Here is a 121896-nt window from a genome sequence, read left to right on the forward strand (position 1 = left end):
ATTGCCGTACCAGGCGGAGATGCAACCAGTCAGGATGCTCTCTACAGTGCTGGTGTAGAACCGTGTGAGGATGTGGCGGTTCATTCCAAACTTCCTAAGCCGTCTCAGGAAGAAGAGGTGCTGATGAGCCTTCTTCACAACGGCCTCAGTGTGGACAGACCATGTGAGTTCCTCAGTGATGTGGACACCCAGGAACTTGAAGCTACTGACTCTCTCCACTGGTGCTCCATTGATGGTGATGGGGCTGTGTTCTCTTTCTCTTCTCCTGAAGTCCACCACAAGCTCCTTTGTCTTACTGACGTTGAGGGAGAGGTTGTGCTCCTGACACCAGTGTGTCAGAGTGTGCACCTCCTCTCTGTAGGCTGTTTCATCATTGTCAGTGATCAGACCTACCACCGTCGTATCATCAGCAAACTTAATGATGGCATTGGAGCTGTGTGTTGCCACACAGTCATGTGTGTACAGAGAATACAGGAGTGGGCTGAGAACACAGCCCTGCGGGGCTCCAGTGTTGAGGGTCAGTGATGAGGAGATGTTACTGCCCATTCTAACCACCTGGCATCTGCTTGACAGGAAGTCCAGGATCCAGCTGCACAGCGAGCTGTTTAAGCCCAGAGCCCGGAGTTTCACATAAAGCTTGGAGGGCACTATGGTGTTGAATGCTGAGCTGTAGTCTACAAACAACATTCTCACATAAGTGTTCTTTTTTTCCAGGTGGGAGAGAGCAGTGTGTATTGTAGATGCAATGGCATCATCAGTGGAGTGGTTGTTGCGGTAAGCAAACTGCAATGGGTCCAGTGATGGAGGCAGCACAGAGCAGATGTAATCTCTGATTAGTCTCTCAAAGCATTTGCTGATGATGGGGGTCAGAGCAACAGGACACCAGTCATTTAAGGAAGTGATATTGGATTGCTTTGGAACAGGCACAATGGTGGACGTTTTAAAGCATGTGGGGACTACAGACAAAGAGAGGGAAAGGTTGAAAATGTCTGTAAAAACACCAGCCAGTTGGTTCTCACATGCTCTGATGACGCGGCCCGGAATGCCGTCTGAACCCGCGGCTTTACGGATATTCACCCTTCGGAAGGATCAGGTTACATCCGCTACAGAGACGGAGAGTGAACTAACCTCTGTAGCTTCGGCTGTGAGAGCTCTCTCCGCGAGGGCGATGTTATTTCCCTCATCCGGGAGAGAGGCAGCGGTGTTCACGGCGGAGTTTTTATTCCCTTTAAAGTCCATGATGATGTTAATTCCCTGCCACATGCTTCTAGAGTTGGTGGTGTTGAACTGTCCTTCAATCTTGTTCCTGTGCTGACGTTTTGCTGTTTTTCGGAGGGCATAACTGGCTTGTTTAAGCTCCTCCGCATTCCCGGAATTAAAAGCGGAGGTCCGCGCATCAAGTGCCGCACGAACATCACTATTAATCCAAGATCCAGTAATCCAGTAATGGACAAGTATAACAGTGCTTGTACATATATATACACTGCTTGTATATAACATGATGTACAAAAGTAGGTACATGACTTTAAAACTACAAAATAATTCAATGTTTAATCTGAACAAACAGGTTAACAAAGATTGTTAAGGATGTTGTGTGCAACTAGCTCTTAACTCTTACCTGTAACAACAATGAAAACACATCTGTTGCTTTCTTTTCAGAACCACTCTTAGTGTATCATGCATTTATATTTTCACCTGACAGTGATGTTGTTATGCTTGTTTATATGCAATGTCCATGACAAAGCAACTCTTGTTTGAAAGAATGTTCTCAAATTCAGTACGCAACTCTGCATATGACGTGTAGGTGTCTGGCAACTCAAGGACAGAGCCACAAGTGTGTGCCACAGGACGTCTCGCCAGACCTTCCAGTGATGTAAAAACAATCTTTATTTCAGAAACACAGACAACATCGGATCCTGTCACATATCTCAACAATCGCCGCAGACCTGCTTCATCTTGTGCTCTAATGTATTGCTTGAAAAACTGAAAACTCTGATTTTCTGAGGATGTGTTTGGGGTGGCTTTGATCAACTGCAGCATTTTTCTAGTGCTTGGATTCTTGTTATCATACATTTTAAGTAATTCTGATTGACAAATGAAAATGTCTTTGAAGATTTGGCCTGCACCTTCTGCCATGCTGTCGACCGCATACTTTGGTTGCTGGATCAACTGTGGGCAACTTGGAGGAGAATTGGTTTGAGATTGTCAGATGCTGGAATTTTGGTTACTCCCATTTGATCCATTAAATCAATAAGGTCATCTTTATCATCTCCACTGAGCTCTTTCTCCAAAGCTGATGACAGAAGATCCCTTTCTGTCTGACTGAAATACTGCATCAGAGATGAATACAACAGGTCAGGTGAAACAGCATGTTCCCCAAACACAAGTGCCACAGTGAAAGCAGGGGCCAGTTGGGTGGGAAAATACCCCAGGGGAGCTGCAGGTTGATCCCATTAATACAAGTACAGTTATCCTGGCAAACATTTGATATTGCTAACAATCCACAGTAGATTGACTTTGGGACCTTTAGAGCATCAACAAACGAGTCTATATATTCATTAGGGGAATTTAAAAATTATTGTACAATACACCAAATTAATTCATATGACCACCCGGTATTTGAAGAGAGAAAAACTTTTTTGTTTAGTTTTTTGAAGAGAGAAAAAAACAAATTTTTTGGAAGAGAGAAAAAAAAAATTTGAAGAGAGAAAAAATTTTTTTTGAAGAGAGAAAAAAAAAATTTTGGAAGAAAAAAAAAATTAGGAATAAAGAAAAAAATTTAAGACTTAGGCTCAGGAAGGAACTGAGACACTTCTTTTTTTTTTTCACTCTTATTTTTTTTTTTTTTCCACCTTGTGGCTCAGAGCTTCCGTACCCAGCCACTGGGGGTTGGGTCAGGAAGGGCATCCGGTGTAAAACCTGTGCCAATTCAAATGTACAGAGCACGGATGGTCCGCTGTGGTGACCTCTAACAGGAGCAGCTGAAAGAATTTATTTACAAAGGTCTGGTTTGCATCTGTAAGTTCTTCTCAGTTGTTGTTGGAATTACAGTGTAGTTGTTCTGAATCTTAACCCTCCTATGGTATTTAAAAAAGGCACCCCCCTTTGGTATTCGCGGCCATTATTGACCGGAAGGGTCAGATGTGTAACCCTTTTTTTAATGATGATAAGGATACCATTTCTTCTTCTCTGAAGTACAAACAATAAAATTATTAATTTATTTTGGTGTTTATTGCTATTTTGATCTTATTTACATGTACATTTCTATATTTTACCATTAATTTGCACATACAAATAAGCACACTTCTATAAGTTGAAACATGGAGAAAATATGAGAATGTGACATATATTGGAGGCAGATTGCTGCCATCTGGTGAACAAAATATAAATATCATCTTGAAAACCATGTCATGTCAGTAACAGCCAGTAGATGGATATAGTCACCTACTGTGTAAAGAAGAACAACATCAACAACAGAAAAATGTATTTAATAGTTTATTAACCAATGACATTGGGTTACTTATAGTATGAAAAATTTCTGGTACATGAGCAATGCAGAAAACACAAATTCATATGCACATCCAAGCAAGGGCGTAGATTTGGCTTGAATATTGGGAGGGGGTTGCAGTGTGAAGCATTTACATGTTTCCATTGATCATGATATATATAAATAATGGGAAGGTTGTACTTGCTTGTTTTGATTATTTGGGGGGGATCTAACTCCCCTGCATCCAAGATAAACATGCTAATCAAGTCAAAATCCAGATGAAAAGCCATGAAATCAACTAAGAACTATAATCATAAAGAAAAAAAGAAAACAAATCCTAACAAGTCTAATTATAAAGTGATTAAAAAAAGAAATAAAGGCATACTGTAAATAGATAAGGCATCTTTAGGATAGAAAACAATTGTAAACCTTCAAATCTAACTGAAATTTAGACCGATGGTTTGTTCACCTGCAGATTGTCAGCTACATATTAGTGAAATATTCCGACAGCATGCATTTTCACAAACAGTTATTTAAATGATGAAACAGTGATTTACTTTCTACACATTAGAACCAGACAGAAAAAATAACAACCATTTACAGAAAAAATGATTTCCAACTTAAAATCTCAAATAACAGCACAATACATACGCTCAGGTTTTCCTTCATCATTAGCATATGTGTCAAAATAATCCTAACTGGTTCTTAAGTTATAAATGAATTTTTCATGCCAAAAGGCATCAGCATGATCAAGTTGGCATACAAGCTATGCATTCAGCATATACACAACATTTCCAAATATCGTGGATTAACGGCACACATCTTATTTCCATAACACTGAGATTGTAAGGATGCAAATAACTCCTTCAATAATTGCTTTGTGCAAAACATAAAATCAAAGTCACAGTGACTTTGTCCTTCTCTGATCAAGACAACACAACAAATTAATTGAAAAGGAAGTATAAATGAACACTCATCCTGAACTGCATATTTAGACAAAGGCACATTGAAAATATATTAGCTCAATTTCTCACTTTGCTATTCATATCACAGGAAGAACTTTGGCTATAAGAAGATTATGTTTCCTTCCGATCATTTTAAAGGTTTAAAGTGCAGATTGCTTTAAACTATAAACACAGAGTGATAACGGCTTCACAAATAGTTATCTGAAGTGTAGTGTGCATGTATTTATGTATCTACTCATTTGGCATAGACACTTATTTTGCATAAAATTTCCAGCAGATCATTTTTATTTTTATTTATATATATATATATATATATATATATATATATATATATATATATATATATAATAAGATGTATGCTCTAAAAATCTGTATGGGTGATGCATCAAGCAATGAAATACTGTAAGTAATTTCAGTGCCAGATCTTGTCTTACATTCTTTTAAATATGTTTAAATGTGAGAAACGTCATTAAAATAAAACAGATGTACCTGAATACGTCATCTATATGTTATATATTTCTTTGTACAGAAGTTTTTTGATCTTAACTCTAGCTGAATATTAATGTCTCATTCTTAAACTATTTTAAACCATGTTAAACAGATATGCAGATGACTTTGATGTTAAGGCATTTAATCTTTGGTTGCTTAAAGGCATTTTGAACAGAACAGTTTTAATAGATTTTGAACACTTATATTCAGATGCTGTTGAAGTGAGACCGAAACTTTTCTGTTCATTTTCTGATTAAGTTAATCTGTAATTGTCTTTTGCATAAAGAAAATGAAGCCATTTTTTTTCCTCAATTAAGCACATTCATCTCCAGTTCACATTACTGTAATGCAGAAAAAAAAAAGATATATTATTTCAACACCATGGTGGCTTTTGTTGCACTGCCTTTATTTTTAATGAAAAAACCTTGGTAACACGTTACAATAATTTTCCATTTGTTAACATTAGTTAATGCATTAGGTATCATGAACTAACAATGAACAATACATTTTTACAGCATGTATTAATCTTTGTTAATGTTGGTTAATAAAAATTCAATTGTTCATTTTTAGTTCATAGTGCATTAACTAATGTTGACATATGCAACTTTTGATTTTAAAAATGTATTATTATATGTTGGAATTAACATTAACCAAGATTAGCCCCTTAATCTCTGGTGTATTTTGGGGCTGCTGCCCGCAATTTTTTCACACTCAAATTTAAAAGCTCACCATTCACACATACTGTGGTCTAATTGCAAAAAAATTGGTCTCATTTTTCAGAGAACCGGCAAACTAAAAACATAGACTCCAATTATTCATATATAATATTGTATGTGTTTATAATCTTATGATCCACTGAAATAAAATAAAAAAATTGTTGTCTAAACTTTGTAAACATGTAATTTTGGTTCTGTTCACTCTACCTCACTTTGAAAAGTCTCATTTTATTCCACTAGGTGGCAGAAAGCTCTATCACATTCCATCACAATTTACATGTCTGAAAAGTAGGTGGCGCTCTAATGCATTTTAGCCCTCACAGATGTGCTCGTCCATAGACATTCAGTCTAATTTTCAGTTCAGCCACCACCCTCATTGTTTCATTGAATATCTCGGCCTGTGAGTGGACTAGAAGCTCAATCTAGGTGTCATTAGAAAGCTGAGATCCTCCCCTTTGTGATGATATAAACAAAGCCGAAAACATATTTGTTGATGAATTGTTTTGCATGCTTTTCCATCTGGATGGCATATGTTGTTCTGGACATATAAGATATAACATTGGAATTAGGGCAACAAAATTAACTGTACAATCACATTCCTAAGAATAAAGAGCTTTCATTTGATACATGACTTCTCCATTTATGTGCTATGTGAAGAACATTTATATATAAATATTTCCACCCCATTACCTCTGGGGGGTGCTAATTTTCAACGCAAATGTTATTTTAAGTAACATAAATGCAGAAGTGATGGTTATCCCTGAAAAGCTCAGATTGTAAGCTTTCAGATGATCCCTCATTGCCCGATTTATGTATATGGAGACTAAAGTTTTAAGCATAAACTTTTCTCGTGATATAGCGCCCCCCTTTGGAGTTATGCTGTAAAAGTTTTGTTCATTGTTAGTTCATGTCATCTAATGTTGTTTACTAATATTAACAAATGAAACCTTATTGTAAAGTGTTACCAAAATATTGTAATGTAATACAGTTCATACTAAAGTGTCAATAACAGAATCTAATGAAAATCTCCAATGCTGAACAATGAGAATCAGAAACAAACAAAAGTAAAACAAAAAAAATAATAATAATATATATATATATATCCAGTTTGGGGGAAAATGTGCTTAATTGTCATTGAAGTTATGTCACTATTACATTTTTTTTAAATGTCCTTAAAAAAGGCTTAGTGTGTGTAAAATATAATTTCTTATTCTTGATGAAATTGTGGGTGACCCGCAAATGTTTTCATGAGACAACCTTTAGCTGTCTGACCCTGACAGTGTTTTTCAGAGAATGTGAACAGCCTGTACTGTCTATAGTGTCTTACAGGAGACATTGGAAACATCAGCAGAGAACATTAATATGGACATCAGAGGAGAAGAGAGAGTGAGAAGACTTGTTTGTATTTTTGACAGAAGAAAGTGTTGTTCTACATAGACAGGAAATGAGATACTGCTCAACTTGTGTGGCTTTAGATTTGTCTACTGCACATAAATACATTTAAAGAGGATTTAAACTGCATATTTCTCTGAGGCGTCCCCTGTACGAGAGCTTACACTAGGAGGTCACATGACTGAAAATGAGAAGTCTGAAAAACAGATAACTGTCACAACATCTGTCAAGAACATTTCACTTCCAAATGAAGAGAAATAAACAAAAAATATACATATTTTACATAAATGAAAGAACACCTATTTTCTGTATAAATTTTTGATGAAAATATGCTGAATTATCATGAAAATGATGTTGCAATATACAAAATCTTAAAAAAAAGTATAGCTTTTTTCAAGTCCATTAATATTTTTTGCATTGTTTAAGCATATTTTCATCACAAATTCTCAGTACAGCAATGCAAAAAAATCTCATTCTCATTACTGTAATGAAAAACAATGTATTATTAAAATGGTGAAGTACACTGCCTGGCCAAAGAAAAAAAGTCGCTGTGTGGATTTAAATAAGCAGATACTTAACGGTGCAATATGTAACATTTTTAATGTAATATTAGCATTTTTCTTGCCAATGTGTGAACGGCTTGTAATGCAACTTAAAAAATGAGCCCTTCCCGGACCTCTTAGGTTGCCTATTAAAGCCTGTAGACTGATTTTCATGCGAAGGGAGCGGGTCGCTTTTGCCAGGATAATCCAAAGGATGTGATGTTTTGCGCGCTCCCGAGAGCCTTGCCTCAGTGCTTCCTTATTTAACAGTGTCAACAGACAGTCTGCAAAACTAGGTAACGTTATCTTAGAGATGGAATCCAGCAAACGGCCGGCTCCAAACACAACACCGACTCCTACACAAACTCAAAAAAAACAAAAAAAAACATTTACTGAATCCCGTCTGGCTAAGCGGGAATGTGATCGTGGTCGAGCGAAAACTAGAGTGAACACCGGCAGGACATTTGATTCCTGGAGGGACCTTCGTTCAGTTTTGGGGATCAAAACCGGTTTTGGGGATCAAAACCGACCCTGAAGAATTCGCATTCTTCTTATTGGACAGGTAAGATTACATAACTGCAAAGCATGTGAAATATAGTGCCATAAGTATTGCTCTGTGTAATTTTAGCTAACTTGATCTTGCCTGCTAATGCTGACGAACTGCAAGCTACCTTGCTTCGTAACTTTCAAATAATTTCAACGATCTTCTCTTTATACTAAAAGTCAGGTATGCTGAATCACAGTAACTGACATATGTCAATGTTAATCTGTAATTATTCAGCAAGTAAACTGCGATAACATATTAAATGAATGCTAGACAATGTTCAAGATAATGCAAAAAGCTCCATTCATTAGTGTAACGTAACTTGGTTATACAGAAAATATTTACATTCTATTATTGTAAAACAATAGCGCATCGATATATCAAAATGACAGTTGTGATGGAATCACATCAATACTGAATTGTGTCAACATATTTATAATGTACAGTCTATTTTATAATATCATCCACCAAATTTAGCTAACAGCTATTGATAAAGCTGGCTAGCTAGCTAACGCGACATAGGCTATCGTATAAATGTAGTCAATGTATCATGCAAAGAAAAGTGATTACTTCAAACTACAGTCTCGCATAGTCAGACCTATATCCACACTTCGTTTTAGCCCTGTTCCAGCACTGGAGAGTCAAACATAATATACAGTCTCAAAGTTTGTAGTAAAACAATCATAACTGTGCCATTTTAATTATGCTACCTTATCTGTCATCATGATGCCAGTGAATCACATTCAGTCTCTTTGTTTTGGTCATGCTCGCTTGCGTCCCTATTGAGTGTGTGCGCGCGATCACGAGCAACAGGCTGCAGTTCACTTAACGGCCACAGGTGTCATTAATTACAAGGGTTTCTGAATCTTACATACTGCACCTTTAAGAGCCTATGATTGGATCATTATTGCAGTGATTAATATGTTTCAGCTGGCAACAATTCTTTTAATCCTAACTGATGCAGTGTGTAACTTCTCATTTCTTAAATCACCATGTCGGAAGACGTATCCCGTGGTCGTGGAAAAGATGTTACTGTGTTTCAGAAGGGGCAAATTATTGGCCTACATCAAGCAAAGTAAACTAAGGAGATTGCTGAAATCACTGGAATTGGTTTAAAAACTGTCCAATGCATTATTAAAACCTGGAAGGATAGTGGTGAACCATCAGCTTCATGGAAGAAATGTGATCGTGATCGGAGATAGCTAAAATGCTTGGTGAAGTCACATCATAAAATCAACAGTAGAACTCACGGCTGTTTAATAGTGAAAGAGCATTTCCACACACACAATGTGAGGAGAACTTAAAGGATTGGGACTAAACAGCTGTGTGGTCGCAAGAGAGCCACTTGTTAGTGAGGCTAATCAGACAAAAACACTACTTCACTTTGCTAGGGATCGTGAAGATTGGACTGTGGAGCAATGGAAAAAGGTCATGTGGTCTGATGAGTCCAGATTTACCCAATTTCAAAGTGATGGGTGCATCAGGGTAAGAAGGGAAGCGCATGAAGCGATGCACCCATCATGCATAGTGCCCACTGTACAAGCCTCTGGAGGGAGTGTTATGATCTGGAGTTGATTCAGTTGGTCAGGTCTAGGCTCAGCAATAAAATGAAGTCAGCTGACTACATGAATGTACTGAATGACCAGGTTATCTCATCAATGGATTTTTTTTCCCCTGACGGCACGGGCATATTCCAGGATGACAATGTCAAGATTCATGGGGCTCAATTTGTGAAAGAGTGGTTCAGGGAGCATGAGGAATCATTTTCACACATGAATTGGCCACCACAGTGTCCTGACCTTAACCCCATTGAAAGTCTTTGGGATGTGCTGGAGAAGACTTTACGGAGTGGTTCGACTCTCTCATCATCAATACAAGATCTCGGCCGAAACTTTATGCAACTCTGGATGGAAATAAATGTTGTGATGTTGCATAAGGTTGTCGAAACAATGCCACGACGAATGCGCACCGTAATCAAAGCTAAAGGTGGTCCAACGAAATATCAGAGTAAGCGATTTTTTGGGGGGGACAGGATGTGTATTTATATTTTTTTGTATTTTTTGTTTTACATATGGTCCTGAAAATAGATTTATTCTTTAAGATTCTTCTTCTTCTTCTTTTTTTTTTTTTTTTTTTGCATTGCAGTATTGAGATTTTTTTTTTAAAGATAACTTGCTTAATTATATTATTACAATTTTCATGAATATAATGTCACAGTGCAAAAAATCTCAATAAACCTGAAAAAAGCAATACTTTTCTTACATTTTTTTTTACATTGCAACATTATTTTCATGATAATTAAGTTATCTAATATATATATACAGTATATATATATATATATATATATATATATATATATATATATTGCATTGCAGTATCAAGATTTTTATTTTAAATAACTTGCTTAATTATTGCGAATATAATGTCGCAATGCAAAACAATCCTAAAGAAAAGTATTTTCAGCAAAAATTCTCATAATGCAAAAAATGTCTTTCTCATTACTGTAATGACAAAAAAAAAATTTTATACTGTAAGGCAGAATTTGTTGTACTGATTTTAATTTATGCTGTTTAATACAATGATCAATCAATACATTGATTACAAAATATCATTGTATTACAGTATTTTTTTACTGTAATATAGTCATGAAACACTGAATTACAGTAAGTCTGAATTTAATGAGAATCAACACTGAGGATTGTGAGAATCACCAAAAAAAAAAAAAAGTCAAAACATCCAGATGAATTACAGTCATGAGAATTACATTGTTTTGCATTATGGTAATAAAGTTTTTGGGCAATATAACAAAACATCTTAGTGGTCCCAAAAATAAGCTTCATTGTCTTTATGCAAAATACAATATGTTTCTTTTGATTTGGGGTGAAATATGACCAGGACGTGTTTCATAAGATTCACAAAGACAAAATCTGAGAGTGACTTTTTTAAGGATTAAACTCATCATGAAAGGGAAACATGGTGTAAAACCACTGAGCCCAAACAATGGATGTGGCATGAAGAAATCATCCTACATCACCTATGAGACATTGAAGACCAGGTGCATTCCGAAACCAAAGACAGATGATTTTGTCTTAAAAGAGCAAGAACTGGTGAATTGCAAGTGGTTTGTGTCATGGGCTGAGTGAGAACTTCTAATTGGCTTTCACGTGATGATGTAGTGGTTCAGTGAGACCAGACTGGACTTGTTTTAGGACAAACAGTCTGATAATACTTCGATTTTCATAGGTGAGGCGGCTGTGGTCGGACACGTGCAGTTGTTTATTTGTTCACTGTTCTGGCCGTTCTGACTCAGCTGGATCTTGAGTTTCTCCAGCTCATAGTCACGCAGGTATTCCTGGATCAGGTAACGCTCGCGCTTTACACGCGCTTTCACATCTGACGGCACGTCTGGAATCAACCATGCCACAAAGAACTTCACCACAAACACCACATGCTGCCAGAAAAGAAGAGTATTATTGCAGAACAAATTTAGTAGCATTTTAATATTAGTGACCAAAAATTAAATTATAGAAAACATATAAAGGCACATTTACACCAAGCATATTTTTTCAGCCAGGACAAAATTTTAAATGTGAAATAATTTCTGCACCACTAGTGCAACAGGTTTCCTGAACACTCCCCCCATCTGCCATTGGTCAGAAAACAAATAGTCCCACCCAAAAATTCAAGCCATTGGTTGAGTCAATGTTGCTGTGTCGGGCTGAAAAGGATGCTCAAACAAACAGAGCTACATTTTGAAAGTGACAGTGTTTACACTTCTCAGTGGACACAATTTACAAAATGGCTAACTTAGTTGACTCTGCATATTTATAACTATATATTCAGATTTATAACTACATATTTAGATTTATAACTACGTATATATTCAGAGTAACATCTACGTATTCAGAATTTATAACTATATATTCTGATTTACAACTATATATTCAGGATTTATAACTATATATTCTGATTTATAACTACAGCATATATTCAGATTTATAACTACATATTCAGGATTTATAACTATATATTCAGGATTTATAATTACAGTATATATTCAGATTTATAACTACATATTCAGGATTTATAACTATATATTCTGATTTATAACTACATTTTCAGAGTTACATTTATATTTTCAGGATTACATTTACAGTGGATATAAAAAGTATACACACTTAGAATAACCTAACTGCATAAGTGTGCACATCCCTGAACTAATACTTAGTTGAAGCACCCTTTGATTTTATTACAGCACTCAGTCTGTTTGGATAGAAGTCTATTAGCTTGGCACATCTTGACTTGGGAGTATTTTCCCACTCTTCTTTGCAAAAACATTCCAGATCCGTCAAATTGCGAGGGCATCTCCTGTGTATGGGCCTCTTCAGGTCTCCCCACAGATTTTCTATAGAATTCAGGTCTGGGCTCTGGCTGGGCCATTCCAAAACAGTAATCTTTTTTTGCTGAAGCCATTCTTTTGTTGATTTGGATGTGTGCTTTGGATCATTGTCATGCTGAAAGGAGAAAGATCTCTTAATTTTCAGCTTTCTAGCAGACGCCAGAAGGTTCTGTGCCAAAATTGACTGGTACTTGGAGCTATTCATGATTCCCTCCACCTTCACTAAAGCCCCAGTTCTAGCTGAAGAAAAGCAGCCCCAAAGCATGATGCTGCCACCACCATGCTTCACTGAGGGTATGGTGTTCTTTGTTGATGTGCTGTGTTGTTTTTGTGCCAAACATACCTTTTACAATTTTGGGCAAAAAGTTCAATCTTGGTCTTATCAGACCATAACACATTTTTCCACATGGTTTTGGGACTGGATATAGGTTTTTGCGGGCTTGGATGGTTTTTTTTTCGTCAGAAAAGGCTTGCGTCTTGCCACCCTGCCCCATAGCCCAGACAGCAACCAGTACTTGCCCGAAAGAGCTGCAGCTCCTTTAATGTTGCTGTAGATCTCTTAACAGCCTCCCTGACCAGTTCTTCTTTTCAATTTTGGAGGGGCGTCCAGTTCTTGATAATGTCACTGTTGTGCCATACTTTCTCCACTTGTTAATGACTGTCTTCACTGTGTCCATGGCATATCTAATGCCTTGGGAAAAAATGTTGTAGTCCTCACCTGAGCGATACCTTTCAACAATGAGATCCCGTTGATGCTTTGTAAGCTCTTTGTGGCCCATGGCTCTTGTAGTAGCATGCAACCAAGAAGATGTCAGAAAAATCCTACAAGAACAGCTGAGATTTATTTGGAGTTAATCAGAGTCACTTCAGGTGAAGACAGGTGTGTACTATTTCACATGAGCTTGATGATTGGTTGATTCTGAACACAGCAACATACCCAATTATAAAAGGGTGTGCACACTTATGCAGTTAAGTTATTCTAAATTTTTATTTAATTTAATTTTTCTCTGAAATCTGTCACTTTGGTTTTCAGTGGAATTGCATAGGTTGTAATTTTTACATTAAAGGTGCAAAAAGTCTGATATGATTTATCTTTGTTTCATTTTTTACATCACAAAAAACCTGCTGTTTTAACAGGGGTGTGAAGACTTTTTATATCCACTGTATGTATTCAGATTTATATCTATATATTAAAATGTACAATCATATATTTCAATTTATAACAATATATTAGGATTCAAAACAATATATTCAGGATTTACACTTAAATATTTATATTTATAACTATATATTCAGATTTATAACTATATCTTCAGGATTTATAACTGTATATATGGATTTACAACTACTGTATATACTCAGATGTATAATTATATACTGTATATTAAAGATTTATAATTATATACACAAGTTTTTAAACAATTTATTCAGGGTTAATAATTATTTATTTTGATTTGCAATTATATATTAAAATGTATAATTATATATTCAGGAATTATATCTATATTCAGATTCACAAATATATATTTGGATATATAACTATATATTCAGATTTACAACTACATTTCAGACGTATAACATCATGTGCAAATTCCAATCAAAAGTGATCATCCTTATGCCCTACTCACTCCAAAAGGCATAGCCCTTGAAGTGGGTTCTCTGAAGGGAACATGGCATTACTGTATTTATGTACCCATTGCTATCAGTCTTGTGGAAGGACCCTTCGGAAAAAGATTTTTTCTTACTTTCGTTTGGAACGACCCTTCAAGTGGTGTTCTGTTCCTGAAGTGCCCTTCAAGGCCGCAAAAATACACATTGGATATCGCCCAATATTCAAGATTTATAACAATATATGCAGATTTACTATTATATATTCATATTTTTAACTATATATTATATTCTGATTTATAGCTATATATAGACTTAAAACTACAGTATATATTCAGGATTTATAACTATATATTCAGATTTACAATATTATATTCAAGATTTATAACTATACTTTTGGATTTACAATTATACATTTGGATTTATAACTATATATATATATATATATAAAGATTTACATATTAAAATTTTATATATTAAAATTTGTAACTTTATATTCTGATTTTTAAGTATATATATTCAACCATATATTCCGAAAACTACCGGTATATTTTTAGAATTTTCATCATTATTTCTTGTTTGATATATAAACTTTACCGATCTAGCATTATATTTTTTTACAACAGCTGTAGCCTACTATAATTACAGCAGACCACTATCAATACACAGTAATATTGTCAGTTGAGTTATATTTAGCAATAAATCAAATGAATGACATAAATGTGTTTTGCTTTTGTTCAAGTATTCAAACATTACTCATATAAATGATAAAAAGTCATGGTGCATTCATTATGAATAGTTTTTAATTTAATTATTGTTTGTTGCGCACGGTGCAAACAGGCCTTAAGAAATAGATTCCTAATCTTATAGAATTTCAATTAACATATTCGTGGCATGGGGGGGGCGTGGTCATGTGTCGGTCTGCGGAGAGCGGTGAGGATCGTCACCTGGGTTATGATTACTCTAACACCTATCTCTGATTATAGTGATGGCAGAGGGAGACCTGAAAAGGCACGTCAGGGCGTCAGAGCGGGAAGAGAGAGCACCAGGGACGAGCACGAAACACAAACACACACACGGCAGCTGCGGCAGTTCCGCATTGACAGTGCCGCATTCCGCTGCACTTATCCTTCTCCTCGGCTGATTAGCCCCGCCCTTCTCCTCGTCACAATACTACAATATTCCAGAGCTGGATTTCCTATTCTTAATGAGACAAGAAGAGCTCATACCTCCATGATGATGATAAACATCATTTTGGCAGCGAGAATGTGCCAGAACTGCATCGTATAGCTGTACGGTTTCTCATGTCCGGAAGGGTTGCGGTAGTCACGGTACCTACAGTATCCACAAAACAATCATCTTTATTGCTACAAAGCTCTATCTATAGATATAAATTACACAACAGTACATAACCGCACAGACCTGCAGGTGGTCATTGTGGTGTTGTCGAACCAGTCCGGGTTCTCATCGTCCTCCGGGCGGTTTTCTGGCGGGATCTCAGAGATGTTGAAGACAGACAGGCTGTTGTTGATGTATCCTTGCATAGTGAACTCTGTACCGGGGTGATACGCGTACATATACACCAGCCGAGGGATCATGTCTGATGTGAATGACACTATAAAAGCCTGAAAGACATCAATGATATACAGTATTTTAGAGCAACACATTTAGCAAATTCTTAACTAAATCAGGATATTAAACTTTTTTCACTGAACTGTTTCTAATATAATGACTCACATTGGTGACTACTGAGAGAACAGCGATCATGTTCAGGATCTCCTCCCATGCACCGATGCTGTGAGCTTTAGATGCCACCGGACGGCGGAACTGAGTTGTAAACTTCCAGGCATCCACTCGAACTTCAACAATGTTATTGAACAGAGCCAGTAGAGGAGCCAAAGGAAAAGAGGCCACAAACAGAGTGATGAAGCCAAATTGAACCACTGAAAAAGTGAGAGTGAGAGAGAGAGAGAGAGAGAGTGAGAGAGAGAGAGAGAGATGCCGCTCTTGTCCATTGTCTTGTCATTGTACATACGGTGCCCTCTGTCAGTAAGACTGTGGTATTGCAGGCTGAAAACTTGTTCACAGATGTTGCTGGTGAGCAAGTGTGTAAATCAGTGTTGGGGAAGATACTTTAGATCTGTAGTTATAAGCTACTCATAATTTAAAATAGTTCAACTAAAGTTAAATTTTGAAAAAGTAGTTAGTTACACTATAAGCTAGAAATAAAAGAGCACACTTTGTTTATAACAAGACTACACGATCATATAATTTATAATACCTTGTGTATTCTTTGATTAACATTTAAATTGTCTCTTTTTTTTTTATTTTTTTTATTTTTTTTTTTTTGCAAGTAAGCCAAGTTTTCTCTCTGAAACCCCTCCTCCTCCACAGCACCACTTGTCTAGATCTGCTTCAAAGGGATATTGAAGGGAATCTACTATAACACCTTAAATTTATTCAGAGAGTTGTCATGACTGAACTGAATAAAAAAAGGGATAATCAGCAGTGTTTAACTAGAATATTTATTTAACTACAAATTATGCATAAAATGCTGTGCAGGGAACTCTACTGAAGTCTGCGACTGCACTGCCAAGGACCCCTCTGTCAAGCTCTTGAAGTTTGCAGACGACACCACTGTCATCAGACTCATCCAGGATGATGATGAGTCTGCATACAGAAGGGAGGTTGAACAGCTGGCTGTCTAGTGCAGTCAAAACAACCTTGAGCTGAACACGCTCAAAACGGTGGAGATGATTGTGGACTTTAGGGGGAACACCCCAACACTGACCCCCCCTCACCATTCTAAACAGCACTGTGGCAGCAGTGGAGTCATTCAGGTTCCTGGGCACTACCATCTCACAGGACCTGAAGTGGGAGACCCGCATTGACTCCATTGTGAAAAAGGCCCAGCAGAGGTTGTACTTCCTTCACCAGCTGAGGAAATTCAACCTGCCACAGGTGCTGCTGATACAGTTCTACTCAGAAGTCATTGAGTCTTCACATTTTAGAATAATAGTAAAGTCATCACAACTATGGAATAACATAAATGGAACTATGGAAATTATGTTGTTACTAAATAAAATCCAAAATAAATCAAAACTGTGTTATATTTTAGCATCTTCAAAGTATCACCCTTTGCCTAGATTTAGCAGACATGTACTCTTGACATTTTCTCGAGGTATCACCCTGGGATGCTTTTTAAACAGTATTGAAGGAGTTCCCATCTATGTTGGGCACTTATTGGCTGCTTTTCTTTATTATTTGGTCCAAGTCATCAATTTCAAAAACATTTTTTTTAATTAAATTTTAGATTTATAATGAAATAAATTAATATGGTGGCACAATTATATTTTTGTCTACAAAACTAATTTCAAACATTTAAGCATACGCCTTCAGATCAAAAGATTTTTAAGATCATGAGAAACATTTCGGTCAAGTGTTTCAAAACTTTTGAACGGTAGTGTATATATAAATATACAATATTCAATTTTGAATATTGTATATTTATATATACACTACCGTTCAAATGGGCTCTCATAACACCTGAGCAGTGCCACAGACTGATCGACTCCATGCCACGCCGCATTGCTGCAGTAATTCAGGCAAAAGGAGCCCCAACTAAGTATTGAGTGCTGTACATGCTCATACTTTTCATGTTCATAATTTTCAGTTGGCCAAGATTTCTAAAAATCCTTTCTTTGTATTGGTCTTAAGTAATATTCTAATTTTCTGAGATACTGAATTTGGGATTTTCCTTAGTTGTCAGTTATAATCATCAAATTAAAAGAAATAAACATTTGAAAAATATCAGTCTGTGTGTAATGAATGAATATAATATACAAGTTTCACTTTTTGAATGGAATTAGTGAAATAAATCAACTTTTTGATGATATTCTAATTATATGACCAGCACCTGTATATATATATATATATATATATATATATATATATATATATATATATATATATATATATATATATATATTTTTTTTTGTCTTATTGTGTATTCTATATATACTTTATTTTCTATCCAATTTTTTATTTTTACTCTGTTTCTGTTTCTATTTATTTTTTTATTCTTTTTTTTTATTATCTCGGTCAAGTTGCTGTATTGTATTGAAGCTCCTGACACCAAGACAAATTCCTTGTATGTATAAGCATACCTGTTAATAAAGCTGATTCTGATTCTATTGAGCGATGACTCAAATGAATTGGTAAGCTGGTTTTGTTGTGATTTGTCCAGCTATTTGGTGGAAAAACAACTCGGCTACTGTCTCACAACTAAAAAAGTAGTTACAGAAATACTTTACCAAATAAATGAAAATGTAATTCATTTTTGTTGTTTTGGAGTTTTATATAGCTAGACTTTTGTATTCCACGGAAGGAAGTAAATCATCCGGTTTGGAATAACGTCACAGAATATTCATTCTTTGGGTTAATCAAATCAATATTGTTCAATATAAGTTACTCCCCAACACTGATGTTTTGTACATGTGTGACACTCACCCATCTCCAGATACTCATAGAAGAGGCCAAGCTGACTGAAGTCCTGCAGGTCGTGATCCTGTTCCCAGCGGCTGTACAGACTCTCTGGATGATTCCTAGCACTCCGGCTCACCCACCAGTTACGTAACCAGCTATATACACATAAGCATAATAACCTATTACATTATTATGTTTAGAAAATAATTATTAATAAATTACTTTTATCTGTGGTGTGCACTTTGAGTCATCTTGGCTGGACGGCCACTTTTAGGGAGAGTAGCCACAGTACTAAATCGTCTCCATTTATAGACAGTTTGTCTAACTGTAGACAGATGAATATTTAAGCTCTTTAAGATAACTTTGTAACCTTTTCCAGCTTTATGTAAAGCAACAATTCTTGATCATACGTCTTCTTAAATCTCTTTTTTTGCGTGGCATGGTCCACGTCAGCAGATGCTTTTTGTGAATAGCAAACTCAAAATGTTTGAGTGATTTTTATAAGTCAAAGTAGCTCTAACCCACACCTCCAATCTCGTTTCATTAACTGGATGCCAGATTCGCCAACTCCAGACTCTAATTACCATGTGTTGACGTCTTTTGCCTAGGGGTTCACTTACTTTTTCCACAACACTGTAAATGTTTAATGGTATGTGTTTAGTAAAGACATGAAAGATTATAGCTGTTTGTGTGATGTTATCATAAGCACATTGTGTTTGTCTATACTTGTGATTTTAATGAAGATGAGATCACATTTTATGACCAATTAATGCAGAAAACCAGCTAATTACAAAGGGTTCACGTACTTTTCTTGCCGCTCTATAGTAATACCATTTTAAAATCAAAAGTTGCATATGTCAACATTAGTTAATGCACTATGAACTAACAATGAACAATTGTATTTTTATTAACCAGCATTAACAAAGATTAATACATGCTGTAAAAAAAAAAAGTATTGTTCATTAGTGCATGATTCCTAATGTTCATTAACTAATGTTAACAAATGGAACCTTATTGTAAAGTGTTACCATTACTGTATATTATAAACATAGCATTTCACTTATACAGTATGTTTTGTTATTACAGCACATTATGTACTTTACAACATGAGTTGTTACAGTGAGTTCATAATGTAATAAATCTCTCATAATATAATTATTACAGTTTGTGAAAAACGTTATTACATTATGTACTCACAATTTTATTACATTTTGAGAAAATTATTACATTATGAAAATGTATTACATTTAACTTGTTACATTATGTGCAGTTATCTTATTATGTAATGAGTTGCTAAAAGTCAGCTGGTTTGCTCTGCTTTGCGTCAGGATCCTGAAACTTCTGGACACACTGTGCCGAAAACCGAAACAAAAATAATAACTGTATTTAATTAAACAAATTCTAAATATTATTTGATATTACATTATTTTCTATTATATTATAATATAATGTAATATAATATATGTATTATAAATAATATACTGTATAAGTGATTTCATTTAGAAAACACATATTATTATACCATTAAATTTAGGCTCAAACAACTTTTAAAATATTGGATGATATCTTTTAAATATTGCACAACTCTAGAGATGTAAAAATTGACTTCTGGAAATATAAGCACATCTTTACCCTACAAAGTGCTAATAAAGTGCTTAAAGGTGCTGTAAGCGATTTTGTCATGGAAATGTATGCAAAAAAATGTAGTACTCCCTGAAAGATATTAATGAAATAAATGTCGTGAGATATCTCACCTGTCTCTGTGATAGCACTAGGCTCTGTGAACAGCGAACAAAAATTTGTCCACGAATCGCGGACAATGACGCTTTCTGCTTGTCAATCATTTTGAACGTTCTCATAGTATTGTAGTTGCAGCGAATTATTGGGGCTTACTGCCATTTTTATGCCATGTTGCTCATTACAGCTGTCAGTTGAGAGCGCTATTTTGCTGCTGTTGTTTTTGACAACCATTTCTGCTCTTGTCAGTCTCAATAAAGCTCATGGTATCTTTGTGCCTGGTTTTGGAAAAAAGGGGGCATGGCTAATCCAACGGCTCAGCTTGGGGAAATTCTGGAATGGCTAAAATCGCTAATCACTTTTAAGAACACAAAGAACAAATGCATATTTTCCATTTCTAATAGTTTCCTTTTATCTGTCAATCATTTATGCTGTCATTATTGCTGTAAGTGTGGGAAAATGAACTGGGTTTCTTTGTGACAGGATCACTCATTTATCTAGTTTCCGATGAAAAGCGTGAATTTGTGGGTATGCTCGAGACCGCAAGTGCCGGATGTCAAGTGGCTCATATTGGACTCTTCTTAACAACAGGTGTGATATCTGAGCACTGCGTTTAGTGTTCTATCATATAAAACAGCTTCCCAGCCTCGACAAAAGCACGGGGAACACTCTTAATTAAGCATTTTATGCCATTTTATGCCGAAAATTCAGTGCATCCCTAATCATGATCACCCAGAATTGTCTTATTTTGCAATAATGACAAGCTGACAGTACATTTATGGCCACATGTCAAATAAATAAATAAATGGACATGAAATATTGATTTCAGTTGAAATGATGTTATTATGTGAGATGAAATTCTCTAGAAACAGTTGAATTTCACATCCGGTTTGTGTCGAAGTTCTATTGGTGTTTTTTTTCTCTTGAAAATGACCGCCTGACTGCTCATTATCCTGCTTATTACAAGACTAATTGACAAATAAATATTATAATATTTTCTGCTTTTTAAGATATTTCAATTTAATAAAAAAACATTTTTATAAATAATTGATTAATGTGTCTTGATCACAGTAGTGGAGTCATGCTATAGAGTACCAGTAAATTATGCCAGATTGCAGTAGTCTGCTGCATCCTCTGCAACCTAACACTCAGAATCTGCCTGTAAGATCAGAATTTGCACCATGCAAATTGCCACTGGCTTTATTGGGAAGTCATTACAATTATCATACTCCATTTACAGTTATCAGAAAATGTTTTATGTATACAAAGACCACGAAACAGATAATGGTGATTATGCATATAATCTGGTGTGGTTTTGGCATCATTATGATGTCATGGGGACTTACGGTACTAGAGCTTCCTGTATGTTCCCCCACACTTGTTTACCGACCATCACGATCACTAACTGAGTGGTTAACTCGATCAGACAACCACCCGGCTCACACTGCAAAGACAATCATACATAACAGATAATGATACATTTTTATCTGATTTATTGTTTATCTAGATTTTAATATTACAGTATTCTATTATTGACTATATTACTGTATGTATATTTTTAAATGTCTTGAAATCTCAGTTGTACCTCTTCATTTCTCAGTCCGCTCCATTTGCCGAACATGTATCCATAGTTTCCTGGGTAACCCACAAATTTGCCTTTGAAGAAGGCGACGTAGAAGCAGGAGGAATAGTAGTTGACAAACTGGAAGAGGAACATCTTCACCGTGAGCTTGTTCTCATACTCCAAATGAGTTTTTGGAACCTCTGTGAATAATTTGTGGATGACAATCAGTATGCAAAGCTCCAAAAATCTGTATACTCACATACTTATGAGCATACAGTACATAGATAAACACTGTTTGTGACACTTGTTTGGAAACAATAATTTGTAAAATGCTGAATTAAGGTTCCAACAACACAGTAACCTTGCAGTTTTAATCCCAAACAGACTTTTTACAATACTTTCCAAATCGTTTTGAACAGTCAGAATGATTTATTAACAAATCAGAAATTGCAATGTCAAATAAAATAAAACAAATTCAAATTAAAATTTTATATATCTATACACACAGTGGCAAAAAATAAATATGTGAACCCTTTGTAATTAGCTGGTTTTCTGCATTAATTGGTCATAAAATGTGATCTCATCTTCATTAAAGTCACAAGTATAGATAAACACAATGTGCTTAAGCTAACAACACACAAACAATTAAAATCTTTCATGCCTTTTTTGAACACATACCATTAAACATTCACTTTGCTGTGGAAAAAGTAAGTGAACCCTACGATTTAATAACTGGCCGATCCTCCATTTGCCGCAATAATCTCAACCAAGCGTTTCCTGTAGCTGCAGATTAGACCTGCACAACGTTCAGATGGAATTTTGGACCATTCTTCCTTACAGAACTGCTTCAGCTCAGCCATATTCTTAGGATGTTTGGTGTAAACGGCTCTCATGAGGTCATTTCACAACATCTCTATTGGGTTAAGGTCTGGGCTCTGACTGGTCCACTCCAAAAGGTGGATTTTCTTTTTTTGAAGCCATTCTGTAATGGATTTACTTCGATGTTTAGGGTCATTGTCCTGCTGCATCACCCAACTTCTACTGAGCTTCAGCTGGTGCACAGCCACCCTGACATTATCCTGTTTGATATCTTGATAAACTTGAGAATTAATTTTTCCCTCAATGATGGCAAGCAGTCCAGGCCCAGATACAGCAAAACAGCTCCAAATCATGATGCTCCATTCAACGTACTTCACCGTCGGGATGAAGTTTTCATGTTGGGATGTGTGCCCTTTTTACGCTATATGTAGTGCTGCGTGTTCTTCCCAAACAATTCAATGTTAGTTTCATCAGCCCACAAAACATTTTCCCATTAGTGTTGTGGAGTGTCAAGGTGGTCTTTGGCAAACTTCAGGCGTGAAGAAATGTTTTTGTTGGAAAGCAGCAGCTTCCTTCGCGGTGTACTGCCAAAGACACCATGGCTGTTTAATGTTTTCCATATAGTAGACTCATGAACAGAGATGTTAACCAGTTCCAATGATTCCTTAAAGTCTTCAGCTGTCACTTTAGGGTTCTTTTTTTTACTTCATTGAGTATTCTGCGGTGTGCCATTTGAGTCACCTTGGATGGACGGCCACTTCTAGGGAGAGTAGCCACAGTACTAAATCGTCTCCATTTATAGACAATTTGTCTAACTGTAGACAGATGAATATTTAAGCTCTTTAAGATAACTTTGTAACCTTTTCCAGCGTTATGTAAAGCAACAATTCTTGATTGTAGGTCTTCTGAAAACACTTTTTTGTGATGCATGGTCCACATCAGCAGATGCTTCTTGTAAATAGCCAACTCAAAATGTTTGAGTGCTTTTTATAAGTCAAAGTAGCTCTAACCTACACCTCTAATCTCGTTTCATCAACTGGAGACCAGGTTTGCCAACTCCTGTCTCTAATTAGCTTTTTTGTTTTTGTGTTTAGCTTAGGGATTAACTTACTTTTTCCATGGCACTGTTAATGTTTAATGGGATGTGTTCAATAAAGACATGAAAGATTTTAATTGTCTGTGTGTTGTTAGCTTAAGCACATTGTGTTTGTCTATACTTGTGACTTTAATGAAGATGAGATCACATTTTATGAGCAATTAATGCAGAATACCAGCTAATTCCAAATGGTTCAAATTATTTTTCTCGCCACTGTGTGTGTGTATATATATATATATATATATATATATATATATATATATATATATATATATATATATATATATATATATAATTTAAAATATAAATGTTTCATCACATTTATTGAAAGGTTAAAACTTTACTTAAAATATCACGGGTAGATCATTTAGGTTAAAGTTCAGGTTAAAACCCAGGTAAAGACTCTCACCTATATCAGTGATCCAGATGGCCACACGCTCATACAGGTAGTTCAGAATCATTATAATGACAAAGTTAATACAGGAAGCAGTTACAGATGTGGCAAACTGAGGAGTGATCAGTGATCCCACCACATCCAGTTTACTGGTGGGACTATCCTTCATGATGCTTGCAAATGCCGCGAACACTGCCAAGCGATAGGCTATCACTCCGATTATACTGGCGATAATCAGTGATATCTGGGTTTTGGAGTGAGAAATGCATGTCATACACACAAAAAAAATGAAGAGATTTCATTCACTTCATTTACTAAATACTATTAAATTATTCAAACATACAAGAATAAATATTGAACAGGTCATTCCTACTATGCAGTACTTTTTCAGGTCTCTATCATACTTTGTACCAATACATTGGATAAAACATTAAACTCACAATTTATAAAGATGAAATAATATTAAGTTCACAATATCAAAGTCATTCTTTGGTTTGGGAGGATTAAGACATTTTTGCCATTTGTATTTATTTTCACTAGCAATTTATGAAGAAATGTTTCTTGTATTTTTTTTTTTTTTTTTTTTTAAGACAACATGTTTTCTTGGAAAAAAAAAAAAAAAAAAATATATATATATATATATATATATATATATATATATATATATATTTAATTCATTATCTTTCCTAATAATCACTTTATATCTTTTCTATCCTAATTTTCTATCCTCTAGTCTTTTGTAATATTCCTATATTTTTCCCCCCTCAATGTTTATTGCATCTACAAGTAAAACATCCAGTGTTATAATATGCCTATTAAAAGCAAATTCCTAAATGGCATCATCCTCCACTGATCATTTTTGGTGGAAAAACAACAACATAAATATCAATGATTATTAGCAATGGATTTGAATTCTGTGTTAAGTAAACCTATTCTTTTTTGCCATTGTTTAATCGAAAACAAGAAACAAGTCGAAAAATCTGAGCTTGACCAGGGCATATTTCTGAGAGTCTGATAATCCCTTTCATTGAAATACTTCCTTTAATTACAACACAAAGCTCAAAAAGTACTGCATAACAGAAATGACCCTAAAATATTTGACATTATGGAAACTATGATTAAACAGAGCACTCAAAGGCATATCAAAACAGTAAAACTTACATGCTGTTAAAAACATGCATCCTCAGCCTAAATACTCTACAACAAATGTCTGACTTACTCATTTCATATGTGCACTTCTGTATCCATACAGTCCATCAACTTATTAACATTTCATTTTAATATAACACAAATATTGTACAATAACCTGTTATATAATATCTGAATATAATAGCTCCGTTCCAAATATTAGAGAGCTGCCTTAGTCATGGGAGGATTCAGCCCCGGTTTGTTTTGTGTGTCTTCACTCGTGTTGTTGCACAGTTGTGGCGTTAATTATGCGTCGGCGTTGCTCAGCAATGCTTATTACCAGCCGCTGCCTGAATATTGCGACACCTGCACGCTATCTCCTTTCCCCTTTATAAGCAGCCCTTTGTGTGAGTTGTGTTTGTCGGATTGTTCTCGTGTGCTTTGCTTTTTTTCCCTCTCATGCTCACGTTTATTTCTTGTTTTTTAGTTGGATTTACCTTTACCTGTTTTCCTGTGCTCTAGTCTAATATCTCTCTCAGTACTCTCTGCATTTGGTCTTCTCTGCCTTCATCATCCCACCTCACTGCAGTCATTGCCTACCAAGCTTTTTCGTCATCATCATCATCTTCGCCATTGGACTTCTCTTGCTGTTTTTCACCTGCTGTGTTTACCACTCAATTATTCATTAAATATAATTTGAACTATTACCTGCATCTGGGTCCTCTATTTATCCTGACATAACGATCCGACCATTATTATGGACACAGCAGGACTCGCTGAAATCCAGCAGTACCTCACTCGTCAGGATTCCTGTCTCGCTCAGCAAGAGGAGGTCGCGAGATCCACCGGGCGAGCAATCGAAGCTTTGGCAGCACAATTCACCGAGCTCTCCTCCCTCATCCAACGACTGTTGTCTCAAGATGAGTCCCCTGCGCCCACACCGCCACTGCCGACCCGCCGGAGTCAGCACCACCCACTGCTTCATGATCTGAACCTCGGATCAACCCTCCAGCATCCTATTCAGGTGAGCCTAACTTTTGCAGAGCTTTTTTATCTCAGTCCTCTCTGGCTTTTTCTTTGCAGCCGTCTGCATTTCCCACCAAGCAATCCAAGGTGGCTTATGTTATTTCACTGCTGACTGGTCGGGCATGTCTGTGGGGGATGGATGTGTGGGAAAAGAAACATCCATGTTGCGCCTCATTCCAGTCCTTCGCTGATGAACTCTGGAAGGTCTTTGACCGTGCAGCGCATGGCAGAGAGGTAGCACATGGTTTAGCCGAACTTCACCAAGGAACACTATCAGTATCAGAGTATTCCATCGAGTTTCGGACGCTTGCTGCTAGATGCAACTGGAACAAGGAGGCGCAGTGGGACTTATTCCTGCATGGGTTGGCTCTGGATCTACCCAAGGCTTTAGATGGACTGGTTGATCTTGCTAATCGAGTGGACGCACGTTTTTAGCGTTGCTCGCGGCTAGGATCCACAGCAACTCATGAGCATCTGTCGTATGCTTCGTCACCTCCCAGGAGAGTTTTGAGTCAGTTTGCGGTCAGCCAGTCATCAGAGGGAGAACCCATGCAGGTGGGCAGAGCTCGGTTGTCCCGGGAGGAGAAGAACCGCCCACAATGCCCACAAGGTCTGTGTCTCTACTGTGGATCTCCAGGTCATCAAGCACATTCCTGTCCTGTAAAAGAGAGAGCCCACCAGTAGTTCAGAGGTTACTAGTGGGTAGTTCATTCCAACGGAAATCCTCATATTCCACTCTCCTCCCGGTACGACTGCAGTGGGGTTCTCTGCATCACTCCTGTCAAGCCCTAGTCGACTCCAGTGCTGAAGCCAACCTCATTGACGCTTCTCTGGTCAAGGCTCTCAAGATCCCCACATCTACTCTCAATGTCAAGATTCCGGTCAATACTCTATGCAACACTCAACTTACAGAAATAACTAACTGTACCACCGCCTTAAACCTCATTGTCTCCGGTAATCATTCTGAACTCACCTCATTTTACGTCATTGACTCTCCACTCACCACAGTCGTCCTAGGACATTCATGGTTATCCACACACAATCCTCACATTTGCTGGTCTGGCAACAAGATTTTGGCTTGGAGTACTTTCTGTCATGCTTCTTGTCTTTTGTCTGCGCCTTCCCCTGTTTCTTGTTCTGTGTTGCAGGATGAACCGGTGGATGTTTCCAGAGTTCCCATGGAGTACCTCGACCTGAGAGGAGTGTTCAGTAAGTCTTAGGCTGCATCTCTTCCTCCTCACTGTCCCTATGATTGTGCTATTGAGCTTAAATCAGGAACGTTTCCCCCAAGGTTGGTTTATACTCGCTCTCGGCTCCTGAAAGGGAGGCCATGGAGAAATACATTTCTGATTCTCTGGCAGCCAAGATCATTCGACCCTCTTTTTCTCCAGCATGTGCGGGGTTCTTTTTTGTGGAAAAGAAGGATGGTTCCCTTTGGCCCTGTATTGACTATCAGTGAATGAATGACATCACCATTAAGAACACCTACCCATTACCGCTGATGTCATCAGCCTTCGAGTGTCTGCTGGGTGCAAACTTTTTCACAGAATTGGACCTTCGCAATGCTTATCATCTGGTCCGCATCAGAGAGGGTGATGAGTGGAAGACTACTTTTAATGAGTGGAAGCCTTTCGGCTTAGCCAACGCCCCCGCAGTCTTCCAGGCATTAGTCAATGACGCGCTGAGACAAAAGATTGATCAGTTCATTTTTGTCTACCTGGATGACATTCTGATTTTTTCTCATTCTCTCAAGGAACATGTTCAGCACGTCAGACGAGTGCTCCAACGGCTGCTAGAGAATGGGCTTTTTGTCAAGGCCAAGAAGTGCGAGTTCCACGTTCGATCGGTAACCTTTCTGGGATTCATCATGTCACCGGAGGGGATTCAGGTAGACCCAGCTAAGATTAAGGCTGTGGTAGATTGGCCAACCCCGGATTCTCGCAAGGCCCTGCAGAGATTCTTGGGGTCGCCAATTTTTACCAGTGTTTTATTCGCAATTACAGCCAACTAGCCGCGCCTCCACCAAGACTGAGTTTTGCTGGTCCAAGGAGGCCGACCTGGCCTTCTCCAAACTCAATGGCCACTTTGTTTTGGCCTCCATTCTCATTACCCCTGACCCGTCTCGTCAGTTTGTTGTGGAGGTAGATGCATCAGACATGGGGGTAGGTGCAGTACTCTCCCAACGGAGTCCCTCAGATGACAAGATGCATCCATGCGCCTTTTTCTCCTATCATTTGTCCCCTGCTGAATGAAATTATGACACTGGTAATCATGAGTTGATGGCTATCAAGTTAGCCTTGGAGGAGTGGCGCCATTGGTTAGAGGGGACTGGGGTACCTTTCATTGTCTGGACCGATCATAAAAATTTTAAAGTACATTCGCTCTGCCAAACGTCTGAACTCCAGGCAAGCCCGGTGGGCTCTTTTTTTGGTCACTTTAATTTTTCCATCTCTTATCGTCCTTGTTCCAAAAACATCAAACCGAATGCCTTGTCTCATATTTTTTATCGTTCCGAGCAACCGATCTCTCCAGAACCTATTGTCCATACCAAGTTGGTGGTGGCGGCAGTGTCCTGGGAGATTGAGTCGAAGGTCCGCACGGCCTTACAAGGGGTAACGCCCCCGCTTAAAACCCCACCGGGCCATTTGTTTGTGCTGGAGTCTGTCCGTCCAGACGTTATCCGTTGGTGTCATTCCTCCAAAGTAGACTGTCACCCTGGAGTTGGGCATACCCTGACTTTGGTCAGACAGAGATTTTGGTGGTCATGCATGGCCCGTGATGTTCGTCAGTTCGTGGTCGCCTGTTCGTTCTTTGCTTGTTCTAAGACTACCAGTTTGCCCCCAACGGGACTTCTTCAGCTGCTGTCGGTACCTTCGAGACCCTGTTCCCATATTGCCCTCGATTTTGTTACTGCCCTCCCTCTCTCCCAGGGATTTACAGTCGTCTTGACCATAGTGGACCAGTTCTCAAAGGCAACACATTTCGTTCCTCTACCCAAATTACCTTCTGCTAGAGAGACAGTGACTGCTGTCGTTGACCACTTCTTTCGAATTCATGGCCTCCCGACAGACGTGGTCTCCGACAGGGGGCCCCAATTTGTTTCCAAATTTTGGAAGGAGTTTTGTAGATTACTGGGGACTTACTGTCAGTCTTACCTCTGGGTTCCATCCTCAGAGCAATGGGCAGGCTGAGCGAGTGAATCAGGACCTGGAGAGAACTTTACGGTGTTTGGCTTCCCACAGTCCCTCTTCTTGGAGTCAGCAACTTGCGTGGGTGGAGTACACACACAACTCTATGCCTGTTTCTTCCACGGGCCTATCTCCGTTTCAGACTAGTTTAGGTTACCAGCCACCTCCATTTCCAGCACTGGAACCCAAAGTCGCGGTCCCCACTGCCCATGCATTCATCCAGAGGTGCCGTCGCACCTGGAAGAGAGCCAGACAGACTCTCATCCAGGTGGGACGCCGCACTAAGACCCAAGCCGATCGCCACCAGTCTAAGCCTCCCGTCTACGTAGTAGGTCAGAAATGTGGCTTTCTTCGAAGGACATTCCTTTGCGTTCCATCTCCAATAAACTCGATCCAAAATGTATTGGCCCATTCCCTGTTACCAAGATCCTTAGCCCAATCTATTGTCTGTCTATTGTCTATAAATCTATTGTCTGTCTAAAATTGCGTACAGGAGGGTCCATCCCACTTTCCACATCTCTAAAATTAAGCCTGTTTTTTTTACTCTCCGATAAATCCACCCATTCCTGTTCCTCCACCACCGCGTCTCGTAGATGGGGAACCCGCTTATTCGGTCAAGCATATTTTGAATTCCAGGAGGAGGGGGTGCGGGTTCCAGTATTTGGTGGACTGAGAAGATTATGGTCCGGAGGAGAGATGTTGGGTCCCTGCACGGGACATACTTGATCATTCCCTCATTGACAGTTTCCAACAACGCCAGGTCACCAGCCCTGAATGTGCCTGGGGGCACACGTAGGGAGGGGGTACTGTCATGGGAGGATTCAGCCCCAGTTTGTTTTGTGTGTCTTCGCTCGTCTTGTTGCGGGTGTGGTGTTAATTACACGGCAGAGTTACTCAGCAATGCTTATTACAGCCGCTGCCTGATTAACGCGACACCTGCATGCTATCTCCTTTCCCCTTTATAAGCTGCCCTTTGTGTGAGTTGTTTGTTGGATCGTTCTCGTGTGCTGTGCTTTTTGTTCTCTCTCATGCTCCCGTTTATTTCTTGTTTTTTAGTTGGATCTACCTATACATGTTTTCCTGTGCTCCAGTCTAATATCTCTCTCAGTACTCTCTGCATTTGGTCTTCTCTGCCTACATCATCCCACCTCACTGCAGTCATTGTCTGCCAAGCTTCATCATCATCTTCGCCATTGGACTTCTCTTGCTGTTTTTCGCCTGCTGTGACTCAATTATTCATTAAATATCAATATCACTTAACTTCATAAGTGACTGATCTGGAATGCTCTACATAGGCAGCAACTCTGCATGTCAAACAAATAGGGCTCCTACTGAACACAAAGGTGCGTGAAATCGATTTGCGAAATTGTGTTCACCAAGGCTACTTGTGCAGTAGTACACCAATGAGCCAAAATATTATGACCACTCACAGGTGAAGCGAATAACACTGATCATCTCCTAACAAGGCCACATGTCAAGGTCTGGGTAGATCAGATTTTAAGTGAACAATCAGTTCTCGTAGTCAACGTGTTGAATGCAGGAGAAATGGGCAGGAGTAAATACCTGAGCGACTTTGACAAGGGCCAAATTGTTATGGCCAGACAACTGGGTCAGAGCATCTCTGAAATGGCAAGGCTTGTGGGGTGCTCCCGGTCAGCAGTGGTGAGCACCTACCGACTGTGATCTGAGGAGAGACACACCACAACCAGAGACAGGGTGTTGGGCTCCCAAGGCTCATTGATGCACGAGGGCAATGAAGGCTATTCCATCTGGTCTGAATCAACAGAAGGTCACAGAAAATTTTAATGATGGTTACGAGAGGAATGTGTCACAACACACGGTGCATCGCACCCTGCTGCGTATGAGGCTGCATAGCCGCAGACCGGTCAGAGTGGACATGATGACTCCTGTCCACCTACAAAAATGGGCACACAAGCATCGGAACTGGACCTTGGAGCAGTGGAGGAAGGTCACCTGGTCTGATGAGTCCCGTTTTCTTTTACATCACATGGCCGGCCATGTAAGAATGTGCCGTTTACCAGGGGAAGTGATGGCACCAGGATGCACTCTGGGAAGACGACAAGCCGGTGGATGGAGTGTGATGCTCTGGGCAATGTTCTGCTTGGAAACCCTGGGTCCGGACATTCATGTGGACGTCAATTTGACACGTGCCACCTACCTAAACATCGTTGTAGACCAGGTACACCCCTACATGGTAGCTGTATTCCCTGATGGCAGTGGCCTCTTTCAGCAGGATAATGCGCCCTCCCACACTGCACACATTGTTCGGAAATGGTTTGAGGAACATGATGAAGAGTTCAAGGTGTTGCCCTGGCCTCCAAATTCCCCAAATCTCAATCCAATTGAGCATCTGTGGGACATGCTGGACCAATAATTCCAATCCACAGCAGCTCCACCTCGCAACTTACAGGACTTGAAGAATCTGCTGCTAATATCTTGGTGCCAGATACCACAGGACACCTTCAGGGGTCGTTGTAGAGTTCATGCCTCGGCAGATCGGCGCTGTTTTGGTGGCATGCGGAGGACCAACAGCATATTAGGCATATTCTAATGTTTAAACTCATCAGGGTATTTTGGTCCAAAAAGTTATCTTTGCCTATCTTTTGGTACATCCTTCATGCTGTGAGCGCACTTATGATGCCTTAAAATCCTGTCAAGGTAGACAGCTCACTGGGGTTTGGAACAGAGCTAATATCTAGGCTATATTTAATTCTCTACTGATATAATATGCTAACATAAAACTGTGAGCAATAATTGTAGAATGATACATACAACAGTATTTGTTCCCTATATACAGTGGGGTCTAAAAGTCTGAGACCACATTAAAAATCTAGAATTCAAAATTTAATTTAAACCTTGAAATACAGAAAGTTTTAAGATTTGTACAAATCTAAAGCAAATAGATGTTATGATGTACATTGAAATTAGAAACATTTCAGATTATAATATGGACTGTTTCTAGGTCACGGATCAAACACATCCAAATTTGTGACAGTGACCCTTATTTACAGTGCATGCACTTAAGACAACAGCTTATTCTAGGGTTTATGCAGAAAGCGGCATTCAGAAACATCATGTAAATAAAAACGCCATTTTCCTTAAGCTGTTTAAGGGATTAAAAAAAAGTGGTTTTACACACCTGGGTTTGTAAAAGCAACGCGGCTTCTCATGGCTTCCTATCCTCAGACAACATGTTTGTTATTTACACAAATGTCACAGGAAAATCTGAGTATTATGTAATATGCCCTCTGCTTTCTAACCAAGCAGCCTGTTTAAGGAATTAAAGAGTACGCCACTAACACAGTGCATGTAAATGTGAATGGTGTTTTCGTGTCTTAAAGGTATATTTTGAGTTTAATACAAGTTAAGCTCAATCGACAGCATTTGTGGCATATATTGATTACCACAAAAATTCATTTCAACTCACCCTTCCTTTTCTTATAAAAAAGCACAAATCTTAGTTCCAGTGAGGCACTTACAATGGAAGTAAATGGGGCCAATCCATAATCGTTAAAATACTCATTGTCACAAGTATAGCCACAAAACATGAACAGTATGCATGTCAACATGATTTTAGTGTGATAAAATCACTTACTAACCTTTTCTGTGTAGAGTTAAAGCTAATTTTGCAACTTCATAGCCATGATGATGTAATGTCAACAAACCGTAAAACGACTGTAAAACAACTTTACAGCTCAAATAATACATGAGTTTTAACAGTTGAATTAATGTAAGTGTGTTTATAAAATGATAAGCTTCACATTTTTGCCTTTAACCCCTCCAAAAATTGGCCCCATTCACTTTTATTGTAAGTGCCTCACTGTAACCTTCATTTTTGCTTTTTTTAAAAAAAGGAGGGACGAGATGAAATTATTTTTTTGTGTTAATCAACATTAAGCCAAAAATGCTGTCTATTAAGCTTAACTTGTATTGAACTTTGAATATTCCTTTAAGCAGCTTTCTTGCAATAAACAGATTTCTGGTGTCCATGTAAACAAGCTCATTGAACATGTTAACTCTTTTGTAGCCAGTCAGATTTCTTGCTTCCATTGAAGCACTCACAGGATAACATGACAACTTGAGTGCATGCTGTTTTAAAACAAAAAGGGGACACCAAATATAAAGAAATTATAAAATTCATGTAAATTTTTTAACTCAAATTATTATGTTTATCCCATAACTTGTAATAAAAAAATCTGAAATATTTTCACTAGTGGTATCAGAATTTTGGACCCCACTGCATAAGAGTGATGATGATAGTTGTGTATTATAAGTGGATGCTTTTGATGCTCACCCAGAAGAGTACTGTGGCCCCAGACATTAATGAGCGAGCACACTTGCTAGTTGGGGGTAAGTAAGGCTCCATCTCCTACAAAGCAAGCGAGCAAAGCAGGGAACATGAGCAACCACCACCACAGACAGCAGTCCTAATCTAGCACACTGTACTAGCGCCGTCATTGTTCGCACTGCTGCCTACGAGGACTCCTGTTTCTAATGAGTTCCAGGCCATCTGCAATGTCTACATCATAAATTCTTCTTTGCTCCAAGTCTACAGTCTCTCAAAGCTGGGATCACACTGCAGGCAGGTCTTTAATGCTACACAAACTCTCACACACACACACAGCAAACGGATCTGTCGTTGTCCTGTGCCAGTCTTACCCACAACATAACAGTGGCCCAGCACAGAATGAACCTGCCTGCTATATCAGCTGGGGTCTGTTCTAGTACCCACTCCTGTTCCTACACAACACCACATGGGTAGAGCCAAACAAACATGCTGATTATCTGGTTTCCACATTGGCTGCAAACTAAACTATGCTGAACAATTCATATTCTGTTTGTTTAATATTTTTAGCGAATTATCAGTTAATATTGTGTTATATCCAGCCTGATCTTATGGAAATTACGTGACTGTAGCAATATTTTTGCAAAATGACAATAAGTAGTTCATTACACATATTGCGGCAGTTCCGAGGTGAAATGTCCACTGTGTGGCGCTAAAAGTAGGGATGCACGATATATATCATTATTGGCTAACAAATTTGCATTTTTAAGTTATCAGTTATCAGTCCGATAAGAAAATTAGGCTGATATATTAAAGCCGATAAATTATGGCTTTTTCAGGCACACACTACTCACCATGAGGGTTTTGATTGGTGCCTTCTGCATGACGTGACACTTCAGCTCGCAGCAGACTTTCCTGAGTAAACACTCCATTTATCTTATTCATGCCACACATGCATTTTGTTTCTTTATTTATTTATTTATTTAGTACGTTAAAGCATATTACCAGGTTGATGGTGAGTTTGAGACTTGTTTGCATTCCTTATTGTGGTTTTTAGACAAGTTTGAATTAAGTGCAATGCAATGCACTCACTCATTAAATGAATAATAAATTGCAGAGTCAATAGACTTTAAATAAAAAAAAGTTGGCCATAGGAATGTAACATTTTTATATTTAACTGGTTCAAAGTAGGCTACATTTGGTAAATTATTATTGGAAATGAAAGATTTAGATGTTTCCTTGCAGGTTCCTTGTTTTCTACATTTAAAGTTGTTTTAAAATAAAAGCAATTATCACCTTTACATGTTTGATTTAATTTGAAGTCCTCTGGATGTGGCACATGAGGATAACTGCCTCGTTATCCTCAGGTGTCAATGAATTGAAGGGCTGGCTTAACTCCAACTTTGAGATCATAATTACTGGTCCATCAACTCTAACAAAAAATCTAACTAATGTCCCTAGCTGTGACATTGATGCTACTCTAATTTTCCCATCTGCCACAGTCATAAACGTAGGTATCATTCTTGACCCTTCATTGACCCTAGATGACTATATTAACAAACTCTCTAAAGCCATTTTTCCAACTTCATAGTATCGGCCAACTTCATCCCTACGTTAGCCCGAAAGATGCTGAATCATTAGTCCATGCACTTATTACATCTCGACTTGACTACTGTAACACCTTTTTTCTGGACTACCGGCACACTCTATCTCCCGCTTGCAATATATTCAAAATTCTGCTGCGAGAGTACTAACTTACACTAGATGATCTGCACATATTACTCCCATCTTATTTAACCTTCCCTGGCTACCTGTCTCCTGCTTACATTTAAGTCACTCCACGGTCTAGCTCCTTCTTACCTTTCTGATTTATTTTCTCCCTATATTCCTATTCACTCACTCCGATCTTCTGGCTGCAAACTTCTTTTTGTTCCTAGATTCCGCCTCTCTTCAATGGGCGGCATGTCTTTTTCTGTTGTGGCACCTAAGCTATGGAACTCAATCCCTCTGGCTCTCCGAACTACTACCTCTATCTCTGAATTCAAATCTTAGCTCAAAACCTACTTGTTCTCCCAATATTATCAGTCATAATGTGTATATGCTTCATGTACTGCTCATTGTATCTGTATGCTTATCTGTATTCTGACTGGGCTACTGCCTACACTGCTTACATTTTCTATACTGTCTACACGATGTTATGTGTTCTTTTGTACTGGACTGAAATGTCTAATTGATTGCACGATCTGATATCTGCTATATGCAACTGCATTTGTTTTTGTTCCGGACTGGGCAACTGTCCACTGTCCATAAGATTGTCTATATGACTGTTATGTTACTGTTCTTTATTGTGAAGCATCTTTGAGCTCTGGAAAGGCGATATATAAATTAAACATATTATTATTATTATTTATAAGCTGAGCCTTTTGTTTTTGTAATCAGGCACATAGAAAGTTGATTATATCCAGATTTAGATTTATCGGCAAATATATCAGCTATCGGCCTCCAAATATAATGAGTTATTGTATCGACCAAAATTTCCATATCGGTGCATCCCTAGCTAAAACAAGTTAAATGTTCTCCCAAACTAGATGTTGGATGATATATCAGTTGTACAGGTATATCGGCATGATAGATGCCTTTTGGAACTATCGGTTATCGGCAAAAATCAGCGCCGATGTTTTTATTATTAATAATTTCCCCATTATTCCTCCAGTTGCTGGAGGGTTCTACAGATAGAACTCCTTGAATCTACACTATATGGAATACCCGACAATTATGAGAAGTGACCACTGATGATCAACTATTAATGAATAATGGTTTACTGTTGTGGAAATTACTGCTCATACAGTATAATAAATAGCCTATATGACAATGTTTACTTTAAATTGTTTTTATTGAAATACATTGTAGATGATTGTGAGAGTGAATGTTTTGCTTCCCTGATGTCTTTAAGTGAGCTGGGAGCACAGACATTTCAAAACAAGAGTTCCCAGTGTATTGTGGGCATGTTCATATTTAAAAGTCCCACTTTATGCGGTGCTTTATGCACCAAATCTTATTTTTTACTGTCTATTATTGAGATTTTGGTTACAAAAACTGCATCTACGATTTTATTCATTTTGGACTCTTGTTGCCTCTATTTCTGTCCCTGTCACAGTAAGGAAAGACTTATACAAAATTTTGATTTTAAAAACTATCGGCCGATCAATCGGTTATCTGTTTTTTTTTCTCCAGCTCTTACACTGCATGAACAGACCTTAAGCTTTATTCACAGGCCTAAAAAAAAAATCAGATTTGGCATATCGAACTTAAATCTCTTTAGCTGTTTGTACAAGGAACAAAAAAAACAAAAAAAACTGAAAAAAACATGAAATGTAATTTTTTTTTTAAAACAATCAAACTTTACATTTCGGAAATGCATTTCAGTGAGAAAAAATCAAATTAGAAGTGTTTTTTGTGTAATTTTGGATGTAACATTAACATCATTTAATGTGCAGTAGGATCCACAAGCTGTCCAAATTCACTCATTTTCGCTTTCTCATTCTCATTTTCCCACTTTTTTTCGAGGCTACTCGAACTTATCTGTTAAAAGAACAATTGAACAGCAATGAAAAACAATTCCTACAAAGGAGTGACAACTAAATTCAGAGCAAAGCTTAAAATTTAAGAAAAAATCTGCCAATGAAGAAATATTTATGAACAAACAGTTCTTTGAAAGTTATCTATAAAAAGGAAAAAGTGTCAATAACATAATATACAACACTGAAAATGCAATATTCATATCCATTATATGATAAATTAATTCAGTATTATGATTTTTTTTATTTAATTTTTTGCTTGTAAAGTTACCAGAGAAAGTGAATAAGCCTCTTATTTGGTCAAACGTTAACAGAGATGTATGCTTACTTGCGTGACGTGGTTGAGGCGTCGGCTCGTGCACTTGGTCTCATACTCTGGTCTGAGCTGCAGCTGCTGCTGTTCTTCCTCAAAGTCCACTAGATCCCATTCATACTCCAGCCGCGCCTGACGACGTTTCCAGAACTCCAGGAACAGAGTCACTGAGACCACAGAAACAGTACAGCTTAAAACTCGTATACTGCAAACAGTTATATCAAAGATGAAAGGATCAGCATCCTGTACACAAATAACCTCATTAGATACAACACCCCTGGACATACGCTTTCTAAACTCATGTGGAAATGATCAGTCATGAAACTCAATATGGTGCAGCTGATAGGTCCTTTGACAGGTAATCTGTTAGCCAATCAACTAAGCCGGTTTCACTGCAGCATTACATGAGAGTTTTTCTCTCTGAAACCCTCCTGCTCCCCAGTACCATTTGCCTGAAGCTGCTTTACAGGGAATTGTATGTTTGTCTAATTATGTATATGACAAGTTGGAAAGAAGTCCTGTATAATTAAACTGCACTAGGCCTGTCACGATCATACCAAAATTCCACAAAAAATGTAAGCAATGATAGTTAGTAAAATTGTTAGTGAATGCAAATCGTTCCTGTTTCACTTTAATTTAATGTTGGAGTAATGGCAAATGTTCTTGGTCATTGCGGGATCACACACGCAATGTTAATGAAAGACACAGAAGAGGAGACACCCACTTTATTTCTATGGAGATCATAGAGTGAAGAAACGTTTTTAAATACACAAAGAATCTTAAATGTCTTCCTTCATGTGTAATAAGGGCTTGTGGGTTTAATCAGAGAGCCTCAAAATAATATTTGAAAGTAAATAAATCCCTATTTTATGATTCCAAGTTACTGTAAAAAGGAAGAAATGACTTCTCAAGGTATATGAAGCACACATACACCTCAAGTAGTGACATTTTGTAAGACAATTAATCGTCATAATCCTGATAGCCCTAAAACAAATAATAAATGGTCATAATTAGGGCTGTCAATCGATGAAAATGTTTAATCAAATTAATTACATGATGTGCTGATTAATTCATCGAATTAATCGCATATATAAATATTTGCTGAGAAAGCCCCTCAAATAACAATAATTCAATATATAATGATGAAATAATTATAAATAGTTATATTTAAATAATTACAAATTATATATATATATATATATATATATATATATATATATATATATATATATATATATATATATATATATATACAGTGGCATGCAAAAGTTTGGGCACCCCTGGTCAAAATTTCTGTTGCTGTGAATAGTTAAGTGAGTAGAAGATGAACTGATCTCCAAAAGACATAAAGTTAAAGATGAAACATTCTTTTCAACATTTTAAGCAATATTAGTGTTTTATTTTTATTTTGTACAATTTTAGAGTGAAAAAAGGGAAAGGAGCATCCCAAGAGATTTGAGCTCTCAGATAACTTTTACCAAGGTCTCAGACCTTAATTAGCTTGTTAGGGCTATGGCTTGTTCACAATCATCATTTGGAAAGGCCAGGTGATGCATATTTCAAAGCTTTATACATACTCTGACTCCTCAAATCAGCAGCCATGGGCTCCTCTAAGCAGCTGCCTAGCACTCTGAAAATTAAAATAATTGATGCCCACAAAACAGGAGAAGGCTATAAGAAGATAGCAAAGCGTTTTCAGGTAGCCGTTTCCTCAGTTCATAATGTAATTAAGAAATGGCAGTTAACAGGAACGGTGCAGTTCAAGTTGAGGTCCGGAAGACCAAGAAAACTTTCAGAGAGAACTCCTCGTAGGATTGCTAGAAAAGCAAGTCAAAACCCCTGTTTGACTGCAAAAGACTGTAAGGAAGATTTAGCAGACTCTGGAGTAGTGGTGTACTGTTCTACTGTGCAGCAACACCTGCACAAATATGACCTTCATGGAAGAGTCATGACATTTCCTGCATCCTCACCTCAAATGTCAGCATCAGAAATTTGCAAATGAGCATCTAAACAAGCCAGATGCATTTTGGAAACAAGTCCTGCAGACTGATGAATGAGCAAAGGTATGTTTGGAGAGAAAAAAGGGTGTAGAATTTCATGAAAAGAACACCTCTCCAACTGTTTAGCACGGGGGTGGATCGATCATGCTTTGGGCTTGTGTTGATGCCAGTGGCACAGGGGAACATTTCACTGGTAGAGGAAAGAATGGATTAAAATAAATACCAGCAAATTCTGGAAGCAAACATCACACCATCTGTCAAAAAGCTGAAGATGAAAAGAGGATTGCTTCTACAACAGGATAATGATCCTAAACACACCTCAAAATCCACAATGGACTACCTCAAGAGGCGCAAGCTGAAGGTTTTGCCATGGCCCTCACAGTCCCCCGACCTAAACATCATCGAAAATCTGTGGATAGATCTCAAAAGAGCAATGCATGCAAGACGGCCCAAGAATCTCACAGAACTAGAAGCCTTTTGCAAGGAAGAATGGGCGAAGATCTCCCAAACAAAAACTGAAAGACACTTCGCTGGCTACAAAAGCTTTTACAAGCTGTGATACTTGCCAGGGGGTGTTACTAAGAACTGACCATGCAGGGTGCCCAAACTTTTGCTTCAGGCCCTTTTCTTTTTTGTTATTTTGAAACTGTAAAAGATGAATATAAAAAAAGTAAAATTGCTTAAAATATTAAAGAAATGTGTCATCTTTAACTTTAAGCCTTTTGGAAATCAGGCCATCTTTTGCTCACTTAGCTATTAACGGCAACAGAACTTTTGATCAGGGGTGCCCAAACTTTTGCATGCCACTGTATATATATATATATATATATATATATATATATATATATACACAATTATTATTATAAATAAGATGCAGTGTTTTCAGACCTCGAATAATGCAAAGAAAACAAGTTCATATTCATTTTTAAACAACACAATACTAATGTTTTAACTTAGGACCGATCCAAATTTCACAGCAGGTGCGAGACACTGTGGCTTGAAGGCCTCTCCAGGACTCCGTCTAACCATCAGACGACCAGGTGGAGGATCGGCGATGATCTATGGGTGCTTCAGCAAGGCTGGAATCAGGCAGATTCATCTTTGTGAAGGACGCATGAATCAAGCCATGTACAAGGTTATCCTGGAAGAAAACTTGCTTCCTTCTGCTGTGACAATGTTCCCCAACTCTGAGGATTGGTTTTTTCAGCAGAACAACGCTCCATGCCAAACAGCCAGGTCAATCAAGGTGTGGATGGAGGACCACCGGATCAAGACCCTGTCATGGCCAGCCCAATCTCCAGACCTGGACCCCATTGAAAACCTCTAGAATGTGATGAAGAGGAAGATGGATGGCCACAGGCCATCAAACAATGCCGAGCTGCTTGAATTTGTGCGCCAGGAGTGGCATAAAGTCACCCAACAGCAATGTGAAAGACTGGTAGAGAGCATGCCAAAACACATGAAAGCTGGGATTGAAATCAGGGTTATTCCACCAAATATTGATTTCTGAACTCTTCCTAAGTTAAAACATTAGTATTGTGTTGTTTAAAATTGAACTTGAACTAAATATGAACTTGTTTTCTTTGCATTATTCGAGGTTTGAAAACCAGTTGTCATTTTCTGCAAATAAATGCTCTAAATGACAATATTTTTATTTTGAATTTGGGAGAAATGTTGTCAGTACTTTATTGAATAAAACAAAAATGTTCATTTTACTCAAACACATACCTATAAATAGTAAATCCAGAGAAACTGATAATTTTACAGTGGTCTCTTAATTTTTTCCAGAGCTTGGAGTGGCCTAGTCAAAGTCATGGCTTGAACACGATTGAGATGCTGTGGCAGGACCTTAAACGGGCAGTTCATTCTCGAAACCCTCCAATGTGGCTGAACTAAAGCAGTTCTGCAAAGAAGAGTGGGCCAAAATTCCCCCACAGTGTTGTGAAAGACTGATCTCCAGTTATCGGAAGCGTTTGGCACAACCAGCTATTAATTTTAAGGGGGCAGTTAGTTTTTCAAATGGGTGATATAGGTGTTTTGCTTCAATAAAAAAAAAACTATATATTTTAAAACTGTATTTTGTGTTTACACAGGTTGCCTTTGTTTTATGTTATATCTCGTTTGAAGATCAATATGAAAAATACACAAAAATAGAAGAAATCAGGATACTGAAAAATACTTTTTCACAGCACTATATATATATATATATGTACACCTGTGTCAGACGGATGTTTCTGTCATAAACACACTATTTTCAGGTCGCTGTGTCAAGTTAAACATAGTTCCGTATTTCGAAAAACACACCTTGAGATCCCTAAATTCGGATTTGAGCTTCATCAAGCTATGTTTTGAATTCAAGAACGTGTCCTCATGTTGTGCTGTCTGCTGAAGGGTTGGTTTGTTCTCCGCATAAGCCGTGCATTGCCTACACAGCTGAAGTTTCGCTTACTGCCCCCTGGATAAAACAGGTGGTACTTCAAGCTTGAATTTCTCAGGAATCTTTCTTATTACGAAGACACGATTAATTGTGTAAATTTTTTTAACACGTTATTTTTTAATATAATTAATCGCACTGAATTAAAGTGTTAAGTGGACAGCCCTAGTCATAATCAAAATTATTTGTATGACAGTTAATCGTCAGCCAAATTTCATAATCGTGACAGCCCTAGGTTGCACTAAAATGGTTAAGAAACTAACTTTACTCACCCCATATTCCCATGAATATCGCAAAGAACACCGTAGCTGTGTTGTCAAACAGATACGATTGCTAAAAGGCAATTAGAAGAAAAGGTATAATTTACATAAATAAATATGCAAAGACTCTCATTTCTGGTATCCATATAATATTCTTCACTAACCCATGAGGAGCTACAGGTTGAGTTGAGTTTCCAGTAGCCACATTTCTTGTCACAGAGAGGACACATGACGATCTGCCCACCGATGGTCTCATTACAGATCTCCTTACTTATGCAGAGAAACAATAAAAACCAGAACTGTTTGTGTGAACACAGACTCACATTCACTGAACTCAACAGGTGTCTTAGACCCCAAACAAAATCTGAATCCTTCTAGATATGCAAAATTATTTCACACGTCACTGCGATCAGAGTACAATTCATAACAAGTGCAAGTAAGTGTCTTGACATTACCACAGGGGGCGCTGTTCTCTCTATTTATTTTTTTTTCACCCAATTTGGAATGCCCAATTCCCAGTGCGCTTTTAAGTCCTCAGGGTTGCGTAGTGATTCACCTCAATCCGGGTGGCGGGGGATGCATCCCAGTTGCCTCCGCATATGAGACCATCAACCCGCGCATCTTATCACATGGCTTGTTGAGCACGTTGCCACAGAGACATAGTGCGTGTGGAGGCTTCACGCCATCCACCACGGCATCCGCGCTCAACTCACCACGTTCCCCACCGAGAACGCACCACATTATAGCGACCACAAGGAGGTTACCCCATGTGACTCTACCATCCCTAGCAACCGAGCCAAATTGGTTGCTTAGGAGACCTAGCTGGAGTCACTCAGCATGCCAAACTAGCGAGCTCCAGGGGTGGTAGCCAGCGTCTTTTACCACTGAGCTACCCAGGCCCAGGGCCGCTGTTGTCTTGTATACTGGGCGTATGGACAAAGTTGTTCACCTCATAAATTATTATGTAATTTTATAGAGACACCAGCTCCGAGGTGAATCACAGCATTACAAACTTTGATTTGCAAAAAAGTATTTGTTCAAGACTGTGTATTTAACGTCTTTAATGAGGGAATGAACTACAATCCCATGAAGCACTGCAATTGACAATCAAATTATGGGAAATGGGAAAATGTAAAACTATTAATTGAAAGTTCATTATAAGTATGGAAACAATATATTTATATATTACAGCAAAATATTCATATATCTGCAAATATATGCTGATCCATTATTAACTGCGGTTGGTTTGCCACTATTCTCTGATGAGTGGAGTTTTTCTCTTTACTTTCCAGTATTAAGCGAGATTTTTAAACAATGACGTTGAAATAACATGGACTGATGGCTTCAACAGAAGAATGTACAGTACCATCCATTAACAACCTCGGAAGTCACAGTAGGTCTGACTTTAAAGGTTTATAAGTTATCGTTAAAAATCGGAACCAGACTGTTGCGCTCAATTGAAATTTGTTACAGCCACAGTAATGGGTAACTAACACAAAAGTAACTAATGACAGATAAAAATAATATCATATATTAATTATAATATAATGATTACTTGCAGTACAATCTCTGACTGAAAGATGCATTAGCTACCATTTTGCATAAACGCGATAGAAACGCTACTTCCTACCGATTGTGCCGTATATGAGTATATCGATTTATCTAGAACATCGCCCGCCCCTACACAATGGGACTGTGCGCTTGTACTGCCCTGGACAAGCATTCTCGTGCATTTGCATACGTGCATAGAATATGTTTCTGGTTTTATTCTCACCTCCAGATGTTGTCATCAAAGGTGGCCCAACCATAGATGAAGCAGAACAGACCAACAATTGCAGCGTAGAACAGCATCTCTGTATAATAACCCAGCCATGCAAAGTAGATGCTGATCTTCTCTCCATAGTACTTCCTGTGGTAGGAAGGACATTATTCATGATGAAGAAAGGGAAAATTTAAAGTTTGGCAACTACCTAAGGAACCTTGCCATAACTTTTTCAGCAAAAACTGTGATGCAAAATAGTTTACTCTATCTGAGTTACACAAATGATGATAAAAGTGAGAAGAACACCAAAGAACCCATACATACTGTATTGGGCAATTAACGATTAGAAAGGAGTATTATGGATAGATTCATCTAAGTTTGATGTGTTAAGCTATTGGGGAGCAATTAGTTTATTGGATGAACAGAACGTGTGAAGAATTTACAGCATTTAATTGCAGTAGAAATAGTCATTTGTGACATTATAAGTACAGTATGTAATCCTTGATAAATTTTAGGCAATCTTGGAGAAACCTTTCAAAAACATAAACATTTTTAAGTAATCCCAAACTTTTGAATGGTAATGTAAATTTACAATTGCTGTGCCATATCATACCATGTATGAATTATTTATGTAGCTACTGTTCAAATTAGCATTCTGTTCAGTTAGTAACAATAATGAACACATGGTAATAGATCCCACTTCTCAACTGAAATGGTTCCCATGCTCGGCCAGAGCTCTCTCAGGACCGCCCACATTGCCACTGAGCCAAACAATGATGTAACTATTCATACTACTGTACGCAGTGTTTGATAGTAGCAGACTACATGTAATATGGACTACATTATCAGATTACAAAACAATCTATTTACTCATAACTGGATTACACAACATTTTAAAATGTGTATAATCAGATTACTGTTATCCAAATTCATCCAACAGTCCTAAAATATAAGCCCTCTTCATAAATGACAACAATTCTCCTAAAATTAAAAATACAGTACGTGCATGTTATCCTTGTCTTCCATTTTACGTAACATAGTGTTAGTTTTTCCCTTTTGTTGCTGTTTGATTTTATGTTTACTGATGTTTCACAAAAGAGGTTTTAATAGGTACTTAATACAGGGGGCATGGGTAGTTCAGCGAGTATTGTCTAAAGCTAACCAGTCAAGAGCAGTGAGTGGTTTTCTCATTTTCTTGTTATGGTTGTTTGATTAATATAATGACACACAGACAGCAGCAGGTCTATTAGCTTATATTTACACTTACAAGTCCGACAGTTTGATACAAATCCGTTTTTTCCCCACTGTTTGCGTTCACTTTAGACATACAGTAACTCATGTGTTTACATGAATACCTCACCAAGATGGGCATTTTGGTGGAATTTTGAAATGTATTTTACCATTCAGGTGCTTATAGGCATCACCACAAGCAATCTTGAAACATACACGCACACACACATAAGCCGATCGCTAGCGAATTCTACAGTTATGCATTCTGGATTATTATTAAGAATATTAACTTTGTAATATGTGGCACAGGCCTAAACAATATCACAAATATAGCTGGATATTTTTTTTGTTATTGAAGTTTTAATCAGGCTATATGTCCGGCCGAAATAAAAAACAAGCATTAATGTCGAGCCCTAATTACAAATGTATTATAATAACTAATAACAACAACCCTATTATTATTATCCAAGTAATATTTCTCAAATACTTTCTTAATTTGTACATGGCATTGCTTTGGGATCTTGTTAAAAAAAAAAAACGTTTCTGTGTGAAGTCGCGTTAACAAAAGCCTTTATATGAGTGCCTGTGAATTCCACTATGGTAAAATGCTCTCATCTCCACTTCTGTCCACAAAAAAATTTAATAAATGAGATATATGAGATATGAGTTATGAGATTTTCGATTTGTAATTGTATAGTAACTTGTAGTGGCCAATTAAAGTAAACTTAGAGCACTTTAAATACAATTGAATGCAACACATCCGTTATTCTGTGCATGAGATGAGATTCGTGGAGGAAGCACCAACAGAACCACCTCATGTGCGCTCAGAACAGAGCTCCGCAGAGCAGCGCGTGCAGACTGTTTGCTTGATTAGATCACAGCCCTTTGCAGTTTAATATTCATAAGGTCATATCTTGATTTCGATTTTATTTCGATGGATCATTCAGCCCTACACAATGCAATAGAAAGACGCGTTGCTTTTGCATTATTTTGCGGAACGCGTTCTTTTTATCTCATTACATTGAATTCAGACTGCAAGCTCACAACTTGAGTATCAATTTCTTGCCATGGCACTGGAGATTGAGTAGCGGCGAAGCGCCACTGCTGAATAGAGGTGCAGGAAACACTAGCATACACACATACCCACCAGATCCTAGGTGGTGCTATAATAAGCACTGTTGCGTTTTCGGTAATAACTCAGCAACTGTAAGGGCTAGAATCAAAATTCTTTTGTCCCCTGATTCCGTGAGTCAAGCTTTAAAAAATTATATCTCTGATTTCATTTACATCTATAAAATATTTTCGCCATTTTGAATTTTCCAAAGAACCTACTTTTTCGAACTCTTCCTAAGCCATTTGTCCGCACTAAATTTGGTATACATCATCTTTAGACCCTCACGACAAAAATGTATCAAAAGAATTTCGATACGTCAAATCGTCCCAAAGATATAAGTGATACAATTACTTTGGTAGAATGTATTTTGATTCATTAATCAATGGCCAGACTACAGAAAACCCGGTACACACAGTCAACGGGTCATGTTGAGGATGCACGCAAATTTTCGTTCAATTCTGCCCATAGGGGGTGCTACAACTAAAATACTGTTATAACACTGCAGCCATTTGATCGACAAAGTTCAAATTAAATATGCACCTTCTTTGGTTCAAGTGCTAAAATATCTTTAACATATTGATTCTTCAAATCAACAAAAAATGGCTGCCAGCACCCAATCAAATTTCAGCACCTAATAACTTGAATTGTGAATGACCGATAGTCATGAAACTTACTATACACAAGAAGGGTCTGCACATGAAGCTGTGTATAGCATTTTGTTAGAATCAGCCGCAATGTGCCACTATAATAAGCTAATTCACATTTTTGCTAATAACTCCAATACAGTATAGGCTAGAATACAATTTTGTAGTTTTTCTAAATCCTTCAGTGCCCCCCAGTGATATGGTCACATGGCTTTTCATTTCCGCAAGAAAACTTTTTTATCATGTATATTTTTCTCTGATTCGCATGAAATGTATACATCATCTAGAGACCCTCCTGACAAAAAGTTATCAAAAGAATTGTGATATTTTAAATCGTTCAGAAGACATAAGCAAATACATTTTTGTGTGTAGCCTCTAATTACAAACTGGCCTATATCTTTTGAGCGAAATACTAAAAATTTATAAAACTTAAAGCACATGGACAACAGAACATTCTGAGGTTGTGTGCAAAATGTCATAAATTTGTGATGCTAGGTGGAGCTATAACTTAAAAAAATCCTATTTGTCCTAATGTGATTAAGGCAGTTAGGGTTAGGGTTTGGGTAAAGGCCTGGGTCTACTTCGTTTTTCTGCTTTCCGGGTCAGATCGCACCTGTCATGTGCAAAATGTAATACATTTGTGATGCTAGGTGGTGCTATAACTTAAGAAAATCCTATTTGTGATACAAGGCAGTTAGGGTTAGGGTAATGGTTTTTTCATCACCAATTTGTGATGCTAGGGAGCGCAATACCTTACAAAAATCCTATTTGTCCAACTGTGATTAAGGCAGTTAGGGTTTCTGTTAGGGTTAGGGTTTGAGTTAAGGCCTGGGTATACTTTGATTTTCTGCTTTGCGGGTTGGATGCCTGTCATGTGCAAAATTTCATACATTTATGATGGTAGGAGATGCTATAACTTAACTTAATAGAAATTTGACAACAAAACAAATCTGTCCACAGCATCCACATCCACTATTCTGTCAAATTTTGTTTTTTTTGTCATGCTCACCAGGAAAGTTTGATGACATGACAAATTTAATCAATTTCTGTTTTCAGCAACACTTTAAAATTATCTAATAATTCAACAGTGATGGGCAGATGCAGGATGTAGTACCAATTTTGTCAACAAGAGGCAGCCATAAGATAAGTAATCCTTGAGAGTCTATAAACCTTTCAAAGATATCCCTTTACTCTGCTTTTGTTTAATGTTACAATAGTTATGTTTCCATCCAAGTTGCAAATTTAATTTAAGCGAAAAACCATATTATTGCAAAAACAATGTGCGAATAAAGCCTAATAAAGGGTGTTCAAAAGGATGAACTCGTCACTTCCGGAGAAACTGTAGCCACTGTGAATGTTTATTAATAAAATACTGGTGGTTTAGAGCACACAGACAAAACACTGTGAAGAACTTTGTCTCAGGTTTGGTAGTGACAGCACGTAACACACACTTCTGAGCACTATATATGTGCGTTCATACCATACGGATCTGTAAGATATTTTTCAAAATTGTCAATAAATCTTCTGTTCCGTACAGTTCAAGTTTGTTTTCGACTTATTTGCTCTGCAAACTCTTTGTAGACTTTGAATTTTCTAGACACCGTTATTTCAGGATGACCAGAGCAACATTAGTTCAGTAATGAATGAGTTATTCAGTGACATTCCTTACAAATTCAATATGAGCTTATTTGGTAAATGTGTTTCCATCATAGTTTATGCGCATTTCTTCTCATCGAATGAAAAATTTATCCACCTCAAGCGAGCGTATAAATTTTATGCACATTTTGGAGATTTATTCACATCTTCGTGTTTCCATCCAGCAGTTTCTATGCAATATCCCAAAAAAGCATAAACATTTTTTTTGGATGGAAACATTGCTAATGTGTACATAAATGATAACATAAATAAGATCTAGCTACAGTCACTCGTTGTGAATCAGAAAAATCTGAAAAAATAATGTACTAACTGCAATGATCTAATTTGCCAGATGATGACCTAATAGCCTGTATTAGCCATATACCTTACTCACAGTAGCGGTATATTAGATTTTTGATGGGAATGAAAACGAGGTATAGACTTATAGTCTCTTTGACTGCATGCGCTGTATGAAGCCATATAAAGGTCTTAGTTCACATCTTATATTTGCAACTAGTGCTTTAATGAGTTTTTTGTCAACAGATTTTTTTTTACATTGTTTTTATGTGTAAAGATTCTTTTTTCAATGAAAAACCCATTGAAGAAACTGTAACTCACACTATTGTTTTCATCTTGTCAAAAACCAAATATGGTGCTACTGTGAATACAATACATGTGTGCTTGTTTGCCACTTGCAGCTATATTTATTATTATTATTATTATTATTATTATTAATCGTACTGATTTTAGACTTTGCGCCAAAATTAGACATGGTTCTCAAACGTCTTAACGCAGTGACCTATTTCTCAGAAAAATTGTAAATTGAGCTTTGCGCCACTTCATTAACATACAATACACCTACAGTTTGTGTGCATTCACCTATAGATAGCCACAAACACTCCGACCCGCGGCCACTTGCGCTTTGCGCTGGCACAAAAATTATGCTCAGAATTAGTGCATTAACAAAATTGGATAAGTAAGTAAGTTTACGAGTAAGGAATAAAATTCATATTAATTCATTCAAACACTTTATATCTATTAATAATACAATTTTAGGCAAACAGAAAATTATAAAATACCATTATAGAGCAATTGTGCACCATATCTTGCGCTTCCAGTGCAAATCTTGCTTTATGCAATTAAGTTTTGTGGCATCAGTTTAACCAGACCATACATGTTTTGGTTACTGTATGTCTAAAACTCACATGAATTTGTTTTAGATCATTAGAAGTGGCATTACAGTTACTTGGAAGCCGCTTTGAAATGGGTTTTATTACAAGGAACATTCATAAAAATAGCTGCATGTGAAGCTTTTGGACATTCTGTCAAACGTAAGTGTCTCATGTTGATGGTCAATGTGCTGAACTCCACCTGTGGTTCATCTGCTAGGACACCTGTGTGAACATGAGGGGAACTGACTTCATTGTCACTTGCCCAAATATTTTTTGGGGCCATTGTAATTGTTTTAGCTATATCGCCCAGCCCTAATGACAACACATGCATCTGGAAAACAGGAAGTATAAAGTCAACCAAGGCTGGTGTGTGTCTCACCGTATGAGGTTGAGCGGCTGCTCTTTATAACAGCGACTGAAGCGAGCCCAGTATTTGTACAGAGAATAACGCTCACTCTCACAGCTCAAATCACGAGACCTGGTCCAGTACCTGCACTACACACACACACACACACACACACACACACACACATTTTTGCTTTATTGATGGAGCACAACCTATTGAACCTCTCACGTTATTTCATGAACTCTTTAGAGACAGGTTTGATGGCTGAGTGAAAGACATACGTCATGCAGGGGGAAGGCCGCGGTGTAGGTTCCGTTATTCAGCAGTCTCTTAATGCCCTTCTTGTCCTTGTCTTCTTTACTGTATGGACATCTGGAGAGGATATAATAAACCTACACAGAGAACAGAATAAAACAAGCCTTAAGTTACAGGAGGACAAACACTGCAATTCCTCAATAAAAGCTGTCTATTTTATGCCCTGTAAGTTTAATATGACCATGTTGTAATGGATGTAAAAATCAAAAAAGAAAGTATTATGTATTATATGGGTGATTCTTCAAACAGAGTCACTTGAAATCCTGAAAAATTAAACTTCTTCAAACTATATTTTATCTATGTTTTGTAACATTTATCAGATGTCCTAGAATAAAAATCTGATCATGGCCTTAATTTTGGTACAATATGTGATGATGTGGAGTTTTGATATTGCATCTGATGGTAATGTCATTTTTAGTGTATAAAAGAAAAGTTTGGATGAGACTTCTTACACAAGTTAGCTAGCAGTGAATTTACTTGAAAAGAAACAGACTGTTTCTGAATTAAAATTAACTAATAATAACAGAAGCTAGCAATTTAATGCGTTAATTAAATCCCTGCCTATCTCAACAAGCTGCTGGATGACAATCAGTCAGGCTTCAAAAGTGGACACTCCACCAAGACTGCCCTGCTGTCTGTCACTGAGTCGCTGAGACAGGCAAAAGCTGAATCCAGATCATCTGTCCTGATTCTGTTGGACCTTTCTGCAGCCTTTGACACAGTCAACCATCAGATCTTATTCTCCACCCTCTCTTCGCTGGGCATCACAGGAAATGTGCTTGACTGGTTTAATTAAGTCTCAGGTAGGTCCTTCAAGGTAGACTGGAGAGGTGAGTTTTCCAAGCCACATCAGCTACTTACTGGGGTACCTCAGGGATCAGTGCTTGGGCCACTTCTCTTCTCTATATACACAACATCACTGGGACCCATCATTCAGGCACATGGTTTCTCTTACCACTGCTACGCTGATGTCACACAGCTCTACTTGTCTTTCCAGCCCAATGACACCACAGTGACTGCTCGAATCTCTGCCTGCCTGGCAGACATCTTGGCCTGGATAAAGGAACACCACCTGCAACTCAACCCAGCCAAGACCGAACTCCTTGTCTTTCCGGCCAACCCTGCTGTTGAACACAACATCACCGTGCAGCTGGGTGCAACTACAGTAACACCTTCCAAATCGGTCAGAAATCTAGGGGTAACCATCGATAACAAACTAAATTTCATAGACCACATCTCAAAGACTGCAAGATCATGTAGATTTACACTCTACAATATCAGGAAGATAAGACCCTTCCTATCTGAACATGCCACACAACTTCTTGTTCAGTCACTTGTCATAACTAGACTGGACTACTGTAATGCTCTCATTGCAGGCCTCCCTGCATGTGCAATTAGACCCCTGCAAATGATCCAGAATGCAGCAGCGCATCTGGTCTTTAATCAACCAATGAGAGCGCATGTTACACCACTCCTTGTCTCTCTTCACTGGCTGCCGGTTGATGCACGTATCAAATTCAAGGCTCTTATGCTGGCATACAGAATAGTCACTGGGTCAGCTCCAGCATACCTAAAATCATTTCTGCAGAGCTACGCGCCCACTAGAAGCCTGCGGTCGGCTAAGGAACGTCGCCTTGTTGTACCAACACAAAGAGGCACCAAAACACTTTCCCGGACTTTTGGCTTCATCTTACCACGTTGGTGGAATGACCTTCCCAACTCCATCCATGAAGCAGACTCACTCTCTGTCTTCAAAAAACAACTAAAAACACATATTTTCCATGAGCATTTAACCAGTCATTAAAAAAAAAAAATTCTTGTTGCACTTTAATCTGTTTTGAATACTATTCTGATGCTAGTGAAACTTTGTAATATGACACTTTTTCATACCACGTTTTCCTATTTTGTAAGTTGCTTTGGATAAAAGCGTCTGCCAAATGAATAAATGTAAATGTAAATTAAGCGTAATTAATTATAAAGAAAATGATGCAATAAAAAATGAATGCAATTAATGTCCCCTGACCCGTTTTTGCCATCGGAGCATGTGTAAGAGCTGCACATAATGAGTAAGGAGACGTTCACACATGACACTTTTGTGCGTTCAAAAACAGCTGTATGTAGCACAACAGAATGGAACAGAACATAGGAATCTCAAGACATTTTTTCAAAGTTAAAGGAATAGTTCAACAAAAATGTTTAAATGTTCCTATCATTTACTCACCCTCATGACTTTTTTTCTGCTGATCACAAAGATTTTTAGAAGAATATTTCAGCTCTGTAGGTCCTCACAATGCAAGTGAATGGGTACCAAAATTTTGAAGCTAAAAAAAACACATAAAGGCAGTATAAAAGTAATCCATAAGACTCCAGTGGTTTAATCTATATCTTCAGAGGTGATACGATAGGTGTGGGTGAGAAACATAAGTCCTTTTTATTATAAATTCTCCTCCCTGAACAGTAGGTGGCGATATGCAGGAAGAATGTGAATTGCCAAAAACAAAAGATGAAGAACGCAAAAGTGAAAGTGGGGATTGTTCATAAAAAAGGACTTAAATATTGTTCTGTTTCTCACCACAATTATATCGCTTCTGAAGGTGAATTTAACCACTGAAGTCGTATGGATTACTTTTACAATGGCTTTATGTGCTTTTTGGACCTTCAACATTTTGGTACCCATTCACTTGCATTGTGAGGACACACAGAGCTGGTATATTCTTCTACAAATCTTTGTTTGTGTTCAGCTGAAGAAAGAAAGTCATACACATCAGGGATGGCATGAGGGTGAGTAAATTATGAGAAAATTTTCATTTTTGGGCATACTATCCCTTTTATCTACTACATGAAGATTTAAAATATGGTGCTCATGGCGTGAGATGCAATGGCCAAAGACTTCAGTCTGCATGTGTACACAGATCAACAATTTAAAAAATAATACAATAACATGCTTTGTGTAAACAGCCCCTAATTCTGAAACTCAAAGGCATAATAGTTTGCTGTGGACTGTAGGCCAGTGACAGGCTTGTGTTCAATGATATGGAAATAAAATAAACAATGTACTGTATATTGACTTGTAAAAAACACCACTTTTTGTAATATTCATAGAATGATTTATTCTTCTGCCACAATAATGCTGGAATTATATTTATTTGGGGGCTTTTCTTACAATATAAATTCATATACAGTATGTGATCAATTAATTACTCAGCATATTAGGTAATTAGTTCAATGACAATTTTTAAGAGTATAACCTTATAATAAACAGTTTGGTACTACTCTCATGTCATGATGTAAAAATCTATAACACTTCTGATCTTCAAACTGTCATACTGAAAGAATCAAATAGAAACTGTTAAGCAGAATTTTCATTAATTTAACACTTTCTATAAATGTGTTACAGAGAGGAAGCTAATATCATAAGTCTGGGTAGGGAACAAGCCTAAAATAGAGAACTCTGGCAAATTCAACATTTCAACACTGTTAACATCATGAGACCCTCGTGTGACTACTGTGCGTTTATTTTCCATTCCCCTTTTTGATTTGTAACTAATAGCCCCTAAGGAACATGCAGAAAAAAACAAACAAAAAAAAACATTTATGTCCACATATACGGACAGTGAGACAAAGTTGTGACATTTTAAATAACACCAAGCTATAGAAAGTCAGATTTTTTTTTTATCAAATTGTTTATGTTTCCGGGAGTGTTGGTTATTCATGTGTCTGAGACGTTACAGACATTACATCAGAAATAGGCAGCAATCATTCTGATTTAAAGTATTGGCCAGCATCATGCAGTCACTGCCAACCAGTGTTGGGTGTAATGCATTACTAAGTAATTAATTACTGTAATTCAATTACTTTTTCATTGCAAAAAGTATGGGATTACTCTTAATTTTTCAGTTATTTAATTACTGTTACTTCTGATGTAATTGCGTTAAATACTGAATAGACTACAGAACAATTCTATATAAAACAATAGTGAATTTAAAATCGAAATTTAACGTCTAATGTTAAAATGTATGTTTTTTAATTTAACACTGCCCTCTTAAATTCTTTGGCCAGTTCATGAATAATTTATTTGATTTTATATGATTTATTTGAAAGAATTTAAAGAACAGTTTCATGTCTGTCCTTGTATTTTTCATCTGGTCGAGGTTGATCAAGGTTTAGAAAGTAATTAGTAATAAGTAATGCAATTACTTTTCAGAAAGAGTAATTAGTACAGTAATGTAATTACACTGTAGAAGATGTCATTTTTAATTTTTAAGAGTAACTTACCCAACACTGCTGCCAACCATGTTAAAATAAAATTATAAATGATAAATTCTGAATCTATGTACTGATTATCATTGTCCCATGTCTGCCAAACATGTTGAGTGATCCAAACATCATCTGCAGCCTGAAACTGAACTTTAAATAGGAAGTTTTGATTGAATGCACTTAGCTGCATAGAGAGTTATATGATGCTCCCTTGCTCCCTATTTAGTGAATGACTTAACCTCCAGTGTGCTGTCTGTCTGCACTGGTCTCAGAACAGTTTGAAATGCACCTTATTTTCATTCTAACTCCATATAAAGCCTCTGAAAGCAGCATTTTCCAGTTTTTGGATGCATCAATTTATTCTCACAGTGAATATAGGATATTTTATCTGAAACTGAGCATACAGTCCACGAATGTGGTCACTGTGTTTAACAGCGTGCCGTTTTACGATAAATTGTTCAAATTGTACAAATTGGTATATGGGATGAAACTAGTGACTCTAATTTTTAAACTCAAACAGGTTTCAATGTAAAAACGTCATTAGGTTTCTTTCCAGATGTAGTTTTGTTACTGTTTCAACCAAACATAAACTCAGCTGTAATCGATGCCATGTCGAAAGCTTAACCTTTTAATGACAGCGCAGAGTCTCCTGAACTGAGATCAGTCGGTTTAAATGAAATGAAATGATGTGTTGCTTATAGCGAAGCCAAAATACAACGTCCATGCATGTGGACGTGGGGTCGTACGAGGTTAAAGTCCCCGTGAAATGTCTTGAAAGGAGCAGTTTTCTTTGGCCTGTTGATGTATTTTCTACTGAAACATGAAGTTGGAGAAGGACTTGTTGAATTTTTATATGCTGTATATCGAAAGAAACCTCCAGTCACACTTATTGCATCCAACTCCCGTGAGTGCATTCCAATCAGAAGTGATTGTCTTACTGTCCTAATTCCCCTCAAAGACAATTCCCCTCCACTGTGAGAGCTTCAGATGGCTGAAAGGACACAACGGTCAGTCAGAATGTACTTTTTAAGCAATTCTTATTGGAAAATCTGTTTGGAATGACCCTACAGCATGGATTGTGCTCCCTTCAGAGTGCCCTGCGAAGGCATCATCTATGCCGGTTAGAACATAGCCATGTGGGCTTGATAATAGTTGGAGGGTGCATTCTCGTTCTAGAAAGCAATTGATTAAACAAGGTTTCTCAACCTCTATGTGACGTCATGGATGTTCCTGAGTTTTTATCCAAAAGAGAGAGACTGCAGATTTTAAATGCTTATATCTTCTAAAACACAGTTTGTCAACGTTTAGAAGCACACCATGATTTAGATGACCTTAAATCTAATAAATATGGTCTAAAAGCAGCTAAAATGTAATTTTGATTTCACTGTGTCCTTAAAGGCCAAAACACATCTATGCAATTCATAACATTCATTCTCAACGTTGCAGAAAGGGGTGCTATAGTGGACATTAGTGTGAACTTTCCGCTTATACTGTGAGTTTTCTCTTTCAAGTCAACTACTGTCATGGCGGAGCAACAGCTGAGCCCATTCAGGGTTCCCACTCTTTTCAAGGCACAATTTTCCAGGACATTTCCAGGACATTTTATGCACCCAACAAAGGTAATATTTAAGAAAATGCACATACAAGCAAATTTAAATCAAGTTTTATTTTGGCATTTCTGTGTGTATTTGACAGTAGTTTCTCACCTCCAGATAAGAAGTTTGCTCCATGGCCCAGTGTGATTATTAATCCCCGTAAAGCTGTGATTTGTGAATTAAATAAATACATAGTCTGTATGTGCTGTGCACTTCAGAGTGCTCTCTGTTTGTCATCTCACACACACAAGAGAGTGCGTGCTGATCATGATGAGGTGTTTTCAGTGTATGAGCGGCAGGCTCTAAACATTCATGTTGAAGTGCACACCACTTGCAGATTATTTATTTATTCAATTAAATCAGAGACTTTTTTAGTTTAATTATCACACTAAGACATATCACAATTTTTATTTGATTAATTGTACATTCAAACATTAATTTTCATCCAAATGTGTCATATTCCATGACATTCTGCATTTGATTGCTAATGCCATTTTTATGACTAAATTCTGTGTTTTCTGCATACCACATTTGGTAACCGCGGTACAAGCTGACTCCAATCGTTTAATTGAAAATTAATTCATATCCCAAGATATTAAGGCCGAATCACCATGTTACCAACCCAGTGTGAATTCTTTTTTTTTTTTTTTAAATCAGTGGTCTGACTGTCATTGTTGTCTAAAGTTAATAACTCACAGCGATGCAAACTCATGAGGGGCGAAAAAGTTGAGACAATCACTGATCCACGGACATGTTTTCTGGGGTTATTCTGTTTAAAGAATAAGTTAAAAGCACCAACTTAAGCTATTTTAATGACTGAAGTATAGCAACTGAACTCCAAAATTGTGCAGAATTAAGGGAATTTTGGTGTGGCTTGCTTCTGTATCACAAATTTGTTCAGTTTCATTAATTGATTAGTTTAGTAACTACTTCTGGAGATGCCACTAGGTGGTGACAAATGAGGGTCTTATGGGCAATGAGTGAGTCACTGAATCATTTCACGACTGAAATCTGCCAAGAGACTTTAAGCATTATAAGAACAAAGGAGATCTGTAGTTTTCCTTCAGTTTGTGAACTGCCGAGCAAGACTTTTCATCCAAAAAGACAACAATAATAGTCTAATAACAGTATCAATAACGTCCTTACCTTCTCCTTTATTCAAATTTGCATGTCAAATCTACTGACTTCAGTAGAATGTTTAAGGATTATAAGAACAAAGCAGATGTTTTGTATCATTTTCCTACAGTATTTAAACTGCTGAGCATGACTTTTATCAGAAAAGACAACAACAATAGCCTAATAATGATAATTTTGAGTTTCAATAATGTCCTTTCTTCATTGTAAAGTGCATTTCACATGAGTAGAGTCGAGGCGTCAACGCCACCGTGAAGCGGCGCTTTGCATTTCCACTTGACAAGCATTGCAGAAAGCATCACGGAGGGGCGAATTTACCTGCTTGCCATGCACGGAAGTGGGAGGTGTGCTCAATAAACATTGAAAACATGTATTTGGAAAAATGGCAATTGCTTTGATTGCAGAAAATAAAAAGAGGCCACTGTTGTAATCAATCACATGGGTGTAAGCATCCTTAACCGTTGACATTGTTACACAATGCGCAGACGCCGACAGTGACAAAACCATACGAATTTGTGTATTTGTCTCCTATTCAGAGTCCCGATTGTTACCATGTTTTTGTACGTGCAACAAAAACCTTGCTAGCAACACAGTCAAACCATTTTATTATACTAAATAATTATTTTCCGGGCATTTAGGTATTTTTCTAATTTTACATGACTTTTCCATGACTAGAAAACTGCACTGCAAAATTCCAGGTTTTCCAGGATGCGTGGGAACCCTGCATTGTACAAAGGAGCCTCAGTTTGTTCCTGGGAGGCAGTAGATGCCCTAACCCTGCCCCCACCCTAATCCTAACCATATGGAGCCTGTAAAGGCCCCAATATACTTCCGGAGAAGTTCTTCTTCGTTCAGGGGTAAAAAAAAGTTTGAAACAGCTGAACAACAGTATACAGTTTGCAAACATTCAGACACCGGTCTGAGGAGCATTTATAGACTTTATGCCTCATTCTATGAGTAGAATTCACACAGTAGAAGCTGTTTTAACCACTCAGTGATGATTATAAGTAACATATATGCTGTAGAAAATGTTTAATTTGTCTTGTTTAGATTCTGAATTCATGACGCTATTTCACTAACATGCTATACCCGGCCATAATATGTGATGATTTCACTCTGTTATTGTAATTTATGATGACACTGCTACTATTGCAAAGATCAGTGTATAAAAGTGTAAATGTTCAGAATTAAGACAAAAGAATGATGAAAAGAGAGGCATATCTTACTTTGGGCAGATGTGTGAATGGCTTTCGCTGCAGATGGTACATGAGTGAATGGGTACTTGAGAGTTTTAGAGTAGATTTGATTCCTTTCGTAGACTAATAAAAAAGGAAGCCGGTGTTTTCACATTAAATATTGACTAAAAAACGTAAACAATGCAGTAGGCGGAGCTTCAGGTCACACCTACCAATGACGTGGACCAATGACAGTAATGTGTTTAGCAGCCGGTTAGAATTTTTCCTAAAAGTTTTTTTTGGCCAGATTTTGTTCTAAATGACATCATACCCATTCGTTCTTCGATTTCGTATGAAGAATATCTGGGCCTTAAGGCTGAGAACCCTGCAAGGAACAACCAGAGGCACCTTTCTCCCATCGCGAACAGTTGAAGAGAATATTGATGAGAATGTAAGCTAAAGTCAATATATTTATAGCAACTTAAATGAATAATAACACATGCAGTTTAATTGCAAAGACTTTTGAAAGTAACTCTATTGCCCCCCCTTGAGCACTGAAGCTTGTTGCCACAACAGAAACATGCAAGTTTAGGATGTTCAACCGGACCACACATGGGCAATGCCTGGGAAAAGTGCTCACATTTGTGTACGCGTACCTGTATAATGTATGTTTCTTGCCTAAAGGTGCACTCAGTAAATTTTTGTTTATGTTGCACTTACTGCATCACGTAACAGCAAAAGTTTTCAGTTATCGATGTCGTTGTTAAAAATGCATTGTTAGCCATGGATAATTTATTCCACACGTGAAAGTGTTCAATAATGGGGGTTCGAATATAAAGGTATTAGTAGTATTAAGGAAAAAAGTTACTGAGTACACATTTAAAAATTAAGAAAATTAGGAAAGAGCTTGGTAAAAGAATGATTGTTTTTTTGTTTTTTGTTTTTATCACCCAAGGGCACAGAAAGGTCCCCCTTTTTGAAGAATAACCCATATATTAAATTTCATACTTTCTTTAATAATAATATTACATATTATAATTATTTTGTGATATATATAAAAATTCTGTAGGTGCTCAATGCCAGGCATTTCTTGAAATTGATATTAAATGCTTCCTTACGATCCTGTTGCGTGTCGATGGAGGGAAGAAGGTTTCTTTATCCTCGATGAGGAAGAAGTCAGTCTTGCTCTTGTCAAATGTTGAGGTGAAGTAATCTGGCTCGGGGTGCATCACATCATCTGGCAGTTTGATGGGTGTAAAGAGCCAATCGCAGGGCACCTCTTTATTATCAGGAATATCATTGACTTTAAAAGGCACTTTGATTTTCAGAACCTCTGCATATGTTGCCAGCACTTCCCATGGGACGTGGATCTTCAGGAAGAACGTTCTCCCATTTTCCGACTCCTGGAATAACAAATGCATGGCAGATAAGGAGAGGGAGAACTGCTATTTGACTAATACTAATTTGAATATTCCTTTTGAATGAACAGTAACAGGTATATATATATATATATATAGTGCTGTGATTCCTTCTATTTTTGTGTATTTTTCATACTAAATTGTTTTAGATCTTCAAACGAGATATAACAGAAAACAAAGGCAACCTGTGTAAACACAAAATACAGTTTTAAAATATATATATATATATTTCTTTTTTTATTGAAGCAAAAAAGTTATCCAACACCTATATCACCCATTTGAAAAACTAATTGCCCCCTTAAACTTAATAGCTGATTGTGTCACATTTAGCAGCAACAACTGCAACCAGACGCTTCCGATAACTGGAGATCAGTCTTTCACAACACTGTGGGGGAATTTTGGCCCACTTCTTTGCAGAACTGCTTTAGTTCAGCCACACTGGAGGGTTTTCGAGCATGAACTGCCCGTTTAAGGTCCTGCCACAGCATCTCAATCGTGTTCAAGTCATGACTTTGACTAGGCCACTCCAAAACTTGAATTTTGCTTCTTTTGAGCCATTCAGTGGTGGATTTACTCTTTTACTTTGATTCATTGTCTTGCTGCATAATCCAGTTGTGCTTGAGCTTCAACTCACAGACTGATGACAGGACGTTTTTCTTTAGGATTTTCTGGTAGAGAGCAGAATTCATGTTTCCCTCAATTACCGCAAGTCACCCTGGCCCTGAAGCAGTAAAGCATCCCCACACCATCACACTACCACCAGCATGCCTGACTGTAGGTATGATGTTCTTTTTGTGGAATTCTGTGTTTGATTTACACCAGATGTAACAGGACCCCTGTCTTCCAAACTGTTCCACTTTCGATTCATCAGTCCACAGAACATTCTCCCAAAAGGTTTGAGGATCATCAAGGTGTGCGAGATCCTCAATTCAGATGAGCCTTATTGTTCTTCTGGGTTAGCAGTGGTTTTCACCTCACCACTCTTCCATGGATGGCATTTTGACCAGTGTCTTTCTGATAGTGGAGTCATGAACTGTGACCTTTATTGATGTGAGAGAGGCCAGCAGTTCCTTTGATGTTGTCCTTGGCTTTTCTGTGACTTCCTGGATGAGTTGTCGCTGTGCTCTTGGAGGAATTTTGGAAGGCCGGCCACTTCTGGGAAGGTTCACTACTGTGCCAAGTTTTCTCCATTTGGAGGTAATGGCTCTCACTGTGGTTCTTTGAGTCCCAGAGTCTTTGAAACAGCTTTGTAACCCTTCCCAGACTGATGTATTTCAATCAACTTTTTCCTCATCATTTCTGGAATTTCTTTCGACCTTGGCATAGTGTGCTACTGGGTGAGACCTTTTAGCTTCATGCTGCTGAAAAAGTTCTATTTAAGTGTTGATTTGTTGAACAGGGCTGGCAGTAATCAGTCTTGGGTGTGTCTAGTCCAGCTGAACCCCATTATGAAAGTTTCATAAATTTGGGGATTTTGTAACTAGTCACACAGGCCCAGTTGGTACTGGATAACTTTTTTGCTTCAATAAATAACATTATCATTTAAAAACTGTATTTTGTGTTTACTCAGACTGCCTTTGTTTTATGTTAGATTTATAAATATATATATATATATATATATATATATATATATATATATATATATATATATATATATTTGGATTTTGTGTATATGTATAAATAGTGTGTATATAAAGACGATGATTTTGCTAAACATCACCTTTTTAAGTCATACAGGTTTGGAACATTAGGGTGAGTAAATGATGACAGATTTTTTTTGTTTTTTTTTTTGGGTGAACTATCCCTTTAGGTATGTTACCAAGTACAATATGAATTACACTGCCCTCTAGGTGACACTAACTGACAAAATTCCAGGCTGGGCTCAGCTAAACAAATGCAGTGAAATATATTGCTCCTAATTGAAGGATTTTGCCAAAAGGTAATAACCTAGTGTTTATAAATCAATATATCTGTTTGTGAGATGGAGTTAATAGGAATCTGATGACATATGAATGTCCTAACAGGGCTTTCTTTAAATGTCAGATGTTACACTCACAGATTTGTCCTCGGTCTCCAACTCAAGTCCTGCTTTCTGTAAATTAGCTTCAAACTCTTTCCTCCGATCCTGTGAAACACATGAAAGATCAATAACAAATCTGAGATTGATTGATTGATTGATTAGTGCTTTGTGTGCATCCAGCACAGTTGGATGCTGAATCAGCATCCAGGACTGCAACTATCTTTTGTATATTGTGTCATCTGTAAAACTTCCCCTCGCAGTCAATGCCTCCATTGACAGAGCTTTGTGTGTCTGTAAAGTGTGTGTGAGTTCCTTTCAATGTCTGGTCAAGTGCGGATTCATGTACACTCTTTCAGCTAATATTGCCCAAAATCCCTTGCTCGACGGAAGAGGACTTAGACTGTTACATACGTTTCGTTGAATGCTGTGAAGAGAAACTACTTTGTTCTTGCTGTCGGCCGAAGTCACTTATCAGCTCATTAAACTGCAAACGATCAAGCAGCAAGTTTTCTGTCTTTCCGACTTGGTATAACATTCAAGTTAAATATATGATCCAAGATGTTTACTTTAGTTGATGTTGAAACATAAGATCACATTTTTAATTTTAAATATATCAGCTATCAGTGTTATATTTCAACTGCAACACATTGTAAACATCACACACAGAAAAGAGATAACAACTGGAAAAGAGACTAGTTTGATTTGCATTAACTACACTTTTTGATGCACGTCATTATTATATCAAAACATCAGTGGCTCTCCACAAAAAAAAGCACGCCGCGACAGATCTTCAACGACACACTGTTTCTTCTCCAATTAAGTAGGAATCACTGTAGGGTATCGCAAATTAAATGCAAAGAATAATAATGAATGAATGATAGTAACAAATGAAATGAGGAACATGCATGTCATGATAACTGTAACATGATGATTGACAGGTCGGTGTACGGTGACAGGATACACGTAACAATGCGACTGAAGGGTCTTTTGTTTCAAGGCATGATTTAATGACGTAATAGTATGTCCTAACACTTGCACACTTTATTGATTCTCTGTTTATTGATAAACAGTGCACACTTTAAGGGCATAGTATAAGTAGGCATAGTATAAGTTTGAGCTTCACATTTTTGGACTCTTGACTTGCATTGTAAGGACCTACAGAGCTGAAATATTCTTCTAAAAATCTTAATTTGTGTTCAGCAGAAGAAAGAAAATCATACACATCTGGGATAGCAGGAGGGTGAGTAAATTAAGAAAGAATTTTCATTTTTGGGTGAACTAGTCCTTTAAGTTTCACCATTTGTTTTGGCAAATGCTTTTCCCAAATTACCTTAGAATATGAAGGTAGAAGCCAAATGTCATTAACTGAATATGCTACAGAGTGAAAGACGCACCTGTTTTTTCTCTCCATCCTTGTCGTCGATGTATGAGAGAACGAAATCTATCCGCCGTACGCCATCTCTGAAGTACACAGAGTCCTTGCTCTGAAGCTGTTTATCCACCTGCACACACACACACGTTATTGGTTTTCATTTATTTTTACAAATACACAAATTACCACTCCCAGACTAAGAACCAAGTATTAAACCTATTACATATCAGACTACAGACAGATACTCAATAATAGTGCATTAAAACTATTTGTTCAGGCATTCAGATCTTGTTTATACTTGCTCAGGATATATTAAATATTAAACTGCAATTTCAACACACCAATTCATCATAAGATTTCTATAGTTAAGATAACAAGACTAATGCCACAACACCCACAGCAAACAATCCAAGCATCCTGCTACACACTTGCAGGAATCATACATGCATCAAATCTCAAGCTTTTAGAATAAGCTCCATGCAAAAGAAAAGCATTACCATATATGTCTATTTTTTGATCATGTCTACCCCTAAAATTACTTAAAATGTACTTTATTCAGGACATTTTCCTTTAGAGGACATTTGTCAAACACACACGCACATGTTGGTGCAGCTATCATTATGAGGACTCTCCATAGACATAATGATTTTTACACTGTATGAACTATAGATTATATCCCCTAACCCTACCCCTAAACCTAACCCTCACAAAAAACTTTCTGCATTTTTACATTTTCAATAAAACATCGTTTAGTATGTTTTTTAAGTGATTTGAATTATGGGGACACTGGAAATGTCCTCATAAACCACATTTACAGCATAATACCCTTGTAATTACCAGTTTATAACCTAAAAAAATGTCCTCGTAAACCACTTAAACCTGCCTACACACACACACATACACACACACACACACACACACACACACATGTTGGTGCGGCTATCCTTATGAGGACTCTCCATAGACATAATGATTTTTACACTGTATGAACTATAGATGCTATCCCCTAACCCTAACCCTAAACACACACACACACATACACACACACACACACACACACACACACATGTTGGTGCGGCTATCCTTATGAGGACTCTCCATAGACATAATGATTTTTACACTGTATGAACTATAGATTATATCCCCTAAACCCTAACCCTCACAAAAAACTTTCTGCATTTTTACATTTTCAATAAAACATCATTTAGTATATTTTTTAAGCGATCTGAATTATGGGGACACTGGAAATGTCCTCATAAACCACATTTATAGCATAATACACTTGTAATTACCAGTTTGTAACCTAAAAAAAATGTCCTCATAAACCACATTTATAGCATAATACCCTTGTAATTACCAGTTTGTAACCTAAAAAAAATGTCCTCATAAACCACATTTATAGCATAATACCCTTGTAATTACCAGTTTGTAACCTAAAAAAAAAAGTTCCTCGTAAACCACCCAAACTCTCCCAAACGTATACACATACTTTAGCAAACCTGTGCAGTCTGATCTCTAGTGACTGGCAATTGACAACAATCATTTGCATACTGTATATACTGTAGTATGTGCTTATAGAAGAGAAGCAGGTAAAACAATTAGCATAAAACAGGGGTTCATAAAATGGCCGAGGCTTTTGCAACACAGCTGTTGTCTCTATTGGTCAACTACAATGGATCTAAATAATAATTCACATTTTCTCTTTAATGTCACTCCCTCTATGAGGTTTATGCTTTTTTCCAATAAAAACAGATGCCAAGAGTTTGACATTTGCACTTCTACAGTAAAAGAAAATATCTGCCATTTTATACTGACTGTTCCTTCTCTCTTACACCTCAAAGAATTCAACAATGCAGCAATTTTTGCTGCCATCTACTGTTTAGGAGTCTCATTTGTCCTATCTCATGACCTAAACAGATAAAAACAGCAAGTTACCTCTTTCTCTTCAACACCAGCCAAATGTCTTACTTTGAACCCTATTTTTTTTTTTTTTTACTTTTTTAATCAAAGTCTAGAATCTGCAGGAAAAACAATGATCCCAGATCAGACCTGACAAGAGCATACAGTTGAAGTCAGAAGTTTTCATACACCTTAGCCAAATACATTTAAACTCAGTTTTTCACAATTCCTGACATTTAATCTAAGAAAACATTCCCTGTCTTAGGTCAGTTAGGATCACTACTTTATTTTAAGAATGTGAAATGTCAGAATAATAGTAAAGAGAATTATTTATTTCAGATTTTATTTCTTTCAACACATTTCCAGTGGGTCAGAAGTTTACATACACTTTGTTAGTATTTGGTAACATTACCTTTAAATTGTTTAACTTGGGTCAAACGTGTTGGGTAGCCTTCCACAAGCTTCTCACAATACGTTACTGGAATTTTGGCCCATTCCTCCACACAGAACTGGTGTAACTGAGTTACGTTTGTAGGCCTCCTTGCTCGCACATGCTTCACATCAGATTGAGGTCAGGACATTGTGATGGCCACTCCAATACCTTGACTTTGTTGTCCTTAAGCCATTTTGCCACAACTTTGGAGGTATGCTTGGGGTCACTGTCCATTTGGAAGACCCATTTGCGACTGAGCTTTAACTACCTGGCTGATGTCTTGAGAATGTTGCTTCAATATATCCATATAATTTTCCTTCCTCATGATGCCATCTATTTTGTGAAGTGCACCAGTCCCTCCTGCAGCAAAGCAACCCCATAACATGATGCTGCCATTCCCATGCTTCACGGTTTGGATGGTGTTCTTCAGCTTGCAAGCCTCACCCTTTTTCCTCCAAACATAACAATGGTCATTATGGCCAAACAGTTACATTTTATCATTAGACCAGAGGACAAGACCTTTGTCCCCGTGTGCACTTGCAAACTGTAGACTGGCTTTTTTATGATGGTTTTGGAGCAGTGGCTTCTTCCTTGCTGAGCAGCCTTTCAGGTTATGTTGATATAGGACTCGTTTTACTGTGGATATAGATACTTTCCTCCAGCATCTTCACAAGGTGCTTTGCTGTTGTTCTGGGATTGATTTGCACTTTTCGCACCAAACTACGAGAGGTATGATGGCTGCGTGGTCCCATTGTGTTTATACTTGCGTACTATTGTTTGTATAGATGAATATGGTACCTACAGGCGTTTGGAAATTGCTCCCAATGATGAACCAGACTTGTGGAGGTCCACAATTTTTTTTCTGAGGTCTTGGCTGATTTCTTTTGATTTTCCCATGATGTCAAGCAAGGAGGCACTGAGTTTGAAGGTAGGCCTTAATATCCATCCACAGGTACACCTCCAATTCAGTACACCTATCAGAAGCTAATTGGCTAACTGTCAAAAGGCTTGACATAATTTTCTGGAATTTTCCAAGCTGCTTAAAGGCACAGTTAACTTAGTGAATGTAAACTTCTGACCCACTGGAATTGTGATATAGTCAATTAAAAGTGAAACAATCTGTCTGTAAACAATTGTTGGAAAATTTACTCGTGTCATGCACAAAGTAGATGTCCTAAACGAATTGCCAAAACTATAGTTTGCTAATATTAAATCTTTGCAGTGGTTGAAAAATTATTTTTAATTACTTCAACCTAAGTGTATGTAAACTTCTGACTTCAACTGTATACTGTATTTACTCTCTATTAACACTGACATGGCCCTCATAACCATGGTCTTCACTCTGAGGCAGGAAAATAATCTCTGCAGGAACAGTTGAATGCTCTCTGTCTGTCAAAGGAGCTGCCTGCACTCTGCAGCTGTTCTGTAACAACTAAAAATAACTTACATACGCTGCATAACACAAACAAAGCCAGCCACTTCATTCTCTCAACGCTACCTCCAGAGATGAGACCAAACCCAGCTACACTTCTTTGAGTTTAACCAGCTAATTTTCTTATGCTGGTTCTGAGTTATTCAACAAAACAGTGTCATTTGTGTCCCTCATATAAGTACATATGAAAAATTACTTCAAAGGGGTCGTGTCATGCCTTTTTTTTTCCTTCACTTATCATGTTAGTAAAGGTTTTTGCACAAAAAACAATCATAATACAGTTTTAAATTACCTTTTTCCATAGTGTCTCTGACCCTCTTTCTGTAACGCTCAGTCTGGAACACTCTAACGCGTTCAGGAATTTTGTTTAAATAAGCCACTCATTTCTAACGTTGTGAGATCCTTCAGACACTATGGAGAGATGCAGTTTTCCACAACCAGAAACACAATGTCTGGAGATCTTCCTTGTCATCTTAATCTTCTTGTTATTTAAAAGCAAACTATCATATCACTTCTGTAACAATATTACCACCTTCAGAGTTAAAGTACCTTAGCTGCTCTATCAGTTCACCACAACGATTACATATGTTGTGGATGCTGTTCAAAAGACACTTGCAGAGTGGAGACATCTTTTTTCAGACTGGAGAGGAAGTTTTGAGTTCTGAAACTTAGAGAATGTTCTTATATGTCAAAATATCAAAGAAAATTTGATTCCTCATGACATGACCCCTTTAACAGCTGATGCCAACTTTTACAGCGTTAATATGGACAATTTTCTAAACACATCAACAAAAATCCATTAAATATATTTCTCTGGATTTTTTTAGCCTGTCCCCACACCTGTATTTCCAACTTCTCCTTGCTATATTATCAAATATACATATTTTGATGATATATGATATATGTAGTATATATATAAATATATTTTAAGATATAAGTTCACCGAAAGTTGCGCCCACAGGTTTTGTGTTTAACCTGTTACCGTCATATTTTTCACTTTACAAAGTGATGAACTACAGTATTTCATACTGTAAAAAAAAGTCATAATTAGGGCTGGGTAAAAAAAATTTAATATTCCAATTAATTGAAATCTTCATTTGAATGATTCCGATACTGATTCTGAAAAAAACAAAGAACAATCTTTTACTTTTACTTTAAAGTTTACTTCAGTTGGTTATTAGCTTATATCTAGTTTGGGCCCTGCTGTTAATTTTTAAAATGGCTATTTTCTTAATGTACCAAATTAGAAGGTTCCTTGTGTAATTTACAGCATTGGCTGAGAGAAATATATATATATATATATATATTCATATCTAAGCGAAATGGACATTACAACTGAAATATATGGGAATTAATTAGAATTGACTCAAATTATATTTCTATCAAAATCGAAAGCTTGTGAATCGGAATTGAATCAAATCAGGAAATCTGTATCAATACCCAGCCCTAGTCATAATGACATCATCATCCTTTCAAGAAGTGAACTCTTCATGGACATATCCCCTTTTCTTTATAATTTTATGGTATGTTTTTATGTTTAATTTTTGTCAATAGGACAATCTTAAAATGTCAACCTTTTTTTAATATAGATTTTGTATAGAAAACAATTGATAATTGAAAAGTGGACATTTGAAAAATATATTAGAATTACATTCTCTTTCTAAGAATCACCTTCTATCAAATTGAATATCAAATTGAACAAAAATTGTCAACCCTGTTAACTTTCTCAAGAAATAATTATGTCCCAGCATATATTAAAATGTATTCATTCAGCACAAATGTATTCGATGGCACAATGCAATTTATCAAAACTTAAAGTCCCTTGACATGCGCAGTTTTCTTTCCTGTGTTGAAGTATTTCCAATTGAAACAGGAACTTGAGGTGGAACATATTGAACATATTGAACATACTGAGCCAATAGTCTTTAGCTTACGTCACAGCCATGAACATGGTTCACTACTTGCTGTTGCTAGTCAAAGGCAAGTGGTATTTCGGGGAGAGATATTCTGATTCTAGAGAGGATTTGATTGGACAAACTGAGTAAGTGCAGTATGAGTCATCAGTATTTTTTGTCTGTATTCCGGGAAGAGGAAGACTGTAAATTTGAAATGCGTACATCTGCTAAAAGTGAATTAGAATATATGGCCTCAAGGCTAACAGGCATGAAGCTCCAGTTTTGATTTCATGAAGTATTTACCTGATAAAATGTTTAAATTAACTTAAAATGAACTTAAATGAACATAACAATCACCTTATCCAACTGGAAAATGCACTAGTTTCATAGAATGACCTTTAAAACAAACAAAACACAGAAAATCCTGCCAACTGCCAACTGTCTACAGCTAACACTTCCATGCTAATGTACGGAATTCAGCAATACACAATAACAAACATTAGTAAACGCAGTTACAGTTGGTCATTTATAGTAATGCCACGACTAGTGATAATCAAATTCCCCAAGGATCCTCCTTCGTCATTCCACAACCACTCTGATGGAGAGATGGAAGGTGGGAATCAAAGAAAGCAAACGCACTTTACCTCCATTCCATCTATCAAATGCTGCATCATTCAGCGTTCTGGAGGTGAAGACCGCCTCCCTTACTACAGCAACAGAACCCTGAACTGCACACATACATACACAAACACACACACTCAGTGGGTAAAGCTGCATTCCTTTAAGATAAGCAAACGCCCAGTCATTAACAGAGCAAAGAGAGAGAGAGAGAGAGAGAGAGAGAAGGGGGGAGCTCATAGTGATGACATCATCATGCCAGCAGGGCGGACATCTTCTGCTAAAATAATCACAACATTAAACTATATTATTACATGTGCTGCACTTTACTTTTTTAATTGCACTGAATTATTGTATTTCAGTTATATTTCAGTATTTCATTTTATTTATAATTTTCCCTTCCTTATTATTTGTTTAAAATCTATTTTTACTTTTGTTATGAGGTTGCTATGTGGTTGCTAGGGTTTTCAGGGTGGTTGTCAAGGCATTGCTATGCGGTTGCTAAGGTGTTATAAGAGGTTTAGTCTGTTGCTATGTGGTTGTTAGGGTGTTGCTAGGTGGCAACTAGATTGTTTTTGAGCACATTGCTATGTGGCTGCTAGGGCTTTGCCAGAGTGTTCTAATTGGTTGTCAGAGCTTTGCTGTTCAGTTGCTTTTAGGCATAATATGTGGTTTAGTCTGATGCTTTTTGGTTGCTAGGGTGTTGTTAGGTGGTTGCTATGGTATTAAAAGTGGTTTCCAGGGCAGCTGCTACAGTATGTGGTTGCTAAGGTGTTCTGAGGTGTACGTTTTTTAGCACATTGCTAAGTAGCTGTTAGGGCTCGCTAGTGTGTTCTCAGTGGTTTTCTGGGCATTGCTGTGCTGTTGCTAAGGTGTTGCTAGGTAATTGCTAGGGTGTTCAGAATGATGCTAGGGCATTGCTATGTGGTTGCTAAGGTGTTCTGAGTGTTTTTAGCACATCGCTATACAGCTGCTAGGGCATTGCAAGGGTGTTCTCGGTGGTTGTGGCATTGCTGTGTGGTTGCTAAGGTGTTTTAAGTGTTTGTAGTGTGTTGATATGTAGTTGCTAGGTGGTTTCTAGGGTGTTCTAAATTGTTTTCAGGGCATTGCTGTTTAGTTGCTAAAGTGTAATAAGGTGTAATTATCTTTTGGTATGCGGTTGCTTGCTAGTTACTTTGATGTTCCGGGTGGTTGCCAGGGCATTGCTATGCAGTTGCTATGGTGTTCTGAGTGTTTTTTAGCATATTGCTTTGTGGTTGCTATGGCGTTGTTAAGGTGTTCTCAGCGGTTGTCAGGACATTGCTGTGCAGTTGCTAAGGTGTTATAAGTGTTTTTAATCTGTTGATATGTTGTTGCTAGGGTGTTGTTAGGGTGTTCTCAGTGGTAATCAGGGTTTTGCTATGCAGTTGCTATTGTGTTGCTAGGTGGTTGCTGTTATGTTCTGGGTGGTTGCCAGGGCATTGCTATGCAGTTGCTATGGTGTTTTGAGTCTTTTTTGGCATATTGATATGTGGTTGCTATGGTGTTGTTAGGATGTCCTCAGCATTTGTCAGGGCATTGCTGTGCGGTTGCTAAGGTGTTATAAGTGTTTTTAGTCTGTTGATATTTGGTTGCAAGGGTGTTACTATGCGGTTGCTCAGGTGTTCTCTGTTGTTGTCAGGGCATTGCTGTGGAGTTGCTAAGGTGTTATAAATTGTTTAGACTTTTACTATGCAGTTGCTAGGGTGTTGCTAGGTGGTTAATTGGGTGTTCTCTGTGGTTGCTTACTTTTTTGTTTGTCAACAGACAACCTCTCCTCAGCAAGCTGCATGATTTGAGGCATCATTCATGTCTGTAGCACAAATGGTGCGGGACAACACCCTGAAGATTAATATTTAGGGATAGGGTTAGAGTGATGCTTTACTTAGCAAACACCAATACATATAAACCAGGACAGACCTGGACATGTGATATCCTTTTAAAACTATTAAGTACTGACTGCCATTTACATACAGTAGGAATATGTTTGCCATGTCAAAACTTTGTAGATGGTAATTGAAATCTGAATTTCATTCACAGTGATGTTTCCAAAAACGATCAATCTCTTTTAAATTACTGTCTGCTGAATTATTATCAAACAGACAGCAGTCATGTCCGTAGGCAAGACATATTACAAATAACTTTAAAGTGGACATATTATGCCCCCTTTTACACAATGTAATATAAGCCTCAGGTGTCCCCAGAATGTGTATGGCAAGTTTCAGCTCAAAATACCTCACAGATCGCTTATTCTACCATGCTTTTATACTGCTGTTTTGTAGCCCTGTTCCAAACGGGCTGTTTTAGTGTCTGTAGCTTTAAATGCAAAGGAGCTGCTGCTCCCCACACCCCTTTCTGGAAGTGGGTTGTGCCTTTACTGCTGGTGCCATGGATACCCCAGCGACAACAATGCAGGAGAACTTAAACAGTTAAAAATGTATAAATAAAATGGAGAACACACTAAGTCAAACATCTTACTGTATTGTGCATAACATAGATCAAGTTATGAAGTATGAAAAACAGCTATAGTTGTCGAAAATACCACTATCTTTTCATAATCGTTTTTGAAATAATGACTGGTTTTATTACACGGAAAATCTTCATTGCATGACCACTCATGCGGGACTGTGGTGGATGCCAATCAGTTTATATTGTAACCAAAACAGGGCTACAGCTTCATTATTATGGAATAAGGTAGTTAGGGACTAGTTGCTACATTACATAAAGCACAATGTTTTCACAACAAGCGTTTTTCACGCAACGTGCAAGCAAGCAAATTCAGAAAGCCAAATTGCAAACATGAAAAAAGTATAAAGTGCAAATCTTACGACTTGCAAATCTAAATTTGGGTCACAGAGAGTTGGTATCGATCCATCCTTGATCCTTAGCTTTGAAGCAAATCCAGCCTTGTGTTAACCATCGTTGATGAAGCAGTCTGAGTTAGCACAAGCGGCTCTAGCGAGGAGATAAATATGGCGGACTGTGTGCTGCTTGCTCAGGTTTCAATGAGGGCAGATCTAAGCTACTTGGGCGGATCTCTTCGCCAGCTGTGGGTGGTACCTTTCCCCTTTTGACATCATAAGGGGCTGCAAACCTGAACGGCTCGAGGCACTGTTTTTTTATTGATGGGGAAAGGAAAGCAACTAGGGAATGGTCTTTTACCATATTTTGTGGTTGTCTACACACACTGGGGACACATAATTATGTTTAAAACAATTTGAAAAAGTGGATTTTTCATAATATGTCCCATTTAATTTATTAATTTTTGTTCCCCTGAGAAAAAGGCTCCAGAGTTTCAGAAGAGATCTCAACAGTGAGCGCTTTTACTTGCGCAATCTTACATGAGGGTACTGTAAATGATGACAGTATTATCATTTTTCGATGAACTATCTCTCTAAGTCCTCTGACCTATGAAACAGCAACCTCTGAGCAATAAACATTTCCCACGGTAATATTCTCTCTGCTGTCATTTGTGTGTGAAGCGTAAAACCATTTTCATATTGTTAAATTTCCCAAAGGACTGCCATTAAACACTGTATGCAAATAATAAGGCTTATCTGATTATTCTACAATTCCAGTTAAGTATTCATTCTCTTTACATCTGTCTCTTCAGTGTTCCACTCAAGAAAGAAAGTCATACGGGTTTTGAACAATATGAGTGAGAGAATTTTCATTATTGGGTGAACTTTCCCTTTAAGACCTTACGGTAAGGTAACCTGATCCCTTTCTAAACAAACCTCTCTCACACAGAAATACTTCTCTGTGCAAAGCTCTTCTAAAAAAACATCCCACAGTCTCTTTACTGTAAGCAGGAGTGTGTTTGACATGGCAGGGCGGCAGCTGTTCTCTCACTACAGGTCTGTGTCACTCTTTCATTTACCATAATTACACATTACAGATGATACATATGAACATATGTTAGAACGAGGCTATTATACCCATACACTCCTGCACTGACATATAGAGCAAGTATATGTGTGGTTGAATAAATCAGGCCCTGTCTCAGCCACAAAATACAGCCTCTTCAACATAGATATATACTGTAATCATGTAATGTGACACAATTAGAGACTCTAGCTCTATAAAAAACACTAATGATCATGATGATACTTTCATGTTAAAGGACTTTTAACGATTGAAAGGGTTAACGATATTTATAAATGTTTCACATGCAAGCCAAAATTAGAACCACTGCCAATTTAAAAATAATAAAATAAATTAAAAAAAATTACTTGACTGTCTCTTTCTTCTATGCTTGTTTCTATACTACTCCAGCCACTTTGAGAAATTAGCAGTGCGATACTGCAGATATTGTTGACTTTTGTATGACAAATAGCTTGCTATGTGCCTCATTTGTAAGTCGCTTTGGATAAAAGCATCTGTAATTGACTAAATGTAAATGCCCCAGTAGCCGAAGATAGAAGTGTTGATGTGGTGAAATGTGCACAGAGTGGCAACAAAAGAGACAGGAATGCATATTTTATTAACTCTACTCTCTACAACAAACCCCAACCCTAAATCTAACTGTCAGTGGAGTCAAAATGTAATTTTAGGGGGAAAATGCAACTTCCAAATAATAATTACCATTGTTTATGTGAATACAATTTCTTTCTGGGTCCACTAGATCAGAACCCGTGTCTCGGAGTGAACATGAAAACTTGCTGGTTTCCACAGGACCAAACTCGTTTTGAAAACACCTCTACATAGGGGAGCCTACAAGCTTAGCAAAAAATAGCATGACGCGTGGTCCACTTGCGAGGAGACAAGAGGCCATTTTTTTTATGGATGTCCATGGAGTAGATGCTTCAGTGTGTGGAGGAAACAGCGCGTCACTTAATGAACTGACCGCCTGTCCACTAATCTTCAACATGTTTTACACTAAATCCCATTTTACAACTTTATAAAAGACACACTGACACCTCACCAACAAGGGTTCCAACAAAATAATGTGAGTACAATAATTACAGAGGCAATCTTCAGTCACCTAAACACTGCATAAAAACAAATGTCTTGGCAGGCATATGAATAACAATAGCCAAATAACTTTAGTGTGGATTTTACTATGATAAAAATGCTGTTTTATGAGAACATATGGACAATTTGAAACAGGTAGGTGTCATTTTATGGCTCTCCTCGTTCATTTGTATGGTATCCGCAAACAGTGACTTACTGTCGTAACACGTTAGTTGACCATTCCACAGGACCAGAAAACATGTCTCGGAGTGAACGTGATTATTTCCTGGTTTCAACAGGACCAGAACCTGTTTATCAGAGTGAATGTGAGTTCTTCTTGGTTTCCACGGGACCAGATCCCGAGTCTCGCAGTGAACATGATTACTATAGCAAACTGCTATAATGCTTTCCATAAGAAAGGACCTGTAACTTCCAATAGACATAAACTGAAAACATACCCAACTACATAACCATAGGCTTGATACTGAATAGATTGGAAAAAATAAAATAAAATACAAACACAAAAGTAAGAATAGACAAGAGGAATTTGCAGCTTGCAGGGAAAACTTTATAAAAGTTTAACCTATGCCTATCCAACAAGAGTTCCAATGAGTACAATAATCACAGATACTGTACAATAATTATCTTCAATCACCAAAACACTATATAAAAACAAATGCCTTGACGGCATACAGCATGATTAATAATAGCCAAATAACTTGTGGCCTAACTTTTCACACATCTTTATTGTGTTGAAGGGGCTACTTATGAGTCGAAGGCGTCGGGACTTCCAGAGATGCCAGCAAGAGTAAACAGATATTCGTGCACCTCAGCTTTAATTTTAGGACATTTATTTCAATTATATCTTTCAGGGTGTATAAATATTTTCTCCATGCCATTCAATAAAAAAAGGAAAAAAAAATTGCTTAGAGCACCCTTCTGTATTTTGGGACTCAAGTGGCATTTTAAGGTATTGTCTTAAGAACAATCTGTATCTTAAAAAGTGCTATACAAATAAAATTACTTAATTTCATTTAGTTCCTTATCATGTCTTTTAGGGGAAATATCCCATTGTGTGCACAACATAACAATGTCCAGTATCTCTGCTGTACAATTATCTTTTTACAAAATAAATAAATAAATAAAAACTATCGTTTGCTTTGCCTTTATTTCATACTCGCACTGTCACTACTGACAGACTTCAGTTCTGGCACGCTGACGACATTTCTAGAGGAATTGATTGGCAGCGATGCAGCCAATTAGATTGTGTTATCATTTATTTGTTTATTCATTTATTTCTTTTCTTTTCTCAGGTTCACAACTTTGTTACAATTTGTTTGTGTAGACTTTCAAAAATCGGATTTTTTGTTTTGTTTTTTACATTATATAAATAGATAATTTATATTTGAAATCAGTGAATAATCTCTAATATTCTGGGTCCATTTGACCAGTAAGTAATCATGTTGACTACGAGAGACAAATCTGGTCCCGTGAAAATCAGGGAGTAATTGTGTTCACGCAAGGGGCATAGCAATGGGTGGGTTGAGATGGGCCTGGGCCCACCTGCACTAGACCCAGGCCCACCCCAGCCCACCCGTGGCTATGCCCCTGGCGTGAACGTGATTACTTCTTGTTTCTAACGGGACCTCAACCAGTGGCTCAGACATCGCTCATGCAACATGCTATCACTAGTGCCACAGGGTAGGGTGAAAACATTTGATTTAATGAGGTACAGCCATGGGTGGGACGAGATGGGACTGGGCCCACCCACACTAGAACCAGGCCCACCCCGGCCCACCCGTGGCTACACCCCTGGCATGAACGCGATTACTTCTTGGTTCCCATGGGACCTCAACCAGTGGCTCAGACATTGCTCGCGAAACACACTATCACTAGTGCCACAGGGAAGGGTGAAAATATTTAGTTTGATTCAAAAATATCTGATAGGGGATGGCACTTGTCAGTAAATTTGGCGAGATGGAGTCAATTTCAGGGTACAAGAGAAGCAGCATGTAGATTTACAGTATACTCATGTTGACTACCAGTCAAACTACCAGTAACTGCCAAAGCTAATGGCCAAACCCTGACCCTCTAGATTTTCCAAACACTCAGCCTGACTTTCATTGGTCAGCCAAACAAGTAGTATTGCCCTAAACTCACATTGCTTGAATCTGAAGTTGACATGTTGGACAACTCAAAACGAGGAATGTTTTAATAGCATTACAGAGTCACAGTGCTTACAGTTTTTGGTGTAATCAACCTACAAATGGCTTACTATAGTTGACTTTGCATACTGTATTAAACTGGAATATGAGAACATCCAAAAATTACACACACCAGGATCAATTTAGCAACTGGTTACATTAAAACAAAATGTTTTACGTTTATGCTGGTGGGTTTGTAGTATATGTGTGTGTGTTTGCTCACTCATTACTGTATGAAGCATTGTCTCTGGTCTGGTTATTACAGATGTAGTGATGAGTTTTACATATATAACGAGTATCACGGGAGCAGTGAGAGAAACATCCACACAACTCAAAATAGAAGCTCTTTCATCACACTTCCAGACAGAGTGTGGAATAGTACTCTCACGCATAATGAACAACACACATCCAAACACAAAGTATCACAAGGTGACATCAAAGCACAGTGTAAGTTCCCAGAATTGGGGAAAAGATGGTAAAACAAGGTAAAAACTGCTCTTTAAAGACAAAACAAAATAAAAACCTCATTTATTTTCTCAAAAGGCCTAAATGTCCACCCTACATTATGTTGCACTTAATATTCTGTTTTACACTGATATATGTCACATTATGAAAATTAAATGCTCTCCATGTTGTCTTAATAAATACAGTATCTAATATATGCAAACAGGTTAATCAAAGCAGGTACAAACGCATAGAAACACAGTTCACAAACTCAATTCAACCATCTTTACCATGGCGTACCCTGGAGCGATACTTCAGAAATAAAGCTCTCTTTCTCCAAATCTGTGGAGGAATTGAGTATGTTGTGAGAATGAAACTGGTATACACACACACAAACAAACACACACAGCAACACACGACTGTGAAAAGAAGGCCTGATTTCTGAGCACACTACACTCCAAACCGTGCAGGGGAAAGTCCATACGAAATCATTACTAATTTATCTTTTAATGCTTTATTGTAATAAAGAATCCAGCTGAACAATAAAGAATAATCTGATAATGATCTGATAAGGACATTATAAATAGCAATATCACTCCAATTGCATTAAGATTCAAGGAAACAGATTATTTTATATGTATGACACCTGCACTTTTTACAAGCCATCAACAAGACCATAAGAGTGAAAGTCCATCACTACGAGCATCTGTAGTAACAGGAACAGAGCCACACATTCAAACAAGCACATTGGTGAGTAGAGAAAAGACTACATTAATCACTAAAAGCAGGAAATATACATTAGCATATGGCAAAATGGCCTATTACTGTTTTGAACACAGGCTTTAAAGGGGCCATTTTTTTTTTCACTTTTTGTTTTATATTTTGTTTTTTTACCATGTTAGTGAAAGTTTCTAACTGAGTTTAGTAAATTACGTTTTGTAATGTAGTTTTTCATAACCATTTGCCAACCTGTCTCTGACCCTCACAACTAAACGGGCTGCTTCTGCTGCTGTACCTTTAAGACTTTCATTTTTAAATGAGCTCTGTTAGGATTGGCCAACCTCCTTGTACTGAAGTAGATCAAACTGTTGTTCATCAGGGCAGGTCAAGTTGCTAAATACTCAATAGGTGTTGATACTGTATGTTCATTTGGGCAGACATATGTTAATGAGCTGGTTGTGATGTCATAATCATGGCACATAACAATAAAATGATAAAGGGACAAACTTTGGTCTCTTTACATCTCATTCATGTGATGCTCTGCTCTAAATGGGCTGTTCTTGGCCAGAACAAGGTCATTACACAAATGGACAAAAGTCTGGCTATGTGAAACTACAATGCATCGCACCGCAATGCATCATGATATCATAATTTGGTAATAGCGTTGGGTAAAAATAAAGATTTTCCAGCACATTGCGGTCTTCGTTTGAATGATCTCGATATCAATTCTTAAAGGGGTCATGAAATGAGGAATCAAATTTTCCTTGATCTTTTGGCATATAAGAGGTTATTGTACTATAAAAACATACTGTAAGTTTCAGAACTGAAAATGTCCTCCTTAATAGAAAAAAAGCATTTACAGGTGCATCTCAATAAATTAGAATGTCGTGGAAAAGTTCATTTATTTCAGTAATTCAACTCAAATTGTGAAACTCGTGTATTAAATAAATTCAGTGCACACAGACTGAAGTAGTTTAAGTCTTTGGTTCTTTTAATTGTGATGATTTTGGCTCACAGTTAACAAAAACCCACCAATTCACTATCTCAAAAAATTAGAATACATCATAAGACCAATAAAAAAAACATTTTTAGTGAATTGTTGGCCTTCTGGAAAGTATGTTCATTTACTGTATATGTACTCAATACTTGGTAGGGGCTCCTTTTGCTTTAATTACTGCCTCAATTCGGCGTGGCATGCAGGTGATCAGTTTGTCGCACTGCTGAGGTGGTATGGAAGCCCAGGTTTCTTTGACAGTGGCCTTCAGCTCATCTGCATTTTTTGGTCTCTTGTTTCTCATTTTCCTCTTGACAATACCCCATAGATTCTCTATGGGGTTCAGGTCTGGTGAGTTTGCTGGCCAGTCAAGCACACCAACACCATGGTCATTTAACCAACTTTTGGTGCTTTTGGCAGTGTGGGCAGGTGCCAAATCCTGCTGGAAAATGAAATCAGCATCTTTAAAAAGCTGGTCAGCAGAAGGAAGCATGAAGTGCTCCAAAATTTCTTGGTAAATGGGTGCAGTGACTTTGGTTTTCAAAAAACACAATGGACCAACACCAGCAGATGACATTGCACCCCAAATCATCACAGACTGTGGAAACTTAACACTGGACTTCAAGCAACTTGGGCTATGAGCTTCTCCACCCTTCCTCCAGACTCTAGGACCTTGGTTTCCAAATGAAATACAAAACTTGCTCTCATCTGAAAAGAGGACTTAGGACCACTGGGCAACAGTCCAGTTCTTCTTCTCCTTAGCCCAGGTAAGACGCCTCTGATGTTGTCTGTGGTTCAGGAGTGGCTTAACAAGAGGAATACGACAACTGTAGCCAAATTCCTTGACACGTCTGTGTGTGGTGGCTCTTGATGCCTTGACCCCAGCCTCAGTCCATTCCTTGTGAAGTTCACCCAAATTCTTGAATCGAATTTGCTTGACAATCGAAAGGCTGCGGTTCTATCGGTTGGTTGTGCATCTTTTTCTTCCACACTTTTTCCTTCCACTCAACTTTCTGTTAACATGCTTGGATACAGCACTCTGTGAACAGCCAGCTTCTTTGGCAATGAATGTTTGTGGCTTACCCTCCTTGTGAAGGGTGTCAATGATTGTCTTCTGGACAACTGTCAGATCAGCAGTCTTCCCCATGATTGTGTAGCCTAGTGAACCAAACTGAGAGACCATTTTGAAGGCTCAGGAAACCTTTGCAGGTGTTTTGAGTTGATTAGCTGATTGGCATGTCACCATATTCTAATTTGTTGAGATAGTGAATTGGTGGGTTTTTGTTAAATGTGAGCCAAAATCATCACAATTAAAAGAACCAAAGACTTAAACTACTTCAGTCTGTGTGCATTGAATTTATTTAATACACGAGTTTCACAATTTGAGTTGAATTACTGAAATAAATGAACTTTTCCACGACATTCTAATTTATTGAGATGCACCTGTATTTAATCCAAGCTGCAAAAATGTCTTGTTTGGAATTTGCGGAACTTGTGATGTCACAAGGACCAAATACATCTGCATATGACTGCCTCTTCAGCAAGACATCAACGCTTGTTTTTCATCATTGCACCCTTGGCCCTGCCCACTGGTGCTCAGTCAGTCACACAGGCGATGAGGAGAGAGATGGGCCTGTCATGGGAGATTCATCCAAAGTGGACTTACACAGGACACCTTCATGTGCCTGTCTGGATTTAAATGTTTTCTACATAAACGTGCATGGCTTTGACCATTATCACACATCTTGCGCCGCTTTTAAAAACGCAATGTCAAGTTATAACTCTAAAAAGGACACCCCTATAATTTTTCATCTTGCTGTGTGCTGTCTTGCTGTTGTGCTGTTTTGAAGGTGTCCTGGACCGTTGTTGCACCCATCTGTGCTATTTTTAATTGTTGCTCTTTTGTAAACATGGACGTCTTTGTTCGTATTGATGCGTTTCCACACAACACCAACGATGTGCGGCGTGTTTTAAGAGTGGTACAAGCGCAACTTTTAAAAAATGCATCTCAGTCTGCTGCTGCCACTGACTGGGAGAAACACATGCCGTTCTGTGTGTAAACAAACCAGGCAAATGTGAGATGTCACTCTGGTGAAGACCAGTGTCTCTGCTTTGGCCAGTTGAAGCACCCAACATCACCGTGGACTGTATTACGCTTGTGTATTCAGAACATTTCAGCGTGGATTGTGTGTTTCAGCGTTTATTGCTTGTGAATAAGTCACAATATGATTCAAGCTTTGTTAAGGAACTGTTATTGAAAGATGGGCCAGTTAAAATTGGACTATTGGACAAAACACCTTAAGTAACCAGTTCCATTAACAAATATTTATTAAATGCACATGACTGTTTGATAGTTTATGCTGTATTTGAGTGAACAGTTTGATACATTCAGATGAAATGTATTGGGTGTACTGTACATTTTGTTTTAACCCTGAAATGTGGTTTTATAATTTTGGGTGGAGTTTGTTCACTTTATTCTGATTGAGTTTCAAATATGGGTGAATTTGAGGGCCTGCACGATGTTAGCCAATCACAACAATGGCCGTTTACAGTGAAGTCTTAAAGGGCCAGACAGCTTAAAACATTTCAGACAGAGGGCCAGAGACAGGGTGGAAATTATATACAGTAATTATATACAGTTGAAGTCAGAAGTTTACATACACCTTAGCCAAATACATTTAAACTCAGTTTTTCACAATTCCTCACATTTAATCATAGAAAACCTTCCCTGTCTTAGGTTAGTTAGGATCGCTACTTTAAGAATGTGAAATATCCGAATAATAGTAGAGAGAATGATTCATTTCAGCTTTTATTTCTTTTATCACATTCCCAGTGGCTCAGAAGTTTACACACACTTTGTTGGTATTTGGTAACATTGCCTTTAAATTATTTAACTTGGGTCAAACATTTTGGGTACCCTTCCACAAACTTCTCACAATAAGTTGCTGGAATTTTGGCCCATTCCTCCAGACAGAACTGGTGTAACTGAGTCAGGTTTGTAGGCCTCCTTGCTCGCACATGCTTTTTCAGTTCTGCCCACAAATTTGCTATATGATTGAGGTCATGGCTTTGTGATGGCCACTCAAATACCTTGATTTTGTTGTCCATAAGCCATTTTGCCACAACTTTGGAGGTATGCCTGGGGTCATTGTCCATTTGGAAAACCTGTTTGCGACCGAGCTTTAACTTCCTTGCTGATGTCTTGAGATGTTGCTTCAATATATCCACATAATTTTCCTTCCTCATGATGCCATCTATTTTGTGAAGTGCACCAGTCCCTCCCGCAGCAAAGCACCCCCACATCATGATGCTACCACCACTATATTTCATGGTTGTGATGGCGTTCTTCGGCGTGCAAGCCACACCCTCCAAGCATAACGATGGTCATTATAACCAAACAGTTCAATCTGTGTTTCATTAGACCAGAGGACATTTCTCCAAAAAGTAATATCTTTGTCTCCATGTGCACTTGCAAAATGTAGTCTTTTTTATGGTGGTTTTGGAGCAATGGATTCTTCCTTGCTGAGCAGCCTTTCAGGTTATGTCGATATAGAACTTGTTTTACTGTGGATATAGATACTTGTCTACCTGTTTCCTCCAGCATCTTCACAAGGTCCTTTGGTGTTGTTCTGGTATAGATTTGCACTTTTTGCACCAAACCATGTTCATCTCTAGAATGCGTCTCCTTCCTGAGAGGTATGATGGCTGCGTGGTCCCATGGTGTTTATACTTGCATACTATTGTTTGTACAGATGAACGTGGTACCTTCAGGCGTTTTCCAGAAATAAAGAAATATTTTGAAAATTGCTCCCAATGATGAACCAGACTTGTGGAGGTCCACAATTTTTTTTCTGAGGTCTTGGCTGATTTCTTTTGATTTTCCCATGATGTCAAGGAAAGAGGCACTGAGTTTGAAGGTAGGCCTTAAAATACATCCATAGGTACACCTCCATTTCAGCACACCTCCTATCAGAAGCTAATTGGCTAACTGTCAAAAGGATTTTCCAAGATGCTTAAAGGCACAGTTAACTTAGTGCATGTAAATTTCTGACCCACTGGAATTGTGATATAGTCAATTAAAAGTGAAACAATCTGTCTGTAAACAATTGTTGGAAAAGTTGCTTGTGTCATGCACAAAGTAGATGTCCTAAACGACTTGCCAAAACTATAGTTTGCTTATATTAAAACTATATTAAATAGTTTTAATGACTTCAACCTAAGTGTATGTAAACTTCTGACTTCAACTGTATGACTAAATTATGACTGTTAACTAACTTTACTAACATATTTATTAACCTTGGTTATTGTTCCTTCATAATGAATTAACTAATGTGTTAACATATGCAACTTTTCATTGAAACAAAGTTATTAGGTAGTATATGTTGTAATTACAACAAGATTAATAAAAGATGTAAAAGTATTTGTCATTGTTAGTTAACTAATGTAGTTAACTAATAATAACAATGCAACCTAACTGTAAAGTGTTAACCATAATTTTAATTTGATTTTACTTGAAACTGTGGCAAATGCGTCCCAGATTCACTAAACAGTTGTGCCACTTCTGCGTGTGGTATTTCAGTGCAATTACCTGCATCTTATTCACTAACCACCCACAATCGTGTTTAGCGGGCACAATCACCACTGAAATTGACTGTGTCTTCAATATTTAAATGAAGTCATTGTCATTCTTATCTATGTAAATTCGGCCTTTTTTATCTATGTAAATTTTGCCCTGCACAATTTACATTGTGCTATTACCGCCAAATGAAAGGTGGTAAAATTAATTTTATTTCGATGTACAGTATAATACATTATTAGCATATATATGTGCTAAACAATTTATGACTTTTACCATGATCTGATAAAAACTCTGTTTTCAATTATATGGCCCCTTTACAACACACATCAAACTGCAAACACACACCCTCAGATATACAGTACACACACACACACACACACACACACCTGTCTTACCCCTATAAAGCTGTTGAAGTGCTGCTGTGGTTCAGTGTGTTCCTGCTCACACTGTTCACAGACAATCACAGACGAGTGACTTGAGCACACAGACACACTGCTGGTGCATTCAGACACCACACTCACTGTCGACTACACACAGCATGAGAGAGAAACAAATGAGACACAGAGGAGAAAATGTGCAACAGTCAAAGAAGATGCTATTTGTTTTTGGAATTGAATTGGTTGGGGGGGTGGGTGGGGGGTGAAAACCATAAAAGCATAAAAAGGGCAAGAAAGGACAGTGAGGGGTGGTGGACACATAACAGGAAATAAAGAAGTGAACTTCAGACACTCTTTATGACATCAGCAAAACAAACTATTTCATCAGTGAGGTTTGAGAAGTGATGGGAAATGTGAAATTAAAGGTACAGGGGTTTTTTGTCCTTTTTGGAGCTTGATAGAATCAGTCAGCATTTACTTTCATTGTATGGGAAAGAGCAACTTAGACATTCAGCTAAACCTCTGTTTTGCTGGTCCACAGAAGAAAGAAAGTCACACGGTTTAGGAAAACATGACAACAGAATTTGCATTTTTGGAGAATTCACAAAAAGAAACAAAGTTTCATGTTAACTGCTAATCATCACACCACAACGAACAAAACAATGTAAACCAAAACAAAGATGAACAAAACAGAAATGGAAGGACCTTTGGAATATTTTTCATATGCAAACTGAATGATCATGTATGGCTTAAGTTGAGCTGATCTGAATGAATGTGTCATGATATGAGAGCACCTGTCTCAGTAAACATGCACTGACTGACCATTGTGCAGCAATATGAGCTAATAATCTGTGTGTGTTTTGTGGGTATGAGGGAACGTGTGTGAGTTTTCATCCACTGTGAATGTCTCTCTGCATTATGTGAATCATATGAAGTGACAACATAAACATAATAAGACATTGACGTGTGACAACACAGTCTGTGTGATCACAGCAGATCAGATATAAATAATTTCTTTGAAAACCATTCTAGTAAGTGACAGCGCGTCTATTCATCTTGAACAATGCAGAAGTTTTTAAATAACTCACAATTAACTTATGTAATAAATCAATTTAACATGTTCTATAATACCTGCTTATGAAAATAATAGCACATCTCTCCTCAACAAGACATGATTTGAGGTACCATTCATGTCTGAATCACAGACGGTGAAGGACGAGTTACGCGCTGATGTTTAATAATTACATTTATGGATTTGTTGAACCTTGTCTCATAGAATCACGTTACTATACCTACAATGATTTTTACATGGCTCATTGTATGTATCACGGCAGTTTCCTGGTGAAATGAACACTAGAGGCGCTACAACAAGAATGACTCTAATTCACTTTCATACAAATCACGGGAGATTATCAGTTCATAAACACTTTTCCTTCCCTACTTAATATAGGGCATGACTTGTAGGGTGATATATATATATATATATATATTTTGCATTACTTAATCAACTAGATTTACAAGCTTTTTCGAGTGTGATCAAATAGATCGGCAGCTCAACTTAAGGAGCGCTGCACTTGCGATGCAAATGACTGGGGCACGAGTCCTGAAGAGCACGCAAGACGACACGTGACTCAAAGGTGTCATAGAAGCAGCACTTAATTATGTGGTTGCTTCAGCAATTGTATTTTTCATCTCACATTTGCTTCTTATGACACTATCGGTTAGGTTTAGGTTTAAGGTTTAGTGTAGGGAGGTCTGTTTTTTGTTTTGTTTTTTTAACTCGATGGAGCATTAACCTTAAAAACCTTATTTGTTTGGGAGAAGATTTAACTCGCTTTTAGCACCACAAAGTGGATTTTTCACCTCAGAACTGACGTGATACATGTAATGAACCACGTACTGTTATTTTGCAAAAATGTCCCCATGTAATGTTCATGAGATCAGGCTGGATTTGTTTAAATCTCTAACACCCTGTTTACACTACATGCCACTAATGACACACTTGAGGTCTTTACTTGATGACTTGAGGCTGTCTAAGTAAAAGCATTTTATTTTATACGGATTGGATACTAAAGTAGCTGAACTTGAATGTGGCATCCTTTAACTAAAGGTACATCACAATGCACCACAATTAATGTTTCCAGTTTAAACAGCGTCATTAATTACGTATAATGAGAGCGATTTGTCAGAGTTCAGCCACTTATGTTGATTGTGTTTTGTTGTCTTTGTGGTTGAGTTCTGACACCCTTGTTTTGTGTCTTGTCTAGTCTATGTGAGAATGCATGGCTCGCCCTTTTGGCATTGTCATGCATTCTCTTGTCTTGTTGGTTATTGGCATGAATGCATTGCTCTTATGACATCTTGTGGCACAATTGTATCAATTGTTTTGTGTTTGTCTCTCGTGGCCTCGGGCGTGCTTCGCGTTGCACTCGCGTTGCGCGTCAGGGTCGCGATCTGTTGTCATGTTGTGCTGGGGTTTGGCCACTTTGGTCTTGGTTGCCTGTTTATCTGTGGCCGAGCCCTCGCACAAATGTCCCGTTTTGTCTGTTGTTTGGCATAAACACATGTTGCCATTGTCTCTGGCGATATGCGCTCGTGTAATTCGGGTGTTCTGTCTGTGAGAGCGTGTAGCTTTGTTTAGTTCTGTATTGCCACGTGTCTCTCAGTCTTGCATCACACCCCGCCTCCTTGTCTGTTCATTATTAGTTTATTGGTTTCAACTGTTCCCTGTTATAACCAGTTTGATTTCTCTCCCTTTATTAGCTCCTTGTGTTTGCTGTCCTGTGCTGGATTGTTTTCACTCGTTGGTTGGTTTTCTTCCCTGTCTGTTCGATCTTCGTGTGTTTTTCTTCAGTTTGTTTTGTTAATGCCGTTTTCACCCTTGTGAGATTTTTATGTTATGTTTGTTTTGTATTTTAAATAAAAAGCTCATTGATGCTATCTGCGATTGGGTCCTTACTTTGTGGATTACCTTGAAGAGTGTGGGGAGTCTGCACTCCCATTTCCCAGAAACTGCCAGCGTTCCCTGCCACAAAGGCTGTTCCCCAGCTGCTGCCAGCGTACCTGGCCACGGAGGACGTTCTCCAGCCACTGCCAGTGTTCCCGGCCACGGAGGCCGTTCCCCAGCCGCTGCCAGCGTTCCCGGCCATGGAGGCAGTTCCCCAGCCACTGCCAACGTTTGTGGCCATGGAGGTCGTGCCCCTGCAGTTGCCAGTGTTCATGGCCACGGAGGCTGTTCCACAGTCACTGCCAGCGTAGCCGACCATGTAGGTCGTTCCCCAGTCACTGCCAGCGCTCACGGCTACAGATGTCGTTCCTCAGTCGCTGCCAGCGTTCCCGACCATGGCGGTTGCTGCACAGCCTGTCCAGTTCCCCGTGGTCATCGAGTTTGTCCAGTTCCCTGAAGCTGTCGATGAACCTGTCCTGCACCCTGTGGTCGTCAACGAGCCTGTCCAGTTCACTGTGGTCATCGAGTCATTGTTCAAAACAATGTCCTTACTTTACCCCGATTCACTACGGTAAGCCTATAAAAATGATTTGTATTTTGAGCTGTCGGGTTGGATTTGGCGCAAAATCGCTGGCTTAAGTCATCCTTGAGTCATTATGTCATGTCTGTAATATAGGAATGAGGAACCGTCTGTCTCATTCCCATGTTAACAGTAGATGGCTGTAATGCACTATTTTAGTTTGTGAGTCACCGTTAAAAAGAAGAAATTATGTTCAGTTCAGTTCAGTCAGTAACGCTCACACAGTTCAGGACAGCATCACAGCAATCTGGATGGATGTTTATCTATTATCCGTTTGGTGAAGTTGTTTACCTGCTTGGATATGTTTTCTGGTAAGTTTGTCGAAGCTTATATTGCTTGTTATACTTGTATCAATCGAACATGTGTGTTTGTTAACTGATCTCGGCTGTATCTACGCTGTCTGGTGATGTTACAGTGACATGTTTACTAACATTCATGACTTCTGAAATCGACTTCTTATAAGTGTTATATTGCATATTTAAGCATATTATTTTCATGTTTAATAAAGTATATTTTATCCCCATCATTATTGAATCCTTGTTTTATGTTTTAGTTTAAGGTGTTATTGTGTGCAGCGCATAGACATATATTGTAATATTACAGTTCACTTGCAGTATAAACGGAGGCTGAACAATATAATATAAAAATAATAAAGTCTTCCATTGAACTCGTATCAGCCATATCACAGGTTTCACCCCTTAAATTGATAATTGTAGTACAATACAAACATTAATAGTAGATAAAATACTTGAACAATCATATTAAAATACATTGGTAGTGACTGAGGTTATTGAGTCCCCTGTTCTCTATGTGAAAGCGCATTGAGTGTAGTGTCAGAAAAGTGCTATAAGTGTAAATTGTATACATTCAAAATATTTGAATACAAGTGTTGTTTATCTTCATCAAAGCAAGTAATATTTCAGTTTTAAATGTTTAATCGTTTAATGAAAATAGCACGTTATGACTCCGGCTTTGAATATCTCCAGTCATGATCATACACAGGCGATGTCCAGGTAAACTCAAATCATGAGATTCATCCGCCAGAAGAGCAGTGCCGAAACACGACTCGTGTAATGTGTTCTTCCACAAAGTGCTTGCAATTTTAAGTTTCAACCACAGATGTCGCTAGAGAGCACAAAGTTAAATAGTGCAGCTTTAATTTAACTAAATACATTTTGGCAAAGACATTTGTGCATTGTAAAGCTGAGTACTGTAATCAACTCTACGGTATGGTGTTGCCTCCAGGCAACATAACAAAATTTCACTTGCTATGTCAAAATAAAACACCTGATTCATGAGTCCTTTCTTAATCTTTCTGTTGTGGATAAACATTTTTGTGTTATGGCTTAATTACATTGTGTTGTGACTTAATTTATTTGTGTTGTGATTCATGAGTCCTTTCATAATCTTTGTGTTGTAGCTTAATTTCTTTGAGTTGTGGTTTCATTTCTTTGTGTTGTGAAATTTTGTTTGCTTGTAAATTTCGTTGTGTTGTGCACCTCTGGGCCACCGTAGTTTAATCCCCTTTAAACATTAGCATTACTCTAAAATACTGCAATTTATTAGTGGATCACATCACAGTTCAGTCATGACAACACTGAATAATTTTAAGGTATTATAATTGATTTGACAAGTTAGTAGTTTGGGTCTTAGCAGACTAGATCTGCTTATGCTGCGCTGAAGCAGATCTAGACCAGTGGTGCTGAGGAGGAGGAGGGTTTCAGTGAGAAAATTCATAGTGTGATTCAGTGAAACCGGCTTACCTGCAAACAAATGAGCAATTTAAATGCTAGTCAAACGGAGTATGCTAGTTGTTTTTCTCTTTTTTACCTATTTCTTTATAAATGAAAAAACAATATTCAAAGTATAATTTGTATTTTGTTTTTTAATTTCGAAAACAAAAAAAACAAATGTACATGGATCGGATTACAAATGGAAAGGACCTATCGGCTTGTGCTATGTAGAGTTTCATGACTGAACTTGAAGTCCTTTGTTTAAAATGTGTTAAAAAGTTTTACCACAGCGTTTTCAAGTTGAAAAGATTCCTTATCCATGAGAGAACTGGTGTGGAAACCATTGTTTTCCTCTGGAAAAGAAAAAGACAGATTAAATGAGTGTTAAATGTATAGATGAATGCATGACTTTTCTATATTTGAAATTACTTTGCAAATTCGCCCCTTTTCTAGCTGCAAAAGTGAGCAATTGTGAAATCAATGTGAGTCCCTTCTAGTTATATTCTGCGATAAACTGTACTGTTCCACAACACAACAGTTTGTCACTTAGTCACACTTTTGTGGATGAAAGACTCTTTGGTTGCAACGGAAGGCCATTGTCTAAATAGATATGCTGGAATTATCACAATAAACAACAACAAAATAAAATATTCATCGACGTCACTGAATGAAAAGACAGAGGCTACGGTCACACTGCGAAGTATGTGGTTGTCAGTCCTGTTTGGAGGATTATGCTAATACTGTTATGTACTGTAAATATGGTTCTGATCAAACATTTGTCAATGAAAGAGTGTGACTTTCTATAACTGAAGTGACTCATTTAGATTTACAGAATGTGCTGTATGAACGGAACTGCCCCCAGATAGCACACAGACATCACCCAGACATCTACTGTATTTGGTGCATTTACATCTGGAAGGCTTTTTTTTAGATTGTTTGCTTATCTGTAATGCTTCTTTAAGATGTTTCCTCTCAGATGTGAAAAGGACATTTAACAGATGTCTTTGAGACGTTTATGATTTAGAATGATTGTAAATCTGCTCTTTTTAAAATGTTTAACTGATGTTTGGACACAAAATTATAATGTGATGCTTTACAGATAAAACCCTCTAAAACCTCTAAAATCTTGAAGATGTGTGTTTTCTAATAGCCACTAATTAGCATCTTATTAATAAAAATAGTTAACTAAAAGTACTGATAAATGATTTATTATAATTATTATAACACAACATATTTAAAAAATACAAAAAAAAACGAATAAAAACCAATTATAATAACATAATTAGTAATTAGTAATAGTAACAAAACATTAATAAGAAGTAATAATTACGATTACTAATATAAAACAATTTATTATAGCATAATTATAATAAAAATGACTAATAATAGTAATAGATTGCAACAGTCTGGTTTCGGAAGAAAAAATCCCATTCATTTATCCCATAGTCTAAATTGATTTTCAACAATAACTTAGAAATCTTTAATGACAGACCTACCATAAGCTACGAAGTTGTTCATCGATGGTATATGCTTCCGTCATTGTTTAAAAGTCATGTTTGATAGCGGAATTCATGGTAAATAACTACATCACCCATGGAACAGCAGAGAAAGATTCACCAATCAGAGAGCCGCAGCCAACGAAACCAGCAAAACTTGCTTTGGAGCGATTACCCACTCCCATGATGCACTGTGAATGATGAAATCAAGTCGGTCTCCCTTCACCCTTAAACTACTTATATATTTGTACATATTGGAATATTTTGCAATAAACGTAAATATATATTGTTTCTATACTTATAATCAACAACCTAAAATCAATAGCTTTATATATTCCCATCGCTTTTTATTCAATGACATCATTCGCAATGCTTCATGGGATTGTAGTTTGTGCCCTCATGAAAGACGGTAAGTACACATCCTTGTACCTTTGTCTTTATGTCCGATTTTCAAATACTTTTAATTACTTTTCATTTCAAATAATCAAAACAAAGTTTGTGATGTTGTGATTCACCTCGGAGCTGGTTGGTTTGGTTCATGGCTCACAACTCTTTTATGAAGGATTTTATGAAAAGTCTAAGGAAGATATGAATGGGAAAAATACTTCCAGAACTAGGGATGCATTGATACCACTTTTTCTCTTCCAATCCGATTCTGATATCTGAAATCTCAGTATCGGCTGATACCGATCCGATACCAGTGTTGCTTTTTCCATAATCAGTTTAGAATATCTATACCTCACTGAGTGATGCTAATTATATGTAAAGAAACAAAACTTTAACTACACATTATTTCAATATAAAAGTACAAACTATAAAGAAAAACTTTATTGTTAACTAGTATACTGGATAATGCTGCAGCAAAATTAACAGAAATTCCAGTCAAAGTGTTCAGTAGAAACATTCAACTTGTATCTGGACTTAAAAGGATTCAGATCTCTCTTTTTTGTTCAATTTAGTTTTAAGACATCAGTCCACTTAAATATTGTTATAATTTGTAAACAAATAATAATAATAATTATTATTATTATTATTGACTTTTAGAATTTTAAAAACGATAGTAATATATTTAAATTGTGCATTTTTAACTATAAAACCCTCACGCTTTTATTTTGACATTGTAAACTCTCCAGGAAGTCCTGTATGTGTCTGTTTGTAGGCAAGTTCACAGTAGTTTATTTCACTTCTTATTCATATTCTGGTAAAATGCACCTCTGGTGCCATTCTAAATGCATATTATAAGAGAACTGAACTATTGAGCATCTACATCTGAGATGCTGTTCTAGAGTAGCGCTCAAATATTGCGCACCGCGTGAAAATAGCCGCGAGTGTGTGTGTAAACAGAGCAGCAGCATTCAATAACGCGCTGGAGCTGCGCGTGCATTTTATATATTTACTTATTAAACACAGCCTTTTGTGATTCACAGAGCTACTGCACGTCTTCAAGTGGCTTTGAATAAAATGCACGAGTCATATGAACTGCTTTAATGGTGTTTTTATGGTTCTTTTATGTCATTTTTGGAGCATGACAGTAACAAACATGACTAACACACAGTATCAGATTTGGATCGGGCTCATAGGACCGATACCCAATCCTTCTAAAATGTCAGTATCGGAGCCGATACCGATCCAGGTATCGGATCGGTGCAGCCCTATCCAGAACCCAGACAGCTGAAAAAGTGGGAGGGCACTGCTGCGGCCTTTTAGTAATAATAAGGTCATAATATAAAGTAATAATATATAACATATAATTAATAAAAATGTATAATTAAAATGAATAATTCAAACAAATTATTATAACATAACTATAATTAAAATAAAAAATTATGGTAAAATGTTATTTTAGAAATCAGAAATTAAACAGTAATTAATGACTAATAATTGGACTTGTAAGGGACTAGTTACAGACTTGTTCAGAATTATAAGGTATTTATTATGTTGTTTGCTGATTTTTTAACCTTGTCTAATAGCCTCTTTACATTAGTTTTTTCCTAACAATGAACTTATTAGGTAAAAACAAAAGATACCACTAGCTAGTAAGGTGCAAAATACATCCTTTATAGGTTCTTATTACACTGTATGAATGTACAGCTTATAGGTATAAAATAAATGTAGACATCAGAGACTTTTGTTGCTTAGTGTAAATAGCAACAAAAAGTTTTCTTTACACTAAGTGCAAATAATGTTAGATACTATTTGCACCCCAAATTAAATATTACCTGACAGTATAAGGGCATAATTGCAGCGTGTTTATTGTGTTTATTTAGAGTCCCACAGACACCCTACACCAACCCTTTACCTAACCCTAAACTTCCCTGCTTTGTTGAAATGCTATATGCATTCTACAGGTATTTTATACCTATAAGCCACATATTCGCACAGAGTACTGAAAAACATATAAAGGATATCATTTGCATCATACTAGCTATTGATATGTTTTGTTTAGCTAATACATTAATTGTTATGACAAAAGCGAATGTAAAGGGGCTATGAAGCAAGAACAAGAATTCAGCCAATAAAGGCTTAATAAATACTATATAATGCCAAACTAGTCCATAACTAGACACTTACAATTGTAATTATAAGTCATGAATTACTGTCTAATTTATGATCCCTACAATAAAGTGTTAGCAAAATAACATATAATAGTCATTATTTATAATAGAACCACAGTAATATGCTATAATGTAACATATTGATAATAATAATTAATTGAAATGACTAATAAAAACAAACTGTTACAACATAACTATAATGTACAAATATTTGTAATTAGTAATAATATACTTCTAATAATATATGAACAATATTTTATAACATAACATTTTATTAATAAAAGTTTTTTTTATTTTTTATTTTTTTGAGAAATCTGCAAAATTTTGACACATATCTGAGAAGCTGACAGCAGTTGGGGTGCCCAAAACAGTTTAGAAAACTTTAAACCCATTGTATTGTGTCTTTAAAGTTATAGTTTTTACTCTAAACTGTTTTGGGCATTTCGGGACACCCCCACTGCTGTCAGCTTCTCAGATATGTGTCAAAATTTGTAACTATCATTACAGGGATACTATATATAGTAATCCCTGTAACCATAGTTACAAATAACAATAGTACAAATCAACCCTTTGTATTGTGTCTTAAAAGTTTTCATTTTTATTCTTGTCAATCTCCTTCTCTGTACGTAATGTAATAACAATACTTACAGCGAAGGAGAGTGAATTCAATTATCTGATCAGACTGACATTATTTGATCTCCTGTCTGCAGTTGTACGTACAAGCCAGATTACGAGTCAGCCTTGCCACTAAATACATTTGTCACTCCCAAAAACTGTGAAACTACAGAGTCCCAGAACAGCTCCAGCATCTAAATACAGTTGGAATACTAGAAGGTTCCCCTTCAGGTCTGACTAAATTTACTGCAGGCCAAGCTCATGTTAGTTAAGGTTTCTTATAAACCACAGTGAACTCCCTGCAGTCCTGCTTTAAAGAGTAAAAAGCATGCCGGATGTCACTTTCCAAACTAAACATAAACAAAACATCAGATATAACAAGTAGTCTTGTTTCTTCAACATATTTCAATCTGTTAAAGTGTTACTTTACACAATGGTTGTACAGGTGCGAGGAGCACAGAGCTCAGGAAACCTTATATGTCGTTTTTTGTGTCTTGATGACACATTATTTACTAATTATTTAGTTATTATTTACTACGGATTTCAAACTTAAGTCATGCGGATTTGGAATGACATGTGGGCAACACAATGTGTATTTTTAAGTGAACTGTTCCTTTAAATTCTCTTTTCGGTGTCTCTCATACACTTCACATACACTTTGCAAAAACAGAGCCCATAAAAACATGTAATGATGTGTGTTATCAAACCAAAGCTTTACACACTTTCAGATTAACAATCTCTGTTGTCATATAAAGATAACAAATCATAACTACAGTTAAAACTATAAACGTGATATGATGGTCTTATAAACAAGCCAGATAATATGCCTCAAAAAACAGTCCATCAATGCCTTAGTTGTGAATGGCATTCAGAAAAATATTAGTCCACAGGACAGTTTTTACATTTTGTCATGACATTTGCAACAACACAAGTCATCAAAAGACAAATGAAGCTATGACAGTGTATCATACTGGAAGTGAGAGTGCTTGCTGACACAGGAAACTGTGAACACAAAGCATGGGCGAATATAGGCTACATACTTTGAGGTTAGTTATTATGCACATCAAACACACTAAAAAATCCCCCATAGATACAAAACTACAAAGTTACGAAAATGATATTCACAAGGTTCTTTTCTTAAAGTGAGGAGTGAATTTATTATTTAAGTGCCTGCCGATAAGAATGTGTGGTCAACTGTGAAATAAATTAAAGTCATAGCTGAGATGTGTAAATGTGGCAGAGAAGTTTATAAGGCCCTTTATCAGCTTATCAGGAAACTCCTCTGATGTTGCACACATACACAGTTCATGCTGAGACAAGTGAAGGTAAACTGAAGTAAGCACTATTCAGACAAGTCCCACTAAGTGAAGTCAGCAATATACAAACAAATAAGAAAAATAAATAAGAAAAGTAGCATTTTCGTATTTGTGTCTGTGATTGCATTAGTGAATACTGGAGCAAGGGCGTAGCCAGGAAATTACTTTGGGTGGGCCTCAACAAAAAATGGATGGGCAAAGTTTTCGGCCAAAACTTTTCTTACCCCAAATTCTCCTTAACAACAGAGAAGCGGTACATTCAAACAGTTCTTTCACACTTCTAGGAATCAGAATTTATGCATATTTAAAACTATTTTAAATCAAAGAATAATCTCTAATATTCTGGATGGCCCACCCTTGGCTACGCCACTGCACTGGAGATGTTATGAGATCAAAATAATTATCAACCTCTATGTTTTCACTGTTACATACAGTATATACTGCCAGTGTCTCGTATTGTTCTATATCTATTTCTAGTGAACTGTTATGTCTATTTGAATTTCCTAAGCAGCAGAATGAATTAAAACAGAAACTGCCTTGACAGTAGGCCACTGAGATAAGGAAAAAGACATGACCATTTTAGGTCAAACTTAATCAAGGATTTTAAAGGGGAAGTTTATGAGTACCTCAATCAAATCCATGGGTTATTATATGTTTAACTACAAATAAGAGTTTATGAGTTTATCCATAGACTACACAGCATTGTTCAACAATTGATTAACAACTCATGTTAAATAAAAATGTCCATGCATGTTTCTATTCACAATAAAATGATATTACAAAGTTTTTTACATATTTTTGACATTTGTCCCCACACTGAACTTCCCTGGCTGTAATGTAACTTAAAATAGACCAGCTACCTAAGAACATATAATATCCTGACTAATCGATCAACTAGTGCCGAAAGTCTTTTTGAACTTTCTATTGAGCTTTTATTATACAGTAGGCTTAGTTGCATTTAATAACGTCAATTATTATTTGTACTTTGTCGCAATGAAACTTTCGCGCACAATGTGAAAGGAACGGATGTGCGCATTTGTAATTTACTGTTCATTTAACCAAAATAAACAAAGCAAAAAGACTGTTTAAATGCAAGAAACTACTGAATAAAGCACTAAACTGGGCATTAGGCGATATGTTTTGTTAAAACACACTCATAATTGTATAAAAACCTTTGTTTACGAACACTCACCGCCGCTGGACCCAGCAGTCTGGTCCATTTCTATAAGCGTCTCATCACTGGACTTTCCCGATACTCGTTTCATTTTTCTGAAGTATCCAGATATATTAGTGTGAATTTACTAGAGTTGTAGAATGAATGATCTATCCGCCAGGGCTCCGTCTGAGCCCACGCCCTGTGATCCGGTCTGAGCTCCGCGCGAGAAATGACCGCAACACTCTGCGGATCAGATTTGCCCACTCCAGCTCGTCTTCGGAACTCCGTCGCCGAAATTTGCAATTTTACTATGGCCAAGGCTAATCTCTTAATATTCATTAGCAATGCCTTTGCTATTGGAAGGTTAAACTGCAGCGTAGTGTTTCATAACAATATTCAAGACAAAGTCTTAACCATAGGAAGACTACAAAGCAACGTCAGCGTTCCCTAGTTAATATTCATGAGCGAAGCCTTTACCGTAGTAGGTTTCGCAGTAGGTCTCGCTCTCCGGCGTGCGCCTTCTTCAATTAAAGGAGAGTGCTTTGACCCGACCGCAATTTTGTCGGCTCACTATAAAGATCATTAGTTGAATCTGCTTAGTTATACTTAGTTTGAAAAAAAGCAACAGATTATAAGAATAGAGGTACTGTTGCTTATGCTTTTAGTTATTAAAAAGCGCACTAGTATGATCAGCATGTTAGTCATTTTTGTTATAGGTTGATCTGTAGAGAAAGCACTAAACCTAAATTAGGTTCAATCACAACATTTCCCTATTCCCACCACACAGAATGGCTCTAAACTGTGAATTTTTAAAGCTTCAGTCAGTAAATCAGTGTTGGCATAACGTATTACAAGTAGCCAGTGTTGGGTGTAATCTGATTAAAAAGTATTTAAATACTGTAATGTAGTTACTAATTAGTCAAAAGATGTATAACACATTTCATTTAAAATTCTTGTAATCAGATTACAGTTACTGATTTTCACTTTAGTTACACATATTTCTGAAATAATATTATTTATGTAGAGTACATTTAAAAATGAACTAAATTATGTTACGATATTGTATTAACATAATTATAATGTATACCTGTTTGTGTTCCTGTGACAGCTGAACAGCGTGAGACCCAGAGCCATCCTTAGGGTGGTGCAACCGATGCAGTCGCAACAGGGCTCGCGCATAGGGAGGGCTCGCGGTGATCGCTTCCCCCACCCCTCCAGAAATCTCTTCCAAAGGGGATTTCCCAAGGAAGGCGATCACTATGGCGGGGGACCCCGGAACGCGATCACTACCGACAGGGACAACAATTGCAATCCCCCCCTTCGGATGTCGAGAGGCCCACGCATTCACCGATTAATCGGTGCCAATAGTTGCTTTTTAGAACTATCAGTTATCGGCAAAAATCTATCAATAGTTGCCAATAGTTTTTTCATCTTTTAGTAATTTCAATATAAGAGTCCCCAGTGTGTTTCGGGCTTGTTTATACCTAAAACTCCCGTGTTATGCACCAAATCTTCATTTTTTTCTTGTTATTATTAGGATTTTGGTTGAACAAAAAACTGCATCTGGGATTTTATTCATTCTGGACTCTCTGTCTTTGCCTGCCTAATAAAGAAAGAATACGATTTTTTATTTATTTACATTCTATAAATCAATTTGAAAAACTATCAGCAGATTAATTGGTTATCGGCCTTTCCCACCACCTTAGTTATCTGTATCTGAAAAATCTACTATCGGTCAACCTCTAATAATTAGTAACATATTATTTGTTTCATTTCCAACAAAGTTATCCATAAAGTAATTTGATAACAAAAAGATTACTTTTTTAGTAACATACCTAACACTGCAGATAATGTATATCATATAAAATTAAAAAGTGAACTATGCTTTTTAAATGTACATTGTAATACCAGTGTTACATGTTTAAAAAACTGAGCATTACTTTTATTTATTTAATAGTATTTACTAATAAATACAACTGAAATCCTCTACCTATCCCATAATGTAGTAAAGGCCTACACTGTGTGTCATGGCCCATGATCAGAAATGCTCATGGGATCCATCGTTTGCTGTTAAAGATACCATGAAATCAAAATATTCGTTTTGTGGCTTTTAGTACATATCTATTAGCTTTGAAGCCATCTACTGTATATGCTTTTATACTCCTAAAAGTTGACAAAACTAACCTTTGGCAGATATCTGCAATAAAAAAATGTACAGTCTTTTTCTGTCTGGAAAACAGACAAAAAATATTGATGACTTGTCTTCAGTGTTGGGTGTAATCTGATTACAAAGTAATTTGTTACTGCAATCTAATTATAGTCAAAGTATTTTAATGGATTACATTTACATTTTTGGTAATTAGATTACAGTTACTGACTTTCAATTAAGTTAATTACTTTTAAGTTTTACATTTCTAAAATAGTATTATTTATGTAGAATTTAAAACATGTTCATATAGGTCTCTTTGGCTTTGTTAAAAAAAAAAAAAAAAGATTTTATGACTATAAACCATTTAGGTTTTTGTAGTCTGAACAGGACAAAAAAACACAAAAAATCAGATTTTATCAAGACTGATCCAAATCACATTTGTAGGTGGTTTGGAATCTAATGAAAATTGGATTTTTCTTAATGCATCTGAATCTGAATGGTCAGATCGGATTTGTATGTGTTTTTTTCATCATTCATTGTACACGACGGGTTGTTTCATTGCGTTCCAAACTGCTTAAATAATGCCTTCACAGGGCACTTAGAAGGGAAACCAATAATGATGATCACGCTGTAGGATCGTTACAAGACAAATGTCAATATAAAATTACTTTAAAAGGGATTTCAGAATGACCGTTTTGTTACACCTTTCAGCCCTCCGACAGTGGAAAGTAAAGTCTATGAGGGGAATAGGACATTGGGATGATCACTTCTCAATGGAACGCACCCATGTGTCATGTATATGTTACAGGCCAGCCAAAGCAGTGCAAACCCCTAAAATAATACAGATATTGGCTTTACTCACCCAAAGAGATATGCTAAAACACGTTCCGTCCACAAGCCACCACAGCGCGATAAGGTATTGAATGACGCACGCGAATACGCTTCGCTACCCACTAAAATACAGGACAACAGGCGTCCAGTATGGGATAAAATACAAGAGAGATCTGCTAAAACAATGCTTTTGTAAACCCTAGTAGCTATAAACATTGCATATGCCACCTCTCTCATTTTTTAAGCCGTTGTCTGTGTCTATTACATTTAAAATTTGATACTGCCGAGTGCCCTCATGAAAACATCCACTGTGAAACTCTCACGCGAGGTGAATATGCAAGTTTGCATCATTACTATCGTAACTAACATGTAAGTGCTAGCAAAAACGACTGCTGTCTGAACAGAAATTAAATCTGACCTGTCCACATATAACCTGCAGTTTGAACAGTCAGTCTAAAAATCGGATGTGAGAATAAATCTGATTTTTGCTGCGGTGTGAACAAAGCCTTCCCCTGCGTCCGAATATCCATACGTTCCTACTATATAGTTTGCCAAAAACAGTATGCTAGTGGAGTAGTATGTCCGAATCCATAGTATTCATAAGACAGTAAGAAAGAAATGCCCAGATGACCTACTACTTCCAGCGGGAATCCAAAGTGTGGATCGGCTGAACACTTTCCTATCCCACAATGCATCGGGAGCTGAGGAGATTTCATGTCCATATGCTGGATTTAAAATAAATGACGGAGAACCACGGGGTGGGAAGGTTGTTTTCAATAGTAAGTGCTGTATACACAAAGAACATTACTCACTGTGCTTAAATGGCACTTGTTTAACTGAACATGAGTGGATTATTTTCACGGTTGTTGTTGTCACGTTACATATTCTGGTCATGGGACCATGCGTACATTCCAGGATGTTAGTATGTCCGAATTCTATTCACACTGCCTCTCGCATACCTAAAGAGCATACTGTTTTACCGGCCAAGAAGTGCGTTTCTCATCAAATACAGTACACACTGTAACAGTACGCGGTTTTGGACATAGGCTTTGAGTTTCTGTGACAGCTTCTTCTTCTTCTTCTTCTTCTTCTTCTTTAGATTTATGTCTGTTGGCAAACCAACTTGTGGTGCATTTCCACCACCTACTGGGATGGAGTGTGAAATGTTGATATAGAAGGGAAAGAAAAAAAAAGAAATACTAAATTCTATTATACAGATCTATAACCTTTAGGTAATTTTTAAGAACATTATATACTTTTAGAGAAATATTCAGTATGCTCTGTAATGATAGGCAGTTATTTCCGAAAGTTTTAGTTCTTCTTGGAAGCTGGAGTCTTTCTTTGTCATATGCGATGCAATTTAGCAGCACATGCTCAACAGTCTCAGGAAGACCACATTTATTACAGTTCACAGATTCATGTATCTCTACAATGTACAGTGAATGATTGAGTGCTGAGTGTCCAATACATAATCAAGATACACTATATTGCCAAAAGTATTCGCTCATCTGCCTTTAGACGCATATGAACTTAAGTGACATCCCATTCTTAATCCATAGGGTTTAATATGACGTCGGCCCACCCTTTGCAGCTATAACATCTTCAACTCTTCTGGGAAGGCTTTCCACAAGGTTTAGGAGTGTGTTTATGGGAATTTTTGACCATTCTTCCAGAAGCGCATTTGTGAGGTCAGACACTGATGTTGGACGAGAAGGCCTGGCTCGCAGTCTTCGCTCTAATTTATCCCAAAGGTGCTCTATCGGGTTGAGGTCAGGACTCTGTGCAGGCCAGTCAAGTTCTTCCACACCAAACTCGCTCATCCATGTCTTTATGGACCTTGCTTTGTGCACTGGTGCGCAGTCATGTTGGAACAGGAAGGGGCCATCCCCAAACTGTTCCCACAAAGTTGGGAGCATGGAATTGTCCAAAATCTCTTGGTATTCTGAAGCATTCAAAGTTCCTTTCACTGGAACTAAGGGGCCAAGCCCAGCTCCTGAAAAACAACCCCACACCATAATCCCCCCTCCACCAAACTTCACAGTTGGCACAATGCAGTCAGACAAGTACCGTTCTCCTGGCAACCGCCAAACCCAGACTCGTCCATCAAATTGCCAGATGGAGAAGCGTGATTCGTCACTCCAGAGAACGCGTCTCCACTGCTCTAGAGTCCAGTGGCGGCATGCTTTACACCACTGCATCCGATGCTTTGTGTTGCACTTGGTGATGTATGGCTTGGATGCAGCTGCTCAGCCATGGAAACCCATTCCATGAAGCTCTCTATGCACTGTTCTTGAGCTAATCTGAAGGCCATTTGAATTTTGGAGGTCTGTAGCGATTGACTCCGCAGAAAGTTGGCGACCTCTGTGCACTATGCGCCTCAGCATCCGCTGACCCCACTCTGTCATTTTACGTGGCCTACCACTTCGTGGCTGAGTTGCTGTTATTCCCAATCGCTTCCACTTTGTTATAATACCACTGACAGTTGAATGTGGAATATTTAGTAGCGAGGAAATTTCACAACTGGACTTGTTGCACAGGTGGCATCCTATCACAGTACCACGCTGGAATTCACTGAGCTCCTGAGAGCGGCCCATTCTTTCACAAATGTTTGCAGAAGCAGTCTGCATGCCTAGGTGCTTCATTTTATACACCTGTGGCCATGGAAGTGATTGGAACACCTGAATTCAATTATTTGGATGGGTGAGCAAATACTTTTGGCAATATAGTGTATTACTGTATCATCCCTTCTATTGCCATAATTACTCTTCTCATAACCGACTTGTCTTTGAATATTAAATAGATGTTGTCTCTTTACTTCCTTGTCCCACCTCTCTTGCCACATCCCCTTAATGCCTCTTTAATTAATCCTTTGACTTCAGATTTACTTAATGGTGCATTAATGACAATTATTGAATGTGTAAGAGCCTGCTTAGCCATATTATCCACCTCCTCATTACCGTTAGTTGTCAACCAATATGGTTTTTTTAATGGCCACTGCCGATGCCGATATCCAGAGAGCAGGGTGACCGATAGGCTGATACAATGCTGATATTTCACACAATTTAATATAGTAAATAACAAACAATTAATAAACTCTTATTTAGCACTATGTTTACTTAATTTCACACAAAACTAAAAAATAATATTGTATTTTAAATGGTAGATAGCAGTTTCTTCAGATTTCTGTTTAGTCATCAAATTTTAGTAATTTATTTGCACATGAAGATATTGTTAATATATTAGGAAGAAGGAAATAACAGTACACACAGTAGTCCAGCAACCATGGATGGCATGTCCACATAAGTAATCGCATTTACTAAAAAATACAGAATCAAACCAATTGCACATACAGTGCAAGGTGAATAAGACATTCACTTATAGCACACGTGAAGTGCTTTTACCTTGGGCTTCATCCGAAAACCTAAGCAGCTGACTTGCTGCCTAATCAGTTAATGGCTTAACTGACAGCTGTTTTGAATGAATGGAACTCTTATGGAGAATGGTCTATGAACAGTTTGAAAAGCACCTTATTTTCAGCCAAACCTCCTTATACAGCCTCTGGAGGCAGCATTTCCCTGTTTTCGGACGCAGCCTTGAAGTTGCACTCATGGGCTCGTGCAAATCCAGCGCGAGCAGCAGCAATCTCCTGACAGTTTAAACAGCCTGGATAGCCTGTTTGGATTGTCACAGGTCAGACCGTCTTGATTTGTGAATGAAAGAAACTTTTGATCCTATTCCTGAAGTTTTGATTCTGGCTGATAGAATACACATTTCAGAGGAAGATATTAGATGAGCTATTGACGGGAAGAAAAAACTGATTTTCATGTGGCTCGTGAATTACATCTGTTTAAACTCATATTTGCAGACAGTATCCACCTTATTTTTCAGGGCACTGCCATTATCAACCTTGAATGTGGACCACTACCAGCTATTTTAGATATACAAAAATACTACATTATGCCGCTTCATATTACAGGCTGGCAATACATGGCGACATATTATTATCATTAATTACGATTTTCATAAACTCATTGGTTTTAAGTGCATATAGTTTTACCGTTTATCGCATTTTGCCATTGTTTTATCACACACTGTTGCACAGGCAGAATCAATGAAATCAGGCGCTGAAAGGACAGTCCTCTGCGCCATCTGACATGCCTCCACAAGCTATACACAACCAGCAGAGAGAAGAAAGAAGCCAGGAAAATGCTGCTTCAACTTTCTTTGCACCAAAACTGCATCTTGTTTCATCTTGAAAAAAATAATAAATGAATTATTCTCTCCGTTCTTGTCAGAGAGCATTCTCTCGTTCTTAGTGGTGCATAGTAAACAGACACACAAATCTCACATTCAGCATGGCTTATGAAAAATCACCTTTGGAAATAAATAAAGGCATCATCGGAGGTTATGCAGGTACATATGAATGGAGATTTATATGGTGTAACGTTCTGTAACGTTGGTGCTGGCACTGACAATGACAAAGACGATGAAGTAAAGATGAACGTTTATGTTTATTTACATAAGTGATATCCAAAACGTGAATCCAAACAAAACATAAACATGAACAACTTGACATAGACTTGACTTGACTTGACTATGCTACACAAACACAATACCTGACAAAGGACAATGAGGGCTTAAATACATGGAAAAGGGGTAAAATAAAGGTGAGGGAACCAATGAACAGACAGAACTGATAACAAGGTAATCAAACAATAAACCAATGAAAAGAAGACACATGAACCTGGAGTGAAACATGAAATCACATGACAAGGGAACCACATGACATGAAACAGGAACTAAACTTTTCAAAACAAAAGACATGTAAAACATGAATCAACAAAATACACATGACATATCCCCCCCACTAAGGGGCGGCTCCCGACGCCCCAACACATGAACAAAACACAAAAAACATAGCATAATTTTCAAAGTTCAATAGGGAGCTAGGGTGGTCTTGAGGCATGGCTTGGCAAGGCGTGGAGCATGGGATCAGGGCGGAGCCCATGGGGGGTGGAGCCATGAGAGGCTTGAAGGGCAGAGCCATCGAAGGTGGAGCCGTGAGAGACTCGAGGGGCGGAGCCATGGAGAACTGGATACCCAGAGAGTAGCCGAAGACTCGAAGGGCAAGGGTGGAGCCGGAGGCAGGGAGAACCAAGGTGGCATCGGAGGCTCGGAGGAGCAAGGCGGAGCTGGGGGATCGGAAGACTGAGGCGGAGCTGGTGGGGCTGAGGACCAAGGTGGAGATGTAGGGAAGGAGGTCCCTGGTGGAGCTGATGGATCGGAGGGACGAGGCGTTGCCAGAGGATCGGAGAGCCAAGGCGGAGCCAGGTGACTGACTGATTAAGGCGAAGCTGGAGGGATGAGGGACCCCGGTAAAGCCAACAGGCTGAAGGACCGCAGTGGAGCCGAGGGAACATAGGGCCGAGGTGATGTTGAGGGATCGACAGGCCAAGGTGGAGTCCAGGGCTCAGAGGGTCTAGGCGTGGTCGGAGGGTCAAAAGTTCCCCTTGCCTGATCAGGAGAACTAAGAGTGGGTACAAGGGCGGGAACCATCTCCAGGTCCAATAGCTCAGATGTGGTTATGATATGGCGTGGAGCAGACTCAAGTGTGGCTGTGACGTGGTGTGGAGCAGGCTCAGGCGTGGCTGTGACGTGGCGTGGAGCAGGCTCAGGCATGGCTGTGACGTGGCGTGGAGCAGGCTCAGGCATGGCTGTGACGTGCCATGGAGCAGGCTCAGGCATGGCTGTGACGTGCCGTGGAGCAGGCTCAGGCATGGCTGTGACGTGCCGTGGAGCAGGCTCAGGCGTGGCTGTGACGTAGCTGCTGGGTTCATATTGTGTAGGTCAGGTATTCTGTAACATTCTGTAACGTTGGAGCTGGCACTGGCAATGACGAAGACGATGACAATGAAGTAAAGATGAAACCAAGTGCAGTTTATTCACATAAGTGATTTCCAAAATGTGAATCCAAACAAAACATAAACATGAACAACTTGACATAGACTTCACTTGGCTTGACTTGACTACACTACACAAACACAATACCCGACAAAGGACAATGGTAAACACGAGGGCATAAATACATGGACAAGGGGTAAAACAAAGATGAGGGAACCAATGAACAGACAGAACTGATAACAAGGTAATCAAACAATAAAACAATGAAAACAAGACATGAACCTGGAGGGAAACATGAAATCACATGACAAGGGAACTACATGACATGAAACAGGAACTAAACTTTTCAAAATAAAAGACATGAAAAACATGAATCAACAAAATACACATGACACATGGAGACAAGATAGACTGCATCGTCACAATCTCGGCAGATTTTATTACTGTCTCTTCAACACAACACACAGCAAGACGTTAATGATTTACTTACGCTTTTACTATAAATGCTGATGTTAGAAAATTATCTGACAATGGCACATAATTCTGCTGTACATCCTGTGGTTGTGTGATAGTTTATAAGCCCATATCACTAGATTCTGGTATTATATCCTAGTTATTTACACTGCGGTCAATGCCAGCGGAACTTTGTCACATTCGCCGGGAATGCATACATCCGCGTTGAAAATTAAGGTGGATATAATAGAAGTTTTATTGATATTTGCCTTTTTTATCATTAGACAAGACAGTTAAAAGTAACAGGGAACTGTTGAGGAGAGAGATGGAGAATGAAACAGGCGAGCACTTTAACATTATGAGCTCAAACGCGTTTGCTGTGGTTCTGATATGCGGACCGTTTAAATGACACTGTGTTGCACACCGGTCTATTATTATAGTAACACGATGGCACATAACAACAAAACAAACAGTGATTGGTCGTTTACATGTCTCAGTCGCTTCACATGCAAGCAGGTGATTTTCGGTGCCCTCAAGAAACAAATTCGTCCAAATGGGAAAATTTAATGGCCGATGCCGACAATTAAAAAAGTCAGAATATCGGCTGATTTATCAGCCTCTGCGGTATATCGGTCGACCACTAATTACCCTCCACTCCAACATGAGCAGTTACCCATTAAAAGACAAGTATTATTCTCTGCTGACGTATTCTGAACAAACTCTGAAGAATTTCCAATCAAATATCTTGCCAAGATGAGGATTTACCACTCATTAAATGTTTAAGTGCTGAATAAGAGTCAGAACAAGTCACTACATTTAGAGGATGTATATCTTCCACCCACCTCAGAACCAACTGAATAGCAATCATCTCAGCTGCATTCACCTTATGGGCCAGAGAAACTAGTGTGCAGCCATCTTGAATATTTTGTCTGAGAAGAGACAACATAAAGTCATTAAAAATATCTTTGAATGACACTCCTAGCTGGCCATCTTTTCGTGTCATTCACCCATCGTGTTATTGTTAAGGTGAGTAGATTTTTTGAGCATTAAACTGGGGCTGGGGAGGGGTGCAACTATATTTATACATACACACATATACATGTGAAATGGTATGTTTTATTTTATATTCCATTTACAACTATTTTAATCACATTTAAGCCTCTAAAAAATGTAGGGTAAAAAATTATTTTTAAAAAGTACAATTGTAATTTTCTTTAATGTTATGAACTTGCATGTGTTTTAATACGAGCTGTCACTGTTGGAAATTTCATGTCAACTACACATTTTAACACAAATTATTAAGTTAACCTAAACTTGTTGATGATGCTGTTCACTCACACCATCATCTCTTGGTGAAAAATACTTTCTGTGCTCCCAAATGTAATCCATTTTGATCAACTCTTTTCAGTAGCTTCAATACAAACAGGAAGTTAGATGACAAAATTCAGAAGAGCGGAGCACGGAAAAGAGGCAGGGCTGAATAAGGCGAATAAACTGCTAAATGATCTGATGTCCTTCTAGCAATTTTATATTTGACATGGGGAATGAACACTGCTGCAGCTGTTCGCCCAGAATCAGAGTCTTTTGAACCATCATTGTATACTTTCAGAAAGAATAAGTATTTCTCATCCAAATACTGCTGCACGACTGCCTCCTTTGGAACACACCTTTGTTTATGGTTAATAATATTCAACAGCAGGAGGTCAACTAATGGCATTGGGAAAACCAAGGGGGTGAAACTGGTACAGCCACAGTTGGGTTAACATCAATGTTATGTATGCCAATGTGTTGAGCCTCTTTGTTTGCAGTCCATCCAAACCTAAATAACTGAGTGTACTCATACTCCCAGCAGTCCTCCAATACCTTCTTAACGGTATGATTATTAAAATGACCTTTTATAGATGTCCAATATACCATTTTAAGTTGGAGTCTATGGATGTCTAAAGGCATTTCTCCCATTTCACTTGTAATGCTGTTACTGATGACAATCTAAAAACAACACAGCATGTTCTCAAAGCTTGTGACTGGATTACATTTACCTTTTTAATCAATGATGTTGATGCTGAACTATAATGTATACTAAACTGCCATAATCAATTGTATATCTAATCAACGAACAAAAAATTCTTCTTAGAGAATGATGTTTAGCACCCCAGTCCACACCTGCCAAGCACCACAGTACATTTATGCCTTTTTTACATTTGTCTGCTTTCCACTGAATGTGTATGCCAAATGTCAGTTTAGTGTCCATCGATACACCCAAATACCTGATCGAAATACTTGTTCTAATATCTGATCGTATAATTTTAATTTAACAGTGGGAGTTTTCTTCTTTTTTGAGAAGCATATAACTTTGAAATCCTCAATTATTAGCCCACTTTTCAACTTCACCTACTGCACTCTTCCTTCCACGCTTTGAACATTTTGTCCTCTCTTCCACAGTGCTCCATTATCAGCATATAAAGATTTTCCTATCCCTGATCTAATTGTTGAAAAAACAAAGTATCATATCAGACACTACCTTGAGGAGTACCATTGTCAATTAAATATACATTTGAATAGGAAGGTCCGAGCCTTGATTGTATTGTCCGTTCCAGTAAAAAATATATAACCTCCCCTTTATACCCATTTTATCCAGTTTAATTAAAAGCCCTTCCCTGGGAGTCATGTGATGGCAAGCTGGGAAATGGCAGCATGCTAGAGTAGCGCTCCGGATACCCACCATTAATTACATTATTTTGTATATATTTGCTTCGCAAATGTAATCAAACTTTGATAGATAACGTACTTTTTACTTGAAGCATTCGACAAACGACAAAATGACATCTTCCAAGCAACCAATTCGAGGGGTGCAAACACGTCTGAAAACAATGAGCCCAGGATGAGCTAAGGATTCCTCATCACTAGAGTCAAGTAATAAAAACCCGAACTTGAAAGATCTTTTTGCTGAAATTACTCAAATGAACGCTACTTTGCAGGGGGTAGCAAATGATGTGATAACTATTAAAGTGACTACTACAGAACTTAAAGATGCAATTAGCTCCGTACAGGCCAGACTCGATGAAGCCGAGAATCGCATCTCGCACGTGGAAGATGCATCGAATCGCCTGACTGGTGACACTGAGAGGATGGCGAAACTTGTGGACGAGCTCTGGAATAAAGCTGAGGATTTGGAAAATCGCAGCAGACAGAATAACATCAACATAATCGGCCTTAAAGAGGGGAAAGAAACAGGTTGCAAAGTGAACGAGTATGTACAAAAGATCCTGTCAGAGGGGCTCAGGTTGGCGGGACCGGAGTTCGAGATTGAGCGGAGTCATCGGAGCCTTGGGCCTAAGCCTAACGATGATCAACGTCCCCGGGCCGTGTTGGTGAAATTTCTACGTTTTACAGTGAGGGAGAAAGTCCTGGCAGCAGCAAAAAAGAGCAGGGGAATTGAATGGGAGGAATGCAAGCTTTCCATTTTCGAGGATATGTCGAGGGAGAGAGAGCAATGATGAGGAAAAAATTCTCCGCAGCAAAGAAGTTACTTTGGGACCATGAGATTCTACATACCCTGGCTCACCCAGCGACACTGAGGTTTACTTGGAGGGGGAAAAAGCAGAGTTTTACTGACCACATGGTAGCAGAAAGATATATAAAGAGCACATCCAACTACAAGGAGGTGACAAGTAAATCACCGGGACTGGAAATATGTAAGTCGAAGTATTATAATACGTGGTTGAAATTGTGGGTCGGGGAAAGCTTTAGGTTCTGTCTTCCCGAGTCAGCGAGTGCGTGCTGACCGCGAACATCACGGACCAAATGTATGACCCAGAAGTGGGTTCACTGCCCCTTAAGGGCAGTGTTTTGAGTTTATTTTTTTCTCCCTTATTTGTTTTGTTTTCTGTATATTTTTCAAGGTTTTATTGTTCACAAAAATGTTGGAAGTTAAATTGTTGGTTTTCGATCAGAAATGACTGTGGGTGTAATACCAGTTTATATGTTAAAGGTTTATTTTTTATTTATTTTTGGAACTTTACAAGGAAGTTGCATCGGAGCACAACAGGTGCAAAGTGTTACATTGTATTAGTGTGTGATGGATAGACAATGTGTAAATATCATAACTTGGAATATAAATGGCTGTGGGTCACCTGTTAAAAGGAAAAAAATACTTGCGTATCTTAAGATGAGAAAAGCTGATATTGCCTTTTTACAAGAAACGCATTTTAAAGATGAAAAGGAAGCCTTAAAACTTAGACATGACTGTGTCGGACATGTTTTTCATAATTCTGTGTCAAGCAAGAGGAGTGGAGTAGCCATTCTAGTAAGGAAGAAAATACATTTTGTATTGATGAATCAACATAAAGACAAGGAAGGTCGTTTACTCTGTATAGAAGCAAAGCTCAATGATATTAAGGTAGCGCTGTGTAATGTATATGCCCCAAATAAGGAGAAGCCTAAATTCTTTCATGAGGTAAACAAAATATTAGCCAACCTCGAGGGATATGTTATACTCGGAGGTGACTTTAATCAGACTATGGATGGAATCCTGGACAGAAGTCAAAACAACATCAGATTAAGCCCTAGAGATAGGGCTGCTATTCACACTCTCAAAGATAACAATGAATTAACAGATATTTGGAGATTGGTTAATCCACGAGAAAGGGAATACAGGACGGCCCCGGCTCCGCCTCCCCTGCCAGAGCATCGCACATCACACATCTCCCTATTCTCGCACAGGACCCATCCGCACAAATTCCCTTTAATAAAGCTTTAAAATCAGGCCAATCAGTCCCCAAAATCAGCGGATGGGTGAGGCGGGAACTAACCGCAGCCTCCACTCTATGCTTTTTCCCCCGAAATTTAATTGTCAGGGTCACCACTGGATACTTGTGAATATCCCCGTGTACACACTTCACCTTCACCGTTTTGGATGTGACCAATGCCTCGTGTTGAACCAGGCGTTGGTGGATAGTGGTTTGATTACACCCGGTATCCACCAACGCTTGGTGAGTACCCCCCTTGACACTTACCGGTATCCGGTACGCTCCGGCCCGGTCGGGGGCAGCCTGTGGGAGGTCAGAGACCCGCACCACCATCCCCAGCTCCATCAGAGGGCACTGATCTCGGAAGTGGCTCGGGTCTCCGCACCTCCAGCAGGCCGGCCCAGGCGCCACGCCCGCACTTGCGTCGGCGGGCGCCCCCCCCTGAGGGGGAGAGCGGCGGGGCACTGGAATAGGGGAAGGTGTCGCCTCCCACACCCGGGAAACTGGTCTCAGGGGCTGGGTTCCTCCTCGTCTGCGTGGGGCAGGAACGGGACCTGGAGAGAGAGCAGACGAGAGAGAGAGAGGGGAGGGGGAAGAAACAGAGGGAGGAGAGAGAAGGTAGGAGGGATCTTCTGTCCTCGGGATCGCCGCCATGTGGTCCTCCGCAAGTCGGATAGCTTCCTCCAACGACGCCGGGCGGTGGCACTGGACCCACTCCGCCGTTCCTTTTGGCAGTCGAACTATGAACTGTTCCAGTACCACCTGGTCGATAATTTCCTGGACGTCACGATCCCCCGCTAACAGCCATCTTCGGCAGGCGTCACGGAGCCGCTGGGCAAAGGCAAACGGGCGGTCAGAGCTTTCCAACTTCAAGCTCCGGAAGAGTTGACGACTTTCCTCCGGAGTGCGACCAACCCGTTGCAAGATGGCTTTTTTTAGATCTCCGTAGGCCAGGAGGCTCGACGCTGGCAGTTGTTGAGCTGCGAGCTGGGCTTCCCCGGACAGTAGTGGGATCAGTCGCGCTGCCCATTGGCCGAGCGGCCAGCCCCAGATCTCGGTGGTCCGCTCAAACAAATCCAGGAAAGCCTCGGGGTCGTCCGCCGCCCCCATTTTCTGTAATGCTGGCGGGGGTAACGGCGTGGGTGTGTCCGGGGTCGCGGCTGAGGATGCCCCCTGGCTGAGGAGGCTCCAGATCGCCTGCCGGTCCTCGGCTTGAGCATGCATGAGCTCGACAAACCGGCGGTCTTGATCTTGTCGGAGCTCAAGCAGCATTTGTTGGTGGTTCCGATGTAGGCTGGCGAGGGCTTGGAGGATCTCCGCCAACTGGGAGGACTCTACGGGACGACCTCCATCCATCTTCGACCCAAACTTCAAGTTCCCGGGTTTCGGCACCAGTGTAACAGAAGACGCGAGAAGCAGTTTTCCTTTTTCAGGTGACGCTTTTATTTCCCCTCTTCCTCGACACCACTTTATAGTTACGTTCATACACTCTATCCACACTAACACACACACTGCTTCTACAAATAACTTCCACTACTCAGGAATGGACACTCTGGCTCAGCTCTGTCATATCCAGTCTCTCTCCCTGAGCGTTGTGTCGCTCTCTTTATGCCGCTCTCCCCGTGCTCACTGAAATTAGAGACAGGTGTTAGACATAATTTAGCTCAGGAGTAAGCGCCCTTACCGCTTTCTCTCTCCGGAGAGATGCTTGACCACGCCCCCGCTGCCACAGCATTATTTTGATTGAAGACCAAGTATTATGAGAGTGGGGAAAAAGCTGGGAAACTCCTTGCGAGGCAGATAAAGCAACATGATGCATCTCACGTCATACCTGCAATTAAGAGGGAAATAAGGTGCTCACCTCCAACAAAGAAATTAATAGGGTTTTTAACCAGTTCTATTCAAAATTGTATACATATGAATCCATTTACAGTCAGGAGTTAAAAGACTTTTTAGCCAATGTTATATTTCCCACTTTAACCCCTAACGAACGTGACTCAATAGATGCACCTTTAACACAAGAAGAGGTCAGAACTATTATAATGTCTTTGAAATCTGGAAAATCACCAGGCTCTGACGGATTCCCAGTAGAATATTATAAGATGTTTATCGATGAGTTGACCCCAATATTAATGGAGGTATATTCAGAGGTACTTGAGGATTATATGTTACCTGATAGTTTTAATGAAGCCTTAATATCACTCATACCAAAACCGGAAAGAAATCATCCAATAAGTTTATTAAATGTAGATTGTAAAGTTAACAAAATTATTAGCCTCACGATTAGAAGGTATTTTACCTAAAATTATACACAGAGATCAGGTGGGCTTTATTAAAAATAGATCTTCATCTGACAATATGAGAAGGCTATTACATCTCATGTGGATGAATCGTTCTAGTTTAGATCCCATTGCTGCAATATCACTTGATGCGGAAAAGGCCTTCGATAGGGTGGACTGGGGGTTTCTTTTCGCAGCTTTAGAAAAATATGGTTTTGGTCCAGGTTTTGTGAAGTGGGTTAAAATTCTTTACTCCAATCCTAAAGCAGCTGTAACAACTAATGGAATAACTTCATCTTTTTTTAATCTATCTAGGTCTACCCGCCAAGGCTGCCCTCTTAGTCCACTTCTTTTTACAGTAGTTTTGGAACCACTTGCTTCAATGATTAGTGAGGCACCAAGAATTAAAGGTGTATTTGCAGGGGAAAGAGAACATAAATTACTGTTATATGCAGATGACATATTGCTAGTAGTTAAAGACCCTGCATGTTCCTTACCAGTACTCCTTAATATGATCGAATCTTATTCTAAATTTTCAGGATATAAAATCAACTGGCATAAGTCAGAGGCTATGCCAGTATCAGCAGTGTGTTTTTCTTCCTCAGTCAGTGCATTTAAGTTTAAATGGATGCATAAAGGAATTAGATATTTAGGTATCCACTTGAGCTCTAATTTAGAGAATATATTGAATTTGAATATGGAACCTTTGTTGCAGAAAATACAGGCAAAATTAGATAGTTGGAAAAAAATTATGTTAACTTTATGGGGAAAGATTAATATCATAAAGATTGTGGTAACACCACAGTTTAATTACATATCGGGGATGGTCCCTGTAACTATGCCTCACCAGATATATAAAGGATATAATGCTATGCTTAAGAATTTTTTTGTGGGATGGTAGAAGACCCAGGATTGGCATTAATAAATTATGTTTGCCTAGAGATGGGGGGGGGGGGTTAGCATTACCGAATGTAGAGCTTTATAAAATAGCATATGAAATGTCTAAGCTCGCTAGACACTGGGGGGAAGATGATTTAGATTTAGATTGGGTATTAATAGAATGACAACTTACTTCCCCTTTTCGGCCAATAGAGGCTATTCCACAAAACCCAGAGGGGCACTTACAACATCATATGACCAACCCAATATTGCTTCATTCTAAAGAGGTTTGGAAAAGCGTCCACAGGAAGTGTAGGATTTCTCACATGTGTCAACATTACTCATCAATATGGAATAATCCTTATGTTAAGGTAGGGAAAAATCCTTTGTTTTGAGGACAATAGTTTAGAAGTGGAATACGTACTCTAAAAGGATTTATTTAGTAATGATAAGCTTTTATCTTACAATAATTTAAAAGAAAAATTTCATTTAGAAGGCCGGGATCATTTCTGGAAATATTTACAGATTAGAAATTGTTTGGAGACAAAAGTTTCCATGGGACAAGACAAGAATATTTTAGAAAAAGTTTGTGAACTACCAAGACCCATTCAAATATCATCTAAATTTCATCAACTCAGTTTGAGGATTGATGATAAGAACTGTGAAAACCTGAGATTGATTTGGCAAAGAGACATTAATAGTGACATAGATACGGATACTTGGAACAGAATTTTGTCTTACAGTGGAAGGTACATTAAGGAAGCAAGAGGTAAATTTATCCAGTATAAGATATTACATAGGTATTATTATATGCCAGTTCGACTTTTTAGAATGGGTTGTCTGAATGATAATAAATGCTGGAAATGTAAACAAGAAACTGGCACATACATTCATGCTGTTTGGCAATGTTCAAAAATGCAACCTTTTTGGGAAATTGTGTTGAAATATCTTGGAAGATGTTTGGGATTTGACCTTCCATTTTCATCAAGGATTTGTCTTTTAGGAGACAAATCTGAGATTCCTCAGATTAAAAATAATGAGTTCTCCCTTGTTACTGTGGGGGTAATTACGGCAATAAGAATGATACTTAGATTTTGGAAATATATTCAATGTCCTACACTTAAAATGTGGATTGAATTCATGATAGTGATTGTATCATATGAAAAAATTTTAGCTAAAGTGAATGGAAATCACTTAGATGTTGATATGTGGGAGAATTTTATACAGATTGTTACTTCAGAGGATGACTGATACTAGATCCATGTCTGAATTGTGACTTGCCTACCCTGTTGTGCATTACAGTGTTATTTCTATAATTATTAATATTATTACTTAGGTTTTTTTTTTTTTTTAATGTATGCAGTGTATTTATTAATTTATTGTTTGTACTGGTATGTTATGTTATGTATAAAGAAAACCAATAAAAAAAGCCCTTCCCTACACATGTTGTAAGCTTTTCCAATGTCAAAGAACACTCCCACAAACAATTTATTCACTTGAGCTTTTCCAATTTCAGCCTCTAGGCAAACAATTGCTTTCATGTTGCTACGTCCCCTTCTGAAACCACTCTGATGTGGGTATAAAAGACCCCTAGTTTCAAGGACACAATTCATCCAAGATATAACCATTTGTTCCATTAATTTGCACAAGTTAGAAGTTAAGGCTACTGGTCTATAATTTTTTGGAAATGAATGATCCTTCCCAGGCTTTGCAATAGGAACTACGACTCTGTGCTTCAAAGAGGAAGGGAGTTTCCCTACTTCTAGGATGGTATTTAATGATATTGTAATAAGGTTCATTTGTGGAGGAAGCAGGAGGCGACAGATCACGGACACATACACACACATGCAGCTCGGCTCTCTCTCTGGTACCTCCGACTCGTCTTTATCCCCCTTCCGGCTGATTAGGACAATTCAGTGGCGGGCATGCATCCTCATGGCCGGCCACGCCCTCCTCCTCATCACAGATATATCTGAAAGATGTTTTTTTCCCCCTTTTCTTCCCAATTTGGAATGCCCAATTCCCAATGCGCACTAAGTCCTCGTGGTGGCATAGTGACTCGCCTCAATCCGGGTGGTGGAGGACTAATCTCAGTTACCTCCGCGTCTGAGACCGTCAATCCGTGCATCTTATCACGTGGCTTGTTGAGCGCGTTACCGCGGAGACCTAGCGCATGTGGAGGCTTCACGCTATTCTCCGTGGCATCCAAGCACAACTTACCACATGCCCCACCGAGAGCGAGAATCACATTATAGCGACCACGAGGAGGTTCATATCTGAAAAATGTTTAATCATTTCATAACACACTTCATCCTTCCCAGGAGAAGTATGTCTTACCCCTTCAAGAGCCTGTTTCAATTCATACAAAGAGAAATCAACATCTAGCATCCAGAGGGTCCTCTTAGAACCAAGAGAGGGGTGTCCAAATTTTTTCAGTCAGGAGCCAAATGCAGAAAAAATGATGGTGCCGCTCGCACAACAGCAGCTCTAATCAGTTGTATGATGTGAGGTACTGGAACATTTTAACAAGAACAAGTACATGAGTAAAGTACCTAACCTGATGCCAGTCCTTTAATAAATGCATCATTCTTTCTGTGGTGTGCTTCATCCTTGGAAATAACAAGTTTTCCAAACTCCTTTTGAACTCTGCCAGTGGATGAATCTGGTGATGACACAGAACGCACTAGAGGAGACGATGCGCTGTGAATAGCGGCCACACGTGATAGCGACATCCAGTATGAATTTCATATAATTTTTCCATAGTGGGCCTAATTCTTTTTCTAAAGTTTATTGCGGGCCGCATCGGAGCAGTCGGAGGGCCGCAGATGGACCATGGGCCGGACCCCTGAACCAAGATTTCCGGATTTTCTTTCAAGCTTTGTTCTCTGTTCTTTCTCATATCATCTGATATACAGGTGCATCTCAATAAATTAGAATGTTGTGGAAAAGTTCATTTATTTCAGTAATTCAACTCAAATTGTGAAACTCGTGTATTAAATAAATTCAGTGCACACAGACTGAAGTAGTTTAAGTCTTTGGTTCTTTTAATTGTGATGATTTTGGCTCACATTTAACAAAAACCCACCAATTCACTATCTCAAAAAATTAGAATACATCATAAGACCAATAAAAAAAAACATTTTTAGTGAATTGTTGGCCTTCTGGAAAGTATGTTCATTTACTGTATATGTACTCAATACTTGGTAGGGGCTCCTTTTGCTTTAATTACTGCCTCAATTCGGCGTGGCATGGAGGTGATCAGTTTGTGGCACTGCTGAGGTGGTATGGAAGCCCAGGTTTCTTTGACAGTGGCCTTCAGCTCATCTGCATTTTTTGGTCTCTTGTTTCTCATTTTCCTCTTGACAATACCCCATAGATTCTCTATGGGGTTCAGGTCTGGTGAGTTTGCTGGCCAGTCAAGCACACCAACACCATGGTCATTTAACCAACTTTTGGTGCTTTTGGCAGTGTGGGCAGGTGCCAAATCCTGCTGGAAAATGAAATCAGCATCTTTAAAAAGCTGGTCAGCAGAAGGAAGCATGAAGTGCTCCAAACTTTCTTGGTAAACGGGTGCAGTGATTTTGGTTTTCAAAAAACACAATGGACCAACACCAGCGGATGACATTGCACCCCAAATCATCACAGACTGTGGAAACTTAACACTGAACTTCAAGCAACTTGGGCTATGAGCTTCTCCACCCTTCCTCCAGACTCTAGGACCTTGGTTTCCAAATGAAATACAAAACTTGCTCTCATCTGAAAAGAGGACTTTGGACCACTGGGCAACAGTCCAGTTCTTCTTCTCCTTAGCCCAGGTAAGATGCCTCTGATGTTGTCTGTGGTTCAGGAGTGGCTTAACAAGAGGAATACGACAACTGTAGCCAAATTCCTTGACACGTCTGTGTGTGGTGGCTCTTGATGCCTTGACCCCAGCCTCAGTCCATTTCTTGTGAAGTTCACCCAAATTCTTGAATCGATTTAGCTTGACAATCCTCATAAGGCTGTGGTTCTCTCGGTTGGTTGTGCATCTTTTTCTTCCACACTTTTTTTCCTTCCACTCAACTTTCTGTTAACATGCTTGGATACAGCACTCTGTGAACAGCCAGCTTCTTTGGCAATGAATGTTTGTGGCTTACCCTCCTTGTGAAGGGTGTCAATGATTGTCTTCTGGACAACTGTCAGATCAGCAGTCTTCCCCATGATTGTGTAGCCTAGTGAACCAAACTGAGAGACCATTTTGAAGGCTCAGGAAACCTTTGCAGGTGTTTTGAGTTGATTAGCTGACTGGCATGTCACCATATTCTAATTTGTTGAGATAGTGAACTGGTGGGTTTTTGTTAAATGTGAGCCAAAATCATCACAATTAAAAGAACCAAAGACTTAAACTACTTCAGTCTGTGTGCACTGAATTTATTTAATACACGAGTTTCACAATTTGAGTTGAATTACTGAAATAAATTTTTCCACAACATTCTAATTTATTGAGATGCACCTGTATTTCCATTACTATGAACTTTAACAAAGGCTTCAGCCAACACTTCTGCCTTTTCACTGTTATTGATAATTTGTTTATCCCCACTAATAAGAGCAGGTATACTACTGAAAGTCTGGATCCCTCCCATCTTCCTGATCATTCCCCACAAAAATTTTCCAGTGATTTCTTTTGCCGGTTCGAATAACCTTCCTTTCAACTGCCTGAGCTCTCTTATACCTAACAAAATCGTCAAATGAATATGACTTTCTTACCTTTCTTAATACTCTATTTCTAATTTTAATTGCCTCACTACATTCATTTGTCCACCATGGCACAGCTTTCTTTCCCTGTACCCCTGTACTTTTACGTATCACCTCTTGGGCTGTGCTACAAAGAATTCCACATATTCTATTATTGAACTCCTCTACATCTTCTATAGACATGCTTAGATCTAATAATCTTATCTCACATACCTCTTTGAATTTATTCCAGTCTGCAGGTTTAAATTTCCATCTAGGAATTTTCTCCATTTCAAATTCAGATATCTCTAAACCCAGTTTTACAACTAATGGGGAAGTGATCACTTCCCATTAAATTTTGGTCCAACACTTTCCATACAGATTCTCTATCCAAACTTTGAGATGTAATTGTTAAATCTATAGCAGAGTATCATCCTTTGGCTACATCCATTCTGGTAACGCTACCATCATTGAGACAAATTAGATTTTTCCATTATAAAATTTCCTCCACTACTTTACCATTTTGATCAGTATGCATACTACCCATAATGTACTATGTGTGTTAAAATCACCACACCATACCACTCTGTAGTTCCCTGCACCACTGATGTCTTCTAATGTTTCTCTACTTAATTTCTCACATGGATTATAAAAATTAATAACTCTGATACTCTGTGTCCCAGCCCACACCTACACCACCACTGATTCACATTCTACTTTCACATCCACAATTTTGAACCCTACTCCTAATTTAATAAACATTATCAACCCACCACCATTTCCAGCGTTCCTATCCCTATGTACTGCTAAATAACTTTGTAACACAAAATTCAAATGTGGTTTAAGTCAGGTTTCCTGAATACATATAATATGAGGTTTGGTATTAAAATCATCTAAACATTTCTTAAATTCTTGTCCTTTTTATATTAAGCTTCTTGCATTCCATTGCAAGATAATGAAGACCATTACGAGCCACCACATGCTACCTGTGTGCTTGAAACTTGTATCTTAAGCTTTTCATTTACTTGATCTACTGTAATTCCTTCTGCAATGAAATGCTTTGCAGCTGCCCTTAGAATGATTCTAATCCTTTCTGATCTGCTCTCCATTTGTGCGGCGCAATTAACTACTTCTGCCATGAATGCAATAAATGACATTTTATCAACCACCATTGAATTTTCATCCACTCTACGATTCATACATTTCTCCTGCACAGGTGGGGATACTTGCGTCTGTCCTTTCTGCTGCCCAGTCCTCTGAACATGTTTTATTGCTTCTGCATATGTTATTCCCTCTGAAACCTAATGTTTTGAACTTTCACAGCATCCTTCCTAACCTGGCAACAACCATAACCAGCGCATCACCTCCGCAGTAACAGCATTTCGTATTCAATCCATGCCCACACTTCCCATACTCATGGTCTCTACCGCACCTTGCTTCCCTTAGCATACAGCTGCCACATGACCGTACTTCTGACACTTATAGCATCTCGCGGTGGGACATAAGAGCGAACCACATAACTTAGAAATCCCAGAAACACTCTGTGAGGCCTCATCAAAGTGAATCATAACTGAGAGGCTGTCCATCTTCTCCTTATTCCTACCATACTTCGTGTTTTACATCTATCACTGCCACCCCTGATAGGTTTCGCTTGATTGAATCAATTAAGACATCAGTAGGAACCCCTGTAAAAACTCCTTTTACACTATTTCTTTCTTCCATTAAAGAACTTGACACTTTAATTCATAGGAGTGACTTCAGTCCTATAGCTGCTTTTTGTTGCTTGCTATCCTTACAGAACAGTAACAGTTTACTATCTCGCATCAGTTTTGCACTTTCGATCTTCCCAACCGCTTCCTTCAGTGCTTTGGTTACTCTTATTAGGTTTAATGTACTCACTGATTCTGACAAAAATGTAATCATTACCTTGTACTCTTCCTTTCGTCTTCTGACCTGTTGATTTTCTCTTTCGCTATCAGTTCCGGAAGCCTGGCTCCAAATGTTCTTTCTTTTTTGGTTTTCTACTAAAGTCCAATTACTATTTCTGACACCTTCAAGTTACCCGCCAAACAATCCATCCTCCATCTCCGGATCACTTCTGGAATCTACACCACTTCCTTTAATCTCTGCTTCAGTCACACCCCAGTGTTGCCAACCACTGGTATCAGTTCCTCCTTCTGTGACAACTGAAGGGCGTATGTCCTATTCAGTCCTTCTCTACACTAGCTGATTTTTCCAATGATTTTCAGGTTTTAGCTTCATTAACATAATCACTGGCCAGGCAGAAGGAGACAGAGCACCCTGCATCTCTCAGCTGGAGGTGTTAATCACTTGTCTGTCAGGAGGGACTCCCTGCTGAGTTAATGGCATCAAGCACTGAAAAGATACTTTTTGTTTGAAAACCATTTTTAATCGGCAATTGTGTCATTCCTCTGACTGAAGAGAGAGAGATCTCAGCAAAACAGTCTGCATGTGTGACACCCTCAGCCAAAATGAGTTGTTTTGAGACTGCTAGTGTAGAACCAGCTTAAGGGAGAAATGTTTGGGGGTGCTGAGTGTACGACTTGTGTGCGACAATGAACACTGAAATTATTTTGAATTCGTTGAACCAAATAACCAAAACTTTTCTGTGAAAAGTGTTTTAGAAAGTTTAGAAACTTAAAAGTATTAATAATGTGATTACTTTTCAATGAAGTAATCAGTAATCTGATTACAATTTTATATAGTTAATTAGTAGTTTGTTGTGGATTACTTTTTGAGTAACTTACCCAACACTGTCTTGCACTTAAGCAATGTTTGTCCAATCAAATGCCTTTTAGAATAAGAATATCCTTCCCTCTAATATCAACTGACTAGCAAGTAAAAATCATGGTTCATGACTGTAAAATATACTACTTTAAGCTTCTTCAAGGAAATACGATGATCCCTTTCCATCCATTTGTTCTTTAATGTCTTAACCCTCCTGTGTTGTTCCATTTTTTACCTGTAATATTTCAAAACAGTAAAATAGCTTACTTAATATTTAAAGGTGCTGTAAGCGATTTTGGCCATTCTACTAGCACAAAACTGAGCCGTTGAATTAGCCACGCCCCCTATTTCCAAAACACCACACTCAAAAGGTACTGAATAATCTTTATTGAAAACCAGCATGGTGCAGAAACGGTTGTTAAAAACAACAGCAGCAAAATAGCGCCCTCAGCTGACAACTGTTATGAACAACATGGCATAAAATGACAGTAATTTCGCTGCAACTATGAGACTATGAGAATGTGCAAAATGATTGACAGGTCGAAAGCGTCATTAACTATGTTTCCATCCAA

General features: G+C 38.1%; 1 protein-coding gene across 4 annotated transcripts; it reads right to left on the minus strand.

The window, feature by feature from the left end:
* Nucleotides 1–3482: 3482 nt before the first annotated feature.
* Nucleotides 3483–111092, minus strand: LOC127436287 (anoctamin-5-like). Of its 4 annotated transcripts, none has more exons than XM_051690358.1 (20): nt 110973–111092; nt 89771–89838; nt 63682–63789; nt 62324–62392; nt 59968–60252; nt 50655–50765; nt 50407–50522; nt 44245–44379; nt 42635–42740; nt 42483–42543; nt 37792–37943; nt 33895–33969; nt 24253–24481; nt 21950–22128; nt 21711–21808; nt 18652–18782; nt 15880–16085; nt 15565–15767; nt 15372–15477; nt 3483–11586 (listed from the first exon to the last, which is right to left on the minus strand). In XM_051690358.1, exons 2-20 carry the CDS (start codon nt 89804–89806, stop codon nt 11341–11343), a joined length of 2652 nt encoding a protein of 883 aa, XP_051546318.1. In that variant the 5' UTR covers nt 89807–89838; nt 110973–111092; the 3' UTR covers nt 3483–11340. The 4 variants fall into 4 exon arrangements, with proteins under 4 accessions (XP_051546318.1, XP_051546319.1, XP_051546317.1 ...); XM_051690359.1 differs by lacking the exon at nt 110973–111092 and adding an exon at nt 96660–96888 and having other exon boundaries at nt 62324–62396; nt 63685–63789; XM_051690357.1 differs by lacking the exon at nt 110973–111092 and adding an exon at nt 96660–96888.
* Nucleotides 111093–121896: the final 10804 nt, after the last annotated feature.

Source organism: Myxocyprinus asiaticus, chromosome 46 (assembly GCF_019703515.2).
Source record: "Myxocyprinus asiaticus isolate MX2 ecotype Aquarium Trade chromosome 46, UBuf_Myxa_2, whole genome shotgun sequence".
NCBI lineage: Eukaryota > Metazoa > Chordata > Actinopteri > Cypriniformes > Catostomidae > Myxocyprinus > Myxocyprinus asiaticus.

What these genes read in the sequence shown, in the direction of transcription:
- LOC127436287 (XM_051690357.1), bottom strand. Translation starts at nt 96,732, where the DNA reads ATGAAACGAGTATCGGGAAAGTCCAGTGATGAGACGCTTATAGAAATG. An exon ending in TGGAGACCGAGGACAAATCT is followed by an intron (nt 60,253 to 62,323) that starts GTGAGTGTAACA and finishes TTGTTATTCCAG; the next exon opens with GAGTCGGAAAATGGGAGAAC. An exon ending in CATCGACACGCAACAGGATC is followed by an intron (nt 50,766 to 59,967) that starts GTAAGGAAGCAT and finishes TTCTCTGTGTAG; the next exon opens with GTTTATTATATCCTCTCCAG.